This window comes from Pecten maximus, chromosome 4, assembly GCF_902652985.1.
Source record: "Pecten maximus chromosome 4, xPecMax1.1, whole genome shotgun sequence".
Taxonomy (NCBI): Eukaryota; Metazoa; Mollusca; class Bivalvia; order Pectinida; family Pectinidae; genus Pecten; species Pecten maximus.
Window position 1 is genome coordinate 6,072,356 of NC_047018.1, and position 121,747 is coordinate 6,194,102.

At 36.4% G+C, this 121,747-nt stretch overlaps 4 protein-coding genes and 1 long non-coding RNA gene across 10 annotated transcripts; 3 read left to right on the plus strand and 2 right to left on the minus strand.

Annotated features, from left to right (window-relative positions):
- Positions 1 to 15,073: 15,073 nt before the first annotated feature.
- Positions 15,074 to 61,662, minus strand: LOC117325057 (ADP-ribosylation factor GTPase-activating protein 1-like). Of its 4 annotated transcripts, none has more exons than XR_004532122.1 (12): positions 61,490 to 61,662; positions 58,788 to 58,897; positions 53,333 to 53,504; positions 52,743 to 52,927; positions 51,991 to 52,059; positions 49,835 to 49,943; positions 49,003 to 49,059; positions 23,686 to 23,775; positions 22,103 to 22,162; positions 21,443 to 21,576; positions 15,843 to 20,406; positions 15,074 to 15,737 (listed from the first exon to the last, which is right to left on the minus strand). XR_004532122.1 is itself a non-coding variant. In XM_033880980.1 (11 exons), the coding sequence occupies exons 1-11, from the start codon at positions 61,547 to 61,549 to the stop codon at positions 19,866 to 19,868; spliced, it is 1,587 nt and encodes a 528-aa protein (XP_033736871.1). In that variant the 5' UTR covers positions 61,550 to 61,662; the 3' UTR covers positions 15,074 to 19,865. The 4 variants fall into 4 exon arrangements, 2 of the variants coding, with proteins under 2 accessions (XP_033736871.1, XP_033736872.1); XR_004532121.1 differs by having other exon boundaries at positions 15,074 to 15,797; XM_033880980.1 differs by having other exon boundaries at positions 15,074 to 20,406.
- Positions 61,663 to 61,871: 209 nt separating this feature from the next.
- On the plus strand, positions 61,872 to 92,846 carry LOC117325058 (transcription initiation factor TFIID subunit 2-like). 3 transcript variants are annotated; one of them, XM_033880983.1, is made up of 32 exons: positions 61,872 to 61,980; positions 62,832 to 62,884; positions 63,271 to 63,343; positions 63,790 to 63,880; positions 64,131 to 64,249; positions 64,572 to 64,713; positions 66,141 to 66,335; positions 66,780 to 66,882; positions 68,761 to 68,879; positions 69,385 to 69,498; positions 69,802 to 69,901; positions 70,065 to 70,262; positions 70,420 to 70,512; positions 70,982 to 71,043; positions 71,342 to 71,456; positions 71,763 to 71,872; positions 77,862 to 77,927; positions 79,262 to 79,394; positions 79,686 to 79,805; positions 79,936 to 80,076; positions 80,284 to 80,394; positions 80,854 to 80,939; positions 81,157 to 81,273; positions 85,359 to 85,498; positions 85,763 to 85,832; positions 86,115 to 86,219; positions 87,227 to 87,326; positions 87,476 to 87,547; positions 88,860 to 89,147; positions 89,471 to 89,527; positions 90,791 to 90,926; positions 91,158 to 92,846. In XM_033880983.1, the coding sequence occupies exons 1-32, from the start codon at positions 61,914 to 61,916 to the stop codon at positions 91,472 to 91,474; spliced, it is 3,813 nt and encodes a 1,270-aa protein (XP_033736874.1). In that variant the 5' UTR covers positions 61,872 to 61,913; the 3' UTR covers positions 91,475 to 92,846. The 3 variants fall into 3 exon arrangements, with proteins under 3 accessions (XP_033736874.1, XP_033736873.1, XP_033736875.1); XM_033880982.1 differs by lacking the exon at positions 89,471 to 89,527 and adding an exon at positions 89,585 to 89,713; XM_033880984.1 differs by lacking the exon at positions 89,471 to 89,527.
- LOC117325060 lies at positions 72,498 to 75,795 on the plus strand. The gene is made up of 2 exons (XR_004532123.1): positions 72,498 to 74,427; positions 74,823 to 75,795. It is a non-coding gene; the product is annotated as an uncharacterized LOC117325060 (long non-coding RNA).
- A 2,625-nt stretch (positions 92,847 to 95,471) lies between the features above and the next one.
- On the minus strand, positions 95,472 to 108,021 carry LOC117325059 (glutaryl-CoA dehydrogenase, mitochondrial-like). The gene is given in 11 exon segments (XM_033880985.1): positions 95,472 to 97,165; positions 98,239 to 98,399; positions 99,173 to 99,298; positions 99,651 to 99,788; positions 99,970 to 100,185; positions 102,608 to 102,737; positions 103,319 to 103,428; positions 103,827 to 103,950; positions 104,100 to 104,234; positions 107,357 to 107,389; positions 107,852 to 108,021. Coding segments are annotated over 11 exon segments (1,335 nt in total). The 5' UTR covers positions 107,940 to 108,021; the 3' UTR covers positions 95,472 to 97,091.
- A 173-nt stretch (positions 108,022 to 108,194) lies between these two features.
- LOC117325061 (phenylalanine--tRNA ligase alpha subunit-like) lies at positions 108,195 to 120,778 on the plus strand. The gene is made up of 12 exons (XM_033880987.1): positions 108,195 to 108,351; positions 109,206 to 109,343; positions 109,679 to 109,780; positions 110,126 to 110,241; positions 115,415 to 115,507; positions 115,939 to 116,067; positions 116,310 to 116,425; positions 116,699 to 116,783; positions 116,968 to 117,067; positions 117,430 to 117,676; positions 117,914 to 118,028; positions 118,446 to 120,778. Exons 1-12 carry the CDS (start codon positions 108,202 to 108,204, stop codon positions 118,549 to 118,551), a joined length of 1,497 nt encoding a protein of 498 aa, XP_033736878.1. The 5' UTR covers positions 108,195 to 108,201; the 3' UTR covers positions 118,552 to 120,778.
- Positions 120,779 to 121,747: the final 969 nt, after the last annotated feature.

Genomic DNA, 121,747 nt, shown 5'->3' on the forward strand with positions numbered 1-121,747 from the left:
TGAGTATACTCCTGACCCACAACAGACATGTTTCTTATTTTTTTCTTACAACGTATTCCACAGGTACAGTATACAAAAACTGTACGATTAACGCGACTTTTCTATTTCAAGACGAGCGATTTAAAGTGGAATTAGTGAAGATATGAAAGCATATCTGAGCTATAAATATATAGACATGTTTGACACCCAGATATACAAATATAAACATCATATCAGTCTACGGCTAATCACATCTAGGTATACAAATATAAACATCATATCAGTCTACGGCTAATCACATCTAGGTATACAAATATAAACATCATATCAGTCTACGGCTAATCACATCTAGGTATACAAATATAAACATCAGATCAATCTACTGCTAGTCACACCTAGATATAAAAATATAAACATCAGATAAATCTACCACTAATCACATCTAGATATACAAATGTAAACATCAGATAAATCTACCACTAATCACATCTAGATATACAAATATAAACATCAGATAAATCTACCACTAATAACACCTTGATATACAAATGTAAACATCAGATAAATCTACCACTAATAACACCTTGATATACAAATATAAACGTCAGATATGTTAATTATCCTTGGGTGTACTTAGATATACAAATATAAGCATCACATTAGCTAATCATCCTTGGTGTTGTATTTGTCTTTATCGTCCACGTTGTGTCTAGATCTACCAAATCGGTAGGGAACACAGGGAAAACAGAACACATTCACTGTCTATTATTGAATCATTTTCCCATCAATTTATTGGTTACCAGTTGTGTGTATCACATGGCTTATTAAGAATTGTGTGCGACAACTGTAAATCTATGAAATACAGCTATGACTATTGATGGACAAGGTTCAATATTTGTTAGATTTATTCTACAGTAATCGATCTAGATTACAAATATCATCAAAAGTCAAATGTTACAAAGCAAAAATGAAAAAAAATATATAATAGAAAGTAACATGTAAATATTATGTTAAGTTTACTCCTATTACCAAATTACATAACCTTGTTTCTCACAAAAGTTCTGTCGTACAAGAGTGTTTGAAGGATATTACACTTGAAGCTTCTACGTAGAACACACAAAAGCCAGACAGATCTAATCGATAAACAATTTGTGGATTGACAAATTGTAGTTATACAAACCAGTCTCAAAATTGTCATCTGGACAGTATCTGCCCGCCAAGTTTCAGTGAGATTGACGAATACAAATTGAGTTAGTTCTTTATTAATCATGCCTCCGAAGAACGGTTAAACCTAATGCAGACAGACCAAACAGAATATAAATAGGGCCGAGGAAGAGAGCCCCGGCGATAGCTTTGATTAAGTGTCTCTCTGAGCGCGGAATCTGGCGCGGAATGAGTGATATCTTTTTAGATGTGTTTTATACACGTTATTTACGCTTGTTTATGCTGTGTTGACATATAAAGACACATAATTCAATATTCCCAGATAAATATTATCAATTGTGTATGTATTTACTTCCAAAAGTGCTCTTGAATCTACTTGCGTTTATGTAAAAGCATATAAATTACAGGTTTATCTGGTAAGTTTTTAATACATCATCGACTTTTTTCGGCTTTAGAAGTATACATCACATATACGGATACCAACACAGCCTTCGACAAGTCTCTAATTCGATTTCCTGCTAAATCAATCGATTTCATTAGATCCGGTGAATATGTATTTGAGATAAGATTATTTTCGTGATTAATTTTCACGGAATTTACCAAACTGCACAGTTTATCTAAATCTACTAATTCTAAACATAAAAAGTCTATTTGACATGAATAAATTCGAACGTTTGGGTTTTTAAATATCAAACTAGCGACAGTTCAGCGCACTAAACCAACTACGATAAAGCAACTCAGCGAGTTTAGCAGTATAACCTCCCTGGTTGGCGAGCATATATAAAACTGGTACCTGGTGCTGACTTAGTCATCATAGTGTTCCAGAAAACTATGATAAAAGATTAAAAGAAAATACGGGAGAATAAAAACTGTTTAATGAAAGTTGTCACATATTGAATGACATGCCAGAATGGAGCTCACTAATTGAATATCACAATATTTTTGTGGTGGTGCTGCCCCAAATTTGCCCACATTTCGAATTCATTTCAACAATGGGATGATATCCCTATGGCGGTGCTCTGTCTCTGTAGACAAAGGCCCCTTGTGTCATCTGGCAGCTTACGGAGTCTTGAAACAGTCCAGATTGTCTGCACTTCCTCACGCGAGTTAGCCATGATCGCACCTTCTATAATCGTTTTTCTCCCCAATAAACAATTTTCTGCTGTGTATTTCATTCTCGCAAAGTAATGAACCATATGGGCAATTCTTCCATAATCATATCATATGAAATTTGACCTGAAGATATGAATAATAATAATTGTATATATGATAAATAAAACATACAAACGTTCCTGCTTTCTCAAGGATTTAAAAAATAGAAAAAAAACAATCAAAAATATGTACAGTATTACACACATCAACAATGTGTACTGTATTACACACATCAACAATGTGTACCGTATTACACACATCAACAATGTGTACCGTATTACATCAACAATGTGTACCGTATTACACATATCAACAATGTGTACCGTATTACACACAACAATGTGTACAGTATTACACACATCAACAATGTATACCGTATTACAGACATCAACAATGTGTACAGTATTACACACAACAACAATGTGTACCGTATTACACACATCAACAATGTGTACCGTATTACACACATCAACAATGTGTACAGTATTACACACATCAACAATGTATACCGTATTACAGACATCAACAATGTGTACCGTATTACACACATCAACAATGTGTACCGTATTACACACATCAACAATGTGTACCGTATTACACACATCAACAATGTGTACCGTATTACACACATCAACAATGTGTACCGTATTACACACATAAACAATGTGTACCGTATAACACACATCAACAATGTGTACCGTATTACACACATCAACAATGTGTACCGTATTACACACATCAACAATGTGTACCGTATTACACACATCAACAATGTGTACCGTATTACACACATCAACAATGTATACCGTATTACACACATCAACAATGTGTACCGTATTACACACATCAACAATGTGTACCGTATTACACACATCAACAATGTGTACCGTATTACACATATCAACAATGTGTACCGTATGACTGACATCAACAATGTGTACCGTATTACACACATCAACAATGTGTACCGTATTACAAACATCAACAATGTGTACCGTATTACACACATCAACAATGTATACCGTATTACCCACATCAACAATGTGTACCGTATTAGAGACATCAACAATGTGTACCGTATTACACACATCAACAATGTGTACCGTATTACACACATCAACAATGTGTACCGTATTACACACAACAACAATGTGTACCGTATTACACACAACAACAATGTGTACCGTATTACACACATCAACAATGTGTACTGTATTACACACATCAACAATGTGTACCGTATTACACACATCAACAATGTGTACTGTATTACACACATCAACAATGTGTACCGTATTACACACAACAACAATGTGTACCGTATTACACACATCAACAATGTATACCGTATTACACACATCAACAATGTGTATCGTATTACACACATCAACAATGTGTACCGTATTACACACATCAACAATGTGTACCGTATTACACACATCAACAATATGTACCGTATTACATCAACAATGTGTACCGTATTACACACATCAACAATGTGTACCGTATTACACACATCAACAATGTGTACCGTATTACACACATCAACAATGTGTACCGTATTACACACATCAACAATGTGTACCGTATTACACACATCAACAATGTGTACCGTATTACAGACATCAACAATGTGTACCGTATTATAGACATCAACAATGTGTACCGTATTACACACATCAACAATGTGTACCGTATTATAGACATCAACAATGTGTACCGTATTACATACATCAACAATGTGTACCGTATTACACACATCAACAATGTGTACCGTATTACACACAACAACAATGTGTACCGTATTACACACATCAACAATGTGTACCGTATTACACACATCAACAATGCGTACCGTATTACACACATCAACAATGTGTACCGTATTACATCAACAATGTGTACCGTATTACACACATCAACATTGTGTACCGTATTACACACATCAACAATGTGTACTGTATAACACACATCAACAATGTGTACCGTATTACACACATCAACAATGTGTACCGTATTACATCAACAATGTGTACCGTATTACACACATCAACAATGTGTACCGTATTACATCAACAATGTGTACCGTATTACACACAACAACAATGTGTACCGTATTACACACATCAACAATGTGTACCGTATTACACACAACAACAATGTGTACCGTATTACACACAACAACAATGTGTACCGTATTACATCAACAATGTGTACCGTATTACACACATCAACAATGTGTACCGTATTACATCAACAATGTGTACCGTATTACACACATCAACAATGTGTACCGTATTACACACATCAACAATGTGTACCGTATTACACACATCAACATTGTGTACCGTATTACACACATCAACAATGTGTACTGTATAACACACATCAACAATGTGTACCGTATTACACACATCAACAATGTGTACCGTATTACATCAACAATGTGTACCGTATTACACACATCAACAATGTGTACCGTATTACATCAACAATGTGTACCGTATTACACACATCAACAATGTGTACCGTATTACAGACATCAACAATGTGTTCCGTATTACACACATCAACAATGTGTACCGTATTACATTAACAATGTGTACCGTATTACACACATCAACAATGTGTTCCGTATTACACACATCAACAATGTATACCGTATTACATAAACAATGTGTACCGTATTACACACAACAACAATGTGTACCGTATTACACATATCAACAATGTGTACCGTATTACACACATCAACAATGTGTACCGTATTACACACATCAACAATGTGTACCCTATTACAGACAACAAGAATGTGTACCGTATTACACACATCAACAATGTATACCGTATTACATCAACAATGTGTACCGTATTACACACATCAACAATGTATACCGTATTACACACATCAACAATGTGTACCGTATTACTGACATCAACAATGTGTACCGTATTACTGACATCAACAATGTGTACCGTATTACACACATCAACAATGTGTACCGTATTACACACATCAACAATGTGTACCGTATTACACACATCAACAATGTGTACCGTAATACAGACATCAACAATGTGTACAGTATTACATCAACAATGTGTACCGTATTACACACATCAACCATCTGTACCGTGTTACACACATCAACAATGTGTACCGTATTACACACATCACTATGTGTACAGTATAAATAATGTACTTTCTTATAATGTCTATCCATTTGATCCCTTCTTTCAATCATTTTAATACCCCTACCTCCAGTCAATTTAGTGTCACTACCTCCCATCAGTTTAATACCACTACCTCCCATCATTTTAGTATCACTACCTCACATCATTTTAATACCCCCACCACACATCATTTTAATACCCCCACCTCCCATCATTTTAGTATCACTACCTCTCATCATTTTAATACCCCAACCTCTCATCATTTTAATACCCCAACCTCTCATCATTTTAATACCCCCACCTCCAATCATTTTAATACCCCCACCTCCCATCATTTTAATACCCCAACCTCTCATCATTTTAATACCCCAACCTCTCATCATTTTAATACCCCCACCTCCAATCATTTTAATACCCTTACCTCCCATCATTTTAATACCCCCACCTCCCATCATTTTAATATCACTACCTCTCATCATTTTAATACCCCCACCTCACATCATTTTAATACCCCAACCTCTCATCATTTTAATACCCCCACCTCCCATCATTTTAGTATCACTACCTCTCATCATTTTAATACCCCCACCTCACATCATTTTAATACCCCAACCTCTCATCATTTTAATACCCCCACCTTCCATCATTATAATACCCCCACCTCTCATCATTTTAATACCCCCACCTCCCATCATTTTAGTATCACTACCTCTCATCATTTTAATACCCCCACCTTCCATCATTTTAATACCCCAACCTCTCATCATTTTAATACCCCCACCTCCCATCATTTTAGTATCACTACCTCTCATCATTTTAATACCCCCACCTCACATCATTTTAATACCCCAACCTCTCATCATTTTAATACCCACACCTTCCATCATTATAATACCCCCACCTCTCATCATTTTAATACCCCCACCTCCCATCATTTTAGTATCACTGCCTCCAATCATTTTAATACCCCCGCCATCCATCCTTTTTTTTTCATATGTTGACCTCTGGGTCGTCCCTTTAGTATGTGAAGTTAAATGACATGCGATGTTTTATATACTGAGTTTTATTTTTAGGACATGAAGAGATTTGAGGGTAAACAAGTCTGTTTTACACTCGGTCCCGTCTGCATGTTTAGATATTGACTTACCAGTGTAAATATCAGTGTGTTTGTGTCATAAAATGTACTGAACACGTGACTTACCAGTGTAAATATCAGTGTGTTTGTGTCATAAAATGTACTGAACACGCAGTAATACATACCGAAAGAGAACCTCCTCCACGAGTAACTGAATTGTTGAACTGGTTCGTACAATTTCATATCTAACGAAATATATACACAATAACATAAGATAATACCGTTAGACGACAGAGACCTATCGCCCATATCATACCATGACTGAGGATGTTAAAACGAATACAATTTAGGATTAATTCTCTGGCTTCATAATTAACTCGGTGGCGTTTCATGAATGGATAGATTTGGTATATGTTTTTTGGATATGTTAGGATATACAAATGTATTTCATGGACGATAACAGTGTCTATTACTTGTGTTTCCGTCGCTTTGCTATCAGATATATGATACGCGGACAAAGATTCAGTTGATAACTTTTCTTAGTAGTTAAATATTTGATACTGATACAGATTCGATTGTCTAGTTTGATGTCATAAACATGAAATATGTATGTAATATGTCAAGTTAACACGGATTATCCACAAGAGATAGCACCTTCGAGTACTTCTATACCGTCTATAGTTTGTAAACTGTGAACACAGTGACATTGTGAGGTACGTATCTCCAGATTGTCCTCCAGATTACGGTATAAAGTATGAAGGTGTCAACAGTAGGGTTAGATATAATCTGACCACACGACACCCCTCACCTCACTGATAACACCATCCTTAACGATATACAATAGATATGTGTCGCCGATCACACTCTTTTTACGTGGGTTTATCAAATGTACCCATCGTCTGCTCGGTTTGGCTAGCGAGAACATATAAACAAACATCATTCTATCACCAATCTATGGAGAAAAACGTCACGTGTTACTCGTATTAATATCTTAGATTATCCTTCTATAGCAGTTTAAAGATATTTGAATGTTAGTTCCAGTCATTTTACTGCGACACCGTTTTGAAAAGACACCACCTTGCCAGGATTTTAGGTTAACACAGAGCGTGTCGATATAGTAGCATTAAAACCTTCAAAGCTTCAGTGACAATAAACCAGAAAATATTATTTCAGATAAAAATGTATCAATTTCTTATCTTACAGATGAAATATACGTGACCACAAAAGTTGTTAATATGTCGCGAATTGGCACGCGTTTTTGCGCGTGTGCAAACCTCTTAATTAGAGTTAGATTGGCAGAGAAAATTTGATTTCACACCGCTGTCCTGTGTTCACCGAGGCGTATAATTAAGTTTGCCATGAGAGGACAGTTGCCTCCATCTTTTTTATTTTGGATCAATTTGAATATCGAGACATAATCTTTTAGCCAATCTGTGATTCTGATTTTGACAGAACTTTCCCTTTTATTGATAAACATTCAAATGGGGAAAACTCCTCAAACATAACCATCTGGTGGATTTTTTTATGCCCAAAATGTAATTCATTGAAATTTGAATGACACTCCGGCTTCCTACTGTGCACAAATGCCCTTACAATGGAAACGACCCTTAGCAGGGACATGTCCAATTTGTTCTTGGTACTTGAGCCAGTTGGAAGATGGCGGGTGTGAATGCTACCTGGAGAGATCCACCCACCATAGTCAGGTTAATTATACCACTCTGTAACAGTTTCCAGTGTGACAGTCCGACCCAACATACGGTGGCCACACAGGGTCAGCCATCAATCTTCCCTCTGCCCAGTTTGTTCGTGCCTTTGCATAATTTACTCACGGTGCAGCGACAAGTTATGACCATTGGACGGAAGGGAGGGGTGAAATGTCACTGAAGCTATTCAGAACGCAATGTACACAACCCCAGACATATATAGCATTGAACATTTACCTTAAGAAACTTATTGACTCATTGGAATAGTTTCTGTATCTGATCGTAGACTTTCTACAGCACGTATTCTTGTTTAAATCGCCGTATACCGTATATTATACAAATGTAAGAAGTAATCCACCCACTAAACATGCGTTTATGAAAAGAGCAAATAAAGATTAAATAAAGAGTAAATATTACCGTATGATAGATTGGTTATCGTCAGTCTCATTTCATCAAAACTGAAAAAGAAAATGGAAATGAAAGGGAACGAGAAATAAAATGATAATGATATTTTCTAAATGAAACCATCAATGTGATTGATATTACAATATTTTATTTAATAGGACTCGCTGAATACATAGGTTATATCGGAACTTTGAAATGGCATTGACAGGAACTTTTAGATTTAAATCTAATTAAATCGTGAGATTTATTTAACGTTTGATCGACAAAGTCTGTGTTGAGTTTGGCGACCAGATCTACTATTGGTAAATCTGTGGGAAATACACTTTTTTAGTCTTCGGCAGATTTGCTTTTGCTTTCATACGAGGTATGATTGTACTTATCAGAATAGATGATAAAGGCCTGGAAACGTCTCTCAAGTATAAGGTAAGGCTTAGTTGTAAGCTGTCTCTGTTGGTTACGTTGTAAGTGGCAATATTGAAGAATCTGAAATGGCTTAGTTCTTTCGGGTAAATCCGGTAAACAAAATATGAAATAACTTCGCTTTAAATACGACACATCACAGACATAGATATGTGAAAATAAAAGACATTGCAAGGTCTCTATTACTGTTCTGATAAAATCTTCAAAACAATCAGACTCGTGTGAACAAACAAGCAAATAACAACAACAACAACAACAAAAAATAAATCAATTCAACATGGTTTTCCTCGGCAATGTAAGTATAGGTTATTTGACTTATTTTCAAATACCTTGAACACAACAAAGTTAAGTGATGACGGACTCTCACTTTGTATTGATAACAAGAGAATCAATTCAATTCAATTTCTTTATTGACTGAATCAAATTATCCACAATCGCATTATATTACATGCAATATTTCTATTCATGTTGTATTTTTGTATCAAAATTACAAACACTAAGTTTTTCGTTTTTATATTCAATGATGACCTCTTGTAACACTGAAATATAAGCCCAGTCTTTTGTCAGCTATGGAAGGACCACCATTCACAGTGTGCAACATGAAATACAAGGCAATTTCCTACAGCTGAAAACATCATTGAAAACTACACCTTTAGTGGAAAAAATAGTTCCTGTGATGGTGTGAAGCATTGATTTTAACGTACACATGTAGCCTCCTATTATTGGTAGAGAGTAAATTCTTCTTGCCTACAGATGTACTGACAAAACCCCGTAAAGGGGTACACTATATAATTAATTTGGTCAATTTCAATTTATTTATTTATTTCACTTAGGCGCACTTTATATTGTGCGCGACAAGTGGTCAATATGAAATACAATACTACAATGATATGATGGACAGTAAAGCACACATCTTCATCTTCTACACTCCTCATACAACGATAGACGCGACATTTCACTATTCATCTTCTACACTCCTCAACTCCTCGTACAACGATAGACGCGACATTGCACTATTCATCTTCTACACTCCTCAACTCCTCGTACAACGATAGACGCGACATTTCACTATTCATCTTCTACACTCCTCAACTCCTCGTACAACGATAGACGCGACATTTCACTATTCATCTTCTACACTCCTCAACTCCTCGTACAACGATAGACGCGGCATTTCACTATTCATCTTCTACACTCCTCAACTCCTCATACAACGATAGACGCGACATTTCACTATTCATCTTCTACACTCCTCAACTCCTCGTACAACGATAGACGCGACATTTCACTATTCATAGCCAGTATCCACACACTGTTCACATTATAACTATCACCCTATAGTGATATACAGTAACTGTATTACATTTTACAATGTTATTACGTTGGTATGATACACAACAATACATTCACACAGCCGGCATGTTTACACCCGGTTTACGGTCAAAATGGTTTTATTCCTGATTTTGTGAGAATACTTCGCAAGTATGATTTGTTTAATCAGTTGTTGCAGTATATTTAGATACGGTTTTTCCAAGTAGTCCAAAATGGAAGTCAATCGTCTATAAAGCTGTTTTTAAATGGGAAGAGTTAATGATGTACAATAAAATGAATAACGATTCAGATTTCATTAGGTTTTTCTCAGTCAAGATGTAATTTCTCCACATATTTTATGGACAGCAGCACTAAAATTCCCTGAACAGCGAACAAGTAAACTTAATATAGTTCGATTATGTACTGATTTAAGATCAACAAACATTATAGAATTGTGTCATTTCTGTGGTATTTTACATAATGACCGTATATCACATATAGTACTCATGGTACAAAAACTGAAAGTCTTAGAGACGATCTATGGTGTCTTATTAGTACTGTTTTTGATATAGAATTTAGCATGTTCTTACATTCCTTATCGGAATATAACTTAATCCATGTACTTCTTGGGGGGTAGCCTTCCCTACAGATTAAGTCCATCTGATCATGTGATATTTGTACTGCACAGTGCTATTTTTGTTGACAAAATGTTGCTGTTGTATCAGCATTAATATTGTCTTACAAGAGCAGTGCCGAATTGATAACTGTTTAATTGATTATTTTATTCTTATTAAATTATTATTATCATTATATCCCCCCTTACTTCGTGTGTGTTAATGCATGTGAAAGCCTGAGATGACTTTGCTGGTAGGGCTCTCCCCCAGCCCCTTGCTACTTTTTTTACCTTTCTTTCGGTAATTATTTAACTATTTTATAATGTATCACCTTATCCCTTAATCTCTGTAATTGACTGATGTGTTTATGTTCATTCAATTACCAATTGATGATATTTGATTTGTATTTTGACAACAATGTATACTCTTCAATTTGGAGGAAATAAAGAAATACTAATACCATTGCACAAAGCGACTATCATACTCAACATACCATATACTATTACAATATTACAATCCCATCTTACAGTGCGATCATACGATATTGTAACATACAAATACAACTAGCATACAGATACCTTCAATCAGGATATAACAATCAAACCATGATATACACTACAATAATGTTATATTTAACAAAAATGATCAGTAATATATGCATAAAAAAAGTTTACAATTTGATGAGTGAATTCACATATAATTCTTTAAATGTCTTTCTAGTATTTGTATAAACAGCGACAGATTTGATAATATTTTAATATTACATATTGATATCAATCCTTTCATTTTGTGAACAGATGGATTAGAGGTATGATAAACATGTAATTCGCTTCCAACTCCATTTGGTAGCAAAACATATATCCTCAATGTCGCCGATATATAAAGGGAGACCACCCGTACAAAAACTCATTTTAGCTAGATTCACATCGAGTTTTAAGACTCTTAAAAACATGAAATAAAGACATTAATTTGCCTAAATATTATATCAAAATCCTTACCATGTTCATTGTCCTAAATAGAGAGGTGTGTTTGTTATTGAAAACACACACACAAACCTTCTTTCCCGAGACATTTCCAGGTCTACTTTATTTAAATAAACTGAATGTTATTGTACGGTTATGTGAACGGTGTAAAAGATCTTCCATATATGAAGAATCCTTTCAATAGAAATGTGTCATTCCTGAAGCAAACATGACAAAAATCAAAACAGAAAATTGAATTATAAACGAAAGTTATTCTGAGAGTCATGATGAAACTGAACCTGTAGCTCGCTTGTCTATTGATTACGTTATAAGATCCAGGTAGGCGGGCTGATTTGAGGAGTCATTCTGAAATAGCTAGATCTTTATTTCCATGATCCACATTTCATGAATTCGACTTCTGGAATACTTTACGTGTCAGCCTACATTCTAATTGATCATTACACACAGTGGTTGAACTGTTGGATCAAGTTGATAATCATCCATGTCCGTCAGCTATCATTGTCATCCCTTTAGCCTGCCTATTGTTGGAATGTTACCATATTTTACATTTTTAGCGAGTGAACACTGTGTTAGTGTGCATTAAGAAAGTTTATGTGCGAGTTATCCTACTGTAAGTCGAGTTATACTGTCTCGTCCTACTGGCTTGTCCTACTGTAAGTCGAGTTATACTGTCTTGTCCTACTGTAAGTCGAGTTATACTGTTTTGTCCTACTGTAAGTCGAGTTATACTGTCTTGTCCTACTGTAAGTCGAGTTATACTGTCTTGTCCTACAGTAAGTCGAGTTATACTGTCTTGTCCTACTGTAAGTCGAGTTATACTGTCTTGTCCTACTGTAAGCCGAGTTATACAGTCTTGTCCTACTGTAAGTCGAGTTATACTGTCTTGTCCTACAGTAAGTCGAGTTATACTGTCTTTTCCTACTGTAAGTCGATTTATACTGTCTTGTCCTACTGTTAGCCGAGTTATACTGTCTTGTCCTACTGTAAGTCGAGTTATACTGTCTTGTCCTACTGTAAGTCGAGTTATACTGTCTTGTCCTACTGTAAGTCGAGTTATACTGTCTTGTCCTACTGTAAGTCGAGTTATACTGTCTTGTCCTACTGTAAGTCGAGTTATACTGTCTTGTCCTACTGTAAGTCGAGTTATACTGTCTTTTACTACTGTAAGTCGAGTTATACTGTCTTGTCCTACTGTAAGTCGAGTTATACTGTCTTATCCTACTGTAAGTCGAGTTATACTGTCTTGTCCGACTGTAAGTCGAGTTATACTGTCTTGTCCTACTGTAAGTCGAGTTATTCTGTCTTGTCCTACTGTAAGTCGAGTTATACTGTCTTTTACTACTGTAAGTCGAGTTATACTGTCTTGTCCTACTGTAAGTCGAGTTATACTGTCTTGTCTTACTGTAAGTCGAGTTATACTGTCTTGTCCTACTGTTAGCCGAGTTATACTGTCTTGTCCTACTGTAAGTCGAGTTATACTGTCTTGTCCTACTGTAAGTCGAGTTATACTGTCTTGTCCTACTGTAAGTCGAGTTATACTGTCTTGTCCTACTGTAAGTCGAGTTATACTGTCTTGTCCTACTATAAGTCGAGTTATACTGTCTTGTCCTACTGTAAGTCGAGTTATACTGTCTTGTCCTACTGTAAGTCGAGTTATACTGTCTTATCCTACTATAAGTCGAGTTATACTGTCTTGTCCTACTGTAAGTCGAGTTATACTGTCTTGTCCTACTGTAAGTCGAGTTATACTGTCTTGTCATACTGTAAGTCGAGTTATACTGTCTTGTCCTACTGTAAGGTATGTCATTATACATGTACTTGTTCAAAGCTACCCAAAGGGCAGGTCCTTCAAACACCCCTATAATAAATTGAGTAAAGAATCAGCAACTTCACAGTTGTCTAGTGGTAGGATGCAGGGCTTGTGACCCCAAGGGTCGTTAGTTCGAGTCCAGGCACGGGTGCTGTGTTGTATCCTTGACCAAGATATATTAACTGTTGTGTTCCGGTAGACTAAACTGTAAATGAGTACATAGTAGAGCACTGCAAGAAATGTCGTGTGTAAGCTGTTGGCATGGGAACAGCAGCTTTTGCTGCCTATGCTCCCTAGGGAGTTGAGAAAGACATTGGCTGGTTGCTAAAGAGCCAATAACCACAGATAATAATTTGTGAACCACTTTGAGACGGTTATGTTGCTGGGATATAGTGGTATGTAAAACTCCAAATCATTATCTATCTATTATCGTGAATATACAACTGTAGAACGTTTCTTTTGTTTAACAGCCCATTGACAATCATTAAGAACCTAATACCAATATGTAAACTAGGGTGACAGAACATTGAATATAGTCAGTGAGACAAAGTCTAACGATGCCATGGGTGAAGTTATCGAAAACAAGTACAACTTAATATGTATACTAAGCTTGGATATAATGGTAATGATCGCACATTGAACAGACCTTATTGGCTCATTGTCTCACTGTAGAGCTAAAAGTTCAGTAATAGAAATGCTTTATGTAATAACTATCCAGTAATTTCCTTTTTTCCATAAAGATGTACAGGTACGGACTTTCCCAATCGCCTTCTTTCTTTTCTATAACTTGTGATAACATACTATACACTGTCTTAAAGACGTATTTAATCATCTCTGACTAGTAAGATTGTGTGAACTTGACATATTTTACAACTATTGGGATACAACTTATATCAACTTATATTAAGTATATTTGTTGGCCTAAATGGAAGTGAAGAAATGGTCTTACTGTGGAAAGAAACCATACTACCCGGAGAAAACCAACATGGTCGGGCACCTGTTTATGTCCAGTCGAGGAATCAAACGCCAGCCGCCCAGTTAAAGGCAAGTGTGTTACCAATGTACCACCCGACCACTAGTTTAGTAAGATTGATCCCAGGTATATATTTTAATGTACATGTATTTTGGAAATGTAACTGTGTATATGCTACTGAAATATAGGATTTGTATTTTACTGTAACTGAAGCCTGTCCATCTAGTTGTTGGTGTCCTCTCTAGTCCAGTAAGACTTCCATACCAACGGTATGGGAACATCATAATGAATATCAACAAAACAAGGGGAGCACAGATGTTGAATTTACATTTTATTTTACATTCAATTTTAATAACAACCTTGTACTATCAGAAGTTATGTTCCTTCAATATGACATGGAAAGAAGAATTCCAGTTATTTTAGTCACCAAAAATGACATCAAGGAGAACCGTACCAATACAGCCTACAAACTGCCTTATTGACATATCGTCAATAACAATACTACCATACTGTTTTGTAGTTGTACGTAGTTTACTGTGTGAGTATATATATGTGGTTATGTCTGTCAGGATGATAAATCTGTAACATTATATACTGAATCTATTTTATACCTACGTTATGTCTGTCAGGATGATAAATCTGTAACATAATATACTGAATCTATTTTATACCTACGTTATGTCAGTCAGGATGACAAATCTGTAACATTATATATACTGAATCTATTTTATACCTACTTATATCTGTCAGGATGATAAATCTGTAACATTATATATACTGAATCTATTTTATACCTACGTTATGTCTGTCAGGATGACAAATCTGTAACATTATATACTGAATCTATTTTATACCTACGTTATGTCTGTCAGGATGACAAATCTGTAACATTATATACTGAATCTATTTTATACCTACGTTATGTCAGTCAGGATGATAAATCTGTAACATTATATACTGAATCTATTTTATACCTACGTTATGTCTGTCAGGATGACAAATCTGTAACATTATATACTGAATCTATTTTATACCTACGTTATGTCAGTCAGGATGATCGTACTGAATCTATTTTATACCTACGATATGTTGGTTTCTATGACTGTATACTTTATGAGATTTATATGCTTTGTTGAATATTTTTCATGACTATCTCAAATTGATGATTTTGAAATTTGTATACCTCCAACATGTCATTAGTATGTTTTGTCAGTTGAACATATTATTTTTCCTGTGTTGCTTTTATGTAGATTAGGGTTTGGGTCCTGGATTCAGCATTATGATAGAAATAACTGAAGTTGATTTTGTTTGATGAAATGACTTTTGTACTATAGCTTTTTGATAGATTAGCACTCATGATAATATTTGAAGTCCTCCCTTGAATCTAAACCACAACAATAAGATAACAAACACAACATAGCTTATTTTAAAATCAATTATCGTACATTTGGATTCACAATGAGTTTTAATGGGTCCTTTGATTTTCTATTGTTCGATACAAGTGGGTCCATTAAGAAGCATTATATATCATTATGTAAAATGATCAAATTAATATTTCTAACACAAACAAACTTCCCAAAGTAATGCCCATACAGGCGAATAAGAAACCATACATATCTTAACTTTAACTGCATTTTAACAGAGTCTGGTAACAAACTTAGGAAAGCATTACAGAATGGTAGTGTCATATGACCCCTTAACCAAATATTCCACATTTCTGTGCAGTTTTACTGTGGAACATGCAGTTTTATTATTTTTAACAAGCAACATATTATCAGTAACATCCTACCTTTACATGTATCACAATTCTGATTGACAGATTTTATCTTCAACAGCAGCAAATCTTTTCATATTTGATAATTTCATTTCATGGCAAGTTTCAACATGTTAGTCCAGTGATGAGTACAATATATACATTTCTTTTAAATTCTCCCTACTTATATGAAATACCAAAAACCATACCGTCAAAGTTCAATAGTTACTTCCCTTGATTCATGATGCCTCAAGCCCACCTGTTATTTAATACAGGTTATCTGTAACTGTCAAAATGGGTTAACACAAACAGCCATATATATATATGGTAGAAGACTTCAACTCACTTTAAACATTGGAAATAAGTAAAAATCATTTATTTCTTGCGACATTTCCATCACTCCATTCCATCTGACATATACTTTAGTTCATGGTGTGTGCAGATTGTAAAGGTCAAATAGACTCCGAACTGACACTGAATGCTCAAGCATATGGCAGAAGCTGATTATATAAAATCTGATCGTCCAATTAAAATGTTCAAATTGAAAGATTAAATGCATGATACTCCTAATAAATTATTGCTGATATTGTTAGAATCTGTAAGGTACTTCTACCTTGAAATTTCATGATGAAAAATATCTTGAATAACTAAGAAATGGGTGGTTTTAAACAATGAAATTATGACACATTATTGTATAAAGGAACAGCTTCACTACAGTTTGTTGTTTATCCAAATCCAAGTCAGTATCAACAAAAACAAATACCAACTTCACCCATAAGCTGACACCGCCTAGATTTAATCCCCTATAGGATCTTCCTGGTGGTAAAATGCCATCATCCTAAAAATTATCCAAACAAATTAAAATAAAGCATGTAATTTCAATATTTTTTTTGTACAATCCATGAGTATCTTAAGACCTGGATTACAAGTCTACAAAAATTTGACGGTATCAACTGAAGATCATTTACATAATAATGCACCAAAATACCATCATTTAGGAATTTTGACTCAAAATAATACGAAGGACCTTACATAATGCATTTTGTTTAGTTTCAGGAATGAAAAACAAACATATATAGTTTTCAACACAGCAGTTACAACAGCAGGCATAATTCAACAACAGAGTCCACAACAAGTGTTCTTTGTGACATTTTCTACATGCATATGCACTGTACAAGTACTTTTGACAAGCAATAAAAGTTCAAAAATTGCACAATAAGACCCAGTTAAAACTTTTGAGTCAATTCTGTAAACTCCATTTTAATTCGTGGAACATTAAATACAATTACAACATGTGCATACCTGTCATATACTTAATAGGGAAAGATCACACTGGATAATTTAGTACTTACTATGGCTTTTAGTCCTGTGGTAGCCATGGTTACGGCCATATTTGTAGGTAGGACCACACAACATAATTATGTGGTAACCACGGTAACTGCCATATTTGTAGGTAGGATAACACAACATAATTATGTGGTAACCATGGTAATTGCCATATTTGTAGGTAGGATCACACTACATAATTATGCGGTAACCATGGTTACTGCCATATTTGTGTGGTTACTTAAAATTATCAAAGTAACAAAACAAAATTCTCCAGTTTTCCTCAAGTGTAACTGGTCCCCTTGACTGATTTGTGAGAGGTATGCACATGTTTACATCACACATCACCTTCTACATTAATACTGTCACTATACTGGCAATATTTCTGAAATTCCCACTGTTGAAAACAGGCACCTGTCCTGTGACCTACCACAGTAGCTAAGAGTTGTGTAGAGGTCAAAGGGTTAACCGGGTAGGAATTAACCAATCTCATAATATTTTACACAAAAACATGATACAATAGTAGTCGATCACATACAATGATGAATGGTACTACTTTAAGTGCGTACAAGATGAGGATGATACACTGCTATCACTAATCTATAACTATTTAAATAGCAGTGGAATGTCTTTAGCATTCACCAACACATCACAAGTTGAGTTTAACAAGAGTTACTTCCCCTACCACAATGTGCTACTGGGGCATGTTCAGAATAATACTAAAATAATGACTTAGAGCTTCTTTTTTACAATTTGGATGTAACTCTCATCTGCAGTTTTTAGCATCAACCTCTCCATTGTATTCACATTTAGCGGTACTGTTGGATTTGACGGTAAATTGCTCGGTGTGTTGGTACACTGTGTTCACTTGCAAACTCTCAGGCATGTGTTCATGTTCAGAAGTCATAGTTCACTGTCCCTTGCGAGTATTCTGAACATGCCTCTGGTCAGTAACATAATAATATGAGAAATATAGACTAATTAAAATATCACTAATTAGTAAGTAGCCTATCACATTATAATACATCATGTTATATTCTGGTAACTTTTTCTTCAATAAAATGGTTACTTAACATCTGAGGGGAAAATACAAAATAAAAGGAGATAATTTATAACTGTAGACTTATATTTATATCAATAAATGTATGACAAATATGTTTTAATGTGAGCTGATTACTTTATCAGTCAAAATTCAGTAAAACTAAGTGTACAGAAAATATAAGTGTAATGTACAGTTCTTGTTGCTTTCATCAAAATCAAATTTTCATAATATTTTAGCTAACCAAAAAAAAAACCAAATATGTGGATTCTTGATTAAATATTTCTGATGATTTTGGATAAAAGTGCTGAAATTTGGACTGAAAGGGTTCAAACATGGCATGTATTTATTCAAACTGGGCATCCAATTTAAGAGAGAGCAGAGGAGTTCAAAGCTCCCATAAACTCTACTTCCCTGGATCTCACATAGGCCAGACATATGGAGGTTATGAAAAATTAAACTAAAAATGCTGTGAAAATACATATATCATGGATAGAACCTTGAGAAAAGATTTCCAGTGAAGATCTATGATCAAGAAAGCTATTCTGTCTATCTTAAGTAAATGTAGCATATAATGTCTGCAGTAACTACATAAAAATGTCTTTTAAACTTTTTGTTTGATCAAAATGTTTTCCCCTCTGATCAAGTTAGAGGCCACATACCATTTGGTAGCTGGAAAGGACATTTTGGTTTTTTACACAACACCAACAAAAAATCTCTCATTATACATAACATATGCAACATAATCAGATTTAATTTAATAAACAGTTCTACAACAGTAAGCCATCTTCAACAATATCCATCCCTTCAAACAACAGATTGGCCCCCTGTTCAGTTTCCACTTTTACACAACAGATCATTCTCACAAAGCAATAACAATTCATTTTATCACATTCAACTTTGGCATATACACTGAACACATTAAAACCCAATCAAAGTTAATATGTAGACTGATCCAATGTTATTCAATGAAGCTTCACTAACTTATTTCCGTTTACTAGAATCTGTTGTGCCCAAATCTAGGCTCTGCCACTCATCCATATCATCATCATTTGCCCAAACCTCATTGTCCCAGCCTGAGTTTCCATTAGGTTGCGAGGAAATGTCCTCTCCAAGATCCACAAGATTCCCGACCAGTGGTTCCTTCTGTTTCTTTGGGGATGAGAATCCATCGCCCCAGTCAGCATCGTCCCAGGCATCGCTACTCTTACTAGACATCTTGGAAGACTTTTTATTGTGATTTTTAGGACTAGACTTTTTACTTTTGTTTGCTTTATCTGTTTCACCCCAGTTGTCCCATTCATTCTCATCCTTTTTCAGTTTTGAGGATTTTGAGTGAAGTGGTTTCTCATCGTTCAGCCATGCTTCAAATTCGTCCTCTTCAGTATTCCTGTCCTCTGACATACCCCGATCATTGTAATCACTCGATTGTGATTTCTTCTGGTTTTTTTTACCATCTTGCCAGTCTCCTTCCCAGCTATCCCATGAATCCTCATCCGACAAAAGTCTGTTTTTACTGGGTTCTCTACAATAAAGAAAGTTTCAAAGGATTGTTTAACAATCTCATCATGAATATTGGAGAACAACAGCATTGATAAAGATAGGTCTAAATGTCACCCGTTGGACCAGATTACAGTACAGTCAGGCTATAGATAGACTTTTTACCTCTAAATGTCACCCGTCGGACTAGATTATGGTACAGTCAACCTATATATAGGTCTTTTTACCTCTAAATGTCACCTGTCAGACCAGATTACAGTACAGTAGGCCTACAGATAGGTCTTTTTACCTCTAAATGTCACCTGTCAGACTAGATTATGGTACAGTCAGCCTATATATAGGTCTTTTTACCTCTAAATGTCACCTGTCAGACCAGATTACAGTACAGTCAGGCTATATATAGGTCTTTTTACCTCTAAATGTCACCTGTCAGACCAGATTACAGTACAGTAGGCCTATATATAGGTCTTTTTACCTCTAAATGTCACCTGTCGGACTAGATTATGGTACAGTCAGCCTACAGATAGGTCTTTTCACCTCTAAATGTCACCCGTCGGACCAGATTACAGTACAGTAGGCCTATATATAGGTCTTTTTACCTCTAAATGTCACCTGTCGGACTAGATTATGGTACAGTCAGCCTACAGATAGGTCTTTTTACCTCTAAATGTCACCCATTGGACCAGATTACAGTACAGTCAGCCTATATATAGGTCTTTTTATCTCTAAATGTCACCTGTCGGACCAGATTACAGTACAGTCAGGCTATATATAGGTCTTTTTACCTCTTAATGTCACCTGTCAGACCAGATTACAGTACAGTCAGGCTATATATAGGTCTTTTTACCTCTAAATATCACCTGTCAGACTAGATTATGGTACAGTCAGCCTATATATAGGTCTTTTTACCTCTAAATGTCACCCGTTTGACCAGATTGCAGTACAGTCAGGCTATATATAGGTCTTTTTACCTCTAAATGTCACCCATCGGACCATACTATGATATACAGTCAGCCTACATTTAGGTCTTTTCACCTCTAAATGTCACTATGGTACAGTACCTCTGTGGGGACGCATTGTCTGTGAGAAGGGAGGATTTCTCTCCTGGACTGGTATCCACAGATGACAAAGTCGTCTTAGGTTCCCCCCACAGAGACTGGAAATTGGTCCATCCTTTCGAACTGGCAGATGACAGCTGGAAAACATCACAGATTTTAAATATACTTCACTACAAATAATCATTATAATGTACATGTACCGTACTCGACAATAAGCCCCAAACCCTTAGTAGAAAACAAAGGGATTTTCAGGGGAAGGGGCTTATTGCCAACATTGGCCTGGTCCAAAATGGGTTTCATACCAACTGAAGTTTTCGACAAATGGAAAAGGTTTTTTTTTGGAAGAAGCCGTTACTGGAGACACAACTTCATGCCATCCTTCAACTCTGTATAAAGTTTCAAGAAAATCCATCAAAAACTAAGTGAATGCATAGCCGGACAAAATTATGACACATTTTGTATGAAAAAGGGGCATAACTCTCTTAAAAAGGGCTAAATCGCAAAATCACTGCAGGGGACACAAGTTTATATGGTCTTCTAACTATATACCAAATTTGAGTGAAATTCATAAAGAAATGAGCGAATGCATAGCCAGACAAATTTTGTGACAGACGGACGGACGTGGGATGCCGACACCAACGCTGACGCCAATCCTGAACCTACCTTTGATGCAAAGCCACTCATGGAGCTGCCGACGTCATTCAACAAATTTCCGTCCTTTACCTATAAATATAACACAATATCATTCTTATTCCATTTTATAAATTTAGTGGACTACAACAAGCTTGAACTCATCTGAAACATGTTAACAGCAGTTATTTTGATACTTGACAGCAAGTTTTCTCTTCATTGATTATTTACAAAGTTATATTCACATCTCTCCCTTCTTCAGCTTAGTAAACTCTGACTGCGTTAAAGGCTCAGCGGCCTACTGTAAATCACTTATATTTCGCGTGGGATTTATTTTCGCGTGAATTCGCGAGGAGAGTCAAACGCGAATTCAAATCCCTCGTGAATATTTATATAAAAATGACAAGAATAATTGGCGTTCATTTTATTTATATTGAAAACAACTCATTTCACCCTCCAAATATAAACGCACGTTGAACACCACATTTCTTTTGTTTAATCCACTTGTATATAGCCGAGAGGCGTATACAGGTACGGTAAATAAAATTCAGTATGACCAGACGCCGATATCACATGATTGAATCACATGACTTTTCTTGTACCGTCACATGATTCTCATAAACAAAATGGCTACCAACATGGACATATCTCCGATCTGTTAACGTTATTCGCAAATTTAAAGTCATTTTGAGATCGGAATTTGCGAAATTATGTATTCGCGAATAAGTCAAATAAGGTGAGTTCGCGAAATTAAGTACTCGCGAAATATTAGTGATTTACAGCAATAAGCACGGGAATAGGTAACACAATTATGACGTCGTCGCTTTGTGACGTTAATCAGACCATCAACTAGACTGCGCCATTTTCAAAGGACTGATCTAAGCAATTTTAGCATTTTCTCCTGTTACTCGATGATCTCTGTACAAAAAGCTAATGTCAAGTGAGTGTTTATTCAAAAACAAAACTGAAGAATGCGGAAATGAGTGAATATTTAACTTCTTCACAAGATAAGCTAACAACAAATGGCTAACGCAGCGTACAGTTCCTACATAACACTACTAAATCTTTGTCAATATCCGCTGTGCTTGACAACCATATTTAATGCGAGACAAAAATTGTGGATTGTGAATATATTAATGAATTGAAAACGCAAAATGTATTAAACAAAAATGTTGAGATGTTTCTTATAATTTTGTTAACAACACTGGTGTCGTTACGTAGATTCACTGGAACTATATTATCTTAGCAACCACGACTGCCGTAGTTACCAACGTCGTAACACATCACAACGATTTGTCTGATGTTAATATAAGGAACAGAGATTTTAGCCTGTTCTAAATCACACAACAACTGTTCCACTGTATAGTAAACAACACAACACATAAATAATAATGACAAAAGTGAACTGAATGATACAGACAGCATGCAATGAAGATATGTAAAATGTAGCATGCTATCACAGACAGGTATGTGTGTAGATGTAGGAGCTAGCTTTTACCAGTCCGAGTGTAAAGTTGTGTTAGCGGGTTAGTCTTATTTTCCAGTAATTTGGTCAGAGGCTGTACCCTGAACGTTATGCAAATTAGTATAATCATGTTAATTTCTCAGGAGAATACCTTATCCTTAGTGGGTTTGATGACCGTTTCGTTGACTGATTGGCCGAGTTCCTTGGTCTTAGCTGCAGTAAGGGTGGCTACGTGTGATGCCTAGGAGTGCATAACAACATTCATCATATAACAGAATACACAAAACATTAAATCAATAAAAATTATAAAGCAAAATCATATACATCTAAAAATAAATAAAATAAACTGTGAAATGTAGATCAAACATCACTCAAATACGCTATGTGCTTGCTAATTCAAAAGAATGAAAAATACTTCCAAACCAAATTATATAATATAAAATGAAAACAAATTAGCTGTGAAAAAAGTTTACTAAATAGAACAACACTGCATTTTACCAACACACAATACCAACAATGAATCAAACTTCTAAATTGTCTGTAGATGTTTTTGTAGTTTAGGTTAATGTATCCAGTAGGAATTATTCACTGTCCATACATATCTATTACTGCCTTAGTGCTTAGCTATGGTTCAGATTTCTCCAGCCAGTATTACGTTATTCGCTATGGTTCAGATTTCTCCAGCCAGTATTACGTTATAACTAAGTTATGAAGTCACTCCAGCCATTCTTGAGGGCATTGTTGGCACCATCCAGCAGACATTTATGAGTAAAATCTCACTTCCACATCCCTATGGCTAGTAAGGTTACTTCCAAATTAGGTAAAAGTAATGTACAGAATTTAGGACTAATTTCCAACTTAAAGTAGCAGCAGACCAAGTACTACAAAATAGAAGAAGGCCTAGATTTACACCACACTACATTTGGCATTTAACATCAACACAGCGGAGCCTGAACTCTGAAAAGTACAGCACAGACGCTAACTGAATTTCAACTTTGGCATATAACCAATTGCCTAGACAAGATGTATTGATAAACTATGGAAATAAAGCAGAACAATACATATCACAACTTTCAATTGTTCATCCATACTCCTGCTGTGACAATCACATGTCAACCACACAATAGGAATATCTGTTGATATGACATGTACAAACATCCCCCTCCCCATCCTACCGTGTGGTTCTGTGTGTCCCACACTGTGGTCCTGACCCCACCGTGTGGTTCTGTGTGTCCCACACTGTGGTCCTGACCCCACCGTGTGGTTCTGTGTGTCCCACACTGTGGTCCTGACCCCACCGTGTGGTTCTGTGTGTCCCACACTGTGGTTCCCACATGTACAATACAAAATATCAGAGGAAAGAAGAAAACCTCAAATAACCCAAAGGGCTCAATTAAAAGAGCCTGATATTTAATTCTTGTAGTATATATGATATGTAGTTGTGCAATTGTTAAAAAATCAGGTGTTTTACATATCCATGTAAAAATGTGAAATTATTTTTTTCTAATTTTCTACTTAATGACCATCAATAATTAGGATCTGTCAAATCTTTGGGAGAAAACAGGATAAGATCAAAAGGCTCACTCTTAGTGTGCTAATTAGTGCTTCTGATTCAAACTGACAACTCTTCTTCATGTGTTATCGACCAGACATGAAATGATCATTTCTTTTGTTCCAACAAATATGATTCTCTGAAATCAACAGATTTTGCTATTCTCTTGTGTTACCTTTTGGGTAATGAAGAGCACAGCTGAAATTCACCATTTTTTTTTTTAATGTATCAAAAATTTTATCTAATTGCATCAGACTCATCAGTGAAGGAAAAACCCCAACAGCAACAAATCACCATTATCAAATAGACAAATACACTATCATTATAAACATAACTTACTTACATTAGTAAGTACTAACCCTACTCAAGTTCAAGTAGACTTCCACATAAAATACCCTATCACATGTAAAATACCCTATCACATGTAAAATACCCTCTCACAAGCTTTCTACTGCCATAGTATGTTGGATGTTCAACACTTACATTGATCATTCAATGCACAAAATGTCACAGACATAAAAAGATTTATTTGAACGAGCCATTATTGGTAGAGAAATGTGCTGTAGAATGTAACTATTGATTGATATCAGACCCTCCTGTTGCTGGCTGATCAGATACTACTGTAACTTCTACTGACCTTTGTAATCAATTAGGGGCAGGTAATTACCTCGAGGCAATATAAAAACAGCAACTGTTTCCGTATTTGTTAGTTTGTATGAATCAGCTCTGGTCAATTAACCTTTAACATGTATCAGACATACTTAGTACATATGTCTGCTAATTATTACTATTGCTAGACATGAATAAAAGTGAACAAACCATTAACAAATGAAGTATATGTTCCATGTATCAGTAACATATCGATGGTACTGCATCATATATCCTAATAGCATCTACACTTCTACTGCCAACAAGACTAGCATACAGTAATTCGGTAAAACATCATGCAATCAAGTTTTTTTCTTGATTGTAGGAATACTATCAAGCACTGGCTCCAAAATCTATCTTTTGACAGATAAAACTAGTCTTCAATGAAAATCCTTCCACGTAAGTGCTTCCCCAAATGCTCCCCCCCCCCCCCCCCCCCCCCCTCAGACAGGTAGTCTGTAGTCTGTAGTCTGTAAGAATATAAAGATGTAGTATGTGAATACTTGCTGTAATGCCAGGATGTTCCAACAGTCTTCTACATCCACCTAGACACACTACAGCAGACAAACTCCAGTTTGATGCAAATTTTCAGGTTTGAGCTACAGTATATCATTGCCTCAAACATCTGATTTTGATTTAAATTGTCTCAATTATCTATCAGTAGTTTAACAGGAAGCCCCCCTCTGATCCAAGAGATTCAGGTAATCAAGATGCCCACAGGCTTACTCACAACTTCCTGTCATCCAAATCCGAACAAAATTGATAATTGTACAGGCTGGCTGGTTTAGATCATGCCTTGTAAAACACAAAGTAGATAACACATAGATACCAATGCATACCAGCCTGGCCAAATAGAGTAGGAGGATTATATAATATCTGTATGTGGCCATGGTCACTTTATCTGGCTAAATTTTAACAAGGATCGGTCACACTTTAGGTAAGGAAGCAATTTATAATGCATCAAGAATTAATTATCTAATTTGCCATTGAGAACAAACAATTGTATCAATTTTATTACAAATGAAGTTTGATGATGACCTCTAGACCTTAAAAGCACAGCCCAAGCATTTGATAAGGATTGATGTAGTAGAGAAAGTATGGCACACGGACACAAATTGTCTATCTATAGTACATTCATTACACATATCATTACATCACCACACAGAGAGTAACCTTACATCATTACATCACAACACCGAGTTACCTTACACCATTACATCACCACACAGAGAGTAACCTTACATCATTACATCACTACACACAGAGTAACCTTACACCATTACATCACCACACAGTTACCTTACACCATTACATCACTACACACAGAGTAACCTTACATCATTACATCACCACAAACAGAGTTACCTTACATCATTACATCACCACACAGAGAGTTACCTTACACCATTACATCACCACACAGAGAGTAACCTTACATCATTACATCACCACACACAGAGTTACCTTACACCATTACATCACCACACAGAGAGTAACCTTACATCATTACATCACCACATACAGAGTAACCTTACATCATTACATCACTACACACAGAGTTACCTTACACCATTACATCACCACACACAGAGTAACCTTACATCATTACATCACCACAGAGTTACCTTACATCATTACATCACCACACACAGAGTTACCTTACACCATTACATCACCACACAGAGTAACCTAACATCATTACATCACCACATACAGAGTAACCTTACATCATTACATCACTACACACAGAGTTACCTTACATCATTACATCACCATGCACAGAGTCACCTTACATCATTACATCACCACATACAGAGTAACCTTACATCATTACATCACTACACACAGAGTTACCTTACATCATTACATCACCACACACAGAGTCACCTTACATCATTACATCACCACATACAGAGTAACCTTACACCATTACATCACCACATACAGAGTTACCTTACATCATTACATCACCACATACAGAGTAACCTTACACCATTACATCACCACATACAGAGTTACCTTACACCATTACATCACCACATACAGAGTAACCTTACACCATTACATCACCACATACAGAGTTACCTTACACCATTACATCACCACATACAGAGTTACCTTACATCATTACATCACCACACACAGTCACCTTACATCATTACATCACTACACACAGAGTAACCTTACACCATTACATCACCACACAGAGTAACCTTACATCATTACATCACTACACAGAGAGTTACCTTACACCATTACATCACCACACACAGAGTAACCTTACATCATTACATCACCACACAGCTACCTTACACCATTACATCACCACACACAGAGTTACCTTACATCATTACATCACCACACACAGAGTTACCTTACACCATTACATCACCACACACAGAGTAACCTTACACCATTACATCACCACACAGAGAGTTACCTTACACCATTACATCACCACACACAGAGTTACCTTACACCATTACATCACCACACACAGAGTAACCTTACATCATTACATCACCACACAGCTACCTTACACCATTACATCACCACACACAGAGTTACCTTACATCATTACATCACCACACAGAGAGTAACCTTACACCATTACATCACCACATACAGAGTAACCTTACATCATTACATCACCACACACAGAGTTACCTTACACCATTACATCACCACACAGAGAGTAACCTTACACCATTACATCACCACACAGAGTCACCTTACACCATTACATCACCACACACAGAGTTAATATAAAAATATAATCTTCAACAATACAATTGGTTGTACATTGCTACGTATATCATTTCAAGTCCTTTGTTCAAATTTCAAGGCAATTTACGAATACATGTACTTGATAGGAATAAGATACCCACATTCTGGACACTTCTCCCAATCACAACAACACTCAAAAAAAGATGAAGTAGATGACTCTCAGAAATCAATACAGATTCTCGCCTTCAATGATTTAGGGTAAGCAAACAGAATCCAAGGATATCTGCAAACATTTTTGGCCAGATGGTCATCTCGAAAAACAAGAAAGAAACAAGAGATTCATTAGGCAAATATATACCTCAACAAATACAAGTTACTTGTATATGTAACCTTGGTATATACTCGCCACAATATACTGCTTGGCTACAGAGATTCCTTTAGCCTGATGGGTGAGTGTACATGTAAGACTAGTAAGCCAGAGGTCCCAGGTTCGATCCCTAGCAGAGGCAGTGATTTTATTTAATTAATCATGCGTTCTGTTACAGATACTTGTTTAGGCCAACAACTCATCCTTACCATACAGTGAGTCACGAGTCTCAAAGATATCTATGATACAGGTTTCGTGGATAATCATGTTTTAATTACAATAAGTCTGCTTTGTAAGATTTCTGACACTTATAAACATGAGTACCACCTTAATATTTCTTGTTATTTAGGTCTAAACCAAGCTTCTGTGAGCTACGTATACTTTCCTGTGTTTTTCCTAAAGATCTCAACAAACACTCTATCATTGCATGTGCAGTTGAAAACTTGTTGCATGTAAAAACTGCAAATAATTACGATGTAATAAGATCAAACAGTCAACTAACACCTTAATACTCACAATCTAAAACCTGGTATGATCCTGAGATGATCACAACATGCACACTTCACAATGGCTGTAACATCTGCAGCCATCACCAACATCCAGGGCTCGGGCTCGGCACAACCACCAAAGATGGCCACTGCATTTAAAATCAATACCCCCATGTGTCACCACTAACCCAGGTCCGACCCATCCACAAACACCTTTACATCATTGATCTTGCATCACTATTTGATGTCTTGTTGAAATATGACTTGTTGATAGGTTTACACTCTATACTAATAAGGTTCCCCTCTATCTACCTATAATCTTTTTACCTACAAGTTTCTGTAGATGTAATATTACTGACACACATTCACATGATACCAGATAACACATGTTAAAAAAAACAATGTATGCATATTGTTTATTTGATCATGTGACGGGGTGAGAACTATAGTCCGGATATAAAGATACCTTATTTAATGCCTTGTATTGATGTGGTAATAAAGTATTACTGTACTAAAAGGTCAAATAAAAACAAAATCTGTAACGTGAGTCACACGGATATATTAGAATACCCTTACTCAATGACACAGACAGGGTGGTGAGATGGGGTGGGCGAAAGTACTTATTATTTTGAACTTGTTATGAGAAGACAATGATAAGTCCCCAGCCAGCCATTGACTGTAAACACACTTACAACCTTCACATGTGTAATTTAGCTAATAAGTCAACACATATACAACCTTCACATGTGTAATTTGGCTAATAAGTCAACACATATACAACCTTCACATGTGTAATTAAGCTAATAAGTCAACACACATACAACCTTCACATGTGTAATTTAGCTAATAAGTCAACAGAAATACAACCTTCACACGTGTAATTTAGCTAATAAGTCTCAGCACCACATGCAGGATTATTGACTATACACCTATGGCTATTTCTGGGTGGTGACAAGGTGATATATAATATCATTGCTTGTATTTTTTTTTTCTCATCCTTCTGCTGATGTACAGATGTATACCAGTAATACAATTACCTGACAGGAAGCTGGCATATACTCCCACCTGGTATTGCTGAATATCACAATTTTATTGCCAATAAACTTTTAGTAACAAGACTCAGTATAATGAAACACAATATATATAACAAAATCCAATACTTTATAGCATAATGCTCAGTACAATACATTATACATGGATAATGAAACCCAATACAGCGTAATGAAATACATTCCTGTATAAAAATGCAATACTGTATAACAAAGTGCAATACTGTATATTGTATAACAAAACATAACCAGAGGCCCAATGGACCTGTATCGCTCACTAGGTGCTTTAACTAATGCACCTTTAAAGTTCATGCTTTATATGTCATTCATATGACTGCTAATTAGCTGTATGTTCATTTTGACAAACTTTGCAACCAAGCATATTCCTGACCTTATGAACCTAGCTCTCTTGTTGTTGTTTTTTTACACAGTTGACCCTTGTGACCTTGAAAGTTGCTACAGACCCTAAATCAAGTCTCTTGGCCTCTTGGTTATTGAGAAAATGTTTAAATGGTATAATTGCTGCCGGGAGTCACACCACAGTATAATTAGCTCATTTGCCCTTTTGGCCTGATGAGCTATGAGGATGGTTAAGCAAGGCCTTAGCCTTGATTGCTTCGGTTCTTTCTTTACAGCAAGACAATAAAGACGGGTCAGGATTAAAGACAATCATCAGTCTGTTCTAGTCTGGTCCAGGTGGAATAGTGTGGAATTTTGAAGGAGTCAAACTTTAGGTGCATAACTTAATTCTTCTGCACAGTTGGAGGATCATAACAATAGTTTGTAAATATACATCAATCAGCTTTACATACATTGCTGCTCAGTCCAGACTCCACAATTTGGCAAGCTGTGGTGAAAAAGCTATTAGGGACCAGACAGAACCAGATTATAGCCTTACATGTGTAATTCACCGAGAAAGATGAAAGTTGTGGATATCCAACGTAAGCATCTGAAGTCAGTGTGCTGTTAAATGGTTTAAAACACAGCAGCATATATCTTCTCTCCGACCTGTCACCAATACTACATCAAGTTTCTGATTAAAACAACTTGGTATGCTAATTTAGATGTGACAATTGCAATGGATGACTTTTTAGATTAAACCCCACTTACTGAAGTAACAACAAATGAAATGTCAGCAGTACCCACAGTGAAGATTAAATTTACAACTACATGTACTTCTTAGTGAATTCGTTTCTATAAATCACACCAATCTAATAAAATGACAAGTTACAACACCCCCAACATTCATCCAATTTGCCAAAAATTGTTTTTATCCAAATTTCCTAAACAAAATTGTTTCTCCAACTACGAGCATGAAAAGGTCTAAACAAACATATCTATAGGCCATACCACAACTGGACAGAATCTAATCACTGATTACATAACTGTGTACAGACACGGGACTAGTCTGATAATCTGGATGGAATGTCAGCGTATGTAGATGAGTCATACAAAGTTTCTCAAGATTCTTAGACTTGATGATGAAGTCAGTAAACAAACAGACAATGTGTTGTAGCTTGTCCAATCATCATTTTGAAAAGTCCCAACGCCAGTAAACAAACAATGTCATTTTTTTTATTGTAGCTTGTGGTATGTTTCATTTATTTATTCAAAAGTCCCAAAACTTTCTATTAAATTCTTGTCAATATGACAGTTTTTTGGAATTTTACTGGGAGGCCAGGCACAAATTTCACAGTGATGTCATGAAATTTCACATTAAAGATCTAGAAGGGAAACAATGAAATTCACATTGGGCCATGTAAAAGTGTGGTATATTTCATAGTACTACACATGTACATGTACATATGCAGCATTTCAAAGTGTCAACTACACATGAACAAATGTGGAATTTCAAAGTGTCAACTACACATGAACAAATGTGGGATTTCAAAGTGTCGACTATACACGTGTACAAATGTGGGATTTCAAAGCATTTATTACACATGTACAAATGTCGGATTTCAAAGTGTCGACAATACATGTGTACAAATGTGGGATTTCAAAGCGTTTATTACACGTTTACAAATGTGGGATTTTATGGTGGTACCAGATATACACAAATACAACTGTGTATCACAGATATTTCAGCTTCACGAACTGTTGGAAACATGTAGAGAAGCAGTCTGACAATAAAAGCATTTCCATGGAAATTTGACTACTGATCAATAATTTTGAGGATCAGGCTTCTGAGACACGGCGCTCATTACAGCTGTAATAGGCCATACACTGCCCTGTACTATCTCATTACAGCTGTAATAAGCTATACATTGCCCTAGGCCTGTACTATCTCATTACAGCTGTTATAGGCCATACATTGCTCTGTACTATCTCATTACAGCTGTAATCAGACATACATTGTCCTGTACTATCTCATTACAGCTGTAATCAGCCATACATTGTCCTGTACTATCTCATTACAGCTGTAATAGGCCATACATTGCCCTGTACTATCTCATTACAGCTGTAATAAGCCATACATTGCCCTTTACTATCTCATTACAGCTGTAATAAGCCATACATTGCCCTATACTATCTCATTACAGCTGTAATAGGCCATACATTACCCTGTACTATCTCATTACAGCTGTAATCAGCCATACATTGTCCTGTACTATATCATTACAGCTGTAATCAGCCATACATTGCCCTGTACTATCTCATTACAGCTGTAATAAGCCATACATTGCCCTGTACTATATCATTACAGCTGTAATAAGCCATACATTGTCCTGTACTATCTCATTACAGCTGTAATAGGCCATACATTGCCCTGTGCTATCTCATTACAGCTGTAATCAGCCATACATTGTCCTGTACTATATCATTACAGCTGTAATAGGCCATACATTGTCCTGTACTATCTCATTACAGCTGTAATAAGCTATACATTGCCCTGTACTATATCATTACAGCTGTAATAAGCCATACATTGTCCTGTACTATATCATTACAGCTGTAATAAGCCATACATTGCCCTGTACTATATCATTACGGCTGTAATAAGCTATACATTGCCCTGTACTATCTCATTACAGCTGTAATAAGCCATACATTGTCCTGTACTATCTCATTACAGCTGTAATAAGCCATACATTGCCCTGTACTATATCTCATTACAGCTGTAATAGGCTATACATTGCCCTGTACTATCTCATTACAGCTGTAATAGGCCATACATAGTCCTATACTATCTCATTACAGCTGTTATAGGCCATACATTGCCCTGTACTATATCATTACAGCTGTAATCAGCCATACATTGCCCTGTACTATCTCATTACAGCTGTAATAGGCTATACATTGTCCTGTACTATCTCATTACAGCTGTAATCAGCCATACATTGTCCTGTACTATCTCATTACACCTGTAATAGGCCATACATTGCCCTGTACTATCTCATTACAGCTGTAATCAGCCATACATTGTCCTGTACTATCTCATTACAGCTGTAATAGGCCATACATTGCCCTGAACTATCTCATTACAGCTGTAATAAGCCATACATTGCCCTGAACTATCTCATTACAGCTGTAATCAGCCATACATTGTCCTGTACTATCTCATTACAGCTGTAATAGGCCATACATTGCCCTGTACTATCTCATTACAGCTGTAATAGGCCATACATAGTCCTATACTATCTCATTACAGCTGTTATAGGCCATACATTGCCCTGTACTATATCATTACAGCTGTAATCAGCCATACATTGCCCTGTACTATCTCATTACAGCTGTAATCAGCCATACATTGTCCTGTACTATCTCATTACACCTGTTATAGGCCATACATTGTCCTGTACTATCTCATTACACCTGTAATCAGCCATACATTGCCCTGTACTATCTCATTACAGCTGTAATAGGCCATACATTACCCTGTTCTATCTCATTACAGCTGTAATCAGCCATACATTGCCCTGTACTATCTCATTACAGCTGTAATAGGCCATACATTACCCTGTACTATCTCATTACAGCTGTAATAGGCTATACATTGCCCTGTACTATCTCATCACAGCTGTAATAGGCTATAAATTACCCTGTACTATCTCATTACAGCTGTAATAAGCCATACATTGCCCTGTACTATCTCATTACAACTGTAATAGGCCATACATTACCCTGTACTATCTCATTACAGCTGTAATAGGCTATACATTGCCCTGTACTATCTCATTACAGCTGTAATAGGCCATACATTGCCCTGCACTATCTCATTACAGCTGTAATAGGCCATACATTGTCCTGTACTATCTCATTACAGCTGTAATCAGCCATACATTGCCCTGTACTATCTCATTACAGCTGTAATCAGCCATACATTGTCCTGTACTATCTCATTACAGCTGTAATAAGCCATACATTGTCCTGTACTATCTCATTACAGCTGTAATAAGCCATACATTGCCCTGTACTATCTCATTACAGCTGTAATAGGCCATACATTGCCCTGTACTATCTCATTACAGCTGTAATCAGCCATACATTGCCCTGTACTATCTCATTACAGCTGTAATCAGCCATACATTGTCCTGTACTATCTCATTACAGCTGTAATAGGCCATACATTGCCCTGTACTATCTCATTACAGCTGTAATCAGCCATACATTGTCCTGTACTATCTCATTACAGCTGTAATAGGCCATACATTGCCCTGTACTATATCATTACAGCTGTAATATGGTCTGATAGTGTTGTCTTGAGATGGAATAGTACACTTGCCTCTGGTTCGGGTACTATGCCATCCCTCGGCAACACTATCAGACCATAGTGCACTAAAATTAAGGTGGCAATAATGTATAGATAGGCCTAGTATTTGTATCAAAGTATGAAAACTGTTAAAATCTTAGAAAAGTTGTTCAATAATTGGACTTTTCAATTTACCAGATGTGGCTTTTTAACTGTTTACCGCCTTGAAAAATACATCCTGTAACTCCTAATGATGACATTTGATCCCCCCTCTACATTCCCAATGACAACATTTGATCCCCCCTCTATATTCCCAATGACAACATATGACACCCCCTCTATATCCCCAATGACAACATATGACGCCCCCTCTATATCCCCAATGACAACATTTGAGACCCCCTCTATATCCCCAATGACAACATATGACGCCCCCTCTATATCCCCAATGACGACATATGACGCCCCCTCTATATCCCCAACGATGACATATGACACCCTCTCTATATCCCCAGTGACAACATTTGAGGCCCCCTCTATATCCCCAATGACAACATTTGAGACCCCCTCTATATCCCCAATGACAACATTTGATCCCCCCTCTATATCCCCAATGACAACATTTGAGGCCCCCTCTATATCCCCAATGACAACATATGACGCCCCCTCTATATCCCAAATGACAACATATGACGCCCCCTCTATATCCCCAATGACAACATATGACCCCCCTCTATATCCCCAATGACAACATTTGATCCCCCACTCTATATCCACAATGACAACATTATATGTACTTCTCTATATCGATCCTAATCCCCAATGACAACATTTGAGACCCCTTCTATATCTCCAATGACAACATTATATGTACTTCTCCATATCCCCAATGATGATATTTGATACATTCCTCTATATCCCCAATGATGATATTGACACCTTGTCAAATTTCTCACCTTTTCTGTAGGTAAATCCATTATGATGCTTGTTACATTATGGACAAATTAACAAATTAACTAAAATTAGAAAGAAAAATCCCAAAGAAGACCAAATACAAAAAGGTTTCCTCACACAAACAACTTTTACCAGAGTAACAGATTTACCTGTTAATAACACTTCATATTGAACTTGAAATCTTATTCTGGGGACTCATATTTAATTTTGTACATGAAAAATAATTTCCTTTACCAAGTAAATAAGTGTAACAGTTGTAAATAACAATCTGGATAAAATGTACAATGTCTAACTGACATGTAGACTTACCTGTTAATTAAAATTGATGTGAAACTGAACTTTTGATATTCAACCAATGGAATCTTACTCTGGAAATGCTTATAATGGATTTGGAGTAAGGTATAATCATCTCTCGGACAATAAATACATAATTACAGTGATCTCAAGTTAGTATCAATTGAAATTTCACTATGTCTTTAATTTTTCTGGGGCTTAAACCAGGTTTTGATGTTGGGAAAAAGCAGAGGTGTCAGATTTCCTCATCACATCAAGTATCTCTGACCTCCTTATACTACACACCTATATTTTACTCTCTGACCTCCCTATACTACACACCTATATTTTACTATAAGTTTTATACTGGCAATGAATTATCATGTCACAGAATAAATCTCAAATAGGAATCTACATCTTCCATGTACAACCTACAGCGAGTTACTGTGATGAGCTCGATAAATCATAGATTTACTCTCAAATACAATCCTAAAACTGTGAGTTACTGGTAGTGCATGGTCATAAAGCATTATCATACTACTCTCAAATATCAACTTACGAGTGTGAGTAACTGGCAATGGTTATATGCATTATAGATTTCCTCTGAAATACAAACCTTAAGATTCACAGCTAGCTACTGGACTCCAGGTGTCTTGTGAGAATTGTAAATGTTCGATCAATTCAAATGCAACAAAAGCTCTGTCAACAACAAAAACACATCCAATATTCTCTGTGTTCCTGTGCAGGTCACAGGAAATCAAGGACTCTCGATCATTCGGTTTGCAGCAGACGTCTAAATCAGGGGCTTATCATCATCACCAAGTCTCAAGTCACACAAGCCAACTTTCCATTGCCACAAATCAATAGGAAAACAGATGGATGTATCAGTACATAATCCGAGGCCTGCTGAGATTGGATGTTCTTCCTCCACAGACCAAACGGATCAGTGTAAATGTGTGAGAGCTATGGTGAAACCTCCAGGAAATGAGTGTGCTGGTGTTAATTACCATGGCAACATAACATGGTGATCACTGTCACATCAGTGTCTCACTGAAATCACTCTAATGTTTACAATTAATTCCTACGACTGAAAATTATTATAGATTTTATCTAATACAGTTTTCCTGTTCTATATACATACACTCTCCTTATTCTAGTATTCTGTCAACCGATAATAACATGTTTCAAGGCAATATTTAAAAGGTTTGCATTCCCTGAGGGTTGGAAAATCAAAAACAATAAAATTTAATTGCCTGATGTTTGAAGATATATTCATATATCAACAGTGGACATATATATACACCTAGGACAACAAGAACACATACATTCAAGAATGAATGGCTACTTTAACTTCACAAAATATACCTTACATAGACAGTATATTGTATGTGTTTAAGATTCCACATATATTCTGTGGTCTAGTGGAGAGAATGGAGTATATAACATTTAATTACAGAGGAGGCTGGGGTGACCATCAAGTCAATGTAAATGTCATGGGACAATTACCACACACACACACAAATAGGAGGAGTGGGTCGGCTAGAGGACAATTACATGTATCCATTGTTACATATATACCACAATGACATCCCAAAATATGCTGTATTTGATACATTTATTTGTATAATTTGTCAGATCAAACTAAGCAAATTCTATCAAAGTTCCTTTTGTCCTAAGTAAAATATATATAGTAACACAATTGCCAAGGATTTGTTGGCAAATCTGTGTCTTTTGAGTAAGTCATTAGTAAGTTGGAGTTGTAGGTATAAAAGTAGTTTGCCTGACAAAAAGGTGATTCTGACATCACCTGTAAAACATATTTCACACATCAATTCCACTTTCCATTAAATGACACAACCATAGAATGAGGTCAGGGAAAGGTGTCTAGACAAAATGACAATGAAGATATGTCTAATGATCTGTAAATATTGCAATAATCCATATCAACAAATAGGTGTGAAGAGAATTTAAACTACATTTGTATTTGAATGTAAACAATAAGTAAAGATGACCAGACAACATCCGCAGGAAGATCTTCAACTGGTTATTCAAAATACAGGACTTATATAGTACATCTGCCTAGCAACTACACATGTTTGAATGCAAGTACATGTACTTAATATTTCATGACAATCAGATTAAACACTCATGTCAGAAAAATATATAATTCTATTTATAGTAACACTGACCTCATTGTTTACCCAAGATACAAGAGGGAGGAAGTGTCAGACAATCAGATAAAAGTGATATAGTATAATGAGGAAGATCTCTTTATCCCGTCAATGACCTCACAGCCAGCGGATAATAAGGTGTCATATGCCACTCTATATAAACCCTGGTAGCTACATTAATAGTTATCCTTTCTCCGATAAGTCCATCTGATTTTCAAGGTCAGTTACAGATAGAGCCAGAGCCCCTCTCCTTGATAAAAAAGAGCAATAAGCTGGAATGTTTAACAAAAGCCTACCGAATATAACTAACAGGGACTAACTGAATCATAACCTGATAACCGCCATCTAGCTTTGAACCCTTACTCTGCTAAAGGATGTCAAAAATATTGTACTCCAATTGGTTCACATGCTGTTTATGCCATGCAATATACAAGACACTGAGATGGATATGGCTAGCAATAAATTTAAGCAAGGTTTACCATGTACTTCTAGAAAACTCATTACAGAACGAACATTTATATGTCAACAAATATTACAAATGTCCTGATGAAGTATGTTCTTTGTGAAATTCTAATTATCAGACATTTCCCATTTTTACCTGACAAGGACAACTTACACCGGCACTGACACAGACTTCAACATTTGGGGGAATCATCTTGAAAAACAGACAACTCGTTTAGCTATGGTACTAACGAACTGTGTAATACAGACAACTGTTAACTATGGTACTAACAAACTGTGTAATACAGACAACTGTTAACTATGGTACTAACAAACTGTGTAATACAGACAACTGTTAACTATGGTACTAACAAACTGTGTAATACAGACAACTGTTAACTATGGTACTAACAAACTGTGTAATACAGACAACTGTTAACTATGATACTAACAAACTGTGTAATACAGACAACTCAGTTAACTATGGTACTAACGAACTGTGTAATACAGACAACTCGGTTAACTATAGTACTAACGAACTGTGTAATACAGACAACTCTGTTAACTATGGTACTAACCAACTGTGTAATACAGACAACTGTTAACTATGATACTAACAAACTGTGTAATACAGACAACTGTTAACTATGGTACTAACAAACTGTGTAATACAGACAACTGTTAACTATGGTACTAACAAACTGTGTAATACAGACAACTCGGTTAACTATGGTACTAACAAACTGTGTAATACAGACAACTCTGTTAACTATGATACTAACAAACTGTGTAATACAGACAACTGTTAGCTATGGTACTAACAAACTGTGTAATACAGACAACTGTTAACTATGATACTAATAAACTGTGTAATACAGACAACTGTTAACTATGATACTAACAAACTGTGTAATACAGACAACTGTTAACTATGGTACTAACAAACTGTGTAATACAGACAACTGTTAGCTATGATACTAACAAACTGTGTAATACAGACAACTGTTAACTATGGTACTAACAAACTGTGTAATACAGACAACTGTTAACTATGGTACTAACAAACTGTGTAATACAGACAACTGTTAACTATGATACTAACAAACTGTGTAATACAGACAACTCTGTTAACTATGGTACTAACAAACTGTGTAATACAGACAACTGTTAGCTATGGTACTAACAAACTGTGTAATACAGACAACTGTTAACTATGATACTAACAAACTGTGTAATACAGACAACTGTTAACTATGATACTAATAAACTGTGTAATACAGACAACTGTTAGCTATGATACTAACGAACTGTGTAATACAGACAACTGTTAACTATGGTACTAACAAACTGTGTAATACAGACAACTGTTAACTATGGTACTAACAAACTGTGTAATACAGACAACTGTTAACTATGATACCAATGAACTGTGTAATACAGACAACTGTTAGCTATGATACTAACAAACTGTGTAATACAGACAACTCAGTTAATTATGATACTAAAGAACTGTGTAATACAGACAACTGTTAGCTAATGTAACACATGTAATGTAACACATGTTATGTAACATATGTTATGTAACACGTGTAATGTAACACGTGTAATGTAACACATGTAATGTAACACGTGTAATGTAACACGTGTAATGTAACACGTGTAATGTAACACGTGTAATGTAACACATGTTATGTAACAAATGTTATGTAACACGTGTAATGTAACACGTGTAATGTAACACATGTAATGTAACACATGTAATGTAACACGTGTAATGTAACACGTGTAATGTAACACGTGTAATGTAACAAATGTTATGTAACACGTGTAATGTAACACGTGTAATGTAACACGTGTAATGTAACACATGTTATGTAACACATGTAATGTAACACATGTAATGTAACACATGTTATGTAACACAATTTAATGTAACACATGTTATGTAACACATGTTATGTAACACATGTAATGTAACAATGTAATGTAACAAATGTTTTGCCGAATGTGCTACAGTACATTTATTAGTGGTGTAATGATAGGTTGAGTTATCAATGTATTATGATATTACTTTTCTCGATGGCAAAAGGTTGATAGCATATTTTCAAGTTGATGAATATCCTAATATCTCACTCAACTATCCATTGTTGACAATAGTTATTTTTCTAAACAAGAAAGCTACTTGAAAGCAAGTTCTTTCACCTAAACTGCAATCTGCATGTGACATTAGCATATATTTTTACAATATTTGTATTTCCGAAAGTCTTTGGTATCACAATCATGGATATCTCGAAATACAAAAACGGCACAATGTACTTAGAATGGAAATAAATTTGAACATAAGTTGTTACATTGACACAAGTACTTTACAGATGCATATCGTGATAAATGTCATAAATGTTGTTATCGATTTCAATTTGATCAAGTTAACTCACTAATTATAAGTTTGAAGCGGTTTCGTTCCGGTCCATGTTTTAGACCTGCCCTTTAACTGGCCTTAGTGGGAGGGAGGTATAAGAAATAATCTGATTGGTAAATACCCTGCCATAATCATTAAAACAATAAGATGACAGCATATTATAAGCGGCGGTTTTGTAATTGTTCCGAATTAAAAGGCAAAACAGTCCTGTAGCAGCATCTTTGGAAACTTACATCAAATTATTGTATTGTTTTACGGCAGCCCATCTACGTTCACAGAAAGAAACACATCAAACTAAAGTAAAATGTTAACAGGGAAAGAAGGTCAAGGTCATCTATTTGAACAAATTTGGTAGCCCTTCATCCCAGCCTGCTACAACCCAATATCAGGTCTCTGGTTTACCCTACTTGACCCCTATGACCTTTAATGAACCCCTCCACTGGGGGAAAAGAGTGACCCAGGGACCATGAAATTTATAATTTTTAATAAAGCACATTAAGACCCTTCCATCCATGAATAGTCTTTTAATCTAGCTTATCTGGGTCTTGAGAAGAAGATTTTTGAAATTTCAGTCAATATGACCATTTTTGGCCCTGCCCATTAGGCCAGTGGACCATGTATACGATTTACAATTTTGGCTAGATGACACATGGCAATGGACAAAGCCAGACTGGAAAAGGTCAATGAGCTTTGCTCAGGTGACCTAAAAAAAATTTATTTGTCTGAAGTAGAATTGAATAATACATACCTGATAATATTTTAATCAAAATACTGAAATTCTTCTCAACTGAAAATCTAATCCGGACAAAATATGTATTACTGCTCTCAACTAAGTTTGCAATTTCTACATAAAAGTAAATTGATGTTGGCAAGAACACAATGGTAAATTTAAGATGTGACAAATGTCCAGTATAGTGGCTGTATGCTGAGGTGTACAGTACAGATATTAGGACCACTTTAAACATGCTTACTAACACCATGTAAAGATCCAGTAAATAATGTAGTATTTATATTCTACAAATAGGTTGGTATCCAACAATTTATAACATGGTATCTTTGGTTTGGTTTATTTTGTTTAACGTCCTCTAATTGACAGCCAGGGTCATTTAAGGACGTGCCAGGTTTTGGAGGTGGAGGAAAGCCGGAGAGGGATTAGCTAGTGGGATTAGCACTGGTTGACAGCTATATGGGAGTCAGATATCCAATGGAATTACAGAAAGGACAGGTATAGGTGAAATATTAAAACAAATGAATGAGAGGATTGTTATGTCACAAATGTACAGGATAGACAAATTGATTTATGGTGGACAAGGCCAATGCAGCATTTTGTTGATCTCACATATATGTTTGCCCAGCAAATCCAGTGGAAATGACTCCATTATGTTACAGAAATATGCCTTTTGAAAACAATGTTAAATATATTATGTCAATCAGAAATGCTACCCTTGAATAGGGCAAAGTGATCTGAATTTAAAACGGCAGTTCTTTAAACAACAAAATGAATTTAAAGATGAATCATGCATATATGCTTTTCTAAATGTTAATTGTAAGAAGAGAAGAAAGACTTTAGCCAGACTCCCTAGCCAGTCCAACAAAACATCAGCTGCCAATCAGGTAAAGCTATCCATTGTCCTGCCTTGAGCTCAGGATGAAGCCTATAAGACTCTTTCATATGTGTATATGTAGGATAGGGATATTCCACCCGAGGGGTCACAAAATGTGGTGAAACCCGAGGCTTGCCGAGGGTTTTACCACATTTTGTGATCCCGAGGGTAGAATATCCCTATCCTACATACACACATAATGAAAGAGTCTTTTTCTCTCATATCACTACCAAATTTCTGGCGAAAGTGTACCTCAGCCATCCATTTTCTTCAATTTTGTAATTTTTTTATTTGACGTTTTTACTCAAAATACTTATGATATTCTGAAAGATCATACCTGATTTTTACAAACTATGTTTGACCACAAATTTCATTCCTTTTGTGGTTAAGTGATGATTGAATGAACAATTCGCCGATAAAAATTGCCGTAACTTGACCGACTTTTGACGTGGCCGTGACCAAATTGTCAACATCCGAGAAAAAGAAGTTCTATCAACAATACTTTAAAAAATCCAACGCTGAAAAGAGTTATCCAATTTTACATATGATTTGATTTGAACCTCGACATATTTGATCATTTCACGGAACACACTGTACTTTTTATTGCCAAGTCACATTTTTTATAAAATACTACGTAACTGCATGACGTCACGACTGTCACTGGAATTCCATTCATAGTTCAAGGCTATTGAGAGTGATGTTGATCTCGATCGCCATGACGCGGCGATGTTTCTCGGGTGGTAATTTTAAATTCACGGTGATTTTGGCAACTTCATGTGTGAACCAGCGAACAGCGACTCGATACGAGTATTCGATCCTTTCTGTGACATAGGATTATATGTGTTTAACCAGTTTTCTTGATAGAATGAGGAAGGTAGGTCCATCGATAACGATGAAAGGCTAGGATAACAGTTAGTTTTCCTGGTTACTCTACACAAATATACAGTAGGTCCTAGACTCTGTGTTAAAAATAGAATAAATATTTCTTTATATGAATATCGAGGGGTGTCATTTGTACCGAATGTTCCAAATACACGGGTTATATTACTGAGTTCAGTAGGCCTACTGACAGTAGAGTGAACAATCCAGGCCCCTGTGCTGACGAAAACGGAACCATTTCATCGGTTATGATGTTTGACATTTTCTTTTATATAAACTTTTGTTTATTTATGGCTTTTATTCAACTTCCTATCATTGCCAGGTGATTGTGTGTGTTTGCATGTTTTTAATGGCAAATGACAAACCTTTAGGGTAGGCAAGTCTGTACTGTACGGTAACTGTTACAACAGGCCTGTAGGCCTAGTCTACTATGTTATAGGCCTAGTAACGAAGTTATATTTTCGCTCAGATGAAATGTCTAATCGTTTAACCGTGTAGCCCTATTAGTTTATAGCTGATATGATATATATATATTTATCTCAGAATGTGTGTATTTTTATAGTTAAATCCAACGTTTCAACCGACACCGACGATATAATAAACCTAAGGACTGTCAAATGTAAATACAAGCACACGACGTTGTAAGAGTTGTCCCCCTTGAACGTAGATTACTCCGCGCACGTGAAATGCTATGTAAGATAGATTTATCTTACATACCTATCTTACATGGGCAAACTCTATCCAACATGGCGCGATATGAGAGAAACATTCATACTCACAAATAAATGGTAATTCATGTAATTAAAGCCTGATCAGAAATCAGATTAGATGTACCAATTGCAAGTCTTATGGGGACTAATCAGACTAAAAGTTAGTACATTGCAATTTCTGATACGTAATTAGAGACAAGTATTAATCATCAGAATTACTGCATAAACCCCCAAAATGGCTGCTATCTAATTAATGAAAATTACAATTATCAGAATTACTGCATAAACCCCCAAAATGGCTGCTATCTAATTAAAGACAATTACAATTATCAGAATTACTGCATAAACCCCCAAAATGGCTGCTATCTAATTAAAGACAATTACAATTATCAGAATTACTGCAAAAACCCCAAAATGGCTGCTATCTAATTAAAGACAATTACAACTATCAGAATTACTGCAAAAATCCTCAAATATGTCTCTATGTATTTAATCATAACAGCAATCAGACTTAATACCAACCCTCCATAATCAGACATACAGCATTACACCTTAGTAAAAAATATTTCTGATAGTTTACAAAGGCTTCTGATATCTTTCCTGATTTCTGAAATACCTTGGCTATTTCACCTCTATCAAATGGTCATGACAAACATTCTCTATCCTTTGGATTTAAATTTGATAAAAAAGCATGATCTGTTTGTCTCGTTTGAACACATACATGATAAAAGTATGGACCATTACTGGTAACCATCATTTATACACAGCAGTTTTCTGGCCAGACCATACAATTACTGGGCTAGAGACGTATTTTAGGAAGTTTGGAATCCTCTACAATGATTGCCACACTGCTGGGTTGGCCTCCTATGACCTGTCAGTCATTCCTACAGCTTGTCTCAGTCTGTATGACTCACACTGCATTTAGTAATCTTGGTATAAACACTCGTTAGCTTTGTGCAAAATATTTTTTACAAAGTTTTTTCCAAGACTCGCATCATTAATAAAAATAATTCACTTTAAAACCAAAATAACACATCTGGAATAATTAATGATAAAGTCACATGCAATGGCACAACAGAAACTGCTTAGAATAACAGCAATACAACTGTCTTATCTCACAAACAACAAGCTAACCAGACAGTATAATCCTAAATCAACCTTTTCTAACATTCTGTTGGATTCTGTCTATTCTCTTATAACCAAACTCAAAATATATTTATTTATGCCTCTTACTTAATTCCAGTGGTATTTTTTTGGTGTTTTTTTTAGAAAACTGTGACACTTCAATAATGAAAAATCTTGTAGCACAGAGTAAGGTTTTAGAATGGAAACAAACTCTGCAGCAAACACAGAGACACTAATGTAAATGTAACCTAATGCTTCACTACACCAATGGCAATCACATCTCCATGACGACCATCATTCCTAGAAAACATTAGCAGACACTTCGTATATTTATGGCCAGATTTTTCTAATACTGCTCATCTAAATTAATGTATTTTTTCTTTCTCTCAATTTTCTTTTCTTTTTCTTTTTTTCTTTTTTAGAGAAGGGGTTGGGGGTTGGAGGGGGGGGGGTTGGGGGGGAGGTTCAGGAATATATTGGATTCAGTTTACTCATTATTTCTTGGCAGGAGTATTATTAATTTTCCTGTACCTTTATAAGTCATGCATTTTTTGTGTACATTTACTGGAGAGTTACACAATTTCTTGTACCTTTGTCAGTGTCATACCTTTCTTGTGTACATTTACTTGCGTTTCACACTGTTTTGTGTAACTTTTTCTGAGTGTCATACTTTTTGGTGTACATTTTCCGGAGTCTCACACTTTTTTTTTTACCTTTATCAGAGTGTCATACTTTCTGTTGAACATTTACTGGAGTGTCACACTTTTTTTTTTACCTTTATCAGAGTGTCATACTTTCTGGTGTACTTTTTTAACTGGAGTGTCACATTTTCATGAACCTTTATCAGAATGTTGTACTTTTTGGTGTACATTTTCCGGAGTGTCACACTTTTTTGTGTACCTTTTTCAGAGTGTCATACTTTTTGGTGTACATTTTCGGGAGTGTCACACTTTTTTGTGTACCTTTTTCAGAGTGTCATACTATTTGGCGTACATTTTCGGGAGTGTCACACTTTTTTTTGTACCTTTTTCAGAGTGTCATACTTTTTTGTGTACTTTTACTGGAGTGTCACACATTTTCAAATTCAAACTTTGTGTTTTAAAACATAATATCACAAATGAAAACTCTCTAACAGTCTAAATATCAATTTTAAATTATTTACATAATTTACAAATAACCAATACAAGGAAGGTGATGTTCAGTAAATGCCATCTTACTTGCATCATTAGTAGATATTTGTTATAATTCCTGTATCAAATGGGTAAATCCAGTTTGCTTAGTTTTCATTTCGGATTTTAGAAAAACACATTCATGGCCATTAGTCATGACCTTTCTGTATACATGGATGCTCAAAGATTTAGCTTATACAAGTAAGCTAAAAATAGTACATGTACAGACATCCACAATCTTTGCCTACACTGAGAAAATTTCATTAAGTATATTTTTTCACAATGCACGTCAGGAGACAAAAAATACATCAATCATGAAAACACAGGCATTAACATGCAAACAGAGCAAATGAAAGATAAGAACAAGTCTCAGTTCGATAAATAAAAAGTGTTGAGTAACATCTGTCTCTGTAATACCCTAACCACTCAAATACACATACAAGGTAGAAAAGATGCAGTTTGTCTTATTCAAGCTATCACTGTTGGTAAAGTAAAACCAGTGATCACACCTTACTGACTGGATACTGTTGGTATAATAACACCTGTGATCACCCCTTCCTGACTGGATACTGTTGGTATAATAACACCTGTGATCACCCCTTACTGACTGGATACTGTTGGTATAATAACACCTGTGAGCACCCCTTACTGACTGGATACTGTTGGTATAATAACACCTGTGATCAAACCTTTACTGACTGGATACTGTTGGTATAATAACGACTGTGATCACCCCTTACTGACTGGATACTGTTGGTATATAACACCTGTGATCACCCCTTACTGACTGGATACTGTTGGTAATGTGACACCTGTGATCACCCCTTACTGACTGGATACTGTTGGTACAATAACACCTGTTATAACACATTACTGACTGGATACTGTTGGTATTGTGACACCTGTGATCACCCCTTACTGACTGGATACTGTTGGTATAATAACACCTGTTATCACCCCTTACTGACTGGATACTGTTGGTATAATAACACCTGTGATCACCCCTTCCTGACTGGATACTGTTGGTATATAACACCTGTGATCACCCCTTACTGACTGGATACTGTTGGTATAATAACACCTGTTATAACACATTACTGACTGGATACGGTTGGTATAATAACATCTGTGATCACCCCTTACTGACTGGATACTGTTGGTATAATAACACCTGTTATAACACATTACTGACTGGATACTGTTGGTATAATTACACCTGTGATCACCCCTTACTGACTGGATACTGTTGGTATATAACACCTGTGATCACCCCTTACTGACTGGATACTGTTGGTATAATAACACCTGTTATAACACATTACTGACTGGATACGGTTGGTATAATAACATCTGTGATCACCCCTTACTGACTGGATACTGTTGGTATAATAACACCTGTTATAACACATTACTGACTGGATACTGTTGGTATAATTACACCTGTGATCACCCCTTACTGACTGGATACTGTTGGTATAATAACACCCGTGATCACCCCTTACTGACTGGATACTGTTGGTATAATAACACCTGTTATAACACATTACTGACTGGATACTGTTGGTATTGTGACACCTGTGATCACCCCTTACTGACTGGATACTGTTGGTATAATTACACCTGTGATCACCCCTTACTGACTGGATACTGTTGGTATAATAACACCTGTTATCACCCCTTACTGACTGGATACTGTTGGTATAATAACACCTGTGATCACCCCTTACTGACTGGATACTGTTGGTATAATAACACCTGTGATCACACCTTACTGACTGGATATTATTGGTATAATAACACCTGTTATCACCCCTTACTGACTGGATACTGTTGGTATAATAACACCTGTGATCACCCCTTACTGACTGGATACTGTTGGTATAATAACACCTGTGATCACCCCTTACTGACTGGATACTGTTGGTATAATAACACCTGTGATCACCCCTTACTGACTGGATACTGTTGGTATAATAACACATGTGATCACCCCTTACTGACTGGATACTGTTGGTATAATAACACCTGTGATCACCCCTTACTGACTGGATACTGTTGGTATAATAACACCTGTGATCACCCCTAAGTTAAGGTTCAAATAAAATGCATACTTAACAACACAACATATATATATATGTGGTAATTTTAGAGAAAGGCATGCAGGAGGTATCATATCTTGTATATGAGATTCAGACCTACCTTTTCAGAAGCCACGGCTGCCATTTTAGATGCTCCAACTGTAAATGATGACCATCCCTACAAGAGACACATCTAATGTTAACTGAATAGCAATCATACCTCTATCAGTATGTACATGTGACACCTGTACCTAGCTATAACTTTCATTAATTTAACTGGCTAAGCAATACAAATTAATCTTCTCACTGTATCCATAGATGTAATATATAAATAACAGTGAAATAATTAAAATATCCTGATCATTACAATATATCACAGTGACATAAAATACCCTAATACCTCACTTACACAATATTTATTACACAAATTACAAATGTCAATATAAATGACATCTTCGCTAGCCAAGGTTTCTGATTACTTTACACTCAACGAACCCTTGGCAGATATAGTTGTCAGTTCTGACACTCTAATGGGATTTGAAATTACCGCCTTTTACGCATTAAATTTTCGACCAATCAAAAGGAGCATTACTGATGTACTTCATCAGTGGTGTTTATAAACACACATGGAGGCTTGTGTCATTTTGATGAGATATGTGATGAAAAACTTTTATCAATTGATCAAACACTGTGAATGTTTCCCCAAAGATTGTACGTCTCTGTATTTAGATACAATGCCATGACATAGTCGACATGCATGCTAGCTCTGTACTGGGCCCCGCAATTTTTGTTTACTGTGAAACCAAGCCTGAATGTAAAATGCGATTTGATTGGATACCCTGGGATTCCAGGGCACGATGGTTTAAATAAACACAACAATATCTGCCAAGGGTTCGTGAGCTGTAACGTAATCAGAACCCTTGGCTAGCGAAGATGTACAAATGACTACTTACAGATTGAATAGAGGAAAATGTGTTTTCAAAGAAATCATCATCCCTTTTAGTCGGAGTCACCGAGCTTCCAAATCCGACATACTTCCCTCCCTGGCTTGGTGGCAGGTTACTGGAAATTAATAAGCTTATCTTTACACTGCTCGTTTAAGATTACCCTGGTTATCTCCCCTTTAACACAGATTACTGACAAATGAAAGTAAGCAAATTCAATAACATAGTAATGAACGAGTTGAAAGGGAAATACTTCAGTAAAATTAATATTTACAGAAAAAGTTGAGAGGGAAAAATAGTCAGTGACCTTGACATAACCCCTGAACCTGGAACTTCTATCCCTCAAGGAATAAAGCAGCTAGACTGCTGACAAATGTTGGAGTTATGTACATACAGTAGTTATGTACATGGTTACCTACAAGACAGACAGAGAGTAAGCCTACACTCCCCCCGGTTTTAACAGTACAGGACTAACAGGTTTATATGGGAAGAATTCAAACTTGTAACACTGAACAAGGTGAGAGAGGTTAGTACATTTCTTTATTAAAACAAAACATATCCTGGTTTCTGATTTGCTGTACCCTATTTTCTACCTCAATGACAAATCTTAAGGTTGCTAAAGATGTTGCCTACTTTTCACAAACAAGTATAATGTTTGTATGATGCAATTCACTGTACCATCATGTGTGTATGTAGATCTGTATATTTTTAAGTAGTAATCATTCCCTAATTCCCTGTCCTCTGTTTATATAACAAAATGTCTCCGTAGACAAGCTTTCTTTAGATCCTATTTCATTGGATTTTATGCCTCCACCTGAAGAAGAACTTCATAGATTTCCAGTCAACTTTCTTTTCAACTCTTGATCTTTTGCCTCCAGAATATATGACACCTCCCAATCACACAACATTGACCAAGCAGGAATCGCCAAATCAAATTAGGATAAATATATTCATATATATATATAATTGTATAAGGAAGGAGGACTTCATGTCCAAAAGCACTCAAACTCAGTTTGAAATTCAGCCATAGCAGGGATTATTTTGGGTTAACAAATGGATGGGTCATTTTCAAGAAAAAGAACTATCTGTAATATAATCTATGGTCCATTTATAGAAATTCAAAGAATTTTTTCTGAATCGTGTGGATCATTCAGCAAAATTGTTGACCAATGGCACCATGGCCCCTCCAAAATGAAAAATTTCATAAATTTTATAAAATGGAAATCTTTGTCATATTATGGACAACACATAACTACCCAAGTAAGATATATTTGTAAACATTGGTCGAAACAGAATTTTATCAGACAGATATGAATTTTGAAATGGTGATATTAACACTACGTATACCTTTCTCTGTGAGGTCACAATCAATGGGACACCAGGAGGATATCACTTATGACTTCATATGTACAATTAAAGACTTTCGTATATCACAACCAGTACTGGATTTTAAGTATCATGTTTTGATGCCTACACACTGTCATCTTCCTAAGACAAATGATCAGAGGAGCACTGGGGTATGAAGGGGATACAACACGGTCCGAAAATAATTACATGAGTGATCTTTGTGCCTCCATTTGCCTTGTTGCAAAAATTACTTTGCCTTTTCATGCTAATTTTCTTGATAATTAGACTTTTTGGAGAAAACATGCAATTTTTCAAAAACAGCGATTATTTCAAAAGAAGAATGAAAAAAATGCCACAATTCTCCATAAATATTTAGTGATTACACAGAGAATCCTAATTTAGTTGAGAAACTTTACCTACAAGTAAAAATTGATTATGATAAAAGTTAGATTATAAAAGAATAAAAGCATTAACTTACAATGAAAATAAAATAATCCAATGCATATATATAATTGTCATTTTTCTTATGCCACATAAAGAGGAGTTATCTCCCCTACCTCTGTTAAGTAAAATTGTCAGATGAAATTCTGTTTTGTTTTTCTGTCTTTTGGTCACGATACATGCAATCTCAAGAATTACCACTTATGACATGGTGTCATCACATGGTGTCATCACATAAACAATTAGTGAAGCAATATCCTTATATCACATTAATCCAGTACTGGATATCATGAATTTTTGGATTAAATAAAAGTCTCTTGTGTGAAGACATGATTACTCCTACATCAGCTATTAATTAGGATGATATAAAAACTTACTCTGGACGCTGAGCGTTCTCTTGTTGTACTCTATCAAAGAAACCATCCCTCTGCCTCTTAAATTCATCACTGAAAGATATTAAACGTGAACATTGTAATACACCAAAATATTGTTTTTTGTAATAGAAATGTACAGGAGTATCAAGAAAATACATGACAAATTACCAATATATCCACGAACTTCACAGTTTATATAATACAGATGACAAAACTAAACACATTATAGGCCATGATATATTCTAAAAAAAAAATTCACTAAATATTGTCCTTTTTCTTTACAAAACATTCTGTAAATTAAAGAAAAACATCAGACTTTAAAATTAATTTCAGCACTACAAACTATATTTGAATTAAACACACTGAGACAAGTTATGTAATAAAATGGTTAAATCATGTCTGTAACCCTGGTAAAATATTGGCGACAATATAACTCTTGGCAAGAGAGAACGTCTCTTTAACTCGATCAGTTACCCAGTAAGCATATGACTAGTAATCCAGACGTCCAAATTTATTTAATCATGCACTCTGCTACATGTCCATCCATGGTTAAACAATATGCACATAATACTCTTTTATTGAAAATGTCACTATATATTTACAATACCAGAAATCTACAGGAAAAGACTAACATAGGCCTAGCATGTTGTCCTATCTCTTTTGTCAATACTTTAATGTAATATTTTCAAAGTAAGAATACATTGCTTTATATTTGTTGTATTGACCATAAATATTTGAAATTAGATTATATTTACCTATTTGCCATGTCTTTCTGGTAACTCTGGTTATCGGAGTAGCTAAAGTCTGTGTTGGTGTTGTCCGAGTACATCCGACTAGAGCTAGACGATGTCTTTAGTCCAGCTTGTGGCAGTGCTGCTACATAGTTCCTTGCTGATGATGTCTGGATGCTCCAAGTTCTGCCTTCAGCCTCTGTAGCAATCTGATTGAACCAGGAGATATGTGTGTAATCTTACCACATCCTTCTACCTTTACTTGAAGAAAATCTTTAACTTTTTTTTATTTGTATATTTTAAAACAGAATACCTGCATAGTGTACATGGTTAAATCTAACACAAACAAGTGATCCATTGGCAACCACAAAGTCTAAGAAAGAACTTTCTGAAATATATCAATAACAAATTTCAATGTCAAAATCCAAGATGGCCAACTGTCAGACACTTTGTTTTCCAAATCAGACCTTAAATTTAATGGACACAACTATGGATAAGTTGGCTGGTAATTAACAGACAAAATTTTGTACATACATAAGGCACCTCATGCTCTAACTGTACATTTTGAAATACAGAATGAGAGTTGACTACAGTAATAGCATCTTTTTAATTACCTTGTCACGGTACAGTGCTGCAGCTTTGGAATTGTACTTCTCGTGCATAGACATTCCCTCTCTATAGTCAGCCTGGGACTTGAAAAAATCTTTTGCTTTCCTGTTTCCTCCTACTTTCATTTTTTCAAGCTCAGAATCTTTCCATTTATCCATAGAAACAGAGCGTACAAAACTGAGTAAGAAAAAAAATTAACAATTATATTAACTGTAAGAATTACGCAGTGTGTCTGTCTTTTACACTAAACATTACACATGTACAGTATATAATGTGTCTGTCTGTTACACTAAACATTACACATGTACAGTATCTAATGTGTCTGTCTGTTACACCAAACATTACACATGTACAGTATCTAATGTGTCTGTCTGTTACACCAAACATTACACATGTACAGTATCTAATGTGTCTGTCTGTTACACCAAACATTACACATGTACAGTCTCTAATGTGTCTGTCTGTTACACCAAACATTACACATGTACAGTATCTAATGTGTCTGTCTGTTACACCAAACATTACACATGTACAGTATCTAATGTGTCTGTCTGTTACATTAACATTACACATGTACAGTATATAATGTGTCTGTCTGTTACACCAAACATTACACATGTATAGTATCTAATGTGTCTGTCTGTTACACCAAACATTACACATGTACAGTATCTAATGTGTCTGTCTGTTACACCAAACATTACACATGTACAGTCTAATGTGTCTGTCTGTTACACCAAACATTACACATATACAGTCTAATGTATCTGTCTGTTACACTAAACATTACACATGTACAGTATCTAATGTGTCTGTCTGTTACACTAAACATTACACATGTACAGTATCTAATGTGTCTGTCTTTTACACCAAACATTACACATGTACAGTCTCTAATGTGTCTGTCTGTTACACCAAACATTACACATGTACAGTATCTAATGTGTCTGTCTGTTACACCAAACATTACACATGTACAGTATCTAATGTGTCTGTCTGTTACACCAAACATTACACATGTACAGTATCTAATGTGTCTGTCTGTTACACCAAACATTACACATGTACAGTATCTAATGTGTCTGTCTGTTACACCAAACATTACACATGTACAGTATCTAATGTGTCTGTCTGTTACACCAAACATTACACATGTACAGTATCTAATGTGTCTGTCTGTTACACCAAACATTACACATGTACAGTATCTAATGTGTCTGTCTGTTACACCAAACATTACACATGTACAGTCTCTAATGTGTCTGTCTGTTACACCAAACATTACACATGTACAGTATCTAATGTGTCTGTCTGTTACACCAAACATTACACATGTACAGTATCTAATGTGTCTGTCTGTTACACCAAACATTACACATGTACAGTCTCTAATGTGTCTGTCTGTTACACCAAACATTACACATGTACAGTATCTAATGTGTCTGTCTGTTACACCAAACATTACACATGTACAGTATCTAATGTGTCTGTCTGTTACACCAAACATTACACATGTACAGTATCTAATGTGTCTGTCTGTTACACCAAACATTACACATGTACAGTATCTAATGTGTCTGTCTGTTACACCAAACATTACACATGTACAGTATCTAATGTGTCTGTCTGTTACACCAAACATTACACATGTACAGTATCTAATGTGTCTGTCTGTTACACCAAACATTACACATGTACAGTATCTAATGTGTCTGTCTGTTACACCAAACATTACACATGTACAGTATCTAATGTGTCTGTCTGTTACACCAAACATTACACATGTACAGTATCTAATGTGTCTGTCTGTTACACCAAACATTACACATGTATAGTATCTAATGTGTCTGTCTGTTACACCAAACATTACACATGTACAGTATCTAATGTGTCTGTCTGTTACACCAAACATTACACATGTACAGTATCTAATGTGTCTGTCTGTTACACCAAACATTACACATGTACAGTATCTAATGTGTCTGTCTGTTACACCAAACATTACACATGTACAGTATCTAATGTGTCTGTCTGTTACACCAAACATTACACATGTACAGTATCTAATGTGTCTGTCTGTTACACCAAACATTACACATGTACAGTCTAATGTGTCTGTCTGTTACACCAAACATTACACATGTACAGTATCTAATGTGTCTGTCTGTTACACCAAACATTACACATGTACAGTCTCTAATGTGTCTGTCTGTTACACCAAACATTACACATGTACAGTATCTAATGTGTCTGTCTGTTACACCAAACATTACACATATACAGTATCTAATGTGTCTGTCTGTTACACCAAACATTACACATGTACAGTATCTAATGTGTCTGTCTGTTACACCAAACATTACACATGTACAGTATCTAATGTGTCTGTCTGTTACACCAAACATTACACATGTACAGTCTGTAATGTGTCTGTCTGTTACACCAAACATTACACATGTACAGTATCTAATGTGTCTGTCTGTTACACCAAACATTACACATGTACAGTATCTAATGTGTCTGTCTGTTACACCAAACATTACACATGTACAGTATCTAATGTGTCTGTCTGTTACACCAAACATTACACATGTACAGTATCTAATGTGTCTGTCTGTTACACCAAACATTACACATGTACAGTCTAATGTGTCTGTCTGTTACACCAAACATTACACATGTACAGTCTCTAATGTGTCTGTCTGTTACACCAAACATTACACATGTACAGTCTCTAATGTGTCTGTCTGTTACACCAAACATTACACATGTACAGTCTCTAATGTGTCTGTCTGTTACACCAAACATTACACATGTACAGTCTAATGTGTCTGTCTGTTACACCAAACATTACACATGTACAGTCTAATGTGTCTGTCTGTTACACCAAACATTACACATGTACAGTCTAATGTGTCTGTCTGTTACACCAAACATTACACATGTACAGTATCTAATGTGTCTGTCTGTTACACCAAACATTACACATGTACAGTCTAATGTGTCTGTCTGTTACACCAAACATTACACATGTACAGTCTAATGTGTCTGTCTGTTACACCAAACATTACACATGTACAGTCTAATGTGTCTGTCTGTTACACCAAACATTACACATGTACAGTCTAATGTGTCTGTCTGTTACACCAAACATTACACATGTACAGTATCTAATGTGTCTGTCTGTTACACCAAACATTACACATGTACAGTCTAATGTGTCTGTCTGTTACACCAAACATTACACATGTACAGTCTAATGTGTCTGTCTGTTACACCAAACATTACACATGTACAGTCTAATGTGTCTGTCTGTTACACCAAACATTACACATGTACAGTATCTAATGTGTCTGTCTGTTACACCAAACATTACACATGTACAGTCTAATGTGTCTGTCTGTTACACCAAACATTACACATGTACAGTCTAATGTGTCTGTCTGTTACACCAAACATTACACATATACAGTCTAATGTGTCTGTCTGCTACACCAAACATTACACATGTACAGTCTAATTTGTCTGTCTGTTACACCAAACATTACACATGTACAGTCTCTAATGTGTCTGTCTGTTACACCAAACATTACACATGTACAGTCTAATGTGTCTGTCTGTTACACTAAACATTACACATGTACAGTCTAATATGTCTGTCTGTTACACCAAACATTACACATGTACAGTATCTAATGTGTCTGTCTGTTACACCAAACATTACACATGTACAGTATCTAATGTGTCTGTCTGTTACACCAAACATTACACATGTATAGTATCTAATGTGTCTGTCTGTTACACCAAACATTACACATGTACAGTATCTAATGTGTCTGTCTGTTACACCAAACATTACACATGTACAGTATCTAATGTGTCTGTCTGTTACACCAAACATTACACATGTACAGTCTCTAATGTGTCTGTCTGTTACACCAAACATTACACATGTACAGTATCTAATGTGTCTGTCTGTTACACCAAACATTACACATGTACAGTCTCTAATGTGTCTGTCTGTTACACCAAACATTACACATGTACAGTATCTAATGTGTCTGTCTGTTACACCAAACATTACACATGTACAGTCTCTAATGTGTCTGTCTGTTACACCAAACATTACACATGTACAGTCTAATGTGTCTGTCTGTTACACTAAACATTACACATGTACAGTATCTAATGTGTCTGTCTGTTACACCAAACATTACACATGTACAGTCTAATGTGTCTGTCTGTTACACCAAACATTACACATGTACAGTCTCTAATGTGTCTGTCTGTTACACCAAACATTACACATGTACAGTATCTAATGTGTCTGTCTGTTACACTAAACATTATACATGTACAGTATCTAATGTGTCTGTCTGTTACACCAAACATTACACATGTACAGTATCTAATGTGTCTGTCTGTTACACCAAACATTACACATATACAGTATCTAATGTGTCTGTCTGTTACACCAAACATTACACATGTACAGTATCTAATGTGTCTGTCTGTTACACTAAACATTACACATGTACAGTCTAATGTGTCTGTCTGTTACACCAAACATTACACATGTACAGTCTAATGTGTTTGTCTGTTACACCAAACATTACACATGTACAGTCTCTAATGTGTCTGTCTGTTACACCAAACATTACACATGTACAGTCTAATGTGTTTGTCTGTTACACCAAACATTACACATGTACAGTCTAATGTGTTTGTCTGTTACACCAAACATTACACATGTACAGTCTAATGTGTCTGTCTGTTACACCAAACATTACACATGTACAGTATCTAATGTGTCTGTCTGTTACACTAAACATTACACATGTACAGTCTAATGTGTCTGTCTGTTACACTAAACATTACACATGTACAGTATCTAATGTGTCTGTCTGTTACACCAAACATTACACATGTACAGTCTAATGTGTCTGTCTGTTACACCAAACATTACACATGTACAGTATCTAATATGTCTGTCTGTTACACCAAACATTACACATGTACAGTATCTAATGTGTCTGTCTGTTACACCAAACATTACACATGTACAGTATCTAATGTGTCTGTCTGTTACACCAAACATTACCATTCCAATGTCTGATTTCATCATAACAGAAGACATAGCTGATGTTATTTTTGTATCATTATATGCTATTTTAAAACAACATGAAATACAAGATTTGATTAATAAAGATACCTGAATATCCAAGGTTCAGGCAATCTTATTTCAAATAATGTGAATTACTTAATAATAAGTGTAACTATACAATTAGTTGTTACAATTTACTATTGTTTTTGAGATACAACTGTACAATACATTGTAGCTAGATTCCACTTTATCTAGACTAACATAATGACACATATTTTTTTTAGATCATGATGTACCAATGGTCATTACGTAATAAGAGTAATGATATAGTAATACTGCATATATATCCATCTTACCTGAGATGAACACCCAAACCTCTATGCTTTCCAGAACATTCTAGACAAATCCAGATTCCATAGGTGACACTCACCCACTGGGGATTGTGGGCTCCACATTCAAAACAAGACTGTAAAAAAAAAAAGTAATAACACTCAAAGATAAATTTTGTTGATATTTGTCCAGCTTTCTTTCATTATACAATGTATTTGATGACCTATATGTGACTGTCAAGGGTCAAGACCATTCATTTAAACAAGTCTGAGTCTTCCACCTCAGCTCATGATCACGAAGCTTGACCTCAAAGGAAGAAAACTCGCATACGTATACAATAACATTAAATAACTTTACTAGTCTAAATAATAACCAAAATGGTGTACAGAAGAAAGGAAATCTCATTGCATACCAACTGAAAAACCTTTTTACTTTGAAGATGTAAAACCATGAAAAATATCAATTTTTGCTTAAACACACGAATTACGTGTGTATATAAAATATTGTAGTTATCTACAATAAAATCTCCACTTGATAATATATATGGAACACTCTTGCTTAATGACTTTGTTGCAGGTGAGACAACAAATGTTCCAAACATGGGTCAATTACATTTTACATTACAGTAAAAACCCGTTATTTCGCCACCCGTTATACCGCCAAACTCACTTATCGCCATGAATTTATTCAGAACAGATTTCCTCCCACACTAAGGCTAATGCACCTGTTTTACTGCCAAACTCGCATACCGCCATCCGCCATCAAATTTTGAGAACAAATGGTAAAAATGACATCATCTTAACTTTGTTGATATCGCCAAATAGAGCCCAGAAGGATGTGTGTTTATATGTTAATATTGTTACGTGACTGACTGTCGACTGACAGATAATTAGCTGTACACACTAGTACTGTGAGCATGTGCACACACATAAAATCAATGAACCATGGCTAGTGCTTTGTGGTCTTTCTTTAGGTAAGTTTCGTAAGTTATGATGAATAAAACTCACTTTTATGATACCGCTACATGCTTTGTTAAAATATCATATGGGACTCTGTTACTCCAGAGACAACAGTAAGATGTCAGATACACAGAGGTATGTATTACGTGATGACGCAACGTCAACAATACCTGAAACCCCGGACACAGATCTAAAAACATTACTCGCGCGAATTCATGATGATCCGTGGTCAAATTTCTAGAACACAAGCATTCTACAAACTCAGGTTTGAACAGAAAACCTGATATACTGCCAAACTTGTTATATCACCAAATTCACGGAGAACAGAAGATACTGATATAGCGAGATTTTACTGTATATAATTCAGAGCTTAAACCACTGTACTTGTATATAATGTGTCACTTATAATTGAACACAAGCAGGTCATCAGTGAAGTATATTGATTGTTATTATTCTATTGTCGTTTTTATTCATGAAGGTAAAAAAAAAAAAGACATACATTAAAAACTACATCACAGTCAAGTTACATAACATACATTAAAAGAAACAGTACACATGTAGCTGAACTGGACAGGGTCCATCATCGGCAACCAGATAGCTCAATTGGTAGAGCAGCTGGATATAGTGTTCGGATGTCCCAGGTTTGAACTCCGGTCTGGCCATGCATTTTTCCACCTCAACTACATTTGGTGCCTGTGACCAAACCTTGTTTCAGGTGAGGCGAATACTTGACAAGGGGATACCCGAACCTGGGTTGTGAGTTGTTAGGTCTTTGGGGTCTAAGACATTAAAAGGGAGGGAAGAGTGTAACAGAACAGAACCGGGTTGATCATTGGTGACCCGATAGCTTAATTGGTAGAGCATCTAGCTAGCTAGTGTTCAGAGGTCCGGGGTTCAATCACTTTTTTTCACTCCTTCTTCACACAGACTGATAATTTTTACTCATAAAAAGTTTGGTATCACAGAAAGTAAATAACATAAAGATATATAGTTAGATGTTTTCATAAATAGTTTTGTAATACAATGTATAAAATTTCAGGCTGGTAAACCTTTACCAAAGATGACCTATGGAAGCTTTGTATAATTTATATCATTTCCAATGTGGTCCTCAGAAAAAATATTTTCAACTATATATAATCAAGAACGAAAGGGAGAATCTTTAGTTAGAAATTCTAATGACTGAAATTTTGGGGTAATGGTTATTATAAAAAGACAAAATTGTTTTCATGTTCCTTGTTATTGTGTCCATCAGATGATTTTGACGTGAAATTTAAACTGCTTTTGTATACTGAAATTAAATCAAAGGAATCCGGTAAAAAATTGCAGTCTGGCATGGTAATTAAATTACCACCATATTTTTATTCACTTTTAAAGAAATGGACTATCATTAATAATCGATACATATATGAATGAAAATTATCAAAGTAAGTATGTGATTTTATCATTAGGTACTGATTCAGCATTATACGGCTGGTTTGATTTACTTCATTGCACTCTTCATGCAGTTCTCTGGATTTTATCCCCCTGTCAAACACTAAATATTAAAGAAACTGGATATCACTCTTCGTCCCTCCCAGAGCATTCTAAATCATCGTATTTGTCACATTTGTCACTCACTGTCCAACGAAACATATATGGCAAGCATAATAATATATATGTATCAGTCCAAACCTCATCATTAAAATTCAATGTACAACAATATTGAAGACGGATCGTGATCAGCTGATCGAGACTTTTAACAAATCACTTACGAGAACAATCGAACTTACATTACTCTCATCTTTGATCCTCAAATCTTTTAAAACTCTTCTGGTTCTTGGACTGGCCATATTTCCTTTCTATAATAAGCAACTTTCGTTTTTTATATCTTTCAAGTTCGGTTAGATTACTGAAATTATTATGATGAGTCTGGTGAGTTGTCAGTTTCGTCCACCATTGACATCGGCATATAAAGCTATCATTAAAATTCTCGTATTAAATTGTTACGTTTCTAAAATGTTTATGATAACTAATTGATCAGATCTATATTTGAAAAATAAAGGTTGACCTTCAAAATATCTTGCAGAACACGCGAAATATTGTAAAACCTACTATCGATTGAACTTCAACAAATTACGAAACTGTGGCTACTTGCAGGTGCTTTGAAAAAAATGGCGGCGCTGTATTTGCAAAATACATTATTACCCCTGTAAGATGGAAACAAGCCATAAAAAGACCAAGAAGGAGGGGAAATTTGACACTCATCGTCCGTATAAACTAGGTGACTGACTGTCTGGAAAAGATGTCAAATTTGATATCCGAATTTTTAAGTGATGCATAATGTAATTAAACGATGCCGGCTTAGACATTGGTCAAGAATGTAAACAATCGTAAGAACATAAACCATCCGCCAGTTTTCAGTATCCAGTGGATTAACGTGGTGTCGCTATGTATGACGCTTTTGTATAACAGCACTGTATTTGGTGTGTGTGAAAAATATAAACTAGGGACCTGTTCGTTTATGTAGACAAATCGGTTCGTCAGTTTTTAAATGTAATATTTCAAACATATATCTTGACGGACCTGCATATATTAATACAGGTCTTGGGAGTCTTTGTCAAGGCTCGTCTGAAAGCAATATAAAATCATCAGGTTCGTCTTAAAAAAAACACTTAACAAATGATAATAATATACATTAAATAATATTTAAATTTCTAATATAATTAGGTTTATTGATTGTATGTATATTGAACATGTATTTGTATATATTTGGAATAATAAAATAATTTTTGAATTGAATCAGGTCCGTCTTTATTCCATAAACGAACAACATCGGTCCAAATGGTCTGTCTTGGACAGCAAAAACGACAACGACATAGTTTTATAGTTATAAAATTCAAAAGCAAATATACAAATTATATTGATATTGATAGGGAAAACAGATGTGAAAAAAAAATATTTTGGTCCTTATACATTTTAAATGTCATGTCTTTGACTCGGTATACTGTACATGTACTGTTGAAAATAATAATGAGGCAATCACAAAGTTCACACCACATTTGCTCAGTTATATTGCTTAAATGATGTATATATATATATATCATGTGCATGTTGTTGTTTTTTGTATTGTAGCTCATCAGACATTATGTGTCCGGGCCATCAACTTCAGACAGAAATCTATTTTTGTGAGTGTGATTTTGACTTTGGAGTCACTTGCTACAATACTGCCATGTTTTATTCAGTCAGTATATGCATTGTATAAGTAGAGAATACAGCTGGTCACCTAACTAGTCCAGACTAGCAGGGATTTCCCATTAGCCTAGTGGTAAGATGCTTGCCTTGAGAGCAAAAGGTTGCTAGTTCGAAGTCCGGCATAGGCAGGGTATTTTTCGTAACTAATTCCTATTACAGAATAGCATTGAACTAGCAATATAATGTCATAGTTTGATATTCAGTGTAGACACAATGAACAATACCTAGCTTCTGTAAAATTTGAAAAGTTATAATCATAAAACACAATTAACACAGCTTACAAGGTATTTTGTTGTAACATGCACATTCATGTTTACAGGGATATGTGGAACTCACAATCCACCCACTTCAGACAGACTTGAGACGAATCAAAATTAACAGCAAGCAGTGCAGTATCCTTAAAAAAGTGTATTCTCTGATTTATTTGAATTCATGCTCTGTGCAAAATTTATAAAATAATAAGTCATTATCCAAATATTGTGGAATGAGCAGCATGCTATCTGAAGAAAAACTACTATTTTACTTCTCTGTAATTCTAATAAATGGCTAAAGCAAAAATCATCAATGACATCAGATTGATGTTTATGAAACCTTTTAAATTTTGAAATGAACATCCTGAATATCTTGATATGGTTTTACATTATTTTAAAATTTCTCATTTCATTTTATTAGTTAAAAATACTTGTTAATCTCCAGCTTAGAAAAAGCAATGATTGCCTTGAAACTTTTATCTGGAATGTGGAAATATGCTACAATGGTAACTATAAAGCTATAGGTAATATATAAAAAAGGCAACTTTGTTTAGAATTTATATATATATATTCTTAACACTGACCAGAAATTTTCCATGTGTCTGCCAATGACCAATGGGAGGCCCGCTTTCTGTACAATGACCCCACTCTGGAGATTTGTCAGGAAGATGGCAAACAGTAAGTAAAAACATACACATTGTACCTACATGATTAAATGTATAAGTAAATATAAGTAGTCGGTATAAAATAGATGTGTATTATCTTTCATTTGCTGCATATACCTTGCTTAGAAATCAATATTACATATTAAACCAGAAATGGATCGATTTTTAGTAAGAAACAATATTATTTCAATTTAGTTTTTAATTTAGAACACTTGTATTATAATACCTGGTTAAAAAAGTTTTCAATTTCCTTCCAATTTCAGAAGGAATCTGGATTTCTTCCAGAATTGTCATCTGAAATCCATGCTTGGTGTGGACCCGGACCAAGGAAATGGGGAGGTCACCATCAAACTGCCTGTCGAAGTCTTCCCTATTGTTGCTGGTAAGCTTTATTTTTCTGACTTATAAGTAAATTATGAGTTATTATTTATTTGGGTGTTCCAGCTATCAAAGTACAGTAAAAAGTCATGAAGTTTCAGTTATGATATCTATAACCTGTATATCATATCTAGTCTAGACAATTTGTAATATGTCTGTATTGTTATACCAGCACAACAAGTTGTAAATTACGAGTCTATCCACAAAAATGGGGGGGGGGGGAAACCAATGTTTTATCATTAGCTAAATGTTCACAACATAAAAAGGGAGATAGTAAGAGATTGCACTTTTTAGTTTTTTAAGACAGCATACTTCTGGAATTTCAGATCTGAGACCAATAAAACTTTGTATAGAGTTTGCCCTGGAACAGCCGAAGGGTGGAGTACACTTTGTGGTACCAAATATTGAGGGCACGCTGGCAGAGAAAGCTGCACACATGTTCACATATAAACATGAAAATTCTTCAAGGTTTGAATGAAGATATTTACTTAATCCAAGATATTTTGATCTCCACATTAGTGTTATGATATCTGTAACATGTTTTATAGAGTTTGTTTTGTCAGTCCGTCCATCTATCCGTACGACCATCTGTCCTGATCATCACACTTTTGCAAGACTTTCAATAATTTCACATTTATTTTTTGTGTTAAAATCTGAAGGAGGAAATTTAGGTTAGACTTTGCTTGTTGCTCTATTTCAATCAAAATGCGAACATACTGTCACATTCTCTAGTGTAATAATTATATATAGAAGATATCTAACAGTATCTTCAGTAATACCAAATATATTTCACGAGTATGGCTAAAATGTTGATATTTTTCACAAGTGCGTAGTCTAATATATAATAACCTATCATTGCCTTACTGGCAGACCCGAGTCTAATCTGTAATAACCTATCATTGCCTTACTGGCAGACCCGAGTCTAATCTGTAATAACCTATCATTGCCTTACTGGCAGATCCGAGTCTAATCTGTAATAACCTATCATTACCTTACTGGCCGACCCGAGTCTAATCTGTAATAACCTATCATTACCTTACTGGCAGACCCGAGTCTAATCTGTAATAACCTATCATTGCCTTACTGGCAGACCCGAGTCTAATCTGTAATAACCTATCATTGCCTTACTGGCAGACCCTAGTCTAATCTGTAATAACCTATCATTGCCTTACTGGCCGACCCGAGTCTAATCTGTAATAACCTATCATTGCCTTACTGGCAGACCCGAGTCTAATCTGTAATAACCTATCATTGCCTTACTGGCAGACCCGAGTCTAATCTGTAATAACCTATTATTGCCTTACTGGCCGACCCGAGTCTAATCTGTAATAACCTATCATTGCCTTACTGGCAGACCCGAGTCTAATCTGTAATAACCTATCATTGCCTTACTGGCAGACCCGAGTCTAATCTGTAATAACCTATCATTGCCTTACTGGCAGGCCCAAGTCTAATCTGTAATAACCTATCATTGCCTTACTGGCAGACCCGAGTCTAATCTGTAATAACCTATCATTGCCTTACTGGCAGACCCGAGTCTAATCTGTAATAACCTATCATTGCCTTACTGGCAGGCCCAAGTCTAATATACAATAAGCTATCATTACCTTACTGGCAGGCTCTAGTCAAATCTGTAATAACCTATCATTGCCTTACTGGCAGACCCGAGTCTAATATATAATAACCTATCATTGACTTACATCATTGCCTTACTGGCAGACCCAAGTCTAATATACAATAAGCTATTATTACCTTACTGGCCGACCCGAGTCTAATCTGTAATAACCTATCATTGCCTTACTGGCAGGCCCAAGTCTAATATACAATAAGCTATTATTACCTTACTGGCAGGCTCTAGTCAAATCTGTAATAACCTATCATTGCCTTACTGACAGGCTGTGGTTTCCCTGTATCGACACGTACTCAGAGCCATGTACATGGAAAATTGAGATCACATGTGACCTGAGTATGACAGCAGTCAGTTGTGGCGAGCTTATAGAGACCATCTACACATCTGACAGGAGGAGCAAGACCTTCCACTACTTCCTGTCAATGCCAACAGCTGCTCCAAATATTGCAATGGCTGTCGGGTAAGTGAGGGAATCTAGTTTTGTGATCTTTTTTAATTTTTTGAATGAATTGTTTATCAATAACTCTCACACTATATAGCTTTTCACTGCTTGGACAAAATTTTCTATATCTACATGTGTAAGTGACAGTTGGCATTGATGGTAAACATGAATGGCAGCTGAAATTGGTTCAACACTTTTATTATTGGAATATTCTTGTCTTAGTCAAAAACTATAAAAACTGTATTTACATATACCAGACTGTTGTTCAGTAAATAGTATAGAACACCAGTTTTTATTGAAAAAAGCATTTACCAAAATAATGTCAAAAAAATTCAACAATTATACCATGACATTATATCAAAATAAATATAAAATCAAATACCAAGTGAATTTGGCATAATTAATCACAGCACGCAGTGATTTTAATAAAACACACCAGTTTGTATTTTGTTCTTGTTGTAGACCATTTGAAATACTAGTGGACCCCAACATGCACGAGGTGACCCACTTCTGTTTGCCTCATCTCACGGACCTCCTCAAACATACCACCAGTTACCTACACGAGGTAGGCAGTCTGTCTAGTGTATTATTATGAAAAACTATGCCTATAATATAATATATCATTTGTACAGTTTAAATATTTATTTGACATCAATGAAAATGTTGTACAAATGATTAGAAACTGAATTAAATCTGATTGTAGACTGCTTACTCAAACACACTGATAGTGTTGGTGAAACAGTATATTTCAATCATGATTTACTATGTAACAGTAAATAAACAAAAAAGATGTGTGCAAAAATGTTTTTATCCATTTTAAACAAAATGCATACATTAGCTACTTTTCCATCAGTAATTTAGTAATACTTGAAATGACCTGATTTATAATTTTATACCATGTAAAGCCAGTATTTTTTGTTCTTAAATTCCATTACCTGGACATATTGATGTATTGTACATTGTATCTATTTCTACACAGGTGTTTGAGTTTTATACATTGTATATACACAGGTGTTTGAGTTTTATACATTGTATACACACAGGTTTGAGTTTTATACATTGTATATACACAGGTTTGAGTTTTATACATTGTATATACACAGGTTTGAGTTTTATACATTGTATATACACATGTTTGAGTTTTATACATTGTATATACACAGGTGTTTGAGTTTTATACATTGTATGCACACAGGTTTGAGTTTTATACATTGTATACGCACAGGTTTGAGTTTTATACATTGTATACACACAGGTTTGAGTTTTATACATTGTATACACACAGAAGTTTGAGTTTTATACATTGTATATACACAGGTTTGAGTTTTATACATTGTATATACACAGGTTTGAGTTTTATACATTGTATATACACAGGTTTGAGTTTTAAACATTGTATATACACAGGTTTGAGTTTTATACATTGTATATACACAGGTTTGAGTTTTATACATTGTATATACACAGGTTTGAGTTTTATACATTGTATATACACAGGTGTTTGAGTTTTATACATTGTATACACACAGGTTTGAGTTTTATACATTGTATATACACAGGTTTGAGTTTTATACATTGTATATACACAGGTGTTTGAGTTTTATACATTGTATATACACAGGTGTTTGAGTTTTATACATTGTATACACACAGGTGTTTGAGTTTTATACATTGTATACACACAGGTTTGAGTTTTATACATTGTATATACACAGGTGTTTGAGTTTTATACATTGTATATACACAGGTTTGAGTTTTATACATTGTATATACACAGGTTTGAGTTTTATACATTGCATACACACAGGTTTGAGTTTTATACATTGTATACACACAGGTTTGAGTTTTATACATTGTATATACACATGTGTTTGAGTTTTATACATTGTATACACAGGTTTGAGTTTTATACATTGTATACACACAGGTTTGAGTTTTATACATTGTATATACACAGGTTTGAGTTTTATACATTGTATATACACAGGTGTTGAGTTTTATACATTGTATATACACAGGTTTGAGTTTTATACATTGTATACACACAGAAGTTTGAGTTTTATACATTGTATATACACAGGTTTGAGTTTTATACATTGTATACACACAGGTTTGAGTTTTATACATTGTATATACACAGGTTTGAGTTTTATACATTGTATATACACAGGTGTTGAGTTTTATACATTGTATATACACAGGTTTGAGTTTTATACATTGTATACACACAGGTGTTTGAGTTTTATATATTGTATACACACAGGTTTGAGTTTTATACATTGTATATACACAGGTTTGAGTTTTATACATTGTATATACACAGGTTTGAGTTTTATACATTGTATACACACAGGTTTGAGTTTTATACATTGTATATACACAGGTTTGAGTTTTATACATTGTATATACACAGGTTTGAGTTTGAAACATTGTATACACACAGGCATTTGAGTTTTACGAGGAGCTGTTGTCCAGTAGGAACCCCTATTCCTGTTACAAACAAGTGTTTGTTGATGAGAGCTACGAAGACTTTATGCCTTATGCCACTATGACCATATTCAGGTAAATCTTGGTGATATTAGGGTCCTAGTCCTCAGAAAATGATATTACATGTACAGGGTTGTTTTGTTAGTCATTAAGGAGAAACTTATCTTTGACTCTTTATACCTATAAACATGGTTCAAAGGAGGACGAGAAAATCATTCCTGAGCATGGTATTTGTAATCATAAGTAAACTCAACATCCACTGTTCTGAATATGTTCATGTACCATGGGGATTAAATTAAAGGAATGATTTGAGTAGTACCATATATTATAAGAACCTCAAAAATATATTCAGAGCGTTAAATTTTCAGTTCACTTTTAAATTACATAACTTATATAAGAAAGGGGGAATTTCAATTTTTTTTTTAAAACCTGATGAAATAAACTATATTTAAACACAATTTCAATATAAGTATAAAATGTACATATAAATTAAAGAAGAGGATTAAAGACATGTTATGACCTACCTATTATTTTAAAAGGGTTTTACTTCATTCCCTGTTATGTTGACAAAACTGTTTAGCACGAACCTGCTTCATTCACCACGGATCATCGACCAGACATTAGAGACACGTCGTATGCTGGCTGCCGCTGTAGCAGAGCAGTTCTTTGGCTGCTTCATCACAATGCAGTCCTGGTAGGTCACACCTACAGACTCAATCCATGGTTTGTCATCAAACACATGGAGGATCTTATAATTATACAAGTAGCTATATCATAATGGAATTTGATCAAACAATTTCATAAAGCCTTGTAGCACACCAAATTATTGAACAAGTTAAATGAATTCTCTATGACACAGTCACATATGTAATGAAATATAAGATTCTGCTATCATAGTCTATTTATGACATAAAAATATTGTTTTGATTACACATGTGATAAAGCGTGATTTTACTGTTTCACTAGATATTTTGATTGAGGGTTACTCTGTTGACAGTTCTGACATGTGGATAACAAGAGGTGTGGCCGGTTACCTGACAAGTGTTTTTGTGAAGAAAACCTTTGGAAACAATGAGTACAGATATCAAATAAACCGGGTAAGTATAAGTGGGAATTGGTTTATAAGAAGATTAATAGACATAGACAAGGGAAACGATTTTCAGGAATGCTACATTCTGAGTAATTTACATAATTTGGTGCTATTTGATAAAGTAAATCACTTCAAAATTTGTGTTACATGCATATATGTTGTTGATTCAGGACCTGAAGGAGGTGCAGGAATATGAGAACCGTGTTGGTGGAATACTGTTGGATCCTTCATCTAAAGACTGTAATCACCATTTCTCCATACGAAACCCTCACACCCTATCTCCCAAATACATAGAGGTCTTCTCCAAGAAAGCCTACCTGGTCACACGCATGCTTGAAATCAGGATTGGAGCTCAGCTTCTCATACAGGTAGACTGGAGATTAATGCACTCCTACATAAAAGATATGTTGTTCACAATATCAAACTTAACGATTGAATAACAAATAAGTTTCAAGAGCCAAATAATATTCAAGAAAATGCTGAAAACTAATAATTCACTAAAAAAATAATTGCATTTTCTTTCAGGTGTTCAACAAGATATTGTCATTAGCATACTCCGCCTCACAAAACAAGTTTGTTGCCAACACCTGGAACAATATGTGTGTGTCTACGAACTCAGTAAGTTATAGATTTCATCCAGTATCTACACCTGTAGGTATTACCTGGAACAATATGTGTGTGTCTATGAACTCAGTAAGTTATAGATTTCATCCAGTATCTACACCTGTAGGTATTACCTGGAACAATATGTGTGTGTCTGCAAACTCATTAAGTCATAGATTTCATCCAGTATCTACAGCTGTAGGTATTAAGTAGGTTATTACCAGCTTATTGTTCTCCAATTCACTTAATATTATAAGTGATAGATAATCTAATTTGTGAAAGAAATATATATTGTAAATTTCAGAATGAGTATTACTGTTTGTATTGATTCACCTTCTAAACATGATAGGACTTGTAATTACGTATTCAACATCAATCCTGGTTTTTAACATTTATTGTTCTGCTTGTAAAGATTTTATTAAGCTCTCTATCATTATGGTTTCCAGTATCAGTTATCTATTGATATTTTACCTTTGATTGACAGTGTCTGAAGCTGATATCCACAGTGACAGGGAAAGACATTCAGCCCTTCTTAGATCTATGGGTGTATCCTTGTACATGCATGTCAACAGAACACTGACTATAGTCAGGAAAACAAAACGTCGCAATAGGCGGAGTCATATAGTCAGTAAACTATAACTAGCTCAATCACTTTTACGTCATTTGAAAAACAAAACATTGAAATTGAAATAAATCATAATTAGTTATTTCAATAGCAAAAGAAAATGTATGCAGTTTGATCCTGTATACCTACCACCTTGCTTTATTGTCTACAATTACTGGTAACAAGAACTTAGAAAACATCAGAGTTTCAGAATAACAGTATCCTTAACTACTTTATCAGGACCCAGAGTGGTTGTGCCAGATTCTTCGGGAATTCTGTTTTTAACAGAAAGAGGAATGTTGTGGAACTGGAACTCAAACAGGATCTTGGGGCAAAGGGTTCACTCAAATATGTGGTAATGTATTAAAAGGTTGTCATTGCCCACGTAATAAGATATTACCAAAATATTGAATTTCGCTCTTGAATACATTTTGCCTTACTTTCATTGACTTTGACAGTCTATTTTCAAACTTAACCAGGAAAATACTTTTCCTGGTGAAATACTTTTCCTGGTGTCCAGTTCAGAATCACTGAAATATCTGGATTGTTTGTTTACAAGAAGAATTTACGGATAAATGAGTTCTAATACAGAGATGTGTAGATCCTCAGTTATAGGAATTAAATGTTGAATGTTTAGTAATGCTGGATTGTTGTTGGCCAGGGTCCTCTGACAGTGACTATACAGGAACTGGATGGCTCCTTTAACCATACCTTTAAGATTGAAGAGAACAAGACCAAGTTTGATATCACATGTCATTCCAAGAGTAGAAGGTATATACTAGGAACAAGACACACAGATATGTAGAGTGTTAATCAACATGTATTTCTTTTAAAGTGTCACAGCAATAAAGAATTTTTTTATGTTTTGAGACAAATTCATTATGTCCTGGTTTGGTGTTGTGATAAAAATACAAAGACAGCAATGTCTGTATCTACTAGTATGTGGATTTCATGTTGTGATGTGGATATAGAGACAGTAATGTCTGTATCTACTAATATGTGGATTTCATGTTGTGATGTAGATACAGGGGCAGCAATGTCTGTATCTACTAGTATGTGGATTTCATGTTGTGATGTGGATATAGAGACAGTAATGTCTGTATCTACTAGTATGTGGATTTCATGTTGTGATGAAGATATAGAGGCAGCAATGTCTGTATCTACTAGTATGTGGATTTCATGTTGTGATGTAGATATAGAGACAGCAATGTCTGTATCTACTAGTATGTGGATTTCATGTTGTGATGTAGATATAGAGACAGCAATGTCTGTATCTACTAATATGATATTTTGTTTACTAAATAGTTGTTTGTACACAACATTTAAAAACCCCGTCACAGTCTTCATGTTAGTAAATATCTATTTCTAACCTCGCGCCTTTGATCACGTGATGTTCTTGACCAATGGAAATACGTCAGGGGATAGCGCCACCTGCATTCATTTTCAAGCAGCGTGATTATTTGTAGCAGCAGTGTTTTATTCATCATTATTTTCTCCTATTGTTTACTTTCGTCGCAACAACTCCTATTGACTTTTGAACTTACGAGTGTTTTGCCTGGAGTTGTCGTCTCCTACGACAGTGAAGTACACACCAATAACGGTATTTACACGTGTGTTGTGTTTGTTTACATTTTTATCGACGTGTGTCGAGGACATTTCCTTTAGTTTACATTGACGAATGTCATTCGTCATCGAGCTGTGTATTTCCTATTTGGATCCTAACAGTCTTTATGCAACCACAATGTGTTTTCTTTGCTATCGGGATCTAACTTTGTGTGTGACTTATTCGTGCTAGTGGAAATCGAAAGACATCAGTTTGTAAACCGTCTCGGGTCATCTAACATGGCGGCCAAGCAGGTCAGGAACGCGTCACTACCAGCAGCTTGGTGCGCGATCCCAGGATTCCGTGCGGGATTCAAGATGGCAGCGCCCATGTCTTGTCGAACACTGTAGGGCATTGCATCGTCTTCTTTGGCGTTTACGGTTAATTTTGTAGGGGTAATTATCTGATTTAAGGAAAAATAATTAAGGAACTACACGTACAACATTATTAGTCTAGATTTCCATCTCGCGATATTACGACATGCAGTGTACTCGGAACTAACCGAACAACTTAACTAGTCGGAATTTCAATCTCCCGACGATTACGACATGCAGACTCCTCGGATAATCAACGAACAACTTTGATAACTACATACAGACGACTCGGAAACTCACCGAACTACATTATGCGTTTCCATCTCCCGATGATAGCGACATGCAGATAAAGTGGAAATCGTAGCATCAGCTTACTATGCTTCCAACTCAGTTGTCTTGGACTTTTCAGCGGTGAGAGTACTCATCAATCTGTCTATTTTGACTTGTTGTACCTGACCAGACTTTGGTTACAGCGTGGATATCAGAGGAGCATTCTCGATACTTGTTACTCTAGTAAACATTTATATCTTCGCGTTCACACCTTCTATCTGTATCTAGCGTTACTGTTTTCTATGTACTTGTCACAGATATTTCTAAATAATTGGTTTACGGCATAGCTGTCACACCTTTTATCTGTATCTAGCATTATTGTTTTCCTTGTACTTGTCACAGATTCTTGTTTATACTTGTGCGGAATATATTATGCAACTGTTAAGGAGAGCTTTGTCATAGATATATATAGAGATGATGTTTCTTCCTCACTTTATTTAGTCTGTTACTAGATTGTTATTATCATGTACTAGGTTTAATTAGTTATCAGTCAGATCAAGCCTCTTCTATTACGAGTCAAGTCACTCATCTCATGAGTAATCACAACTTAAAGTCTAGGATCTTCTCAGCAGCCATAAGAAGTGAAGTTTTTCCTTACAATAGCCACCAACCTATGCCATGTTTTATTTGTTTATTTTGTGGGTAATCAGGTCATGTCTTCAACCACAATCAAGTCACTCTTCTCTTGAGTTGTCATAACTCGAAGTCAAGGGTCTTCTCAGCTGTGTCTGCGAGTCAAGTTTCTTCTCACGAGTCACTGAGACTCAGAGCCAAGGGTCTTCTCAGTAGCACTTAGGAGTCAAGTTTGTCATGCCACCAGCTACTACTTCGCTGTGTTTTGATTCGTTAGTTTATGCAGTCATGTCATCGCTTCTCCAATCATGAGTCAAAACTCTTCTCATGAGTAATCACAACTCAAGAGTCAAGGGTTTTCTCAGCTGTGTCTGCGAGTCAAGTCTCTTCTCATGAGTCACTGCGACTCAAAGTATGTAGTCTTCTCAGTAGCACTTAGTCAAGAGTGTCCCGCACTAGCTACCTACTACTTCGCTGTGTTTTGATTCGTTAGCTTACGTAGTCAGGTCTTGCTTCTCCAATCATGAGTCAAAACTCTTCTCAGCTGTGTCTGCGAGTCAAGTCTCTTCTCACGAGTCACTGAGACTCAGAGCCAAGGGTCTTCTCAGTAGCACTTAGGAGTCAAGTTTGTCATGCCACCAGCTACTACTTCGCTGTGTTTTGATTCGTTAGTTTATGCAGTCATGTCATCGCTTCTCCAATCATGAGTCAAAACTCTTCTCATGAGTAATCACAACTCAAGAGTCAAGGGTTTTCTCAGCTGTGTCTGCGAGTCAAGTCTCTTCTCATGAGTCACTGCGACTCAAAGTATGTAGTCTTCTCAGTAGCACTTAGTCAAGAGTGTCCCGCACTAGCTACCTACTACTTCGCTGTGTTTTGATTCGTTAGCTTACGTAGTCAGGTCTTTGCTTCTCCAATCATGAGTCAAAACTCTTCTCATGAGTAATCACACTCAGAGTCAAAACTCTTCTCAGCTGTGTCTGCGAGTCAAGTCTCTTCTCACGAGTCACTGAGACTCAGAGCCAAGGGTCTTCTCAGTAGCACTTAGGAGTCAAGTTTGTCATGCCACCAGCTACTACTTCGCTGTGTTTTGATTCGTTAGTTTATGCAGTCATGTCATCGCTTCTCCAATCATGAGTCAAAACTCTTCTCATGAGTAATCACAACTCAAGAGTCAAGGGTCTTCTCAGCTGTGTCTGCGAGTCAAGTCTCTTCTCATGAGTCACTGCGACTCTGAGCCAAGGGTATTCTCAGTAGCACATAGGAGTCAAGTTTGTCACTACAGGGGTACTAGAGTCAAGTCGCTTCTCTATGGCTCAGTAGGGTCAAGCTTCTTCTCTAGTAGGACCTTTCAGTATGAATGATTTAGAGTCAAGTTGCTTCTCTGCTGTCAAGTAGAGTCAAGCTTCTTCTCTAAGTCAAGCATTTTAGAGTCAAGTTGCTTCTCTGCTGTCAAGTAGAGTCAAGCTTCTTCTCTAAGTCAGGCATTTTAGAGTCAAGTTGCTTCTCTGCGGTTCAGTAGAGTCAAGCTCCTTCTATAAGTTTCGAGTACTCCATTTTCTTTCTTCACCGTGAAATACCTGGAGTCAAGTTGCTTCTCTGGAGTTCATCGATATCAGAGCCAAGTTTCTTCTCTGGGTGTTTCTCCAAATACTCAAGTCTTGTTAATTTAAGTTAGCTGTTTAAGCCCTGTACACCATTCAGTATCCTTATTGTATTTCTGCTGTTCAGTAGAGTCAAGCCCCTTCTTTAGTTTTGAGTACTCAATTTCTTTCTTCACTGTGAAATACCTGGAGTCAAGCTGCTTCTCTGGAGTCCGACAGAGTCAAGTCTCTTCTCTGGGTGTTTCTCGGAATACTCACATCTTGTTTATTTAAGTTAGCTGTATAAGCCCTGTACTACATTCAGTATCCTTATTGCATTAAGTACTTATAACTTTAATCGTATCTCCTTTTATGCATCGTAATCAGTTTGAGTGTTGGCAGGTTCATTATAACTACCTGTTCTGTGTATGTAAGTTCCTTAGTCTTGGCAACCAGTTTGTTGACTTTCTTAGGACATCTGCAACCCTTTCTTTGTCTATTATTAGTAGATATAGTTGACATACGGAGCTTGTTATCCTCTTACATCTTCAGGGTGCGTTCCCAGTACCTAATTATCATCCTTAACACTTTATCATTGGCACTGTTTCCTTAATTAGACCTCCATCAGAAGGATGTAGTTCTTGCATCTGTCTCATTCACAGACGCAGAATCTAGTGCTCCTTTAAATACTATCTCACTTTATAGTATTAGGTATGTTTTTCCTCTCTTTTTCAGCTTTATTCCATACGTGATATAACCTTTCAATCATTTGAACTCTTGTCATTACTTGGTTTATCTGCAAGCTTTATACCAGTTACTGTGCCACTGACCACATTTAACTTCTTAATGTCTCATTTTAGAGCATATGATAATTATGTGTGTATATATGTAATACGGTGCATTAATTTCTATAGGCAAATTTGTGCTTAGTTGTACTGATTATAATCAATAATTTTCTAGTTCATCATCGATTCACTTTATCTACACTCTTAAAAATATTACATTGTCATATCCTTCTTGCACATAATTTCTTTCTTGGGGGCTCTCATTCGGTTACTTTATTGTAACCTCTTCGATTTGGCCTTTTAAATTCGGGGAATTTCTTGCCCCCAATTCATTATATCATATTTTGTGTATTTATTTCTTATGTAGATGATATGCTTGGGATCGCCCAAGCTCGGGGGTCGCCCCATCTGAAACAGTCTTAGCAGAACTGCCTGCTTTTTAGCTACCAACTGCTTACTCTGTGGCTTGAGGTCGCTCAAGCTAGGTTTCTCTCCTCTCTATTAGTCATAGCTAGCTAAGCTATGATCGCTCTAGCTTGGGGGTTGCATGCCCCTATAGTATAATTAGTATCTTAATTGTTTAGGTGTATCTTTTGAGTAGCGAGTAAAAATTTATTATGTAATATTGTTAGTTGATGTTATTTAGTTGTAAGAATGAGCAGCCCCTAAGAATGCCAAAACCTTTAGATAATATTTAATATGAGCCTGAACAAGTTATTGGTTCCATTCAATAAATTTTTGACTTTCATACTGTTTTGGTGTGTTGTGTATAAAATGTGGATTTCATGTTGTGATGAAGATATAGAGGCAGCAATGTCTGTATCTACTAGTATGTGGATTTCATGTTGTGATGTAGATACAAAGACAGCAATGTCTGTATCTATTAGTATTTTAGGGGTTCTACTAGTATGTGGATTTCATGTTGTGATGTAGATATAGAGACAGTAATGTCTGTATCTACCAGTATGTGGATTTCATGTTGTGATGTAGATATAGAGACAGCAATGTCTGTATCTACTAGTATGTGGATTTCATGTTGTGATGTAGATATAGAGACAGCAATGTCTGTATCTACTAGTATGTGGATTTCATGTTGTGATGTAGATACAGGGGCAGCAATGTCTGTATCTACTAGTATGTGGATTCCATGTTGTGATGAAGATATAGAGGCAGCAATGTCTGTATCTACTAGTATGTGGATTTCATGTTGTGATGTAGATATAGAGACAGCAATGTCTGTATCTACTATTATGTGGATTTCATGTTGTGATGTAGATATAGAGACAGCAATGTCTGTATCTACTAGTATTTTAGGGGTTCTACTAGTATGTGTATTTCATGTTGTGATGTAGATATAGAGACAGTAATGTCTGTATCTACTAGTATGTGGATTTCATGTTGTGATGTAGATATAGAGGCAGCAATGTCTGTATCTACTAGTATGTGGATTTTGTATAGTGATGTAGATACAGGGACAGCAATGTCAAAAACAGACTTGTGGTCACTATGAAAACAGTATGTGAAGTTGCCTTCAGTTTTATGACATTTTCCTCCTATATAATTTTATTTCAGGAACAAAAAGAAGAAGATCCCTCTGATGACAGCAGAGGAGGTAGATATGGATCTTAGCGCCATGGAGTAAGTTTAATTGCCCTGAATGTTTTATTGATTTCACATGTGCTTGATATATCGGACCTGAACAGTATATTCAAATTCTTTTCCCAGGAAAGTCATGGTGCATTGTCTCAGGAAAGGTGTGGTGTCATTTTGCTATTGAATGGTCAACTTGTTTTTATCCCCCGTGAAACGCGTTTGCGGGGATATTAAATTGGGCTCCGTCCGTCCGTCCGTCCGTCCGAGATTCTTTTCCGGGCCATAACTCCATAACCGTTCAACGCAGCTCCTTGAAACTTTCTGTATATATCAGACTAGTGCCCTAGTTGTGCCTTTTGCTATTGCGGACCTTCCATTTTCAGTATTTTTTCTGTCACCATGGAAACTTAGTCAAAAATACCAAATTACTGTTTCCTTTCGTTTCCGGGCTATAACTCCATAACCGTTCAACGCAGCTCCTTGAAACTTTCTACATATATCAGACTAGTACCCTAGTTGTGCCTTTTGCTATTGCGGACCTACCATTTTCAGTATTTTTTCTGTCACCATGGAAACTTAGTCAAAAATACCAAATTACTGTTTCCTTTCGTTTTCGGGCTATAACTCAAAAAACGTTTGACGCAGCTCCTTGAAAATTTCTGTATATTTCAGACTAGTGCCGTAGTTGTGCCTTTTGCTATTGCGGACCTTCCATTTTCAGTATTTTTTCTGTCACCATGGAAACTTAGTCAAAAATACCAAATTACTGTTTCCTTTGTTCCTGGGCTATAACTCAAAAACCGTTTGACGCAGCTCCTTGAAACTTTCTGTATATATCAGACTAGTGCCCCAGTTGTGCCTTTTGCTATTGCGGACCTACCATTTTCAGTATTTTTTCTGTCACCATGGAAACTTAGTCAAAAATACCAAATTACTGTTTCCTTTCGTTTTCGGGCTATAACTCAAAAACCGTTTGACGCAGCTCCTTGAAAATTTCTGTATATATCAGACTAGTGTCCTAGTTGTGCCTTTTGCTATTGCGGACCTTCCATTTTCGGTATTTTTTCTATCACCATGGAAACTTAATCAAAAATACCAAATTACTGTTTCCTTAATAACTGTTACTTTGAGCTTGATATATACATGTATTTTGGTTTTCATACCAACTGCGGGATGAGGGGGATAATGCCAAGCTTTGCGGCTCCTTGTTGGTCTATATTTACATATTTGTCAGGAAGTAAATCCTGTTGACATAATGAGTGCATTTTTACCTAGAGGATCAAGAGGCTTTACCAGTAGAAATCGTTGATATATATTGAATAATAACAAAATACCCTGTAAGTGGACAAGATTTGTTCATACATGTTAATGTGTTTTAGCGCTGACTCTCCTGTGTTGTGGCTGAGGATAGACCCAGATATGCACCTCCTTAGTCAGGTGACATGGGAACAGCCAGACTTTATGTGGCAATACCAGCTCAAGTTTGAGAGAGATGTTGTTGCTCAGAAAGAGGTAAGGATTTATCAGAATTATCCCTAGAAAGGTAAATTACACACATTCTACATTTATAATCAATCCAAGGATGATTTCCTCTTCTACATTTTTAATGTGTTTTGAAAGTAGCAAAAGGAACAGTTAATAAATCCATGTTATATTCGTTTAAGTAACAACACAGGTGTAAATCTCATCTGTTCATTTGAAAGAGAAAAGACTGGTAGTAATGATGTTTAAATCCCTGTTAATAGTAGATTATCTGATATCAGACAGTTGATCGTAATAGGTAATGTATTTTGTAAACTCCAGGCTATTGTAGCACTAGAGAACTATCCAACAGCTGCTACCAGGAAAGCTTTGACAGACACGCTAGAGAATGAACACTGTTTCTATCGGGTACGAATGGAGGCGTGTCTTTGTTTATCTAAAGTAAGTACTTCATATATACTAGACAATAAACACTGTATGTGTGTTCTTTTTTATTTCTATGTTTTTAGTAAATAGATTTCTTTTAAGAAGTGCTATACTGTGAATTACATAATTTGTATTGTGATTACAGGTAGCTAACTCCATGGTAAATAACTGGGTTGGACCTCCTGCTATGATAACTATCTTCCGTAAGCTGTTTGGGTCACACTCCTGTCCAAACATCGTCAGACAAAATAACTTCTCCAAACTACAGCATTACTATCTCCTAAAGGTATGGATTATACTTTTATAGTTTTATATGTGAAACATCTAATGATGACTTAATGTGCATATAGAAAATTAACTTAGTTTTCTAGTTTAATCAATTATATTTTAAAAGTTGAAGCAATACAATAGTTTGCTTGTATTGAAGCAGTTTGGAACCCATTACTCTAATATTTTATTAAAACTTATTGTAGTGCTACATTCAACATTACAGACTATACCGTTTGCCATGGCCCACCTCAGGAGCATTCAGGCCATCTGTCCTCCGGATGTTCTCCACTTCATTCTGGAACTTTTCAAATACAATGATAATAGCAAAAACAAAGTAGGTTACTTGTATGTAAACTTTGACAGGTTGATAAATGTCCAGTAATGTGTTGTTTCTGTACAACTGTATACATTTTATAGCCTCTCCTATCTGAAGTATAGGATTTGTTCATGGAATTGCCCTGGCGTCAGCATTGCCAGGTTTAAGTTTTGCTAGAAATTATTGAAATGCTTGTCATGAGTATATAATTAATACTACAAGGGTCGTATTGGGTTCTGTGATTTATTGAACAGAGTGAAATGAGGATTTTCTTTTCTTTTCAATTTGACTTCAACATAGTTTGAGACTAAAACTTTTACCTGGTTGGATATTTGCTGTGTGTGATGGGTGTAAATCTTTGAATATCAATTAGTATTCACATGAAATAATGCGTCGTAAGGTAAGCTGTGCCATATTGAACAGCTGTTGTGATGGTAGATTGAAAGGAAAACGTACAATTTTATTGGTATGTTGCAGTACTCTGATAACTACTACCGAGCCGCCCTGTTGGATTCCCTAGCTGCCACCCTGTCTCCTGCCGTCACCATCATGACAGGTCTGGGGTAGGTTGTGATATCAATGCCCTTCTAGGGTATCATACTGTACTTAATGTTAGGGAAATGAAAAATAAAATCATGAAAAATATCAAAATTATTGGAGAAACTTTTAGTTTGTATTACAATTTCTGGGAATGTGAAGCACCAGATAAGAATCACCATTACTGTGTTAATGTATCATACAGAGAACTTATCAGTCTATCACAGACATGTTGTCTTACAGAGAGGGCCCAACAATGGACAGTCTAACATCAGAAACCAAACAGATCCTGGAGGAGATAACACGCTGCCTCAACTTAGACAAGTTACTTCCCTGTTATCACCACATCGTCACTGTCAGGTGAGAAACTGTACACCTCACCGTCACTGTCAGGTGAGAAACTGTACACCTCACCGTCACTGTCAGGTGAGACATTGTATACCACATCGTCACTGTCAGGTGAGATACTGTACACTACCACCACATCGTCACTGTCAGGTGAGACATTGTACACCTCACCGTCACTGTCAGGTGAGAAACTGTACACCTCACCGTCACTGTCAGGTGAGACATTGTACACCACATCGTCACTGTCAGGTGAGAAACTGTACACCTCACCGTCACTGTCAGGTGAGAAACTGTACACCTCACCGTCACTGTCAGGTGAGACATTGTATACCACATCGTCACTGTCAGGTGAGAAACTGTACACCTCACCGTCACTGTCAGGTGAGACATTGTATACCACATCATCACTGTCAGGTGAGAAACTGTACACCTCACCGTCACTGTCAGGTGAGACATTGTATACCACATCGTCACTGTCAGGTGAGAAACTGTACACCTCACCGTCACTGTCAGGTGAGACATTGTATACCACATCGTCACTGTCAGGTGAGATACTGTACACTACCACCACATCGTCACTGTCAGGTGAGACACTGTACACTACCACCACACTGTCACTGTCAGGTGAGACACTGTACACTACCACCACACTGTCACTGTCAGGTGAGACACTGTACACTACCACCACACTGTCACTGTCAGGTGAGACACTGTACACTACCACCACACTGTCACTGTCAGGTGAGACATTGTACACTACCACCACACTGTCACTGTCAGGTGAGACACTGTACACTACCACCACACTGTCACTGTCAGGTGAGACATTGTACACTACCACCACACTGTCACTGTCAGGTGAGACACTGTACACTACCACCACACTGTCACTGTCAGGTGAGACACTGTACACTACCACCACACTGTCACTGTCAGGTGAGACACTACACTACCACCACACTGTCACTGTCAGGTGGGACATTGTACACTACCACCACACTGTCACTGTCAGGTGAGACACTACACTACCACCACACTGTCACTGTCAGGTGAGACATTGTACACTACCACCACATCGTCACTGTCAGGTGAGACACTACACTACCACCACACTGTCACTGTCAGGTGAGACATTGTATACCACATCGTCACTGTCAGGTGAGACATTGTATACCACATCGTCACTGTCAGGTGAGAAACTGTACACCTCACCGTCACTGTCAGGTGAGACATTGTATACCACATCGTCACTGTCAGGTGAGACACTGTACACCTCACCGTCACTGTCAGGTGAGACATTGTATACAACATCGTCACTGTCAGGTGAGAAACTGTACACCTCACCGTCACTGTCAGGTGAGACATTGTATACCACATCATCACTGTCAGGTGAGAAACTGTACACCTCACCGTCACTGTCAGGTGAGACATTGTATACCACATCGTCACTGTCAGGTGAGAAACTGTACACCTCACCGTCACTGTCAGGTGAGACATTGTATACCACATCGTCACTGTCAGGTGAGATACTGTACACTACCACCACATCGTCACTGTCAGGTGAGACACTGTACACTACCACCACACTGTCACTGTCAGGTGAGACACTGTACACTACCACCACACTGTCACTGTCAGGTGAGACACTGTACACTACCACCACACTGTCACTGTCAGGTGAGACACTGTACACTACCACCACACTGTCACTGTCAGGTGAGACATTGTACACTACCACCACACTGTCACTGTCAGGTGAGACACTGTACACTACCACCACACTGTCACTGTCAGGTGAGACACTGTACACTACCACCACACTGTCACTGTCAGGTGAGACACTACACTACCACCACACTGTCACTGTCAGGTGGGACATTGTACACTACCACCACACTGTCACTGTCAGGTGAGACACTACACTACCACCACACTGTCACTGTCAGGTGAGACATTGTACACTACCACCACATCGTCACTGTCAGGTGAGACACTACACTACCACCACACTGTCACTGTCAGGTGAGACATTGTATACCACATCGTCACTGTCAGGTGAGACATTGTATACCACATCGTCACTGTCAGGTGAGAAACTGTACACCTCACCGTCACTGTCAGGTGAGACATTGTATACCACATCGTCACTGTCAGGTGAGACACTGTACACCTCACCGTCACTGTCAGGTGAGACATTGTATACAACATCGTCACTGTCAGGTGAGATACTGTACACTACCACCACACTCTCACTGTCAGGTGAGAAACTGTACACTACCACCACACTGTCACTGTCAGGTGAGACACTACACTACCACCACACTGTCACTGTCAGGTGAGACACTGTACACTACCACCACATCGTCACTGTCAGGTGAGACACTACACTACCACCACACTGTCACTGTCAGGTGAGACACTGTACACTACCACCACACTGACACTGTCAGGTGAGACACTACACTACCACCACACTGTCACTGTCAGGTGAGACATTGTATACCACATCGTCACTGTCAGGTGAGAAACTGTACACCTCACCGTCACTGTCAGGTGAGACAATGTATACCACATCGTCACTGTCAGGTGAGACACTGTACACCTCACCGTCACTGTCAGGTGAGAAACTGTACACTACCACCACACTGTCACTGTCAGGTGAGACACTGTACACTACCACCACACTGTCACTGTCAGGTGAGACACTGTACACTACCACCACACTCTCACTGTCAGGTGAGAAACTGTACACTACCACCACACTGTCACTGTCAGGTGAGACATTGTACACTACCACCACACTGTCACTGTCAGGTGAGACATTGTACACTACCACCACACTGTCACTGTCAGGTGAGACATTGTACACTACCACCACACTGTCACTGTCAGGTGAGACATTGTACACTACCACCACACTGTCACTGTCAAGTGAGACACTGTACACTATGTACACTACCACCACACTCTCACTGTCAGGTGAGACATTGTACACTACCACCACACTGTCACTGTCAGGTGAGACATTGTACACTACCACCACACTGTCACTGTCAGGTGAGACATTGTACACTACCACCACACTGTCACTGTCAGGTGAGACATTGTACACTACCACCACACTGTCACTGTCAGGTGAGACACTGTACACTATGTACACTACCACCACACTGTCACTGTCAGGTGAGACATTGTACACTACCACCACACTGTCACTGTCAAGTGAGACACTGTACACTATGTACACTACCACCACACTCTCACTGTCAGGTGAGACATTGTACACTACCACCACACTGTCACTGTCAGGTGAGACATTGTACACTACCACCACACTGTCACTGTCAGGTGAGACATTGTACACTACCACCACACTGTCACTGTCAGGTGAGACATTGTACACTACCACCACACTGTCACTGTCAGGTGAGACATTGTACACTACCACCACACTGTCACTGTCAAGTGAGACACTGTACACTATGTACACTACCACCACACTCTCACTGTCAGGTGAGACATTGTACACTACCACCACACTGTCACTGTCAGGTGAGACATTGTACACTACCACCACACTGTCACTGTCAGGTGAGACATTGTACACTACCACCACACTGTCACTGTCAGGTGAGACATTGTACACTACCACCACACTGTCACTGTCAAGTGAGACACTGTACACTATGTACACTACCACCACACTCTCACTGTCAGGTGAGACATTGTACACTACCACCACACTGTCACTGTCAGGTGAGACATTGTACACTACCACCACACTGTCACTGTCAGGTGAGACACTGTACACTACCACCACACTGTCACTGTCAGGTGAGACATTGTACACTACCACCACACTGTCACTGTCAAGTGAGACACTGTACACTATGTACACTACCACCACACTGTCACTGTCAGGTGAGACATTGTACACTACCACCACACTGTCACTGTCAAGTGAGACACTGTACACTATGTACACTACCACCACACTCTCACTGTCAGGTGAAAAAGAATTTTTCTGAAATTTAGTGAAGGGGGTTTATTGTGTAGATGAATAAAATTTTGTTAATGCGTACTTTCCTACTTTACAGCTGTCTGAAAGCTATACGAATTCTACAGAAGTTTGGACATTTACCCAGTGATGTGTCCCTGTTTAGGAATTACATGCAGTATGGTGTGTTCAGGAATGTTAGAATTGCTGCTGTGGAAGCTGTGGTAGACTACATCAAAAGTACGTCAAATATATAAACGATCTGTCAATTAAGATTGTATTTTAATTACTGAAATTATGATAATAATGTATGAATTATTCCCAAACGGTTGTGTATGTTACTGTAAAAATGCATTCATCAAAAAGGTGTCGTACATTATTGTCATAATTAATCCTAGGTCAATTTATTTTGAGAAAATATTTGATCACATTTCATTCCAATTATCAGCAGCTCAAATTTGATTATTTACAAATTAATGTAAATGACCATACTAATATTTTCAGCTGATTGTAAGCCTGAAGAACTACATAATCTGATTGATGTAATAGAGACAGATCCGGATGTATATTTCAGGTATGTACCATATGTTTGAAGTGGTTAATATTTTGAATAACTACAAGTCAATAGACAGCTGTAAATATTTGAGTATCTGTTATGTATAAAAAATATACTGTGTAAATACAGGAAAATGAACTTTCAAGATCATTATTTTTAAAGGGTAACATTAAAATGATATAAATCCTGTCCAAGTCGTATTAGTTAAACTTTGATGTCTTGTCAGAAGACATTTCTTTCGTAAAACTATTTGAAAGCAATGAATTATGTATAATATTTATGTGATATGTATATATTCAGACACATAGTCATCAGAAAGCTGGTACAGAATCCACCATTCAAACGAGGGGAGCACAGCCATCTACACACGCAGGCCTTGGTGGAGCGACTGTGGAAACTCATGAAGTAAGGGTTACACTAACACTCACTATTGTCTCAAAACATTACACACTAATTATTATGATTATTTCTCAAAACATTACACACTAATTATTATGATTATTACTCAAAACATTTTGCACGAATTATTATGATTATTTCTCAAAACATGATACACATGTACACTAATTATTATGATTATTTCTCAAAACATCACACACTAATTATTAAGATGAAGTTTTTGTTTAGGCTGATTATTCTGTCAGAATATTTTCTTAAATGTTTCTCTTCTGATGTTTTTTGTCCAGTTCTACAGACGTTTTTTTTTTTTTTTGTTCATTCTGACAATTATAGATACATTGTTTTACAGATCTACTTAAATCACCTATCTTTATTTTGGGTATTTCATCTGTGGAACAGCTTCAATATGGGCATCTTTCTACATTATGTAATTTGTAAGCTCCCCAAGAATTCTGTTATCAAGCTTACTCCCTTCACTTTTATGAACTTTGCCGAAAGCTTCACCTACCAAGCTCTTTATGTAACTACCAATTTACCCAGCTCTAACTGAAGTCCAGTGCCACAGCTGTTATAGTCCCTCGGCCCAATACAATACATATTATAAAATTTAATCTTATACATTCTCTGTGTGTCTTTTGTTCATAAATGCTCTAGTATAAAATGCCATAACAAACATTCTGTAAAGTGACAGTATACCAGACATTTGGCATTGTTAATGGTACTTTACTTGTCTGCCAAATGGTTCACTCACCTGTTGCTGTTCACTAAAATCACTATAAAATGTTTCCATTGTCCTGTCAAATGGACACTCATCTGAATTTGAGTCAGAGGTTATTTGTTGGCACCGTGGGATTATTACAGGATGAACGTGGTATGTAGTTTAAAATTACTGGAACAACTAATCTTTGATAGTCTAGAGGATGACAATGTTGATTAAAGATATGATTTAATGGAGAAACTTGATGTTTTCAGAAATGCTAATTTAAAAATGTGTGATTTTTTCTGTTATCCAGTATCGAATTTTCCCATGATTGTCGTCTGAGGTGCGACATAGCTGACCTCTACTTTACCTTATATGGCCGAACACGCCCCACTTGTCTCGGAATCCCAGAGGTAGGTCACCTTATACAGTAATAGTGATGGCCTCTACTTCATCTAAGAGACATTAAAAATGATTTTAAAACTGTAACAGTTGTGAATTTGCATATCATTTTGTCTTAATGTCAGAGTATAGTTAATTCAGTAACCAACGTCAATTTCAGAGTTTGGTTGTGTTCAATCTCAAGGAGAAGAAGGCAAAATTCAATCCCTCTGTGGTACCTGTGGAAATGGAGGTGAGTGGATACAAACAATGATATACATTCCATCATTATATCTAGGCCATTATAGTTTACATCATTAATATAAAGGACAATTATTAGTACATATTATATGTATCACAGATGTTGAACAGCCCCTTGCATGCTGCATCCATTTAAATTATGTATACCCGGTAAGTGCAGTATTGAATGTGTGAATTTTAACAAAATCATCCAAGCCGAGTTGTCATGTTCTATTTCTTTATTGTACAAACAAAGGACCCTATAATACAAATAAAACACAATCACAATTACAGGTATTATTGTCATATTACAAACGACCCTATAAACACAGGGAAACTTATAAACTTCAGTAATTTAACATTTCCCGCCATTTGGCATACATGTACTAGCATATAGAATAATTTACACAAATAAAATATTCTATGATATATCTATGGTAAATATAATTTCATTGATGATACACATCTTTAAATTTTGCAAAATATCTATCATATACATACCCGAACAATGAGTTTGGGGCATCATACTTCTCATAAAGAAACTCTCACCCAGTGCCGGTGGTATTCTGCTAGAACGAATAATAATGTCCTAAATTAATATAAATATGTTAGATAATAAAAACCAAAATGAGAGGACACTAGACATGATCATGTACAGTAACATTCCAACCCCACATTTACATAACTATTTACAACATACATGTAAACAGCACAGTCGTACACAAGTTCGCATGCACCACGAAAACAGCGAATGGCACATACCTGAACTTGCTGAAGTATAATATATCAAACTAATTAAAACCAATAAATTGCCAAATTTACACACTATTACAAATGTTTAAGATGCAATTTCAATAAAAGAATGAAATCTTACCAGAAGAATTGCATTGTACTCTATTATTCAGTGATTTTGAATGTTGAAACTGTAGGAGTTCAGTAGAAGAACATGGTATACTTATCTTCATTGAGCATGCCTATAAGGGCTTTCCTTTCTAAAATGGCAAAAGAAATGCCTGTGCAACATTCATAAATGAGAAAGAAAAAAAAACGGTCATTTTTAGAGGGGTACAAGGCTGAGCTTCAGTATGCAACAATCTGTCTTCCCAGAATACATCAGGAAAAACAAGTTTAGTAAATGTTGATGAAATAGCAAGGCTGTTTAAAGGGGAAATTAACAGACAATTCATTGTACTATGTTGGTGAGTTAGTCAATATTTTGAGAATATTGTAAATCTAATAACAAAATGGCATTTAAACGGACTTGATTCTTCATTTCTCTGTTTAATAGGCAGTGTTTGAATATCGGCTTTAATTTTCTCTGTTAGGCAATGTTTGAGGAAGATGAAGAGGAAGTGGATGATGTGGAAACAGAAAATATTGCCATGGAAGTTGAAGAAGGGGAAATTCTAGACATAACAGAAGTAACAACTTCAGGTACTGTAGAGACGGATGTCCCACATGGACTGAAGCGATCAGCTGACTCACCCCTGGACCTGGGACCTCACCCCTCACTGGACGTAAATCCCACACTGGAATCGTCTATCGTAGAGGGCAACACCGTAGAGGCGGGCCAAAGCGAGGACAGTAACACCTCATTCAAACTTAAAATCAAGGTCAGCTGTCACATGACATTGTCTGTTGCATTTAACTTGCTATTGTGAATAATTGACTGTAATCGCTGCGGTGGCATTAATGTATACATAAAAGGTGGATGTGCTGCCGTTAATTTCTATCCCTTACCAAGAACCTTCACTGCACACATACTGATTATTATGAGCAATATATATACATTGAAGTATAATAAATGTAAGGTCGATTTTGCTTGATGCATGTTCCTGAATGCCAATTGTTTGCCATGTATTATGAAAATAATTATTGTGTAAATTGAAATGCCTGGAGACACTATATTAAATGAACATTTTGCCATTCATTTCAGAGATGTTTTAAAAGATATAATTCCTTTGCACTGAATGATTTGCCTGGCATGACACTGGTACTGTTTTAGCAGCCTTGGCTGATGTTTGTTGTGTTGTTTGTGGTTTGCTAACAGATTGGTGGTGCCCCTGTGGATAGTGCCCCTTCTTTCCTACCCTCGGTGAGGGAGGAGATACGCCCACCTCATACACCATCCTCCACTCAGGCCTCCACGTTTACTTCCGATCTCTTCAAATTTGTTGGGGTACAGCATACTTTTACAAGCAATGGCTTAACAGAAAGCAACTTTCTTTCACAGCTTCTAACTGCCACGATTTATACAAAAAGTTTGCAACAATTAAATTTTCAAAAACACTACACACCACTTTAGCCTATTTTACAATGGCAGTGTGCTGATATTTTAATTCTAAATTGCCATTGTAAAATTTATCTGATCTTAGCTAAATTCTGTAGTACCATATCATTAGATTTATTTAGACACTACATGGATTCCTTTCCAGATTGAAAAATAAATAGACAGCACAGAAAGTTTACAGTACGCTGATTTGATCAAGAGATTTAATTTGTTCTACATTAATGGTTGACTGGGATAGATATTACCCGTGTGCTGGATTAAAAGTAACTGTTGGAATCGACTGTGATTTAGTTTAAAGATATTAACTTGTGGGTGACAGGTCAGAAAGAATAGCTGAGATAATTCCTGTCAATTAAATAATAATAAAAAAAATATTCGTACTGATGGATCTCATTGAAACAGGATAGAGATTAATATTGATCAATTTTAAATTAAATGTTAATCTGGATCAGTTTAAAGTTATAAAATAATATACCAGTAATATTTCCTTATATATCAACTGTTACAAAGATTGAGTTTGTTTTTGTTGTGAGAATGAACTACTAAATTTACTAATATATAAAATTGTTTGCATGCTTGTACACTAGTTGAACTGTTTTTATTCTCTTCAATCTTCTGTTGTCTTTCTTCTGAAGAGTTTGTTTGGTGTAAACGTATTTCTTTAAAAAATCAGAGAATGTTTCATTCTGGTAATTGTTTGATACTCTAATTACATGTAAGTTAAATCAATACAAAACAAAGCCTTGTTGTAGCATCAAGTGCTGATTTGAATAATCAATGATCATACATTTAATGAAAAAATGCATCACAACCATGATTTCATGTGTATTTTTCATTTCATAAGAATACTGTATATCAAAGGAGAATATAATTTATCTATACGGTTGTACTTCACTAGAAATGAGGTCAGTTTGTATGTTACTGTTAAGAATGACATAGAAGTCTATAGTTTACTCACTTTAACAGATGAAACAGGAGGAGGACTCCATATCCAAAATATCTGTGTCATCTATCCCCCCTCCCCAGACTGGTGGCTCTGTATCCATGGATACGATAGGTCGTCTTAGTGAGGATTCCTCATCTCCCATCCACTACAGCTCTGGTATGTAAACAATATCAACTTTCTACTTGTTTAGGATATACTGTTGTATGTAATAAGAACAAATCGGGTGCATGTTATGTCACACTACAATTGAATTTCATTTATTATTTAAAAAAAAAAAAATTATTAAAATATAAAAATATTTTTTAGTTCTTGCCTATGCATTCCTCTGTTTGTGGTATTTGATTTCAAACAGTTATTGAATTGTGTGTAATTATGGATCATTTTCAGAGACAAAAGGGGGGAGCAAACCTCCGATGTCATTTGCTGGATTGCTGCCAGGATCTCAAACCTCTGGAGGAGAAGTGTCAATGCAAACTAACCCAGACGATCCTTCATCTAGCAAATCACACAAGTCAAAGAAAAAGAAGAAGAAAAACAAACACAAACATAAGCATAAACACAAACATGATAAACCAGAACGTGATCGTGAGTCATCAGACCGGCCTAAGGATGCCGGAGGACATTACAGCTCAGAGACAAGTACTGTCAACTCTCCTATAGTGAAACTTGACCCTCCAAGTTCACCAGAGTTTGAGATCATATGAAGAACTTGTCAAAATCAGTGACCATGCAAGTATGGATTGTGAAGCAACTTTATACAAAGGAGTTTTATCACAGCTATTCATTTTCTTATGTTAAGAATATCTGAATGGCCAGTCCCTGTACTGAACTCCTACAGTAACTTACCAACAGAAGACAAGTGACTGTTCTGTTAATCCTGGTGGAAATGTACTGAACTCCTACAGTAACTTACTGACAGACCTGTTAATCCTGGTGGAAATGTACTGAACTCCTACAGTAACTTACCGACAGAAGACAAGTGACAGTCCTGTTAATCCTGATGGAAATGTACTGAACTCCTACAGTAACTTACTGACAGTCCTGTTAATCCTGATGGAAATGTACTGAACTCCTACAGTAACTTACTGACAGTCCTGTTAATCCTGGTGGAAATGTACTGAACTCCTACAGTAACTTACCGACAGAAGACACGTGACAGTCCTGTTAATCCTGGTGGAAATGTACTGAACTCCTACAGTAACTTACTGACAGAAGACAAGTGACTGTCCTGTTAATCCTGATGGAAATGTACTGAACTCCTACAGTAACTTACCGACAGAAGACAAGTGACAGTCCTGTTAATCCTGATGGAAATGTACTGAACTCCTACAGTAACTTACCGACAGAAGACAAGTGACAGTCCTGTTAATCCTGATGGAAATGTACTGAACTCCTACAGTAATTACTTACCGACAGACCTGTTAATCCTGGTGGAAATGTACTGAAATCCTACAGTAATTACTTACTGACAGACCTGTTAATCCTGATGGAAATGTACTGAACTCCTACAGTAACTTACTGACAGAAGACAAGTGACTGTCCTGTTAATCCTGGTGGAAATGTACTGAACTCCTACAGTAATTACTTACCGACAGACCTGTTAATCCTGGTGGAAATGTACTGAAATCCTACAGTAATTACTTACCGACAGACCTGTTAATCCTGGTGGAAATGTACTGAACTCCTACAGTAATTACTTACTGACAGACCTGTTAATCCTGGTGGAAATGTACTGAACTCCTACAGTATCTTACCGACAGAAGACAAGTGACTGTCCTGTTAATCCTGATGTAAACCAGGTGATAGTGTGCGTGTTGGGTAAATCTAGAATGTGAAGTAACGACAGAAGTTGTAATATGATAGGATCTACAAATGTATATTAAACATCACATACCAATCAACTAGTCTCTTTTTAAGTTACAGGAAAAGTATTTGGAAAACTTAAAAGATAGAAATAAATCATATTCGTAATCATCTTTTAAATGCTAAATACCAGTTTCTGTCTACATATGTGTGATTGTGTTTGGGATTGATTTTTATATCAGGATTATGCACATTAAAGAAACAGATGAGTCATTCCAGCCTTGTCTTTATTTATCTTCCTGGCATCTACATAAAGCATCGACATAATGTAGTTGGACCTGGAATGGGATTCCCCTGAAATACTTTTAAAATTCTCTGGAAAAGTAATTTTACTGGGCCTTCTCATCAGGACACTTAGAAGTTAGATTGGTTCTCCAGGAGCAGTCATAAAAAACTCAAAACTCAGCTACTAAATTAGCACATTATGGACTGAAGGACATACATGTACACACCAAACATCTAAAATGTATTAAACTCTGGGTAAAACATCGGTATGTAATTATTCTACAATTATTATTATAATAGTCACAACTAGAATTCTCTGCCAACTGATATTGTATCGTTCTAAACAGTTCTTTCCATGACACACTTTCTCCTTCAGCGTGATGAAGGTGGCATGTAGATACAGCTCTAATAATGATAATAAACTTCTCACAACAAATATGAAGGACTATATGTAGATGTGCATGTGACTTATTTTCTTCGAAAGTTTGGTTGCCATGGTAACTGGTCAGTATAAAAAGGTTTTCTGATAAAGGACCATTGATAACACTTCAGTCATTTGACAGTTTAAATTTATTCAGCCTTGGTTAAATGGTGTAAGTTAACAAAGCGTATAATTTGACATAATACCAGTTATTGGCCGATTTTGACCAAATTTGTTATACAGATGAATTAGGGGATACTGAGCATCAATGTATAGATTTTGTTGCCATGAAAACCAAGCTGAATCATAAAGTAGCTTTTGATTTGTCAACATTTCAATAATTGGTCAATTCTGACAACCATGCTGAAGCAAATAGCAGCCTGTTATTGGTTGAAATTTAGATACTGCTCTATTTCATGTACATATCAAGGGAAATTCAAGGTTATACATATAATATTGAATTCACTGGGACTGTAACTTAACCATTTGATGTGTAAACAGTATCTACTGGGGGTATTAATTATCCTCAGAATGACAATTCTGGTTTTTTAGCTCACCTGGACCGAAGGTCCGGTGAGCTTATGCCATGGTGCAGCGTCCGTCGTCCGTCGTCCGTCCGTCAACATTTGCTTCAAATCGCTACTAGTCATAAAGTTCTTATTGGATTTTGACCAAATTTGGTCAGAAACATCCTTGGCATAAGGGGATCAGATTTTGCATAAATGGTTACTCTGACCCCCAAGGGGCCTGAGGGGCAGGGCCCAATAGGGGAAATTAAGGCAATTCCTTTAAATCGCTACTAGTCATAAAGTTATGAATGGATTTGAACCCAATTTGGTCAGAAACATCCTTTGGGGAAGGGGAACAGATTTTGCATAAATGGTGACTCTGACCCCCAAGGGGCCAAAGGGGCGGGGCCTAATGGGGAAATAGAGGTAATTCCTTCTAATCGCTACTAGTCATAAAGTTATGAATGGATTTGAACCCAATTTGGTCAGAAACATCCTTCGGGGAAGGGGATCAGATTTTGCATAAATGGTGACTCTGACCCCCAAGGGGCCTGAGGATCAGGGCCCAATAGGGGAAATTAAGGCAATTCCTTTAAATCGCTACTAGTCATAAAGTTATGAATGGATTTGAACCCAATTTGGTCAGAAACATCCTTTGGGGAAGGGGAACAGATTTTGCATAAATGGTGACTCTGACCCCCAAGGGGCCAAAGGGGCGGGGCCTAATGGGGAAATAGAGGTAATTCCTTCAAATCGCTACTAGTCATTAAGTTATGAATGGATTTGAACCCAATTTGGTCAGAAACATCCTTTGGGGAAGGGGAACAGATTTTGCATAAATGGTTACTCTGACCCCCAAGGGGCCAAAGGGGCGGGGCCCATTAGGGGAAATAGAGGTAATTCTTTCAAATCGCTACTAGTCATAAAGTTATGAATGGATTTGAACCCAATTTAGTCAGAAACATCCTTTGGGGAAGGGGAACAGATTTTGCATAAATGGTGACTCTGACCCCCAAGGGGCCTGAGGGGCGGGGCCCAATAGGGGAAATTGAGGCAATTCCTTTAAATTGCTACTAGTCATAAAGTTATGAATGGATTTGAACCCAATTTGGTCAGAAACATCCTTTGGGGATGGGGAATAGATTTTGCATAAATAGTGACTCTGACCCCCAAGGGGCCAAAGGGGCGGGGCCTAATGGGGAAATAGAGGTAATTCCTTCAAATCGCTACTTGTCATTAAGTTATGAATGGATTTGAACCCAATTTAGTCAGAAGCATTCTTGGGGGAAGGAGAACAGATTTTGCATAAATGGTGACTTTGACCCCCAAGGGGCCAAAGGGGCGGGGCCCCATATGGGAAATAGAGGTAATTCCTTTAAATCACTACTAGTCATAAAGTTATAAATGCATGTTGTAAACTCAGAGAGTCTGGACTTCATTATTTCTTTAAAGCAGTTGGGATCCCCACGCTATAACCATAAATAGCATTGTTTGAGGTTAACAAACAAAAGGAATTGAACATGAACATTATTTTGACATTTGGTCAAATCCAACCAGGTGAGCGATACAGGCCCCATGGGCCTCTTGTATTTAAATATTGCTTAAACGATTGGATCAGTTAGTCGATGACATGAAGTATGTGGATGTTACCAACCCGTAGTACACAAAACAGAAAATATGATACAGGTTTTTACATTTTTTATTTGTTTTTACAGTTATCTCCCAATCGCCCTTTGCCTAGGGGCTTACAGTGTCGCACAACAAATTGTAGACTTCAATTTCAATAATTATTTTAAAGCACAAGTTATTTTTATCTTATTCCAAATGCCATACAACCATTATTTAATATTACTCTAGTATTGAAATTTTCATTCCTATTATAGATCATAAGTGGAAAATATGATTTAACAAACTTACCAAAGCCCAAATAAAGATTTTATAGCAATTTTGATTTGATTTTCAACAATGAACTCTTGCTTTACGGGACTTTTAAAGGTGACAGTGAAAGTTGAATAAAACAACTGACCTTTTGGAATAGCCCAGTATCCAAGGCACTCTGTTCTATCTCAAAGACCATTAATATAATATATCTGATATTACAGATACAAATGTGAAAATCAATAAATTACATAAACCTTATCAGTCTTTTCATCGTTAGAGTTGTGAAATGTGGAAGAGTTTCAAAACGTGCACAAGAATCAGTGAAGTATTTTGAATGCCATGTTTATAAGTCTCATCAGTCATTCCATTTTTCTGCGTTGGTTGAGCTAAATAATTGATTACTAAGTTAGCACTCATTGGTGATTTAGATTCACGCACTGATCTGATAAAAAAGATTATAGAGTAAATTGAGAGTGTATTAGTGTATAGATGTGTCTCCATGGGGACATAATGACTGCGGATTATTGACATCACTTTTCTCCAAAACATAACGAAAAATTTAACTTTATTTTCTTTAAAATCTCAGTTGAAAGTTCTCAGTTGAAAGTTTCTTACTTGCACTGTCAGCTTTATTTAATATCAATATGAACATGATTAAACATAGATCAACAACATCACACCTGTAAAAACCTTTCTCTCCAACACACTTTCTCTCTTTCAGGTAATACTTGCTTACTTCTGTTATGTTATGCAAGGAACCTTTATAAATTTCTCTCAACAAACCCTTATCATACAACAATATCACAGCAATTCTATATAATATTGATCAGATTGATCACGGTACCAACATTTATCAGTGGACCAGGATTCCTAATGGAGATGTTCATTTTTTTCAATTCTGCAAATAATCAATACACTGGTTCTCAACAACAAGTCCATTTCTGAGTATTAATGTAACTGAATATTGTGAAAAAGCTTAAAGGATTCAGTTCTTTAAAATTGTGTTTTGAATAAACAATGTCAGAAAACACTGGTTTGACTTGCAAACCACCTCAGATTAGCTAGATCACTCGTCACTAGAGAATGATTGTCTGTACAGTATCACTGTCACAAGCTTTAGAATTAACAACTCTGGCACAAAGTATATACTGCCAATAATCTGTAACTGGATGTTACATTTATCAGTGGCAATTGTATTCAAAAATTAGACTAGAAGTTGATTATTTCAATTTATGAAATCTGACTTGAGAGAAAAAGTACAAAATATGTCATTCACTTTTTGTGAGACACTAGTCATTTCTAGTACAAAATGCCCCCTTGCCTGACTATTTGTCACTGTCCATGATAATTTATAGGCGTTTCGAGATTTGCCGGAATATTCCACTGGTTAGATATTTAATGTGTATCACACTATAGGTTTGTTCAGTTGTCAGCAGTAAATGCCTGTAGCCCTGTGATAGCTCGACCCAATATCAGCGCATGGATGTCGTGGGTACCTGGAACATGATAGATATACAAACACATAATAAAAACAATTCCAATCTTTTCTATTCAGACTCTATATAAGATGATCAACATGTAACATTTTCTTAAAAAGCAAAAATATATAAAAGAGGCCCAATGGGCATGTATCGCTCACTTGGCATTAATCTGAGAAGTGGGTTTAAGGTGAAACATCTCTGACTTTGATGACCTTAGAAACTATATTTAGGTCATCATTTTCATATCAATGCCCCATAATAAATTTAAAATTTGACTCCAATGACCCTGTATATGAGTCAAGGTCATTCATTTACACAAATCAGGTATCCCTTCATCCTAGCATGTAACATGGTCAACTAAAGCCTCTTGGTTTGATCAATTGATCATTCATTTCAAACAAATTTGGTAGCACTTGCGCCCAACATGCTACAGGCCTAATATCAGGTCACTGGGCCTATTGAATATTTGGAAGACATTGTTTACAGATGACAGCACATTGATCCCCATGACCATGAATGCAGGTCTAGGTTATTCATTTGAACAAACTTGGTAGCCCTTCCCCCTAGCATGCTGAAAGCCTAATTTTAGGTATCTGGGTGTCTTGGTTCTTGAAAAGAATTCGGTAGAAGATTTCAGCATATTTAACCTCTGTGATCTTGAATGTAGGTCAAGGTCATTCATTTAAACAAACTTGATGGCCCTTCACCCCACCAAGCTACCATCCCAATATCAGGTCTCTGGGCCTCTTGGTTATTAAGAGGTTATTTAAAGATTGACAACAGAATAACGACAGCAGGACCACGGCATAAGCTCACCTGCCCTCCTTCGGGCAGGTGAGCTGATAAAACATTTCAAAAAGATCAGATAATCAGATAAATTATTACCAAGAGATCAAAATAAGATATGTACGACTTTCACTTCAAAACTCGAAAATATTCATAGCAACTAAGGGAAAAAAGAAAAGATACACAAATATATGAAGGACAAACCAGGTGAATGGAAGCATCCTGCAATATTTTATGCTTTTGTTAAAGTGTGTAGTTAACAAATCCTTATTAGGTTGGAATTGAGCATTCCTCCAACATACCTTCGTATGTGTTGACAGCCTCGAGATTCATGACGTGGCGGATGATGTGGTACTCGTCACTGATTCCATTCCCTCCCAACATGTCACGGGCTGTTCGTGCAATATCCAATGATTTACCACAAGAGTTCCTCTTTATCAATGAGATCATATCGGGGGTAATTCTGCAAAATAACCATCACTCTTTCACAGGTCGGTCAGTATTCATTAGCATGTCTATCAGTGTAGATAGTTAACATGTGTGTTCAGTAGTAGATAACAGTGAGGGGGGAAATAAAAGGTTAAAATCCATATTATAAGTATTAATGAAGCACTACTCTATCATTCTACCTCAGCACTTGACACCCCAGACAACATGTATTCAAGACTGAAGCAATTGTATCATGTGTCTCATATACATGTTTATCTTCGGTCACTTTTTAACTTTTTTTTAAATGATGAAACTTAACACATACAAAATTTTAAAAACTGGTGGAAGGTGGATTCTGTGTGTTGATATGAAACATAATTTGTTATTGAAAATTTGTACACCAATTTCAATCCACACTGAATGAGAATATGTTTAGAATAATTGAACATGTACTTTTAGTTTTCCATAATTTTTTGCTCACCTGGCCCAAAGGTGAAAATTCAGGTAAATAAAATTGCTGCTAGTCACGAACGACTGAATGGATTTTGATGAAATTTGGTCTGGCAAAGGAGATTCAATGATGTATAGAGGATGGCCAGAGGAACAGGGCCCAAAGGGGAAATATAGCATAAAAGAATGACAGGATTTAGTCTACATTTGGTTTAAAACATTGTTTGTAGTGACAGCTAAAATAGTAGGAAAATATTTGTAATATAACTTCTATGAGAGTATTTTGCCACCATGATTATTTGAATATCCAGGTGAGAGATGCAGGCCCTGTGTGCCCCTTGTTTAAAGGTCACTTACAGTCCCTGATCCTTCAGTCTGCCTGCCTGCACACATGACTGTAGACCAAGAGTGATTTCTGTTAACATATCTGCCATTTTCTTCTGCATCAGTTGGTTTTTGGCAAGGGGTTTTCCAAACTGTATCCTGAAATGGGAGCATATTTTTGTGATATGAAAATTTTCTTGCAGTTGAAAATCTATAATTATTATTTCCCCATATATTTACTGTTCGTATTAAATCTATAATTGTTCCCTTTCACTAATTTTCAACCTATTTTTTTACACAATAGATTCCATTCAAGTTTGATGGTGAATATGTCTGTCAATCACAATCATTTACAGTAGTGATCAGCTTCTGGTGTGAGGGGATTTGTACCATATGCGATACTTTGTTGTACTAATACATACATGGATTTATAGCAAGACTTTATAATCAGAGAGCTTATCTACCAGTAAAGGTCTTTCGTAATATTGTGAATATTAGTAAAGGAACATACCTGTCCATTGTGTATTGCCGTGCTGTTTCCAGACAGAACTCAGCAGCTCCCAGTGTTCCCCATGCTATACCATATCTGGCATTGTTTAAACACCCAAATGGGCCCTGTAAACACATTTTATTTAGAGCATTCTATATACTAAATTGAAATTGTCACATTCAATTGATTTTTCCAACAACAAACATCTCATACTATACTGTCAAATGATTTTTTTTTAATATTTACTTTATCTAACCAACAATAATTTTGATTATAGTATTTAAATAGGAAATGCATTTTGTTATTTTTTTAGAGAAGCAGCCAATATTTACCCCAAGACCCTGACACATTAGGAAGCATATTCTCCTCTGGCACTTCTACATCATCCATGGCAATCTGCCCTGTGATACTGGCACGCAAGGAAAACTTGCCCTCAATAACGGGCGCTGTTAGACCATTCATTCCCTTCTCCAGGATGAAGCCTCGGATTCTGTTGTTGTCTTTATCACATTTGCCCCACACAACGAACACATCCGCAATTGGAGAATTAGTTATCCTACAAAGAAACACTCTCTTGTACACTGGCAATGATACTAGTGACCAGCATGATATACTGAGTTATAGGAGGAGCCATGAGAGGTTATCTTCATATACAGGTTAACTTGGCTAACTACACAAAACACACTTCACTGATCTAGTTCCCCCCTCACTTTGTGACCTCCCATAATCTTGTTTCAACCTGAGAAGACCTCACTTTCGACAATATCTTGATTATACAGATTTAGTCAATCTCACAGAAAATTAAAATTTTTCAATAAACAGACACCATAGTCTGAGTAGATTTTCATTAAATTCAGAAACTTGTATGCATTTGTAATGATGGTGTAGAAGATTTGTTTCCTTTCACAAGGCAAACATGTTTACATAGCTAAGATAATATCCTCATATTCATGATCATTTATTATAAGGCCCAATTTGATTTTATCTTCCAATTTCAATAGTGGATTATGTGTGTGTACATGTATATTGAAAATAATTTATAATACATTCCAAGTACAAGAAAATTATTGGTGATATATTGTTACAGTTGAGCTTTGTTCTCTTGAAGTCAATGAGAGTTGTCAGCAAAAAAACCATGAGAGTCATCCAAGTATTTGAGGTAACCAAGTGCATTTTATGTAGAATGTTTACTTCTCCTTAAGCAGGATATTTTCAGAGATAACAAGGTATCAGTTTAAAGTAACAAGAGGCCCAAAGGGCCTTAACGGTCACCTGAGATTTGAAATATTTCGGCCAACTAAATTGACCCTTTTTGGCCCCACCCATCAGTCCTAATGGGGTCAGTCTATGAAGAGTATTTGATTCTAACAAATAGTTGATAAGAAGATTTTGGAAATTTCAGTCAATTTGACCCTTTTTGGCCCTGCCCACCAGCCCCTGGGGGTCAACCAGGGCCAACATGTACATAACATCAAACTGTAATTAAATGCTGATAATTTGAACCAAGTTAGAATGAATTCCAATACAAATCCCACAAATAATAGTCAAAAATGTAATTTCCCTATATAAACTATAGTAAAGTTTACCCCCTCCCCAGAGGCAAACGTGAGACCCCAGGGTCATGAAATTCACAATTTTGGTAAAGCACCTTAAGACCCTTCCATCTATGAAGAGTATTTGATTCTACCATATCTGAGAGTAGGGAAGAAGATTTTTGAAATTTTAGTCAATTTGACCCTTTTTGGCCCCGCCCACCAGCCCCTGGGGGTCAACCAGGGCCAACATGTACATACCATCAAACTGCCATCCCATGCTGATAATTTGAACCAAGTTAGAATGAATTCCATTAGAAATCCAACAAATAATAGTCAAAAATGTGATTTCCCTATATAAACTACAGTAAAGTTTACCCCCTCCCCAGGGGCAAACGTGAGACCCCAGGGTCATGAAATTCACAATTTTGGTAAAGCACCTTAAGACCCTTCCATCTATGAAGAGTATTTGATTCTACCATATCTGAGAGTAGAGAAGAAGATTTTTTGAAATTTCAGTCAATTTGACCCTTTTTGGCCCCACCCACAAGCCCCTGGGGGTCAACCAGGGCCAACATGTACATACCATCAAACTGCCATCCCATGCTGATAATTTGAACCAAGTTAGAATGAATTCCATTAGAAATCCAACAAATAATAGTCAAAAATGTGATTTCCCTATATAAACTATAGTAAAGTTTACCCCCTCCCCAGGGGCAAACGTGAGACCCCAGGGTCATGAAATTCACAATTTTGGTAAAGCACCTTAAGACCCTTCCATCTATGAAGAGTATTTGATTCTACCTCATCTGAGAGTAGAGAAGAAGATTTTTGAAATTTTAGTCAATTTGACCCTTTTTGGCCCCGCCCACCAGCCCCTGGGGGTCAATTAGGGCCAACATGTACATAACATCAAACTGTCATCCCATGCTGATACATTGATACAAGTTAGAATGAATTCCAATACAAATCCAACAAATAATAGTCAAAAATGTGATTTCCCTATATAAACTATAGTAAAGTTTACCCCCTCCCCAGGGGCAAACGTGAGACCCCAGGGTCATGAAATTCACAATTTTGGTAAAGCACCTTAAGACCCTTCCATCTATGAAGAGTATTTGATTCTACCTCATCTGAGAGTAGAGAAGAAGATTTTTGAAGTTTTAGTCAATTTGACCCTTTTTGGCCCCACCCCTCAGGCCCCTGGGGGGTGGGGACCATATAATTCACAATTTTGGTTGACCTTCAGCCATAGAAACTTTCTGCCAAATTTCATTGAATTTTGTTAAGTGGTTTTGGAGAAGAAGTCGAAAATGTAAAAAGTTTACGGACGCACGCCGCACGACGACGGACAAAAGGCGATTAGAATAGGTCACTTGAGACTTCGTCTCAGGTGACCTAAAAATGAAAAGATTACCTATATTGAATAATCATAAACATTCCTACCATGACTTGCTCCCAGACAGTCTGAAGGTTTTGGTAGCAGCATCGTATTTGGCTCTGGTTTCCATGGAGGCAGGATCACTCCCATGGTTTGGCTCAGTCAGACCGAAACAACCAATTAACTCTCCTTTAGCTTTGAAGTAGAAAAGCATTGTTAATTAACACAGCTAGACTTGTACATTTGTATTTTGAATAACAAGAGGTTCAGATGGTCATGGCAAAAGTATTCTTCATTAAAGCAATACTTTAAATATTTTAATAACTGGGCCAGATCTTAGAGCTGTATACCTCGGTGTCCATCTTGTTTTGCTCAATAAATTCATAATAGTGACCCAGGCATTTATCTCCCCAAGGGACAACAATTAATGCCAGAGCAGTATTTGGTTTTGAAAAAAATGTGCATATGATCAAAATATTCTGCAGGCACAGTGGGGACACATTCTTCTCTATTTATGCAGTTTTCCTTTGAAACTGATATCATATCTACAAGGGTACACAAACATAGATAAGCGGTTCAGTGGTCCTACATTTGACTACTTTGTATTTTGATGGATTTTTTTGTGACACTTCACACCAAGGTTAAGTATAAGTACAAGATATCTTTAAGAAGCTTGATTTTCAGGCTGTTGAGGTCAAGGTCACCACAGTTTTTTACAACTTTTCAGCTTGGGAAGAGACAATATTACACAGAATTATTTGGGTTTGTAATCATACCTAGCTTGGGTAAATATTTCTGTTTCTGCTCCTCTGAACCATAAGCATAGATAGGGTGCATCACAAGGGAGGACTGGACACTCATGGCCGACCTATAGCCACTGTCCACTCTAAAAAATAAAACAAGATAACACTCATGGCTGACCTATAGCCACTGTCCACTCTACAAAATAAAACAAGATAACACTCATGGCCGACCTATAGCCACTGTCCACTCTAAAAAATAAAACAAGATAACACTCATGGCTGACCTATAGCCACTGTCCACTCTACAAAATAAAACAAGATAATGAACTCTTCTAAATGTGTGAGATAAAAGTATATCATCTTTATATCACTGACTCAGTCACATATAGTGCTGGAATGTTATGTGACAACCTTCAATAAAAAGTATATTGCTTCAATTAGTCCTGTCAAAATAAAAAGCTGTAGTTTACTACTCTACAATAATAAAGTAGTTAACTACTCTATAATAATAAAGTATTAAGTAAATGAACTATTATGATACCTCTCAAGTTCTCTAGCTATCAACCCATAGGCTACAGAGGACACACCAGCACAACCATATCCCTGTATGGTAGGCCCTAGGACCCCAAGTTCTCCCATCTCTGGAATCATCTCTTTGTGGAAGTCTGAAATAAAAACCAAATGTGTTTTAGGTTGGATTGACTGAGGTCACAAAATATCTGTAAATGCTATAGATAACCAAATATAATACTGACACATAGCTGATTTGATCTCTGAATTAAAGATACAGAAATAAAATGATAAAACTACATACGTTCATGTCTATTGGCCATAAGAACTCTAGGCATCAGTTTTTCCTGGCAGTAGGACCTGAACTGGTCCCGTACCATAATCTCTTCCTCTGTCAGTAAACTTTCCAAGTTCAGGGCATCTTGCCAATTAAATGAAACTGAAAAGACAAAAGCATGTTACTTACAAGATCATAATGTATATATACAAAATGTACATACATCATAATTATATATGTTTGGAAGGTTGTAAATTGTAAATGGTGCATATAGCGATATGGTCACCTTGCAGCTTCACACAAAGGGGAATTTCCCTTTAGCTCAGTCAGTAGAGCAACAGACCACTTCAGCCATTAATGGCCATGGGTTCGATCCCCAGTGGAGGCATACAACCAGGTACTCACATTCCTGTTATGTTTGGTCCCGTTGACCACTCCAAGTGCAACCTCTTGAAGAATGAGGGGCTTCATTGGAGATAGAAACTGGGTTGATGTGTGCTTGGGAGTATAAACATTTGAAATGGAGGTGGGGGGGGGGGGGGGGGGGGGGGGGGGTAGTGTGGCAGGTTTAATTGTAAATAGTGTAGCCATACAGTCGCCTTCTAGCTTTGCGTTAGGGGAGATTTCCATTTAGCTCAGTCGGTAGAGCTGCAGACCAGTAATCGGAGGGTTATGGGTTCGATCCCGATGAAGTCATATTACTCTCTTTACTGTTACATATTCACCAAGTACAACTTATGAAGAAATCCTTCTAAATGGGTGGGTATGTCAAATAGGTATATATGGTGATTTACATTTCATGTAATTAATCAAAATGCATATACAGATGTTCATATAGTAAATATATATAAACTTAATAGAAAATATAACCTTACTCAAACAAAAACATAAAACATTAAAAACATAAAGCTAGCTCTTTTTAGCTGCTCCATTATATAACTCACACTATATACCTGATGATATGTGTCTTGGCATGCAGGTATTAAACAGCATTTTCACTTTCAACCTTATTTACCCGGTATTGGCATGTAATTTATTACAAGAGGCCCATGGGCCTAAACGGTCATCTGACTCTAAAGACTCTTCTACTATTGTAGTATACATACTCTGTAGCAAGTATATGGTGGCACTGTTGGCCATGGCGGCCATCTTGGATAAAAATAACAACACTTGATCAGGACCATCTCAGGATCATTTCAGGTAAGTGAGAGCTGAATCCCACTGGTGGAACTTGAGAAGAAGCTGGAAATAAGTGTTGTTCAGGAAAACCATGCTTGTGCAATCATTTTACAAAATGGCAGCCACATGGCAGCTGTGGCTGCCATGTCAAAGTTTTTACAAGGCTGAAAAATAACAACACTTTGTTGGCTCCACTTCCTTAACATCCTCACCAATTTCCAGCTCTATGACACCAGTAGAACTGGAGAAGAAGTTTAAAGTCTGTTTTTCAAGATGGCTGCTATGGTGGCCATCTTGGATTTTGGATCAACCCAAATAATAACAACTCTTGGTCAGGACCATCTCAGGATCATTTCAGGTAAGTTAAAGCTGATCGAATCCCACCGGTGGAACTTGAGAAGTTTGAAATAGGTGCTATCTAGGAAAACCATGATAGCACAATCATGTTACAAAATGGCCACTGTGACTGCTATGTCAAAGCTTTTACAAGGCCAAAAAATAACAACATTTTGTCGGCTTCCCTTCCTTAAAAACTTCCTCACCAATTTCCAGCTCAATGGCACCAGTGAAACTGGAGAAGAAGTTTAAAATGTGTTTCAAGATGGCTCCCACGGTGGCCATCTTGGATTTCTAACAGACCCGAAAAATAACAACATTTGGTCAGGACTATCTCAGGATCATTTCAGGCTAGTTTTAGCTCAATCCCACGGTTGGATTTTGATTAGTTTGAAACAGCGGACGATGGACGCTGCACAATGATTATACGTCATTGCGATCCTTCTGGTCAGATGACCTAACAAGGCATACCGAAGGTTAAATCACAGAATCTATCTTAAGTTTGTGGTTCATACATAAATGAACATGGGTTAGAAATAAGATTTCTTAGATAAACAAGAGGCCCAACTTGCCTGCATATCACTCACCTGGTATTCACGTTTGATGATTCTCTGCTTTTTAGTGTATCAAAACAGGATGATTCCTTGCATCAGTTAATCAAAAGAAATCCTTCATATATGTTTGAATAAATTTGACTCATGTGAACTTGAATATTTTGTCAAGGTTATTTCTTTTAGACAAATTTGTGGGGCTCCATCCTAAAAAACCTTAACCATGCAGCCAAATATCATGATTCTTAGGCTTTATGATTAACCAAAAGTTTGAACATTTTAACGAGTTTGACCATTTTGACCTTGAATTTGGGTGAAGATCATTTCATTAAGCAAACTTTGTGTGGCTCCATTCTAGGAATTAACCTACTAGTCAAATATCATGATTCTTGTCTTTTTTGTTCAACCAATAGAAGTTGTTTGAAAGCAAAAGTCGAGTGAATACTTAAACAAATTTTACCCCTATCACCTTCAATTTGGATCAAATTCACTTCTTTTTGCAAACATTGTATGGCTCCATTCCAGGAACCTAGCTATCAGATAAATATCACTATTCTATGGCTTTTGGTTTGGGATTAGAAGTGGAATGAATGCTTTAGCAAATTTCTGTGACCTTGAATATGAGTCAAGGTCATTTCTTTTCACTAACTTTGTGTGATCCATTCCAGGAACCTACGTATACCAGCCAAATATTGTTCTTCCAACCAGAAGAAGTCGTTTAAATGTTTTAACAAATTTGACCCCATGATCATGACCTTAAATATCTTTTCACAGTTTTTGTGGGCTCCATCTCAAGAATTTACAGCCTCAGATCATGACTCTGGGCCTCCTGGTTAACGAGAAGAAGTAATTTAAATGGAAAAGTTGGCACCACATAGACGGAGGACACTACACCACGGCAAAAGCTAATTGGCCTTTTGGGCTAAGTGATTTAAAAGTACTTGCGATAATTACCGGAATATAACTAGCTAATACATATTAATGTTGCTATATATACTAAAGTTGCTTTGCCAAAATTGTTTTGAAGTTGGGTAAAAAAATTTGATGTCAGTGCCATCCATTAAATTAACATTCCTAAGATCAGACTATCATCTTCAACTGATCATCTGTATGTACAATGTGAAGAGATAAGTCTGGTCAGTTGACAGGTGGGCCTGTATCAAATTAGCATCATACTGGTGTACATAATAGTCTTTATTCTTAAGCACTCCACTCTACCTTTCTGTGGCTTCTTCTGTTCCACCGACTGTGCTGTGATAATGTTAAGGATATACAAAGTTTCAAGAAATACAAAGGAACCATAAAAACCCTAATTTGTAATTAAACATACATGTACAGTGTATATCTGAAAGTCTTCATCCTGAATACCCATGCAGTTTAAGATGTGTTATAGGCCTGCAGCTTGTCATGTATATTTGCAATTGTAATATGAAGTATAAGCTTAGACTTCTGTACAATTAATGAAGAATTATGTAACCAACAAAACAGAATTTAATTAACCACATTTTCTTCACTAGAATCAGTAGATCATCATTAAGATTGAAATATAACATTCTATTATCTGAAACGTCTTGGATATAAAGTCATTTTTGGAGGGGAGAATGGATGTGAGTTCTTATACACTGATACATGTACAGTAGCCTCCCCAATGCTGTCAACTGAACACATCTTACCTGATTTGACAGTCTCTTTCTGTTACATACTAAAGGATACATGATGTTGCTCCAGCTTGCAATCTACAGGATGTACAGAAAGACTGAATCCTGCTGAATTTAAGAGATCTTAGCCCTCGAAGTGCCATTGTTATATAAAATGGTCAAAGTTGTTACAATAACCTTAGCTGTCTGCTGTTGCAAAACATATGACGACCTTCACCTGTTGTGGAGGAGTGTCCCGCTTTTCCGCAGCAAATTTCCTTCAGGTTAAAATAAGTGATGCAAAAATTGCCAAAACAATTACAGCATACAAACACGTAATATGTTTTAGATGTTTTGGAGGTCTTGTTAGATTTTGGGGATAAATATATATACCGGCTGATAGCTACAGAAGTATCGCAGAAACGCATGCAGAGCAACATGGCGGACCTTTCAGAACTCGTGCTGAAAGCTGTCGACAGATCTGAAGGAATAGACACGAAAGATATAGCTACACAGTTAGATGTAGATCACCAAAAAGTCGTTGGAGCTGTTAAAAGTTTACAGTCATTCGAAGGTGTAAGTAAACACATCTGTTTCCATCACACGATTTTAGAGAAAGGTGCCACGAGTGATGCAATCATGCGTCAATATTTTGCTATTTTCTACTGACTCAAAAGAGGCGAACATGTCGTAGTATATTAGACCTATATTTATTGAAAAGATTAACACGAAAAGGTGTGTATGCCTAATTCTTTTTAAATTCATAATGCATGTCAAGTCACATTGCTGCAAAATATGTTAACTAAGTTGGTTTCTCTTTCCATATACATATGCTTATCCGAGGATTGAACATAACGAGTTTCCTTTTGTCCGCACACCAGACATAAGCAATTTTGAGCTGGTATATAGGGTCACAGCACACTACTCTATGGAAAGGTGGAATTCCAGGACAGGTGTTGACAAGATTTCCGCATCTGACATGACACTTCATAATATAGATTTTCCTCTGGCAATGACACCTTGTCTGATGTAGGGCCAGAGTGTTCTACTATATCAAAACAGAGGAATTATTTGTGAAGATAAAATCGAATTGGCGTGACATAAAACCTTCCTTACATATGCATAAATGATATATTTATTTACCCCAAAACACATATTTAATGCAATATCGATGGTTTAGTCCCCTCATTTACATCTGTGAAGCTGATTAAATTGTTAATTGAATGTATTAGGATCAATTCAATAATTCAATTTCAGAATTGATGATCTACACAATAGGTGATAGGCAACTACCCAAAACCAAAATAGCATTACATACATGTTGTGGACAATGCATATGTTAAGGCATAATTGTTAAACCTATATCTGGTTGTTCTTGTTTCATTTTTTGTGGTTATGATGATAAAAGACTTTTCAATTATTTGAAACAGGTAATCAATGCAGAACAGTCTGTAGAAAAATGCTGGCAATTGACGGACGAGGGAAAAGTGATCGCCAAGCAAGGGAGTCACGAGGCCCGTGTTTACTATGCTGTTCCTTCAGAGGGAGTTGCCCAGGCTGAAATAATGGTAACATTTAGATTTTGTTTAATCATAGCAATATCTTTTTACCTTTCACAGTGTAAACAAATGGAAATAAAATCCTGAGAATACAAATGGATAGCAATTGGCACAGCCAGATCCAAAACAAGAGGGTAGTTATTAAAATTAAATTACCCCCATACCCCCTTCCAAACAATTAACCAAGTTTGTTAAACATCATTTGGACACAGAAGGCCATAAATGTTATTGTTGTACACAGGCGGGTGTTGACCTTAGTGTATCAAACAATGATTAGATATACAGGTGAACAACAGATGATGTCACATGTGTTTCTTAAGTAAAAACTTTCCTTCTAATTGTAGAAGTCTGTTCCAAATGCTAAAGTAGGTTTTAGTAAAGCTATGCAGAATGGCTGGATACAGATTGATAAGAAAGCAGAAGGCGGACCTAAAGTTACTAAGAAGGTTTGTACATTTTTTTGGCTTTTTGTTTGCATATCAGGGTGCTACAATACAGGAAATCATTTGGAGACAAGCTAAAGGGTTTCATATAGTCAACTGAATAGGGGTTTTCAATATTTTTGTAAAACTCTTTATATCCAGATTTTGCTTGAGGTTAAACCAAATAAATTGTACATGTATTGAAGTTTAGCTCATACCAGTAATCTCATAGAAACAACACAGGTAACAGATGACATTAGAACAGTGTAGGATAGCTTTATTTAAACAGATATCAAATTAAAGTTTGTATATTCTATATGTGTGATATGTTTCTACTTTGTTCTGACCGATGTTATTGTTATATTTTAGGTTGATAGTATCAGTGATGCTGTACAAGAATGTCTGAAGAGGGTAAATCAGGGTAAAGATGACATGACAGATGCTCAGAAAGCCGAGTGTAAAAAAAGGAAACTCATCACAGAGGTGTAAGTTCCATGAATGTAGTGGGATATCTATATAGACTTGGTGAACAGGTCGTGTGAATGTAGTGGGATATCTATATAGACTTGGTGAACAGGTCGTGTGAATGTAGTGGGATATCTGTATAGACTTGGTGAACAGGTCGTGTGGATATCTATATAGACTTGGTGAACAGGTCGTGTGGATCTATATAGACTTGGTGAACAAGTCGTGTGAATGTAGTGGGATATCTATATAGACTTGGTGAACAGGTCGTGTGGATATCTATATAGACTTGGTGAACAGGTCGTGTGAATGTAGTGGGATATCTATATAGACTTGGTGAACAGGTCGTGTGAATGTAGTGGGATATCTATATAGACTTGGTGAACAGGTCGTGTGGATATCTATATAGACTTGGTGAACAGGTCGTGTGAATGTAGTGGGATATCTATATAGACTTGGTGAACAGGTCGTGTGGATATCTATATAGACTTGGTGAACAGGTCGTGTGGATATCTATATAGACTTGGTGAACAGGTCGTGTGGATATCTATATAGACTTGGTGAACAGGTCGTGTGGATATCTATATAGACTTGGTGAACAGGTCATGTGAATGTAGTGGGATATCTATATATAGACTTGGTGAACAGGTCGTGTGGATATCTATATAGACTTGGTGAACAGGTCGTGTGGATATCTATATAGACTTGGTGAACAGGTCGTGTGGATATCTATATAGACTTGGTGAACAGGTCGTGTGGATATCTATATAGACTTGGTGAACAGGTCGTGTGAATATAGTGGGATATCTGTATAGACTTGGTGAACAGGTCGTGTGGATATCTATATAGACTTGGTGAACAGGTCATGTGAATGTAGTGGGATATCTATATAGACTTGGTGAACAGGTCGTGTGAATGTAGTGGGATATCTATATAGACTTGGTGAACAGGTCGTGTTGATATCTATATAGACTTGGTTAACAGGTCGTGTGAATGTAGTGGGATATCTATATAGACTTGGTGAACAGGTCGTGTGAATGTAGTGGGATATCTATATAAACTTGGTGAACAGGCCGTGTGGATATCTATATAGACTTGGTGAACAGGTCATGTGAATGTAGTGGGATATCTATATAGACTTGGTGAACAGGCCGTGTGAATGTAGTGGGATATCTATATAGACTTGGTGAACAGGTCGTGTGAACGTAGTGGGATATCTATATAGACTTGGTGAACAGGGCGTGTGAATGTAGTGGGATATCTATATAGACTTGGTGAACAGGCCGTGTGAATGTAGTGGGATATCTATAAAGACTTGGTGAACAGGTCGTGTGAACGTAGTGGGATATCTATATAGACTTGGTGAACAGGTCATGTGAATGTAGTGGGATATCTGTATAGACTTGGTGAACAGGTCGTGTGAATGTAGTGGGATATCTATATAGACTTGGTGAACAGGTCGTGTGAACGTAGTGGGATATCTATATAGACTTGGTGAACAGGGCGTGTGAATGTAGTGGGATATCTGTATAGACTTGGTGAACAGGTCGTGTGAATGTAGTGGGATATCTGTATAGACTTGGTGAACAGGGCGTGTGAATGTAGTGGGATATCTATTTAGACTTGGTGAACAGGTCGTGTGGATATCTATATAGACTTGGTGAACAGGGCGTGTGAATGTAGTGGGATATCTATATAGACTTGGTGAACAGGTCGTGTGAATGTAGTGGGATATCTGTATAGACTTGGTGAACAGGTCGTGTGGATATCTATATAGACTTGGTGAACAGGTCGTGTAGATATCTATATAGACTTGGTGAACAGGTCGTGTGAATGTAGTGGGATATCTATATAGACTTGGTGAACAGGTCGTGTGAATGTAGTGGGATATCTGTATAGACTTGGTGAACAGGTCGTGTGGATATCTATGTAGACTTGGTGAACAGGTCATGTGAATGTAGTGGGATATCTATATAGACTTGGTGAACAGGTCGTGTGAATGTAGTGGGATATCTATATAGACTTGGTAAACAGGCCGTGTGAATGTAGTGGAATATCTATATAGACTTGGTGAACAGGTCATGTGAATGTAGTGGGATATCTATATAGACTTGGTGAACAGGTCGTGTGGATATCTATATAGACTTGGTGAACAGGTCATGTGAATGTAGTGGGATATCAATATAGACTTGGTGAACAGGTCGTGTGAATGTAGTGGGATATCTGTATAGACTTGGTGAACAGGTCATGTGAATGTAGTGGGATATCTATATAGACTTGGTGAACAGGTCGTGTAGATATCTATATAGACTTGGTGAACAGGTCGTGTGAATGTAGTGGGATATCTATATAGACTTGGTGAACAGGTCGTGTGAATGTAGTGGGATATCTATATAGACTTGGTAAACAGGCCGTGTGAATGTAGTGGAATATCTATATAGACTTGGTGAACAGGTCGTGTGGATATCTATATAGACTTGGTGAACAGGTCGTGTGAATGTAGTGGGATATCTATATAGACTTGGTGAACAGGTCGTGTGGATATCTATATAGACTTGGTGAACAGGTCGTGTGAATATAGTGGGATATCTATATAGACTTGGTGAACAGGTCGTGTGGATATCTATATAGACTTGGTGAACAGGTCATGTGAATGTAGTGGGATATCTATATAGACTTGGTGAACAGGTCGTGTGGATATCTATATAGACTTGGTGAACAGGTCGTGTGGATATCTATATAGACTTGGTGAACAGGTCGTGTGGATATCTATATAGACTTGGTGAACAGGTCGTGTGGATATCTATAGACTTGGTGAACAGGTCGTGTGGATATCTATATAGACTTGGTGAACAGGTCGTGTGGATATCTATATAGACTTGGTGAACAGGTCGTGTGGATATCTATATAGACTTGGTGAACAGGTCATGTGAATGTAGTGGGATATCTATATAGACTTGGTGAACAGGTCGTGTGGATATCTATATAGACTTGGTGAACAGGTCGTGTGGATATCTATATAGACTTGGTGAACAGGTCGTGTGGATATCTATATAGACTTGGTGAACAGGTCGTGTGGATATCTATATAGACTTGGTGAACAGGTCGTGTGGATATCTATATAGACTTGGTGAACAGGTCGTGTGGATATCTATATAGACTTGGTGAACAGGTCGTGTGGATATCTATATAGACTTGGTGAACAGGTCATGTGAATGTAGTGGGATATCTATAGACTTGGTGAACAGGTCGTGTGGATATCTATATAGACTTGGTGAACAGGTCGTGTGGATATCTAAATAGACTTGGTGAACAGGTCGTGTGGATATCTATATAGACTTGGTGAACAGGTCGTGTGGATATCTATATAGACTTGGTGAACAGGTCGTGTGAATATAGTGGGATATCTGTATAGACTTGGTGAACAGGTCGTGTGGATATCTATATAGACTTGGTGAACAGGTCATGTGAATGTAGTGGGATATCTATATAGACTTGGTGAACAGGTCGTGTGAATGTAGTGGGATATTTATATAGACTTGGTGAATAGGTCGTGTTGATATCTATATAGACTTGGTTAACAGGTCGTGTGAATGTAGTGGGATATCTATATAGACTTGGTGAACAGGTCGTGTGAATGTAGTGGGATATCTATATAAACTTGGTGAACAGGTCGTGTGAATGTAGTGGGATATCTGTATAGACTTGGTGAACAGGGCGTGTGAATGTAGTGGGATATCTATATAGACTTGGTGAACAGGTCGTGTGAATGTAGTGGGATATCTATATAGACTTGGTGAACAGGTCGTGTGAACGTAGTGGGATATCTATATAGACTTGGTGAACAGGGCGTGTGAATGTAGTGGGATATCTGTATAGACTTGGTGAACAGGTCGTGTGAATGTAGTGGGATATCTGTATAGACTTGGTGAACAGGGCATGTGAATGTAGTGGGATATCTATATAGACTTGGTGAACAGGTCGTGTGGATATCTATATAGACTTGGTGAACAGGGCGTGTGAATGTAGTGGGATATCTATATAGACTTGGTGAACAGGTCGTGTGAATGTAGTGGGATATCTGTATAGACTTGGTGAACAGGTCGTGTGGATATCTATATAGACTTGGTGAACAGGTCGTGTAGATATCTATATAGACTTGGTGAACAGGTCGTGTGAATGTGGTGGGATATCTATATAGACTTGGTGAACAGGTCGTGTGAATGTAGTGGGATATCTGTATAGACTTGGTGAACAGGTCGTGTGGATATCTATATAGACTTGGTGAACAGGTCATGTGAATGTAGTGGGATATCTATATAGACTTGGTGAACAGGTCGTGTGAATGTAGTGGGATATCTATATAGACTTGGTGAACAGGTCGTGTGGATATCTATATAGACTTGGTGAACAGGTCATGTGAATGTAGTGGGATATCTATATAGACTTGGTGAACAGGTCGTGTGGATATCTATATAGACTTGGTGAACAGGTCGTGTGAATGTAGTGGGATATCTATATAGACTTGGTGAACAGGCCGTGTGAATGTAGTGGGATATCTATATAGACTTGGTGAACAGGTCATGTGAATGTAGTGGGATATCTATATAGACTTGGTGAACAGGCCGTGTGAATGTAGTGGGATATCTATATAGACTTGGTGAACAGGTCGTGTGAATACATGTAACAGTGCAACAGAACTTACTACTATTTAATTTACTGATTTCCAAAGTTAGAACTACAAATGTACCTGTATTAGTTAAGATCTGGTTATTATTCCCAATGGTGTCACATATATACAGTTGATTCTGCAACAGCTATTCATCTTTTAAATACATCTGGTATAATTCTACTTTGATCTCTAATCCTGTTTACTTGGAAGTCACTTTGTATGTGCTTTAATTGATGTTACCTTTAATTGATGTTACCTTTTAATGATATTACCTTTAATAGATGTTACCCTTAATTGATGTTACCCTTAATTGATGTTACCTTTAATTGATGTTACCCTTAATTGATGTTACCTTTTAATGATATTACCTTTAATTGATGTTACCCTTAATTGATATTACCCTTAATTGATGTTACCCTTAATTGATATTACCATTAATTGATGTTACCCTTAATTGATATTACCATTAATTGATGTTACCCTTAATTGATATTACCATTAATTGATGTTACCCTTTACAGGAAGCTTACAAGCTACCAACTCAGAAAGGGACCAGCTTTTTCATTGACTGTACAGAAACAGGAAGTGGACTTAACACCAGAAATGATACAAAAGTATGCATGTTTATCATGTTGACCAATGTTGGTACACTTAGAATCATGTTGATAATAATGGATACACATACAATGCATTGACACAAGGAGACACACTGTATTGGTTGGTGTTGCTGCACTATTGGCACCATGGCTGTACATGGCTGAAAATATCAGTCTCTGTTTTATTTACTGTAGGTACTTATAGATAATGCTCGTGATGTTTGGTTTTGTCTGAATTCTTCAATTCAGATGCCTTGGGAACTTTTTCTTAACTTTAAACATACACATTGAGTTGAATTAATGTTCCCTTTAATATAATATTATAAAAAGGATTATTTATTATTTCATACAGTGCTCAAAATAGTGTTTAAGATTCAATATCTGGCAGTAACTTCAAGAATGACTCCCTATTTATACTATATTATATTATAAATAACATTGATTAACAGTGGGACATGGAAGGAAAAGTCATTCAAGGAGTACAACTTTGATGCATTAGGGGTACCTCCCAGTTGTGGACATCTTCATCCCCTGCTCAAAGTCAGAGCAGAATACAGACAAATTTTCCTTGAAATGGGGTAAGTTTGATCTTTTTGAATAGACTATGAAATTAAAAAAGTAATTCAGATTGAAAAACTGCTTGAAATGCTAACTACCACAAGAAAAAATAAAAATTAAAAGAAATATCTCATTCACTAGAATATTCAAAATAAAACTCAGAACAAAACATTCAAAAGTGATCTAATATTTTCTTAAGGTTAGTAATTTTATTGACTTTGAGGATAGATATTACTATTCTTTTCTCTTTTTTTACCTTCAGTTTCACAGAAATGCCTACCAACAATTTCATTGAGAGCTGCTTCTGGAACTTTGATGCCCTTTTCCAGCCTCAGCAACATCCAGCAAGAGATGCTCACGACACTTTCTTTGTCTCGGGTCAGTGTATCCGCGTGTTGTGTATTAATAACATTACTGATCACTGTATCACTGTATGGCCCAGTTCTATCATGATTATGGTATCTAAAATTTATTCTATAACCGAAAAATGAATGATATTTATTTAAGTAATTAGAAATCGCTTTAAAATGAAAGCCAATTTCCAACAAAATTAATATGACTGAGAGCTCTACATCCAATATTTACTTCATTTAAAATGTGTGGTCTCCCTCATCAGTAACATCAATAATGTGAAGTCTCTCCCCTCTACAGACCCCCAATTCGCTCATGAATTCCCAATGGACTACTTGGCAAGAGTAAAAAAAGTTCACTCAGAGGGCGGATATGGATCTCAAGGGTGAGTTACAAAGTACTGCCTAGTATACTGTTTGAGCTCAATTGAAACCTGAAATAGTTTATCATCTAAATGTTATTGATGAGGAACTTTGTCATCAATGTTTGATATAATCATTTATAATGTATTTTATTTTAAATCAGATGTTTTTATTTCCTTCACACTCTTGTAATCTTACAATTTGTAGATATAACTGTGACTGGAAATTAGAAGAAGCCAAGAAAAATATTCTACGGACACACACAACTGCTGTCAGCAGCCGAATGTTGTATAAACTAGCCCAACAGGTCAGAATGAAACAATGAATTTTATATGGAACTAAATGTAAATAGCTAAACAAGTAATATGGTTTTATTATAGCCTTTTGAGCTGTCGTGGAGAATGAGAATATTTTTGAAAAAAAGTTGAAAAATATCAATCTTCGAACTTTCACCTGAAAGATAGATACTAAAGTTGTTTGTGATCGCGAGGTAAAAATATGTTAGAAAACTTGTGTATTAATTGACAGGAGTTCAAACCTGTTAAATACTTCTCCATTGACCCAGTCTTCAGAAATCTTAGAAAACTTGTGTATTAATTGACAGGTGTTCAAACCTGTTAAATACTTCTCTCCTCAGAAATCTTAGAATACTTGTGTATTAATTGACAGGAGGAATTTAAACCTGTTAAGTACTTCTCCATTGACCGAGTCTTCAGGAATGAGGCAACAGATGCCACTCACCTGGCTGAATTCCACCAGATTGAAGGTGTAGTTGCTGACCGGGGCTTGACCTTGGGTGACCTTATGGGAATTATCAAGGAGTTCTTCAAAAAATTAGGCATTGAGGAGATTTGTTTCAAACCTGCATACAATCCATACACTGAGCCAAGTATGGAGATTTTCGGCTACCATGACGGTAGGTAAAATACTGTTATACAGATAAAAGTTATATTTAATGCCATTGACGGCTACCATGACGGTAGGTAAAATATTGTTAATATACCGATAGAATTATATTTAATGCCATTGACGCTACATTCTGAGGTCAAGTCTGTTTGTCTAAAAATTACAAATGTTCAAATTATTCGAGCTGTACTCCTCAGTGCATGATTCCAGTCAGCCATTAGGAATGATTATCACCGATTTATTACAGGACTACAGAAATGGGTTGAGCTTGGAAACTCTGGAATCTTTCGCCCAGAAATGCTCTTGCCCATGGGATTACCTGATGATGTGTCAGTAATAGCATGGGGACTGTCACTGGAAAGGTTGGTACTGGACAGAGTTTATAATTACTACAATGGAATTAGATAATATGATAGAAGATATTAAAGATGCCATTTCATTTCTATGAACCAAACAGTTTGTTAATTTTAAGGCATAATACTAAAGGGACCTAGAGATATAAAGTTTGTCAAGGCCAGCAGGGAGGTTGAGTGCTTAGGGCTGTTATACCCTACAAAGTAATTAAATTACAGGATGTAATGCAGTGTATCTATCTGGCTTATTAGTTCAAATGAAACTGAATCTATCTGGCATCTTGCCAATCACATAAGCCATATGCATATTGGCTGGGTTGACAGGAAGATAAACATCCCTTGGTTAGCCAATCAAAACCTGAGATAAACATCCCTTGGTTAGCCAATCAAAACCTCCTGCATTCTTAATTACACTTTATTTTTCAGGCCTACCATGATAAAGTATAAAATTGATGACATCCGGACACTGATAGGACCAAAAGTGGATCTTCAGATGGTCTACAATAACCCTATATGTAGACTGGACAAATGAAAGGACTTGAGACCACCAATGTAGATAACATTTTAATTTATAAATCAATATTACGCTATTATCAATAGATGGCAGATATTTACTATCTCAGCAGGACAAGACCAAAAATGTGCTGCCAAATTTTCATTCATGCTGACAGTTATTAGCATTTCCTCACTTTACGTATTTTGGTCGGATGGAATGCTGGGTAATTCACACACTGGTTTGTGCAATAGAAGTTATAACACCAAGTAAGAATCTGTACATTAGTATTGATATGAACTTCACGGTGGATGGATTCGATTGTGCTGGATATTCAGTGAATGACAAGATACACGAGTCAAAAGACTCGGTGCCTCATGGTGTCCACTTAAACACATAGATATGAAGATTTTGTATACAAGCAGTAAAAACAGCAGATTTAAGGCAAGTTGTACAAACAAAGTAGAAAGACAAGTGTTTCTTTTTATTTCAGCTGTTTTATTTTACTGATGTTTGATTTTCAAAAATGAAATGTATTCCTTTTTCATCTGATTATCAAATAAATCTCATATGAACTATTATACTATAATTGTTGAATTTCATCTGTACCATTCTAGTAATTATATGCATATATGTTTTATATACTGATAGTTTGTCCATCTCCATGCCCAAGTAGAACTAAAGTTCAGTGGTTGATAGCCATTTCAGAACACAAGTCAGTTATATGAATAAGGACTCTGCAAATTAATCAAACATAAGATATACAATAGGCCTAGTGGACCTGTATCACTTCCTTACAGCTTATGAAGACAGACTTTCTGAGAAGACTTGGTTAATGCCATTCTTAGCCCATCATAAACTGGTAGGCTCTTCAAATCGCCGTACAGCTATGGTCCATGACCTGTCCTTTCCTCTGTTTACAACCTTGCTATTGCTATTCCTTGAGAAGTACTGGAAGGCTATATCTAACCATCTTTGCTTGCCAAAGGTGTTTCTATACGATAGTATTGAGCACCCTTGGCTAGCCAAGTTGATATCAAACCTGATGTGTAAATTCCCTAGTTGTGCCCATCTAATTTTGAGAATGACTGAGAAAACAGAATGGCCTTTCACTGTGAAGGTAGACAAAATCTTTTCCGAACAACTCGTTCTAATAATTCTTATCCAAACTTTTCAAAACTTCAGAGGTCAGCACCAACATATACACTGAATTAGTGTCACTGTGCCTATGTTTTGATCTGCTATTTTGTCCACTTTTGTCAACTACTTGAGCAGAGTGGGAATTGAGTTGGAATGGTGAGGTTGGGGGTTATTAGTCAACCATCCTGGTGAGTTATAAGTATTTGCTTATTAGGATATAACTTGTGATGGGGCAGAAGTCTTTATACACATATTGAGGGTCCTCTACAATGGTAAATACTATCTCAGCTTGGATCATGGAAGTATTGGACAAAACCACCGAGTCCTTCAAACTCTAAAAAAGTCTAAAAAAAAACTTGCCATGAACAAGAAATAGTGATAACAAAACATCAACTGTGAAAATCTAAGACAGATTTTGCTTTCCATATACATTATGTTACTCTAAAATGAACAGACGCAACAAGGGACCAATACAAGGGAAACCTACACATCAATATTGAGGAGTATCCTTCCAGTACCTTTCAAGAAATGCTGATAACAATCTTCAACTGTCAAAATCAAAGATGGCTTCCTGTTGGCCATTTTGTTTCCAATTTAGACTCAAAATTAAATGGACATAGCTAGGGATCAAGAACAACCTACATGAGAAGTTTGAGAACATTACTCCAGTATACTTCTCAAGAAATACAAACTTCAACTGTCAAAATTCAAGATGGCTGCCTGTTGTCCATTTCGTTTACAAGATCAGAGTCAAAATAAAATGAGCACAATTACAGATCCATGGGAGCATACTGGTAAAGTTTGAGAAATATCCTTTCACTTCTCAAGAAATGATCATAACAATCTCCAACTGTCAAATTCAAAGATGGTCGCCTGTCGGCCATTTTGTTTTCCGGATGTACAATGGCACAGACCACTGACTAAGGATGATTTGAAGAGTCCATCATCTAATTAAGGTGGGTTAATAAAGATAAGAGACTTTTAGATGGAGTAACATTAAATTCCTTTATTTTTGTTACCATTACAGACCAAGAGATGATACACAACAACACACATGTAGCCATGACAATGAATTAATGAAATCTGCTTGGAATGATGGAGTGTACAAAACATGGACCAATAATGTACTTACTGACTAGTTAGTACAGAATATTGATCAAACTCTCAGCTTAACAAAATAGTAAATTTTATCTCTAGCATCAATTAAAAGCGTATCATTAATACCATGTTCACACTACTCAGATGAAGTTTATTTGTCCAAGAAGATAGATTTTATCAACAAGTAACGAAAAACACAAACAGTGCAAACTTATTAAATTACCAGATTTTTTAATACATGTATGAAATGATTTTGTTAAATTTTAACAAATGACTTTTTTCAGTTAATGTAGTAAAAAATTGTTTATTGAATCCAAGATGATCAATGGTGTTCACTCTTATGTTAATGAAGCTGTGTCGGAATATATTAAGATGTTGGTCAAATAAATGAGGGTATGGTGAAGACATGTCAGTTGTTATAAACTGACATTATGCTTTCAAACTTGAAAATAGTGAAAAAATAAGTTGATTTTTTTTTATTGTAATTCCACTGATCACATAAACTGAATCCAGTCCAGCTGGTAAAACCAACATAATGGTAAGCATTCCAAAACTGAAGAATAAAATACACACAATAGGTAATATGAATAATATATAAAATAAATAAATTTTGTTTGACAATCACCAGAGCTTACAACTTCCATCATGAGTGAACCTATAATAGTCGCCCAACTAGGTTTTGTCTATTTTCTGTGACAGTCACGAACTTATTTTCTTCTTGCTGTGAAAGACATCAATCACTTGTCACACGTACAGTGACTATAGTTAATTTCTTGGGATATGTTAAATAATCTTAAATCAAGTCATCACTTGTAACACCTTGTGACTTAAATTAATGGAATGTCAGTTCATGAGAGTATGGATGAAAAACTGTACATTATATCTCGGATGAGAGAAACTTTCAAGTCGTACTTTTGATTAGTACGAATGAAATGTCAAGGCTACATGCAATACAAAAACCATGGTATTTACAGATTGATGAAGTTAATTTGCAACA

What these genes read in the sequence shown, in the direction of transcription:
- LOC117325061 (XM_033880987.1), top strand. Translation starts at nt 108,202, where the DNA reads ATGCAGAGCAACATGGCGGACCTTTCAGAACTCGTGCTGAAAGCTGTC. An exon ending in GACCTAAAGTTACTAAGAAG is followed by an intron (nt 109,781 to 110,125) that starts GTTTGTACATTT and finishes GTTATATTTTAG; the next exon opens with GTTGATAGTATCAGTGATGC. An exon ending in CGACACTTTCTTTGTCTCGG is followed by an intron (nt 116,426 to 116,698) that starts GTCAGTGTATCC and finishes TCCCCTCTACAG; the next exon opens with ACCCCCAATTCGCTCATGAA.
- LOC117325058 (XM_033880982.1), top strand. Translation starts at nt 61,914, where the DNA reads ATGGAAACAAGCCATAAAAAGACCAAGAAGGAGGGGAAATTTGACACT. An exon ending in AAACATGAAAATTCTTCAAG is followed by an intron (nt 64,714 to 66,140) that starts GTTTGAATGAAG and finishes CCTTACTGACAG; the next exon opens with GCTGTGGTTTCCCTGTATCG. An exon ending in ACCATCATGACAGGTCTGGG is followed by an intron (nt 80,940 to 81,156) that starts GTAGGTTGTGAT and finishes GTTGTCTTACAG; the next exon opens with AGAGGGCCCAACAATGGACA.
- LOC117325057 (XM_033880980.1), bottom strand. Translation starts at nt 61,549, where the DNA reads ATGGCCAGTCCAAGAACCAGAAGAGTTTTAAAAGATTTGAGGATCAAA. An exon ending in GGTTTGGGTGTTCATCTCAG is followed by an intron (nt 53,505 to 58,787) that starts GTAAGATGGATA and finishes TTTCTTACTCAG; the next exon opens with TTTTGTACGCTCTGTTTCTA. An exon ending in CAGCCGTGGCTTCTGAAAAG is followed by an intron (nt 23,776 to 49,002) that starts GTAGGTCTGAAT and finishes ATGCACTCCTAG; the next exon opens with GCATCACACGTAGCCACCCT.